At 39.5% G+C, this 144,179-nt stretch overlaps 3 protein-coding genes and 1 long non-coding RNA gene across 9 annotated transcripts in view; all 4 read left to right on the top strand.

Annotated features, from left to right (window-relative positions):
- PIK3CG (phosphatidylinositol-4,5-bisphosphate 3-kinase catalytic subunit gamma) overlaps nt 1-28,282 on the top strand; it is a 33,914-nt gene extending 5,632 nt beyond the window's left edge. For all 3 annotated transcript variants that reach the window (XM_042018355.1, XM_042018357.1, XM_042018356.1), the window contains exons 2-11: nt 787-2,802; nt 6,986-7,051; nt 7,156-7,381; nt 11,242-11,345; nt 13,344-13,490; nt 14,734-14,824; nt 17,923-18,053; nt 18,659-18,770; nt 20,662-20,819; nt 26,292-28,282. In XM_042018355.1, coding sequence (XP_041874289.1) covers nt 799-2,802; nt 6,986-7,051; nt 7,156-7,381; nt 11,242-11,345; nt 13,344-13,490; nt 14,734-14,824; nt 17,923-18,053; nt 18,659-18,770; nt 20,662-20,819; nt 26,292-26,573 — 3,321 coding nt within the window. In that variant the 5' untranslated portion in view covers nt 787-798 and the 3' untranslated portion in view covers nt 26,574-28,282. The remainder of the gene's footprint in view (nt 1-786; nt 2,803-6,985; nt 7,052-7,155; nt 7,382-11,241; nt 11,346-13,343; nt 13,491-14,733; nt 14,825-17,922; nt 18,054-18,658; nt 18,771-20,661; nt 20,820-26,291) is intronic.
- A 24,049-nt stretch (nt 28,283-52,331) lies between these two features.
- Nucleotides 52,332-135,356, top strand: PRKAR2B (protein kinase cAMP-dependent type II regulatory subunit beta). Its single transcript, XM_042018351.1, has 11 exons — nt 52,332-52,852; nt 86,417-86,452; nt 114,066-114,118; nt 115,226-115,309; nt 125,996-126,102; nt 127,392-127,545; nt 128,772-128,873; nt 129,432-129,506; nt 130,250-130,315; nt 130,430-130,568; nt 132,011-135,356. Exons 1-11 carry the CDS (start codon nt 52,525-52,527, stop codon nt 132,142-132,144), a joined length of 1,278 nt encoding a protein of 425 aa, XP_041874285.1. The 5' UTR covers nt 52,332-52,524; the 3' UTR covers nt 132,145-135,356.
- LOC121659807 lies at nt 55,628-68,421 on the top strand. The gene is made up of 3 exons (XR_006014464.1): nt 55,628-55,643; nt 55,791-55,792; nt 68,292-68,421. It is a non-coding gene; the product is annotated as an uncharacterized LOC121659807 (long non-coding RNA).
- A 5,849-nt stretch (nt 135,357-141,205) lies between the features above and the next one.
- Nucleotides 141,206-144,179, top strand: part of HBP1 (HMG-box transcription factor 1) — a 17,442-nt gene continuing 14,468 nt past the window's right edge. Inside the window, exon 1 of one of the 4 annotated variants that reach the window (XM_042018343.1) lies at nt 141,206-141,304. In XM_042018343.1, coding sequence (XP_041874277.1) covers nt 141,290-141,304 — 15 coding nt within the window. In that variant the 5' untranslated portion in view covers nt 141,206-141,289. Of the gene's footprint in view, nt 141,305-142,136; nt 142,155-142,963; nt 142,980-144,179 lie in introns of those variants that run through there. The other 3 variants (XM_042018344.1, XM_042018345.1, XM_042018346.1) reach the window with 3 other exon arrangements.

Below are 144,179 nucleotides of genomic sequence, written 5' to 3'. Positions count from 1 at the left end.
GGTGTGATTTGATGTATAGGGTAATAAATCAGCATCAGCTTGGGAGATTTTTCTTCTGTAACAAACTAATAGTTCACACTGGCAGTGTGTACTTTGAAAATGGATGGATATTATCAGTCTGGTGAATTGATTTATTTAAAAGAAGCACGTCTAAGGACACTAGCCTTGAATTTAGATGCACATTAAATATATCTTCAGAAATAGTCCCTGACTTTTGCATCCTGAGGGCTTTTTCTAGATTGAAGTCCTGATTCCTCATCACTAAAAAGAGAGGCAGAGGAAACTGGGAATAGGCTCACATCTGTCCAGACTGCAAAGAAATTGCTTATTTTGTTACTTTATGCCATTCCTGGAGCTCAGTGGGACTGCATTCTATTAATATACAGGAGTGTGTCTTTTGATTTCTATGAAAATCCACTTATGTTAACATCAGCAGCATCAAAACAGATGAGGCAGCAGAAGAATCAGTGCTTGATCAAATAGAAGCAAGAAGAGATCAATATGGAGGTTGCACATTCAAACTGCTTATTCCCAGTAAAATCTGGCAGGATGTTTAAAACCTCTACATTAATTACTTAATCACTGGGAGTTGGTTGGAGGGTTTTTTTATTTATATTAGGTATTGAATTGAGTAGATTATATCTGAGGTGGTTTATGTGAATCAGGTATTTGTGACAAGAAATTGAGGGAAAACAGAAATATAAAAAGTGTATATGAAAAGTTTAAAAGTAAGAGTAAAGATAAATGTAAATGAGAAAGTGATTGAGTAATTGTATGTTTTGCTAGATTTCTTCTGGCATGGAGTTGGGGGATCATGAACAGCCCGTTGTTATGAGAGAGGAAAACAAACGAAGGAGAAGAAGAATGAAACCTCATTGTACATCGAGTAGTTTTTCATCAATGGAACTGATATCCATTGAGTTCATTTTACCTACAAGCAATAAACATACTAAAGCACCAGAAATTATGTTACTCGAAATAGCTGGCAACTGTACGGTTGAGCAAATGAAGGCACAGATTTGGATGCGTGCAATAGAGATGAGTCAAACCACAGACTTCTACCATGCATTCACCCCGGACCAGTTTATTCTGCAGTATCAGAAGAAAGGACAATGGTATGAAATTTATGATAAACATCAAGTATTACAGACATTGGACTGCATACTGTACTGGAAGGTGTTACAGAAAAAGGTAGGCAAGATCTATGTTGTCCAGAAGCAAAAACCATCAGAAGAAGTTCAGGAATTTCAGCGGCAACTTAACGATTTAATTGGTTATGATGTCACTGATATAAGCAATGTGCATGATGATGAGCTAGAATTTACCCGGCGCAGATTAGTCACTCCACGAATGATAGAGGTAGCCTGCAGAGATCCTAAATTATATGCAATGCACCCATGGACTACATCTAAGCCACTCCCAGAATATTTATTTAAAAAGATCACTAATAATAACATTTTCATAATCATACATAGAGGAACAACTAGTCAGAAAATTAAAGTGTCAATAGATGACACTCCAGATATGATTCTCCACAGCTTTTTCACAAAAATGGCAAAGAAAAAGTCTTTGATGGACATTCCTGAAGATCATAGTGAACTGGATTTTGTTCTCAGGATTTGTGGTAGAGATGAGTACATTACTGGAGAGACACCAATCAAAGATTTTCACTGGATAAGACAGTGCCTTAAGAATGGGGAAGAAATTCACCTTGTCCTAGACAATCCCCCTGACCCGAATGAGGACGAAGTTCAGAAGGAAGAATGGCCTTTGGTGGATGACTGTACGGGAGTTACAGGGTATCATGAACAATTGACAGTAGATGGAAAAGATCATGAGAGAGTCTTCACTATCTCTTTGTGGGATTGTAATAGGAAATTTAGAGTGAAAATAATTGGCATTGATATCCCAGTTTTACCAAGAAATACTGATCTTACTGTGTTTGTAGAGGCTAACATTCAACATGGGCAGCAGCTCCTTTCACAGAGAAGAACTTCATCAAAGCCTTTTACTGAGGAGGTTCTGTGGAATATTTGGTTGGAGTTTGACATCAAAATCAAGGATTTGCCTAAAGGAGCACTTTTGAATCTTCAGATATACTGCGGCAAAGCACAGGGACCATCTGCAAAGACAAACCTTCAGTCACACGACTCCTCCAACTCTGATGCAAAATGCAAAACCCAGCTTCTCTATTATGTAAATCTTTTGTTGATAGATCACCGTTTCTTGCTTCGAAGTGGGGAGTATGTGCTCCACATGTGGAAAATTCCAGGTAAAGGGGAAGAACAAGGGAGCATCAATGCAGACAAACTCACATCAGCAACTAACCCAGATAAAGAAAACTCAATGGCTGTCTCTATTGTGCTGGACAGATATTGTCACCCAATTGCCCTTCCCAAGCACAGGATATCATCAGATCCCCAGGGGGACAGGACCCGAGCTGAAATGCCCAACCAGCTTCGCAAGCAACTTGAAGAGATCATAGCAACTGACCCACTTAATCCACTTTCTCCTGAGGACAAAGAACTGTTGTGGCACTTTAGATATGAGAGCATAAAGCACCCCAAGGCATATCCTAAGCTGCTTAGCTCTGTGAAATGGGGACAACAAGAAATAGTGGCCAAAACATACCAGTTGCTAGCTAAAAAAGAGGCTTGGGATCAGAGCACTTTAGATGTTGGACTCACAATGCAACTTCTGGACTGTAACTTTTCAGACGAAAATGTCCGAGCAATGGCAGTTCAAAAACTGGAAAGTTTAGAAGATGATGATGTTCTTCATTATCTTTTACAGCTTGTGCAGGTAAGGTGTATTTGCATTCTTGAACTCTGCCCTCCAGGGATATATTTGTGTTACCCCATCATTTGCATTTCCCATTTTTGTAGGTCTTGTTAGTATTCCCTAGTTTTGAAGTCTTCAATATTTAGTCAAAGCAGTGGTAATAACCAGATTAATGCAAAATACACTTTTCTACTTTTTGTCTTTTGCCTTTGTTGTTGTTTTTATGGTACCATTGCCTTGTGTCTTACAATTTGCATCTTGTGTTTACAGTAGTAAGTTTTTCTGGAAATTGTTAATGCCAGCACATCTATGATGAGATTAAATCCTAACTGTGTTGTCTGTAATCCTGTTCATATCAGGTTTGAATCACACAGCACTGAAGAGTTGTTGACTGACTACTGATAGTTTAGAAAGACTGTAGACAGAAAGATAGCAAAGCAGATGTTGACGTGGGCAAGGCCTGAAGAAAAACCTGGGGTTGGGTTTAGGTCAAGAACACCAGTGTAATTACATAGTATGTTGCAGTGACTTCAGTCTTGTACTGTTAAGGGGAGAAAATTTATCTACAAGCTCCCCCCCTCCCCCAAAATTTTGAAGGTAACTAAAGGGTTTCTAGGACTACATAATAAAGTTAAGTCCTTCTGGGAACTTGGGTGAAATATTGCGGTTCTAATGGCAAGGGATCACTGCTGTATTGATTTGAAGCACTTTGTGTGCAGATCAAATGTTGGGAAGGGTTATATCAGTTACACAAGAAAATTGGTTTGGTTGCTTTTCACTCAGCATGGTGTCATCAGTTGGCAATGGCACAGTCTCCTCTGGTGGCTGACAAAAGCTGTAACCTGTGTTCTTCCTGGTAAACATGGCCCCTGGAGCCAGGTGGTTCTGCAGGCCTTCTACACCTGACAGGGCTCTGTTTTGCATGGAAAGGCTGTCATCCCTCAGAGCATGAAAATTTTTTTTCAAAGAATCAGAGGACAACATTCATGATTAAAAAAAAAAACAAACCAAAAAATGGAACTGCTGCAGCTGGGGAAGCTGCTTTTTTATTTCTGCAGGTTCAGGGAGAGCCCAGATTTCCAGGAAAATGAAGCTAGTGTTTCAGATTTTGCTGCACATTGGTAGTGCTTTAAACAAAGCCTTTCGAGCCTTGTCTTTGCTTGTCTGAAGATTAGGCAGAATTTATGCACTTCTGCATTATGCAAAGGAGTCACTACGGTTACCTCATTGGGCCTCCCACGTAGCTGCAGCTATATATATATACTTGGCTTGTGAGCTTTTGCTGTCTACATGTGGCTCAGCAATTTTATTTGCTTTTTTTGTATCCAAATTAGGAGTTTGGGATGATGATTGGTTGCTATCAAAATGCCTGAGAAAATAGGGGAAATACTGGGGTTGTTTCCATTTTTAAAAAAATTGTTTGTTTTCAGGAAGTATGAATCTGGTGAGTTTTAAAAAGAATAAACCTTTCTAACAGTTAAATAAAATAATGTAGCATAAAATCATAGTGCCTTAACTTCACTGTGTCATTTTTAGTAAGAGGTGTTGGTGAGCTTACCATCCTTAAAAACGAAAAACTTGCTAGATTCCAACTTTTACCTCTCTGCTGCATTCCTTGTCTTTATTTCTTAGCCAACTATGGAATATAAGCTGTCAGCATCCTGCAGCATGTATGGTATGACAGTGTATTTAAAATCTACGTTTTTCAGAGAATGGATGTCGGCCATTCGTCTGCTCTAGTGGATGTATCTCTTGCAAATGGTCATCACTTTTCAGATGCACACCTCTATGAAAGCTCGATGGCTTATTTCACTCTGCACAGGATATTCCCATTTTATCCTCTGTAGAGTTAGAAATCAAGTATTTTATTTCCCCCTCCAGGTTTATTTCAAACAGAAACAGCCATACCATAAATCAACCTATTGAGCTTCCTGTGATTGTCTGTTGTTCTCTGTACAGTTGATAAACCATGGACAGGGTAGTTAAAATGCAACAAAATTCTTTGTAAGATAAACACCAATGGCTGTACTGCATGTATATGGCAGTGAGTAAAGGCCTCCTGCTGAATTGACAAGGCAAAGGTATACACAGGGACCTGATGAAGTGCCAGCACACATTTTTTAATGTCCAGCTTTTATTGTTGCTGTGCAAAAGTTGTTATTTGACTTTGTGAAGCAAAAAGAAAAATGGGCTGAACTTTTAAAATTAATTATTTATGAAACATCAGCTCAGTAAGGATGGTCATAATACAATTTTTAGTATTGTTTTATGTCAAAATATATTTGCAAGTTCAATAAAGAAATTTTGTTTTGAAGTAATGGTTGGTTGTTTGGCTGTATTTCAGTCTTAAATTGTTTTTCAAGGCTATGTGAACATTAAGTATAGTATATACTAGAATGAGGTTTATAAAAGGCTTTCTTGGAACTGTGAGAAATCCATTTGAATTTATGTGATAATTATTGCTTTTGGGCACCTTACTGCAGTGAAAATTAATTTTTATTAAAAACCCCTCATGCCTCATAATCTCATACAAGAAGTAAAAGGATCTTTATATTGTTATATTTGTGAATTCTCGTTGTCTTTCCTAAATAAGACAGTGTTGTTTGGGGAAGTAAAACAGTACTGCACAGACAGTCAAGACAGTTCTTGCAGAATTATGATACAGGAGAAGGGCAAGTCTGGTGCTTGGCTTTCTTGTCTGTCTCCTAGCCAGCAGCTAGAAAGAACGTGTCTTTGTGACATTTTTATAAGTTTGTTCATTCAGGAAGGCTGAGTGAAAAAGTTTGATTTTTTTTTTCTTTCTTTTGAATAAACTCACAGGACAATTTACATTTCAGAAATCATGTTGATATTTTAATAATAAAAATGCAACTGTGTGCCACAGTACTTGTAAGAGTTTATAAAACTGTGATTTGTTTGATGAATTTAGCAGACCTTTGCTTATGGCTTGGTTGCTTCTTTGCAAGCTGCAGACCACAGTGACCTTGAAAGAACCATTATATTCTGTTGAATAACTCTTGCTAGAGGTTTGCATACTTTGTTGCTTCTGAAAGCTGAGCATACTACATGCACCCAGCTCTCTGCGCATCCCTTTGTTTTCCCTTAATCTCCCTACAGGCTGCTTCCTGGCACTCTATTTCCAGAACCTGAAGCCATTCACCAACCCCCTCAGTTCATGACAGGGATTTTGTGACTGATTCATAGATTGTATGCTTCTTATTTCTCTTTTATTGCCATGGGATAAAAATGCATACTTTTTTTTCCACCATTAATCTTAATACAAACCTTCTATAAACTTGAGTTCCTCAAGGAACATGCAAGAAGCTGCTGGAAAAATGAGTTAAAGTGGAGAAGTTCCCTAGCACAGCCCAGAACATGGAAGTGTGATACTTTTCTGGTAGACTGAGTCACTTGGTTATTGGGATGGAGGAGAGAATAACAGCAAGAGGATTCCAATGCTGAAACTTGAAAACAGTTGTTGACTTTCCCCTCCTCCTACCCCCCTTTTTTTGTTGGTAGCTTGGAAATGTCTGTGGACTTGGATGGAGGGGAGCAGCTTTTGGAAGAGAAAAAACACGTCTGTTTTCACAGAGTCAGTAAAAATAAAAGGTCTGGTGAAGTCTTCCTCTTAATTGTACTTCATTAATATAGGCTGTGTATCAGAGCTTTTATTCTGTCATTCGTTTATGGAATAAACGACAGATAAGTGTTCTGAAAAGCTGCTCCTGTATCCTGTGCTTTCTGGGGAACCCAGCAGTAAATCCTGGTGCCCTAGTCCCAAAGTAGCAGATGTTGTCCAAAACCAGTATTTATTATTGAAACATTTTATTTAAGAACTATTACAGTTATATTATTCCATCTGTCAGTGATCATTTCAAGCATTTTCAGTGTCAGTCATACTGCAGACTGGTTTCTGATCTTGCTGGTTTTAGCCAAGAATGATATTGCTTTGTGCATATGCTCAGCTTGGACTCCCTGGTTAGGTACTCCACACCTTGTGTTGTCACATTAATAGTAAACCTGAAAAGAACCTGTTGCAAACAAAATGTGCTTCTTGAATCAGACAGAGAAGCCTCAAAAGACCCGCTTCGTTAACATTTTCTACTCCTGCAGCAGTGTGTTCTCTAGATGTCATTGGTTAAGTGTGAGTGCAGGGGGATCTTAAATGTGTTAACAACATGTCTTCTATGTTTGTATTACTCAGGCTGTGAAATTTGAGCCATATCATGACAGCGCATTAGCCAGATTTCTGCTAAAACGTGGTTTGAGAGTAAGTACTTCAAAATACAGCCAACTTGTGCTAAAGTTGCTGGCATTGTTAAAACCCTTTGTCAATAAATGAATGCTAATTGCAGTATTTTTCTTTACCTGTAGAATAAAAGAATTGGTCACTTCTTGTTTTGGTTCTTAAGAAGCGAAATTGCCCAGTCCATGCACTACCAACAGAGGTTTGCAGTCATCCTCGAAGCCTATCTTAGGGGCTGTGGAAAAGCAATGCTGCATGATTTCATGAAGCAGGTTCAAGTAATTGAATTGCTGCATAAAGTCACAATGGAGATTAAATCGGTTTCTGCAGAAAAGTATGATGTTACTTCTCAAGGTATTTGCTAAAAGGCATTTCTTTGTTGTTAATAGTGCTTTTTCTCCTTGGGTGTGAAAAACTAGGCAGCAAATTGTACTGTTCATTTAGAAATTTGTGGATAAATTACTGTCAAAGGGCATCATTTTTACTTCCTTTAAAATGTGAGTGTAAATTAATAATGCATAAACCAGTAATAGATTTGTTTGCTCATTTCACCCCAAAAGGGGAAGAATATCAATGTTCTAGACACCCCCTACTTTCCCAAGCTTTGGCTTATCTTCTTGAACCTCATGCCATGCCAACTGGGAAACAGACAAGTTCTTGTACATAACCCTTAGCTGAATGCCAGCACTGAAGAAAGACACAAATATTAACTGAAAATTAAAAGTGACACTTGCCAAAAAATACAGCCTTCCCCTAAACTCTCTCTAGAAGATTTTTGGCAAGGAGATCAGGGAGGAGTCCAGTGGAGCCTCTGCTATGCCATGGAAGTAGCTGGTGGATCAGGGGTGAATATATAGGGTGTGTCTTTGAGGAGTCCTGTGAGGCACAGATGTGGTATTGTTACTTCCAGTTCTTGTAATCACTGCTTTGGAAGCCACAGTCGGGCTATGCATTGCCTCTTTGCCTCTACGTTTTGACTGCCTTTTTTTTTCCCCCCAACTTCCTTAAAAACTTGTTTATCCTCGTTCCTGTTACTTGCTTGGTGTTGGGAGTAAGTGCGAGAAGACATACGACAATATTAAAATTCTAAGAGCTGTAGAGAGACCATCTCTTCCTGTATGGTCAGCCTGGTATGCTCCAGGCCAGGAAGTCCTTGGATTGGAAAGGCTCTCCACTCTGGCTATGCAGAAGTGGCTGTGGTGGTGTGTCAAAAGAGATTTGAAGGAAATGTGCGTTTATTCTTCAATATATAGTGTAGTATCTGTTATGTTACCACATAGTATGAATTAAGTGACTTACTGAAGCCCCATATAAAACATTGTTTCTAAACAACTTCCTAAATTTATCTTAAAATACTCTATATACTAAATGTATTTAGTCAGAATCCCGTATTTTGGAAAGAAACTATACAACCTTGCAGATGTACATGTCTGTAAGAGCAGTGGATTCCATAATGCATTATCTTTGAAGGATATGTGGGCAAAGAAGAAAAGTTTCAAGAGAAAGCAATCGCATTAACACCCACTAGGTTTTGAAGTTAAAGAATCTTTGGATGTAATGTACAGCAGAACACTGAAAGAGGACTTATATAATTGACATTTTCACTAAATAAGGCTTCCTGAAACTGTGGAGTGTCCTACTAATGCTATATCTAATGTAATTTATCTCAGATTATCAAGGACATAATTTTTTCTACAAGCACCTTCTACTTCTTATATTTTTTAAATGTATATCCTAAAATTTATTCTTGAAGTTATTGCTTCTTTTTTGCCCCAACATTTTTAATGTTCATTGTTGTTCATATTTTCAGTCTGAATGTTTTGTCCTGTTTCATTTCCTTCTGTCATGCAGTCTCATCTAATTCTTTTATATGTGTTTCTCCAGTGTTTGTGGATTTTCCATAAAGAATAAATTCCTTCCTTCTAGGTCCATACTATTCCAGTAGCAATCGTGCTGTCAAACTGCTTCTTTCACTTTTCACTATAATCTCTTTGCTTATATTTGAAGATAGCAAGTAATAATAAATAAATAAATCCTTAAGATCATAATATTATATCTTGCATGGGATTATCTGCTTTCATCACCCTCTGAGCTAGATGATTTTTCTCCCAGGAATGTGTCTATGCAGCTGTTTCATCGGTTAAAAAGCACAGCACCTTGTTCTTAGGACAGATAGACTTGAAAATTGTTTTAGCAAGTGCCTTTACTTGTGTTTTAAAATCAGCTATTCCTAGTGTTTTGTAGCTTCAGTTGGTTTGCATACAGTTTTCAGATTACATTACAATGAGGATACTTACTGAACTAACAGTAAACTGTAAACAGTAACTTTCCTAGACATTTGTCTAGGAAATCTATAGTTACATTATAGAAAGCTGTTTCATTATCCAAGTTACTACAACTTAGGTGCTTTTGGGGGGTGGTGGGGGGGAGTTGTTAGGGGGGTTTTTTGTTTGGTTGGTTTGTTTTTGTGTTATTGTGGGTTTGGGTTTGGGATTTTTGAGGGTTTTTTTGAAAAGTGTCTAATTTTGAAGTCCACTTATCGGCTCCTGTACATTGCTGTCAGATTTGTTTTTTACCAGAAGAGATACCACGTTAGTGACCAGGCACTGCTAGGTAGTTCTTCTCTAAAACCCTCTCGGGTAGGTGTAACATTTGTATTCTGTGAGTTGTCGGCCAGTTCTTTTGGCTTGACTTTTAAAATTTGATAGCAGCATTTGAACTGTCCTGATTTAGTCTAATGTGCACTAACAGCCCAAAAAGTCAGTGTCCTGGGCTGCATCAAAAGTAGCATAGGCAGCCGGTCAAGGGAGATAATTCTGCCCCTCTCCTCTGCCCCTGGGACACTCCACCTGGAATACTGCATCCAGCTCTGCGCCACTCAGGACGGGAAAGACATGGATCTGCTAGAGTGAGGCCAGAGAAGAGTCACAAAATGAGAGGGCTGGAGCACCTCTCCTGTGAGGAAAAGCTGAGACTGTTGGGGTTGTTCAGCCTGGAGAAGAGAAGGCTCAGGAGACTTAACATCAGCCTTCCAGTGCTTACAGGGAGTTTGTAAAAAAGGTGGGACACAAACTTTTTAGTAGGGCCTGTAGTGATAGGACAGGAGTTAATGATTTTAAACTAAAGCGGGGCAAATTCTGACTATGCCTAAGGAAGGCATGTTTTTTATGATGAGGGTGTTGGCACACTTGAATAGGTTGCCCACAGTGGTGGAGATGCCCCATGCCTGGAAATACTCTAGGTCAGGCTGGACAGGGCTCTGAGCAAGTTGAATTGAAGATGTCCCTGCTCATTGCAGGGGGGTTGGACTAGATGGCCATTAAAGGTCCTGTCCAACCCAAACTAATCCATGATTCTGTGATTATGATCCTATTTTAAATATCCAGGTCCATGTTTAGCTTTCTCAGTACGATTTTTTTGCTCTTTATCTCCAAAATTAGTTAAGGATATATATACACATCCTCTGCTGTGTAGCTACAGTTTATTTTAGAACAGTGTTCAGGTCTTTGCCCTAATGCAGGGTAATGCCAGTGTATTGCTTATGCTGCTGACACTCACTAGCTGAGATGAACAAAATACATCATGTGTTGTATAATCTGTACTCTTCTGAGTTGAAGATTCATTCAGAAGCTTGAGGTTATATTAAAGATTGCATTTAGATAGTAACATTAAAATTCTTGTTCATATAAATACACAGCAAATTTTCTTCTTACTGGAATGTGAGATTATGAAGTCTGAACTATGAAACCAGTTTCAGGAGGATAGGAAATTCAGTGTCTCTGTAGTTTGTCTCCTTATGGTTACAGAGTAATTAATTCCAGGAATTCAAAAGCCTTGAGTCTGTCTGTGTTTCTTGTCAGTTATGAGGGAAAATATTTTTTGGTGTGTTCTACTGTGTTTTGTTTTTTAAACAAATGCTGACATTTTAATGTAAACTCTTTCTGTGCAGTGTTGCTAACACTGCAGAGAAGGCACATACTTCTGAGGTGTTTGAAGACTTTACCTTTAGTTATCTGAAACAGCCCTGACCGTTAATAGTGCATGTTCAAGAGTTTTCCTCCATTCCCTGAATCAAGAGATGCAGGAGGAAAGCAATTTGAAAAATAGCTAAATGGAGCTTTTTAGCCAAATTATAATGCTCAACAAGTTTGATCATCTATAACCTTTTTGCCTTCCAACTTTTGATTTTGTTGTTTTCTTACTTGTAATTGCAGTTATTGCACAGCTGAGACAAAAGCTTGAAAAATTACAGGGCAGCAAACTTCCAGAAAGTTTTAGAGTTCCGTATGATCCTGGACTAAGAGCAGGAGCACTAGTGGTAAATATATTCTGACTTCTACAAATCCTTTTTTAAAAAAATCTATTTGCAAGTATGTGTCCCTTGGTAAAAATTTTTGCTTATATGTCTAATGGTCTTATTTCAGTGTGAATACAATGACATCCCATGGACTCAGGAGGTTTTTGTTCCCAGGGCTATTATTATTTTTCTAAATGTAATGACATGCCACCATGTGCCAAAAAAATACCTGTGTGAAACTGTTTTATCTGATTCAGGGGCTTTGGGATATTCAGTTTCTATTCTTCCAGTTACTTTCTCTGTCTTAACCTGATTGATATCTGTCACTAAGGTTTGGGTCCAGACTTTGATCATACTGACAAAAATGTCTACCTCAGTTATTTCTGATTTTTCAGTATCTCTTTGTTATTTTTGTTAGAAAATACATTATGATTTGGTTAGAAATGCATTAAGAAACACTTTGGTTTTCAATATTGCTGCCTTCAGTTTTGTGGTGAGATTGCAATTCTGTATGTTTGACTCAGAGTTTAAAAAAAAGATTCATAAATCAGCAGATGTATAGTGAAAGGAAATTGGATCATGCATCTAAAATGCAATGTGAGGTCTGGGTGAAGAAGCACAGTCAGAATCCAGAAGATTCTTGGATTTACTTGACGTGCAGTAAGGACACTACAAGAAAAGAGTCCCTTATTTTTTCTCCTAGCTAAGGACAGACAAACCGTCCAACTTAAGGAATTGCTGAATAGTCAGGTGTTGTCTAAATATAGCCATGTTTCTGTTAAATAAACCTGTGCCTTGGGAGACAGGCTATAAGCTGGTCTGTCTTCAAGCTGAGAGAATTAAACACCTCCCAGCTGAGCATGGCTGAAGCACTGTCAGCACAGAAGTCAATTCAGACATTTCATATTCAGAAATAATTTGTGACTTCTTAAATGCTATTTTCTTGTTTGTATTTGTCTCTCTTTAATTTTCTTTTTTTTTGGTACAGAAATAATCAACTGCTTGCCAGAAATTAGATTATAAAATAAAAGCTTTCTCTGGATTTTCTAGTTTTCCTTCACTTAGGAAGTATTCAGTCTTACCAGGACCTTTGTAGATGAACGAAGCAATAGATTTACAAAACTTGATGGGTTAGCTTTTCTTTTTCCAAACTATATGAATAAAAATGTTTGGTAAAAAGCTTTCATTTCATGTTCATTTTAACAAGTACTATTTGTCCATAATCTTTATGAAATGTGAATATACTAAAATACTCCTACGTTATGGATTCCATCAGTTCTCAAACACTGATGTGCAGTTTTTTAAGCTTGCAGGTTTTTAAATTTTAGGTGGCTTTATTGTACACAGTAATGTTCAACAATGAATCAGGAATTGGAGAATAGAAAGTAAGGCATACTACAGTTGTAATAGCCATAATTACTGGAGAAAACATTTGAAATACTGCATTTTCAGTGCTGAATTTATCAATATTATAAATGTAATAAAACTAAATAGGGAATTAATTTTCTTATTTTATGAATGATTACATTAAATTAGTTTCAAAAATGCCATCTCCCCCATGAATGTGAACAATTTACTAGGGGAATTGAATGAAGCAGTCTGGAATGTAGTTGCTAGAAGTCACAAGGGTAGATGATGTGCTAAATTGCATTGGACAATGATTACATTCTGGTTTTGCAAAGCACCTGTCGAACTGCTGTTGTGAGAGTCATAATTTCCTGTTTTGTCAAAATGTCTATTCCTGTTTTAAATCTGTCTGAAGCAGATTTACAAGCTAAATCCAGTTTTGGAGAGTCAAGATACACTTGTTCTTTATCATGGGCAGTAGTTAAAAGTTGTGCCGGGTTGGGGAGGCTTTGTGTGGCAACTGAACACCCTTCTTTACATGTGCTTTCAGTGTGTTGCTTGTGGTGTAACTGAGTGGAAGTTGGTAAACTATTCTGTAGCTGCTGTTAAAAAGGTTTCTTGGGTTGATGTTGGCATACAATGGCTAGCAAGCAATAAACATGTCTTTCACAGATAGAAAAATGTAAAGTAATGGCATCTAAGAAGAAGCCTCTCTGGCTTGAATTTAAATGTGCAGATCCAACAGCTCTGTCAAATGAAACCATAGGCATCATCTTCAAACACGGAGATGACCTCCGTCAGGACATGCTGATTTTACAGGTATGGGAGCTAAAACTTATAAAAAGAATAACATTAATATTTTAAAATATTTTAAAATCATTTTACTTTTCCAAAGTGTGTCTATCTTTGTCTTCACTGTATGTATGAAATACGAGGTAGTCTTTTGTGTTTTAAACTCTATATGGCAAGGCTGATGTCAACACTGGATCATCTTCATTGTACTACAGTTTTTTATGTTACTTTGTTATGGATTAACCCTGGTGGTACGGGGAAAGAGGAAAGGAAGAGTAAGAGCAAGAAAACTTGTGAGTTGAGCTAAAAAAGATTAAAAAAGATTGTTCAATAAGCAAGGAGAAGTGGAAGAAGAGAGGAGGAAAACAAAACAAGTGGTTTAAGGCAGTCACTCACCACATCCCATGGGTAGACCAGTTCCCAGCCGGTTCCTGCGCAGAAGATGGTTAACCTACATAACCCCTTCCTCCCTGTTTTATTGCTGGGCATGACACTGTTCAGCATGGAGTATTTCTTTGGTTGGTTCAGGTCATCTGCCTGGTTGTGTCCCCTCGCAATCTCTTGTGCACCCCAATCTAGTCAGTGTCAGGCAGGGTGAGAAACAGGTAGCCTTGACACTCAGCAGACACTGTTCAGCTGGGACACTGAGACATCAGTGTGTTCTCAGCACTGCTTTGGTCACCCCCTAAACCACAGCACAGTACAAGCTGCTCTGAAGAAAAGGAGTTTCATCCCAACCAGACAGTACATACTGTTAGCCTTGCTTTTCCTGCCATATGCCATACATACTTCACACTTTGGTGTTCTAGAGACAGAATCTTACTTAGTGCAAGATGGCCTGTTCCTCTGATGAAGTGTTTTTATCATTTATTTATGCAGTGGGTGAAGTTAACAAATGAAAAATCAGTAGTTAGCATCACTCTGGTTTCTGACAACTGGTTTGTTAGGGCTTTTGGGGGTATTTATGGGAAAAAATGGACATGCTTGCTAACACATTCAATCTCACCTTATGTAGAAATCATACAATATATTTATTAATATTTTATAGAAAAGTAGAGATTGCCTGGTTGCAGGACAGATGAAGAAATATAAACCCTGGTTCTGTAACTGATTGTCTTGAATGACTGCACACTTATTGTATTTATCTCTTAATTGGATAGCAAAGTAAGTTTAGCCCTATCTCAGAGGTCTGGGTAGAGTTATTCATATGAGTAATCTGTAATGTTCAAATAATTTGAAATAACTTAGCATATACATTTGTTTTTACTAGATTCTTCGAATTATGGAATCCATTTGGGAAGCAGAATCCTTGGACCTCTGTTTGTTGCCATATGGTTGCATTTCTACAGGGAACAAAATAGGTATGTGATCACACTTACTGTGATTCGAAATTTGAAATACCATATTTACAGAAGATGTGTATGGGAGAACTATTCCAATAGGTGCTGTAGTCCTGAGGGAAATAGCACTTTATTACACTTTCTGTGAGCAGCCTTCAGTTGCATCTTGGTAGTGGTTTCTGCCCTTCCTTGAGCTGCAGCACCAGCTTTACTGGCTGTGATTCCTGTGCAAGTCCAACTACTTGGGTTGTGCTCCAAGTTTCTCTTTAATAACAATATTTAGTATGAAACAGCAGTGAAAGTGAGTGAATTATTCAAGATGTGTTTTAATGTGTTGATAGGAATAAAATAGAGAAAAGAGCAAAACTTTTTTTTTCCTGACCTAAAGCTTTATACCACACAGAAGCAACAACATTACTTAACAGGAAACTCAGGCAGTATTTCTCACAAGGCATTAGTTCCTGCAGCACAGATGATCAATTTTTCACTACTTGTGGTGAAAGAAAACCCAGTAAAATTAAGAACTCTTTAATATACTTTTGTAATGTACTTCCTCTCTAAAATCCATTGCCACATAAAATTTTTTTAACATCCTCTTGATTTCAGGATATCTCAGCAATGCAGGAAAAATGCACCTGGTAGCGTGACATAAGACAGTTTCTTTTCTACTAATATAAATTGAATATATGTATTGATATAATATATAAAATTGAATAATTTATACTGATAAAATTTTAATAATAAAGGAAATGGAACACTGTGCATCAAAACACTAACTAACTGTAAATATAAGGAAAGTTGAGGGGGTTTCCTCTCCTTTAGATGTGTTAAAACGAATTCTTTAGAGAGCTTTTTAGGGTCTGATTTAATTTTGTTTAAAATTATCTCAAGACAATGTAATGTATTGAAAAAATGGAGGAAGAAGGAGGAATTCTGCCAGTGCTTCTGGCACTTTCATACTTGAGTCACAGATTTCTGTTATTCTTTCATGAATTCCTAATTGATTCCCCATTCTTCTGTCTCAAGGAAATAATATTTGATTTTCCTTTGTGCATGGGAGAGATGTAAGAATTTAGCATCCTTTTAGCACCCCAGTAGGGGCATGGTTAATCATATTGACACTCCTGCTTGGTTTGCTGAGAATACCTGCAGCCTAAATTAGTAATACCCAATGTGGCACACTTCGATGTAGAGCTTATGCTTGTTTGGAACAGAACCAAAGAATAGTGGCATGCAAATGTTGTTTCACAATATTCACACATGGTCGTCTTCCAGGCTGCTTCTTCCCTCCCTCTTAATACTTCCATGGAACTTGGGCAGTTTCTGTGTATTGACTCAAGGACAGTACCCCACTCTACACTGAGCACGGAGAAACAGGTGTCTTAGACCTGGGGCTGGCATCTCCTGTGTAGAGCTTTCTCATTCTGTAAAAGACGTTGCATTCAGTGCAGTTTGTAATTCTGGAAGCATCTGTCCTTTCCACTGCTTCTGCCAAGCAGACCTCTGTAGGAGGAACTTTCTGTTCTCTACATCAGTGGTAGAAGATCATACCCTGCTCTCTCTCCCTTTGACGAGTCTGTATGTTCCTGGCTCTGTGAGGCAATTATCACTACTTACTGTGCTACATCGCTGCTGAAAGTAAGAAGTTCAAGCTGGCTCGTAGAAAAGTCACCTGCCTTAGTAACACAGAGCCCCAGAAACACATCACATGGTGCATTTCCTGCTGCACTCCCTCTCAGCTGAGTGCAGCCCAGCTGAGAACTGCTATCCTTGTCATGCTTCCTGAGCCAGCTCTTCTCCCCCACAATCGAGGAGCTGTTGGCCAGTAGAGGGACGTTAGTGAGCACAGGCAGGGAAAGCTTTTTCAACAGCTGGAATGAGAGCTGGGGCTCACACTCCGGAGAAAAACAGCAGCTTGACAAGCACAGACCAAAATGCAAAGCTTTTTAATTTGATGGTCTTGGTGGTGGGTTTTGGAGGTCATATTTCCACAATAGTTTTATGGCAAATGTATCAGGCCACTGTAAAGACAGAAGGGGGTATCCAGCCATGAATTCAGTCATGCACGGAATGCAGGAAGAGATTGCTGTGTTTTTACTCTGTTACTGAAAAATTCCACATAATTCAGTAATTGCAAGGGGTGGGATTGTGAATAGAAAGAAATTGATGTGTTTCCAAGAGAGTCAAATTAAAACCAAATCAGAAACTACTTTGGAACGCTTTGGAGAAAAAGGGGTATTTTTGTTTGCTTGCTTATCTCTGAGCTGGAGCTGAAGCTAGAAGACACTGTTGAACTTGAACCAGAGAAAGAAGATAAAGTATTTCCAGTTAGCAAATAAATTCAACTAAAACCTGACTTTCCCCCATACAGGCATGCCCAGTCTGGACTGCATTTGCTAGTCTTGGCTACAGTGCAGCGTTGTGTTGCAGCCTCTGTTTCTGCATTTCCCTCTGGCTTCCCCTCCATCACATGCCATGCTGGTGTGAACAGGACAAGGCCTTGTTTCTGCACCATATTGCTGTGATGTGCCAGTTTGCCTTGGCAAGGGTCTGTTCAGTTTAGGGACAGACCCCATGGCTCTGACAACCAGCTTTTTACCAGCAATCCCACTGCTGTACCTTGCTATGTACTGGTATTTCTGAGCTTTCTGTGTTATGCATACTTAAGCTTAAATTGGATTCACTGCAGGAGGGCCAGCTCTGTTCCTCTGCCACAGCCCTGGCAACACTTGCATCCCTAGAGTGCGGCAAAACTGAAGCTTTTCTTCATCTCTTCATTTTTGTGAAGCTGGAGAGAAGCTGGTGAAAAATGTGAATTGGGATCAGGACAGGAATAGTTCCTCCCCTTGGGAAAAGCCTTACACAGAGGGTCCTCACTCATCTTGTGATACATCCATTTTAAAAGAAGAGGAGTTTGGATGCCAGGCTCTTTATGAGCTCTGGCTGGTTTCAGCTGGGAATGAAAAAGAACTGTTGCTTCTTGTCAAATAAATTTCTTCTCACAACCTTTGAAGATCTGCAGCTGATTTTTAAACACAGTTTAAAATTTAATTTTGCATATTTTTAATACGCTCTGATAACAATTTAATAACTTCTAATCTTTTCCTTATTTTCTCTAGGAATGATCGAAATTGTGAAAGATGCTACAACAATTGCCAAAATTCAGCAGAGTACAGTTGGGAACACTGGTGCATTTAAGGATGAAATACTAAACCAGTGGCTCAAGGAGAGATGTATGATTGAAGAGAAGGTGAGTTCTTTGAATTTTTAGGTAGGATTTTCGATTGCACCTTACTAATTTAGGAGCATAGAGCCCATATGTTTGTGTTTGTTACTTACGGGAGTTGGAAAAATCCATTCATTTTCCCTGCACTCAGCTGTGGGTGTCTGTGAATGAGCCTTTAGCACCCAGCTGGCAGCCAAATTCCTGAGACACAAGATGCTTCTGAAATTACTCCTTTATCCATGGAAGTTAGAAGTGGTACATAAAGAGTGGGTTGAGAGGACATCTAAGAGCACTGAACGGCAATGTGGTTTTAGGGGATTTAGATACAGGTTTGGGTGCTCACAACTCCTTTGCTTGTGTACATCCACTGACAGCTTTCTGCCACCTCTTTTGCCTCAGAATGTGTGAGCAGCTCTATGCTGCTTTTCTGTGTGCTGAGGGATAGAGCCAGCACAAGGAGTGCAGTGCAGGACTGTAGTCTTGATCTCTGCTGTGCAATGGTGTATTTTATAAGACAGTTTGCCTAACTGTTGATAGATATGTGTCAACAGAAAGGTACATAATTTTGAGAATGGTTGCATTTAGTGTCTATCATTGAAGCATTTAACATCTCTAAGATTTTTTTTTAGTTTCAGGCAGCTGTGGAAAGATTTGTTTATTCTTGTGCTGGATACTGTGTGGCAACCTTTGTACTTGGAATAGGAGACAGGCACAATGACAACATTATGATTACAGAAACAGGTGGGTTATTTTTTGAGAATTTCATAGATGTCCAGACTGTGTATACTTCACTAGATTTATCTTTCCTTTTAATAAATAATGCATTTAACTATGAATGAAGAGAGACAAACCAGTTCTGTCAGTGATGCTTACAAGGTCAGGTCCTCCTGTGACATTGAAATGTAGTCACCCCTGTTGGCCTTCATACAGGGTGTAGATATTTATCATTAATAATGCCATTTTTTTTTTCAAGGAGCAGTTTGATACAAACTAAGTCATAAGAAATGTAAACCAGTTTTTTTTTTACTGTCTACATCTAAGGTCTGAACACCAAAAAAACTTAAAAACCAGATAGCTGTTCACCTATCTGATGTGTGGATGTGGTTCTGACAATGTTTAGTGGAACTGAATTCTATCACAATTCAGATGCTGCTGGACTGTTTTCACTTCTGAGGAGTGTAGTTGTTTTGTGTACTGATGTAAAAAATCTTAAGTGGAAATAAGAAAGGAAAATAAGTGTACATGGAGTGTATTTGTTTTGCTACTAAAATCTGTGGGATGGTTATATCCTCCTGAAGAAACTCTCAGTTTTTTTGTACTATAAACTTTGGGAGTTACTTCCATAGCTGCACACTGTTTCATCCTTAATTTTACTTACCTATGGAAGGAATCCCAGAACAATCAGTACATATAGTGGAGTTTTATTTAGGCTAAGGAATTCATTTTTAGTTTCATGATCCTCTCGCTTCATAATTAGTCTCTGATAAGAGAAGGATATTTAATATTGATAATATTAAAGTTTTATCAGTTGAAGGCTAAAGGGAGTAAGTACCCCGAAGGCAGAAATTAGCTGATTGAAGACTATAGTAAAAAAGTTCAGCAGAAGCCCTTGAGGAAAAAATGACAAATAAATGCTTTAATGTCAACATTATGTATAATATAATATAATATAATGTGGTGTTAGTTCCCATTGGCAGAAAAGGAGGCACAGGTCAGTAGACAGAAAAACAGAGAAAAGTGTTATTTTGTTGTGGTCATGAGCAGGTTTGCCTCAGAGTCTTTAACAGGAGCCGTTCTGAGCCTCAGGAGTCAGGAGGATCTCAGTCTGAGAGGTCTGCAGAGAGTCAGATTTGGTAGGCTGGGGGAACTTGAAAGCTGGCTTAAGATCAGGAACATCTAAGGATGTTCCACTTACAGATCACTGTTAAGTATCATCTTACATAATTTGATGTTTTATATTTTTGTACATGTGCCACTACTACAAATCTGTGATTTTAAGTAACCATACTCTTGTATCCGTACGCTGGCTGCCAGTGAAAGTAATAAAGTATTGTGAGGAGGAGCAGCACACTCCAGTCCTGTAGGTGTAGTGACCCTTAAAAGGAGAGGTTTTCATTGCTTTTGTGGGAACTGATGCCTACGACTCTCTCAAAGCTATCCAAAGGGTGACAATGCAGGCTTTGAACATACAGAGTGGTTTAGAATGAAGGTCTAATGAAGGTCTGTGAGGAGAAGGTGTTTTCTAGTCAATGACATTTGCCAAGGAGATGGGTAATGCCAGAATCCCATGGGTATTTGAAACATAACCCTGAAGCCTTTTCCGTGTAGCGATGCTCTGATTGTTACAGGTATGATGCACAAGCTTTCCTTGGTTTTTGAAAAGCTTTGGGTGTATGTTTAGATAATACAGCAGTTCTGCCAGACTTTTAACAACTGCCAAAGATAAATAAAAAGTAATTTTGCCAAGAGGACAGAATTATGTATTTCCCCAAGAAAGAAAGAAAGTAGTCTTTTCTGCTGAATTTAAGACTGATCATAAATACTGACAAAAAGGGGTTGGAAGTACAGTGAATGCACGTAAGTGTTAGAAGTTTATTGTATTTTTCTGTGATTTCTTCTTCTCTTTATGAAGGTAACCTTTTCCATATTGATTTTGGCCATATTCTTGGGAATTATAAAAGCTTCCTTGGAATTAATAAGGAGAGAGTTCCTTTTGTGCTGACTCCAGATTTTCTGTATGTCATGGGAACTTCCGGAAAGAAGACAAGTCTCCATTTCCATAAATTTCAGGTAATAGAATGGGTATCTAGCTGCAAATCAATTAAGTAATGGTTTTTTGCCCTCTGAAATGAACGTTAATGCCTTGGTTTTCAAAGGTCTAGGCTCCTGGGTATTATCTTAATAAAATACAATGAATCATAATACAATTCTGGGATATTTTAGGCCCAACTAAGAGAAAAAATTATCTGTACAATTATGGGAACTAGAATTCAAACATTCACAAAGGCACATTGAAAAGCTCATTAGCAGCAGACCAGATAAGCAGTTCTTTCTTTGTTTCTTGTCTTGACTGAAAATACTTTGCAGAGGGCTTCAGTGTTTGTGCAATTAGAGGAAACTCACGGCACTAAGCAGAGCCTCTGTGGAGTATGAGCAGGTGTGAGGCATTCATCAGCTGGCTTTGCCAGTGTTATTCCCTCCTGATTCTTCGAGTTCTGGGGCTCGAACTGCTGCATCTGAGTAAAAATCAGTGACCCTAAGCTATCTCAGATGCTGTTTTGTGAAGTGGATGGATAGATTTAACTCTGAAAGAAACGAATGGTGTTAAAAATCTGTTCTATTGCTTCTATTTGAAACTGAGCACTTCCAAACCAGTTGTGATTATTCGAGCTAGTGTAGGACCTGGTCAAAGAGGGAGTTCAGTAGGCAGTTCCTACTTCTAAGGAAATAGTTGAGAATGTGGCTGGTAAGAAGTACTTATTTGTCTGAAGTGCTATTCCTGTGGTCATCTCTAGAGACTTTGAGTAAAGTGTCTAATTTAGAAAGCAGATTCCTTATAATATCAAAATAAAAATTCTTCTGTAGAGTGAGTCAAAGCCAAAGCCTAACTTTCATGTTGTGGATTCCTTGTGGGTGAACCAGTCACAATAAGGAGTCTGGTTTTCTAACCTGAGTACCTAATTAAGGTTCTTACTGGTGGATGATGACTATGTCCCTTTGAGCATATACACAGTTGTATAGCAAATCTGTGTCCTACACACCCCCATCTCCCTTGTGATTATCTGTGATGGGCAATGGGAATTATCCTAAGATGATAACACCAAGTGGGTCCCCTATGCAGTTACTTCAGCATTTTGTCTCCATTTGTGGCCACATCTCAGTGCTTTTACTCACTCATCCAAAAATGAGTGTTCTCCATCTTCAGGCTGGACACATCCTGCAGGCCTCCCTGCCAGCGATGGGGATCCACTTGGACCCTCTTGCAATTCCCACCTTATGGTATTCTTTTGTTAATGACAAATCACATTGTCCACCAGAGACAATCAAAAGGGAGAGGATGTGTGGAGATGACTCATGCAAAGAAGAATCAATTATTTTTGGTTGAAGTCACTGCCCAAACTTCTGAAAATAACTAAAGAACCAGGTGCAATCTTTGAGTCTTCATTTTGCCAGGACTGCCTTTATCACAGTGGAGGTGTTTTGAAGGGGGCTTGTAGCTCAAAAGATGTTAGGGTGGGGTTTGCCTTGGGAAGGGAATGCTGAGCCCATGCTCTCAGGGAAGCCTGTGAGCTGGGCTGTGTACAGTGATGATGCTGTCGCTGCAGCTGTAAGTCATATTGCAGGTGTGGGACTGAAACACCAGTCTGGGCTATGTCATTTCAAAGAAGACTTCTGTTCTGGAAGCAGAAAATAGTTAAAAGAGTTAAAATGTGGTAATGGAGGATTGAAAGACCTGTTGGTGTCTGTGGTGAGGTAAAGTTGTCTACATATATACAGATCATCCAGCTCTTTAGAGAGTATCTGACCTTTACTTCAGCAGCCCAAATACCAAAATCAATCAGAGGTGATTTTGGTCATAGCCTCTCTTCAATACATCATGCCTCCGTCATGGAGTCCTGGGTTTGACTAAATACACATTTTGTTACTCTGGTACTAATTTCTAAGTACTGTTACCATCCCACTAATGCAGACAGTCTAGGAATGCTGTAATAGCACCAGTGTCATTTCCACTAGTGTCCTGAGCCAAATACAAGGTGATTAATGTGCTTTACTGTTGTGAACTGGGATGGTGGTATGTGACTCAGGCATTTTAAGTGACATGATTTAGGCACAGACAACAATAAACTGACCAAAAAATGTAAGTTCATGTATAGTTCTGCTGCAATAGCTACTGTTTATATACTGCTATTGCAGTAGTACATTAAGAGCCTTTTCTGTCTCAAAGACCAGTAAAAAGAAAGTTAAAATACTTCTATACAAGTAAAAGAGTAACACAGAGCAAGATTTGCATCACATATTTTGCTATGAAAAATGTATGTTTTAATTACCTGGCCAGAGCAAAAAAATAAAATTGTACTTGCACTTTCCAGTTGACTTGTTTCATCATATTTCCTAATATTGAAGGATTCATTCAGTATGCCTAATGACTCATTTAGGTATTAATGGAAAAGTCTCAGCATTTATCCTTCATTAATTTTTAAGAGCATCTCTCATTATTTCGTACTTAACTACATTAAAACAGTTTGTGCTTCAGAAGACTCCTTTGTTTTTTACAGTCTTTGGTGTTTTTGATAACTTAATAACCTACTTGTATAAGATTTTATTTCTTTTTATCCACTGGACATATTACAGTGTGTTAGCCAGAGCTCGTATTGCAGATTCTGGAGGAGGTTAAAATGACAAATAACTTTGACCGAAGTTCACTGCAGAAGAGCATAGTTCATTATTAGTGAACTTCTGAGGCTGTCAGTGGCCTGGCAACTTTTTTGAACTAGCAGTGAAGTTCCTTTCTATTAGTTCTTAATCTAAATTTTGGCTCCCTTTGTGTTTGCATTTGTTATGATGGTTTAATGAAAATGAGAGGCCAGAGGTTATTAATGACATCACAGAAATGCTTAGAAGGAAGCAGTATTTGATGGGCTTTTTCCTCATCACAAACATGTATTTAAGCATGACTTAACCTGGGAAGACAAGTATTTTTCTGTTCCACCTATGAATTTCTCAGGTGCCCTAGTACTGCCCAGATTTCTCTTGCTGTAAGTGTCATATGTGGTGGCATTTTCTTTACAGCCTTTGGCTGAAACCAATCAACTTTCATACTCCTATGTGCACACAGCTTTTTCACTTCTTACTTGTAGAAACCTTTGAGAAAGCCTCACCTAAGATCTTCATAGTCCTTTTTGAGCTTTGCCCACCTACCTATTATTAATTTGCCTAAAATTGTCTTTGATAGTTTGTGCTCTAAATTATTAACTCATTTTTGTTCACTAGATTTAATTTACGTAATTCATTATTTTTTCATTATTCTGCTGACTTGATAATACAGAGATCTGTATTTTCAGTGCTAACCAAATTCTTCTAAACTATTTCTTTACAAAATCTTATGTATTTGATTGTCAAACAAAGGTGACAGAAGGGTACACAATTCATCATTGAGAAATACTTATTTGCAGTAAACTGTACAGGGAAGGGATGGCCTATGTAACAGAACTTGGACACTTTATTTTATAAAAATGCCTGGATTTTAGGATAATAATATTTAGGACAGTTTCAAGCTTTCAGAATGATTATTCTTTTTTTCCTATTGGGCAATGGGATTTTGGTTTCTCCTCAGCTCTTCTCATTTTGCCTATGGCTTTAGATGAGTTAGCAGCTTTCTTCTTAATCCCACAGTAAACATGTACATATCCTTGACACATACCTGTCATCTGGGTTATTTTTGGTTCTCACTGCCTCTCTCAGAAGTGTAAAAATTCATTTTCTTGGAAGATACTAATGCAAAACTAGATTCAGTTCCTGTCTGAATAAATAACTGTAACGGGCAGATGCAGATATTAAAAATCTTTTGAATTCCTGGAAGGACTGCCTTTGAGATGCAGTGATACCAGGTTTTTCTTGACTGCATAATTGTTTTTCTGTCTCAGACACCCGAAGCAGTGGGATTCATCATCCATACAGAAATGTAAAACTCTCTTTGATAATAACTATAAAGACCTTTCATCTCTTTCAAGGGGAACAAAACACAGACTAACTCTTGTGACAAGATTTCTCTGTTTGAAGTTGATAATACATAAGTAAAATTTCTTTTTTTATTATTTTTTTTTCTCCTGGTATAATGGAGAGAAACTATTCCCTGTGATGGTGTTTTCCATTGTAAATTGTGCTTTGAACATTGCATTTTATCTTTTGCTATGCTAGAACTAAACTAACATTGGAGTTTGTAAGTATGATCTTATTTCAGGACAGAATTTATTTGGGAACAGATTAAAAGATTTAAGTTCCCAGGCAATACTAAAAAAAGAAATTGTGCAGACGGATCTTCAGTATATCATCTTCCTTCCTTATATTTTCCTAACCTGTCTAGTTGGGTGTCCTGGTGTTGCTGATGTGAACAGTGATAGATGTTAAGAATATTTGTGCACTTCTTCCTGTTTCAGAGGAAGAAAGAAAACATATATCTTGTAAAAATAAAAGCCTTCTAGAGGGCTGATGGGATTTGTTAGACGTTTACATTAAAGTATTTGGATTTTCCAAATATTATTCAAAACATGAATATACAGTTGTGGAAAGGTTAAATTGAATATTTAATTGGGTAAAAATTAGCATTGCTTCAGCTTCGGTTTGAATAATAACAACCTTCTTGGAAATATTTTTCATATTTTTACATTACTGCATTGCAGGCCTAATTTCTAGTTGATTGATGATTGATGTCTTCATTGCATTGTTCTTATTTCTACTATTAAATGAGCTATAAATTTAATATAAGAAATAATTTCAGTTTATATATTAGTTGCTTAGCAGGGAATATTATTTTTAAAAACATTGCATTTTTTTCTAAGCTGCAGAAATTTCATTCTTCTAAAAGTTCTGCTGTTAAGCAGAGATTATTTATACATGGAAATGAAAAGGCTATAAAAGAAGTCTATGGAATCCAGAATGACAGTACATAGTCATAGAAATCCTACAGCAAGGCAGAGTGCCTGAAGACTAGAGCTGTCAGCTAGCAGAATTCCTTAGAACACCAAGCCTGAAAAATCTTCCCTGTTAAATAATCTGTCACCACTGTGAAGTTAATAGGCATCTATAGAAAAAGAGGAGCAATCCCCTGGAGGTGCTGCTTTGTTCAGTATCACTTCCCAGCCACAGTCTTTAAACGGGAACATCCCAACAGGAAAGGAAGACAGTGAATTATTGCTGTCTCTTTTAACAGCTACAGAAAGAGGTTATATGGTGGGGAAATTAATTTGAAATTCTGGTGAGACTAAGGTTTTATGCTTTAGTAATCAATGTAGGATTAAGAGCCATTAGTTGTACACCCAAACAGTTCTTGTTGCCCCAACCTGTGGTGAATGAAGTTACCCTGAGCAGCAGGTGCAGAAATCTGTGTCACATTTCTGCTCGGTTGAATCGCTCTGTTGGGTCTCCTGTCTCTGACATACTCGAGTGATTGAATGGCATTGGTTAATGAGAGTCCTGTGAAATTCCTACACCATCCCTGTCAATTCATCTCCTCAATTAACAAAAAACTCTTCTCTCTCACAGGACGTATGTGTGAAGGCTTATTTAGCTCTCCGACACCACACAAACCTGCTGATCATCCTGTTCTCCATGATGCTAATGACTGGAATGCCCCAATTAACCAGCAAAGAAGATATTGAATATATCAGGGATGCACTGACAGTAGGGAAAAGTGAAGAAGATGCCAAAAAGCATTTTCTTGATCAGATAGAAGTTTGTAGAGATAAGGGCTGGACTGTGCAGTTTAACTGGTTTTTACATCTTGTGCTTGGAATCAAACAAGGAGTAGAAAAGCATTCTGCTTAATATTTTATGTAAATTAACTGTGGGTGTGAACAGGAGGCTAGTGAATCTACTTGTTATTTATGAATTCTGAATAAATGAACAGTCAAAATTGCCTTTACTCTTCTGGCAGCTTAAATGGATCTTGTGAAAAGGCAAAGACTTTTGCTCTGCCCCTCCAGGAGATCTTCCTGCAGAAAAGATTTTTTTTTTTTAATTTCTAAAGACACTTCAAGTTGCTGGATTAACTAGATGCTTTGCTAATGTGGCTTGGATGTTTTTTTGCTTTCTTTAGCAATAATTTCAGATAAATAAAAGGAGGAGGTTGAGTAAGATGATAGCCTACAAACCCCTTATGACCTTACCTTAATTGTTCATGAGGGTCAAGTCCTTCAAAACCAGAAGATTTTATATAAAATCTATGGTTACAGTGAAATCTCTGTAGGTAATCCACATCTGTCTCAGGATGGTTTACCCACGAGTGTTCTTCACCCACATCCTTTTCTTTTGTCCCTTCCTCAACATTTTGTCCTTTCTGGATTTTTAATATGTTGTCAATAGAAAAGAGCTTTGGCTCGGCCATGGGAGGAAATTGCTTTATTGTTACTGCAACCTCCTGACACAGACAACCAGTCTTGACTGCCAGGAGAACTTCACAGTTAACCTGGAAGTTCCTCAGATATGAACATGAAATTCTGAAGGTTTAGTTTTGAAAGATTTTTTACTGTACTTTTTAGTGGGGAAGGTCCGTATTATGTTACAGATTATATTCTAACTGTAAAGTTATTAAAATTCCACCTGTATAGCAAAAGCTCTGTAGAAAAAGCAATGGTACTTCCTTATCCCTCAGAGAAAACTCCTTATGTAATTGACATTTTACCAAATATCTGAGAAACCCAAAGTTATTTATTCCTTGGTGATATATTTTCAGGATATACCTAGAAGGAATTAAATGTAGTCTTTGAAGTTGTGTATATTTTGATATTTATTTTTAAATTCCTGATGAAACAATACTACTGAAAAGCTATTTATGAAAGAAAAAGAAATCCTTATCTTTAATTTCAATATTTAAACTTAAAAGATGAAAAAATGGGCAGTGTTAAGTAGAATTTTAACTTCTCTACTGTAGATTGCTTGCAAACAAGTCTGCCTATGGTAGGAAAGGAAAAAACATACAGCCCGAATTAGTCTTTGACTTGAATTATTATAGTATACTTCCTGCTAATTGATTTTTACCAAAGAGATGGCTTACAATATTGCTTTTTTGCACTTGTGCCCATGTAATTTATTCCTTCATTGTAGTGTTACATGGGCTTTACATTACGTATAAATGATTAACTGAATTTTAAAATTCTGTTATCATTTGCTTTGATCATTTCACAGAGCTGTTATGATTTTAACTAGTGTTACTACTGAGTGCACTCTTGAAGGATTTTTAATAAATGTACTGTAATTGGTGTCTCAGTTATGAGATGTAGCCAATCTATTCTTGAAATGTAGATGTTTAATTGGTTATTGTGCACAAGTATTTTTGATGTAAATGGTAGACTCCAGTTAAGGAAATCTCTAAGGTTAAAATGTAGACTATTTTGTTATTCTGTTACATTATTATTCTGTGCAAGATAGGCTTTAGATAATGCTAAAATATAAACTAAATGGTGAATATTGTCTGTAAAATGATATTTTTAGATTTGTATTTTATAGATCTGAAATAAAATGACATGTTCTATTCATTTGATTATTATTCATGAATAAGCAGCTTAGCCCAAAATACCTATAAATATTTTTTATCCAGTTTCTTAAAGACTTATCTCAGTAAGAAATCATATTTAAAGTCCCACTCAGAGGAAGTGTTTTAGTTCCGTATTAATAATTCTGTATGATGTCAGATATCTTAAATTTTAATAGTTATAGTATTAGAATTGCAATTATTGTAATTGTTAAATGTGAATAGAATATTGCCACTTTCTAAGAGCACTTTATTCATTCCTGGTATGTTTTATGAAGAAAAATCTGAAGATTTTAGTAAGTTCCTAGTTTTAAAAAATAAGAAGATCTACTGCTAAATTTAACTCTAGCATGGGGAAATAAATGCTAATCACAACTTCAAGGGAAATGGCACTCTTGAAGCAGCCTCCATTTGCAGGAAAAGGTCTACAAGAGATCTGTACCCAGAGGAAAGTAGTTGAGTCCTGCACTGAACTTAGGCTGATGATTTTTATCAGCAATTTACAATGTGCTATATTGAATTGTGTTTGTTGCAGACACCTAAAACACCTCAATGCTGAGCAAATTCCCAGGCCTGTCATTGCTTTCCTTGCCCATGCAGTCTGTGCTTGGGCTGCCTGGGCAGTGCTAGGCTGCCTTGTGTCTTCTGGGTGTGGGTGTTTGACTCCTGGGAGATCAAAAGTAGCTGCCAAATCTCCTCTTTACCTATGGAGCAAGCTGTGGGCACCAGCATCTCCTTATAAATGGCTATGCAATCGTGGCTGATCACCAGCTGGATTTTGTGTCCCTCTGGAGACCTCCACCCACCACTGACCTTGTTTTCTGGCAAGCCCTGGCACAAGGAGAAACAAGGCAGAGATGTGGTTCGAGGCAATCCAGCCTCAGGGGGCAGAGGAACTGCCTTTCAGGTGAGGAGGAGGTGGGCACAAGGACATGTCTGCTCATCCCAGACAGAGCGCAGCTGTCCCGTTCTGCAGCAGCAGCTGCGTTCCCAAGGCCTGGAGAGCTGCAGCTGTAGCACAGATGCCACTACTGGAGCAGGAGGCTGAACCACAATTTCCTGAGTCTCACAGTGCATAAACTCACTGACCCTTTAGAATAATTGGTTTTTAAGGGTTATAAACCAGGAAATGTAAAATAGTCACTAATCCCTAACCTTTTTCAGAAGCTCTAACACAACACGCAGAAAAAGAAAATTACTAAATTTTCTATGTAGGTCTCAATTATCATCACTGTCTCCTGTTAGCCTTAAGATTATTTTTTGGAAATTGTTTTAAGGGTGACTTTTTCTTTGAGGTCTATCATATTTTCTTGGTAGTCTCATTCACATTACGACTGCACCTAACAGTGGAAATTCAAATCTCTTCTTAGAGTTAGTGCCTCAGACTCAGTTGTGACTTGACATCTCTTTTTCCCCAACAAGGTCATTGAGATGTTGGTTAGCAGTGAGTGTGTCCCCAAGGCTCCATCCTAATTGTATTCCAGGACAGGAAGAGAAGTTGAAATGGAGCTAAGGTGTACAATGTGATTATATTTAGATCTTCATTGACTACACTGGTTGCACTTGTTAGAAGATAGATTAACCCTATCATTAACAGAGTATTGAGACTTAACATGTTTAGCAGATTTTTTTTCTAAAATGTAATCAATGATACATAAATACAGGTATGAACAAATGACTTCAGAAAAATATCAATGAAAATTGCAACTGTTGTATTTTTATTATAAACCTTTTTCCTGAGTACCAGCAGCATTCTGCAAGTCCACGTCCCAAGGTTTATATAGATTTCAGACTCTGTGCTAATGCCTTTATAATGTAGTTTGTGTAAAGTAGTCTTGAAAATAAAAAATTAATAAAATCTGGGATACCATTTGCAGTCTGGTGGGCTCTTTGGGCATCCCACCAACTCTGAAGTTTCTGAGAAACACTGATGTGCTTTCATGAATCTTCTCATTGCAACTTACTCAATATATGTGAGAAACAACACTCCAGAAATCACTAATTCTCCTAGAGAGAAGTCAACAGGAAGACATTCCTTCTGTGCTTACCCCACTCTGCATTTGGAAGCCAGAATTTGCCCAAAGAGGTTTTAATACATTTGAAATCTTGTGGCATACTGACAGAAAGCAAGATTCGTGCTGGAGAAAACAGAGAGAAAGAGGAACTGTTTTTCTGCAGTTACACAGTTAATAACAAGAACTGACCAAAGATACAAATGCCATGGTTATACCCACGTGAGATATGCACATCATTATTTCTTTAGAGAAAAGGGGCACTGGTGACCTCTTCTAGTCTGCTGATACAAGGAGACAGAAGGCCACAGCTTCTCCTGGCTTTTTGTGCATCAGTGGGTGTCGTAGCTAGCAAGAGAGAGGCTGATGACCTGCCTGTTGATAATGAGCAAGTGAACACTGGACAGGATAAATTCCTTCCTACCCCTGAGAATGGAGCTTTGTTGTTTCAGAGGGTGCCTGGCAGCACTTGACATGGCAAGAGCCCTCCACAGCCTGGGGAAGGCAGGTAGGCAGTGTTTAGAAGATGTGCCATTTCTCAGGTATTCTCCTGGGGATGCAAAAGAAGAGGCTGTCACTTTGGAAACAGCAGCAGCACTGCCAGAAACACGTGCCAGTTAATTTTAGCTAACAAAAGATTCCTGTGCATGGCAGAAGCGCTGTATCTCCTAAGTGCGAGCACATCCCACACCTGGGTGCAGTCACTTGGTGTTCAGCATTAGGAGTTACTGCATGCCAGTGTTGGTCACACTCTCAAAGCTGTCTTTGGTCTGGTGTCTATGGTCAGAGTTTACCACTGATCCATTTATTAGTCCATGAAGGAAAAAAAGGAAAATAATACACTGTAGATAGCAGCATTTCTTTATAAGATAAACAATGAGTAGGTACATAAGAAAGTCAAATCTAATGTAATGAAGAATACCCAGAAATGATCCCTGAAAGGAGAAATCGAAAGAAAATAGAAATGTTAATGACCCATAGTACAAAACAGTTTTAAGACTACAGAATTTGTACCAGATCCTCCTTTGCGTTTGGATATATCTTTCTTTACCAAAACTAATTATCCTGCAAAAGGCTATGAGGGCTATGACTATTTAATAGCCCAGGAAATATGCTGCCACAATGCAGTTAATTATAAAGAATTCATTAGAAGTTCAAGATATGGCCAGAACTGAATTTGGTCAGTGTATTTACTGTTAAACAACCTGGGATTAACAACAACAACAAAAAAACCAAACAAACAAAACACCAAAAAAGGTAGTCTAGTGCTGCTTCCCCAAATCAACCAGCAAGTGTCTGACACTGGCATTAAACTCATCCCATGAGGAAGTTATTTCCCATCATGATTGAAATGCATTTTTCTCTGAAGTATTAGGAGCTGGTCCCTGTCAGGGACAGGATACTGGCCTGGACAGACTCTGTCTCTGATGGAGGATGGCAGATCCTCTGCTCAGCTGTCAGATGTCTGCACGAAAGCATCTTGGTGAATTAAACAGGTCTCCTCAGGATATGCTTTCCCTCCAGCCAAAGTTATCCTTCATTTTGATGACGTTCATGACAGCATCACTGTTTCACAAACCTGTTTCCTTCTCACAGAATATGATGTATTTTCCAAACCTTGTAAAATAGTAATTCTGTCTACCTGGAGAGAAAAATATCCAGAGATCTCAGTAACTTTAAAGTAGTCTGAAACCAAAACACTCCAGGCAGGGACCTTTCAATTCAAGGTGATAGTTCATGCAAAGGCAGGCAATTATAGGGAGATGCTCATTAGCTACATATTAGTATTTCAGAGAAGTTCTTGGGATTCTGTCATTGCAACAACACACCAAAATGAGGGTGAAGAGTGGCTTCTAACAAGACCAGAGACTTAAAGGTCCTGTGGAGATTGATACCAACTCTGTGGGAAAGAGGTGGCTGCTGGGTACAGCTGCAGCCCTCCCAGGGAAACAGGGACCCAGTGGCAGCAGCTCTGGCAAGAAGGGGTGTAGAGTCAGGGTGTAAGTGCCAGGATGAACTGTGTACTCTGCAGAGTTTAGACCTCAGCAGATAGAGTATGTTACTGAAAGGCCCTTTCATGGCATTCATGCCACAAAAGTAGCAGTGTTATTAGGACTATCCAATGAGAGTAAATACAGTTTGTAAAACATAAACTTTGCTCTTTTTTTTAAATCAGTAGGTAAACACATAGTATGAATTACTATTTGCTGCTGCTGCTGCTGCTGCTGCTGCTCAAGATCTTCACCCTAATTCCTCATTTCTGTTCTCTTGTTGCTGTTTCTTGGACCTCAAAATCTAAAACCAGGATAAACTGTCTGCATCTTACAGCCAGGAAATGCACAGCTGAATGTCAGCAAAAGAACCACTTGTCAAAAGTACTGGTAGCTGGAGATGCTGTCAACACCTGTACTGGGAGAAGCTTGCTAAAAGTTCTCATGACTCTGAAAAGGAAACAAATGGCAAGAGAAATGAGGAAATGCTTTGTGTGTGTGCTTCAAGGTGCAAAGCACTGGAAGACCAAGCTTTCCCAGGTTTAATGCTCTGTGTTCACCCTCCCAACTACTCTTACCAATGGGCGCAAGGTAGAAAAGTGAAAAACTTTATAGTGAGTACACACTGGACTGAAAAGTGGATAAACCTTAATGCAGTTAAGTGCAATAATAAGAGAAATACAGCCCTTTTTCAGAATGTCCAAGACTCAAAAAAAAAAAAAATTGTGTGGGGCCACCACAGTCTAGTTCTCCCACCTGGTATCATGTGCATGCTGTCCAACTCCACGGTCAATCTAGCTAGTGGCATCAGCAACTGCACTTCCTTTCAGTATTCCCTGTAAAGCAGTGCTTCAGAGAACACCTTTTAGAATACAATCTTTGCAAGAGATAGGCGAATAAAAAGGATATAGGGAAAAATCTTTGTCATACTTGCAATATCCTAATTTAAAGCAGCATCAAATATAAACTACAAGAAATATTTATTAGTGTTAGTTAGAAGATCAAGAGATTATAACCTGAAACTGAATCACAGGAAAACAATGAAATGCACCATTTTGTCAAAAAGGCTTAGAAACAACAGTATAGCTGGTAACAGCTTGCCAGGATTTGTTCAGAGCAAGACCTCCAAAAAAGGATGCCACAACCCCTGAAACACAATTTAAACACCACTAGAAGTGGACAACTTGCTGGCACTGTTACAGGGAGAAGCTCCATGAGTGTACATGAGGGAACAAACACCCATGTAGCAACATTTCCATTCAAACAGGGAAAAGAAATATTTCTGGATGTCAGAAATTTCACAAATCCACAAAGGGAATGATTTAAAAGACACAAAAGTATGGCATGAAAACACAGAAACCCATAGGAAAAAAAATCATGACAAAAGGCTGAAAAAAACCCCCAAAATCTGGAGAAACTGGTAATTCCCCCAAACTGCTCAGTGCCTACTAGAAGACAAAATGAGACCAATGAGACATTGAATCTTTAAGGCCAATCAATCCTTGAGGAGGATTTAGTAATTCTGGTTAGCTTGTGGAACAATGAAGTATTCTTGGCTACCAAAGAATTGTGGAAGGCAGAGACAGAGTTAGCTCTGGAATAGGGACTACAGAAACAGTACCTGGTCATTACAAATAACACACCTCAATTGCTCAGAGAAAGATACTCAGGAGACCTCTCAAAAGATACACGCAGGGGGAGTGGGCTGTGCACTACTTCCCCTGAAAGAATGATCAGAAATAGCTAGAGACTGCTTCCTTTCCTTTGTTCAAAACCCCAGAACCAGAACCCAATGAGCTTGGCAGCAGTGCCCGGTGCACTCAACAGAGCGCAGCAGAAGCTGGCAGCTGCTCTTTCTAAACCCAGAGGAAACCATTACCTGTGACAGCTGATTACTATGGTAGTTTCTCAAACTCAATCAAACAACCTGGGAGCTGACAATACAGCAAATCAGGCTGTGACAGAGCCCCACAAAGCTCACAGGCTGTGAGGGGAGTGGTGTGCTGTGAAGAAACATCAATCTTCAGTGCATTTTCATGTCTATGTATGCCATTTAGACTCTACAGATTGCCAGGAGTAATATGTTTCTTGTTAATTCACCATGTACTTTTTCCTAAAATTTATGGTTTATGAAGCCTAATTCCAAGCTAAAAGTAGGAGTGTGTATTGTCCTCCAACAACTGGTTTGTGTCTTGCACTTGTCTTAATGCTGCTTCATTCACGGAGAAAGGGCTCCATTGGAAGATGCAGGCAAATACCTTCCTGGCAGATAAATCGACTGGAGGGAGTTCATGACCTGAAGAATGTTCATAGCTCTGAGTTACCATGTGGCGGTGCTTGCTACATAAGGGACCTGCAGTGAATTTATTAAAGCAATAGTCAGCAACAAACATCTGAGGGATTTAACAGGTCTGTACACAGTGGATGTCCCAGACATGCACAACCTGCTCTCCAGATTTTTCTTGGCCCAATGGACAGAAAGCTGAGAAATATACAAAAATAGACACTAAGCACAGCAAATTAGGGTTGTCAAGACCTTCCCCTAGTTCCTTGAACTACTGAAAATAAGCAAAAGCTGTGATTTGTTTCTAATGCCAACAATTATTAACCAACATTTGTTCACTGGAAGACAAGCTAGCAATTGTACTATGATAAGAAGTGTCAAATCACTTAAAACTTCCACAAGAAATGTCAGTATTGTGACAAGATGCCTAAGAAGATGATCTCACAGTAATTAAATCAGCAGAACAACCTAATTTTTATGCGCACAGAAGGGACATACAGGGAAAAAGGACAATACCGTGCTCTTCATTATGCAATATCCTGCCAGCAATACCAACACTGCAAATGAAAACGTGTGCAGTATTAGCTGGCCCTGGGAACCTCCTGCCTAGCATGTAGAAGAGAAAATTCCACTATAGCCAACCCAAGCACAGATGATTTTTCATGTTTTGGCTGTATCTACAACAGCCAAAAGCAACATTTATTTCTGATGGAAAAGAAGATTTAAATGCCCAAGAAAAGGATTATGGTACATTTTGGGAATATTTTTAGGAATAACTCCAAAATTCCTTTGCTTATGTGTATCAAGATACAAGTAAAAATGTCATATAGATCTTTTTAGGAAGGGATATGAAATTAGAGAATTAGAGTCCTCCTTAATCTTTTTTTTCATGTATCTTGAGCTGAGTTGTGAGCAGAGCATGTGTTTGAAAAGTTTTTGTTAATAAAAAGCCTATTTAGTTTAGCTTTTCCCCTATGAATCTCCATTCCCTCACACAGCTTAAATAAAAGCAATAAAATCATGTTTACATTGGGATATTTGCCTTTTTTTTCCTCAAGAGGTAATTTCTTTCACCCTCTTTCTAGCACTGCTATGTATGCAAAGCCTAAGTATAAATTACCAGTTGAAAATGTAACTGTAACTTCAACTTCAACAACAAACAGCAGATAACTGAGACCTTCCCACAGGCATGGCCTTTCAGGAAAAGGATCTTCAGATGCTCTTGTTGAACAGTGAATGTGCCTGTGGCCAGTTTGGGGTGGAAAAAAGATAAAATGAATAAGAAATACGATAACCCCACGGTGTTGCTCCAGTTCTTTGGGAGGTTCCTGATGTTGTTGTTTCACAACAGAAAGGAACAGAGGAGGTGAAATTCTCGCAGTGAGTGTCAGGGCTCACACTGCCTTCCTCCAGTCTCATGAGCTTTTTGAATTCTAGGTAAGCCACGTGCCCAGTGCAGATGAGAGGCAAAGAGGGTTCTGATGGGAACAGTTGCTGCTGCTCTCTGGATCTCTGCTCTCAGCACACCTGGACCATGTGTGCTTCAGGCAGCCAAGACAGCACGTGTCACTGGGGGAGCAGGAACAGTGACAGCTACAGCCAGGATTCAACAGAACATGGAGAGCAGAATTTTGGGTACCAAGATGTATATCAAAATAGCCAGCTTTGTAGGAATCCCACCAATGCCAAAGCGGAGTAAATGAGCTCAGTTCAAGCTGCAACACCACAGGCCTGGGCTTGGGAGCAGGAGGTACTGTACCCAGAGAAAATAGGAGCAGCAAGATTCAAAGCTGGAAATTCAAAGCTCACTTCAACCATGTCTTCTTCAGCTCTTGGAAAACAGCCTTGGTAAATCTCTAGTCACATCATCATGACAATTTTCCCAGCTTGTTGGCTAAACAGTACCAGTACTAAATATAGGCCTCTTTGGCATGCCAGCAGGAGCTTGCCAAAGATGAAGGAGAGCAATTTGTCCTTCCTGAGAAGACACATGCCACCCTCAGGCATATGGTACCGAGCCAGAAACAATTCACCCCAGAATGGCAAACAGCCTGCTACTGGCTTTGGCCTGATGTGTTCCCACACTGCCATAGAATCATACTGGATACTGTAGCATGGAGCATAACCGGGACACTCCAGGGTGGTATTTTTCCCAGGTAAGAGTCACTGTTGTAAGACAATGCACTGAAGCACGAAGTTAAAAAGTAATGTCATCATTAAAAAAACAAACAAACAAAACCAGGGAGTAATCTGATGAATCTTCACACAATGTTTTAAGGTTCTAAACCCACCTATGAGACTGCTCCACCTCCAGCTACTTTTAATGTATAAATTGGTATGTACCAGTAGCTCTGTGACAAACAGACTGTCACAGCTGTCAGAGTGAGTCAGAGAAATCAACTGCATTTGAGAGGAAGTTGGCTTATCCTTTAAAGAACAGGCCTGCAAATAAACAATGGTGGGAGACATATTTAATGTAATATATGAGTTTACTTTGCTCAGAAAATTAGCTAATCTAAAGAAAAAAGAAAAAACCCAATTTATTTGTGAATCTCTTCTGATGGATTATATTCTTGTAAGGTCAGAGAGGCCAGTTCAGTTTTTAGTAGCTTAGTCACCAACAAGGTCCAAGAACAGCCTTTGAACTAACACAAAAACATGACATTTCCATTTCTTTGTGACCTCTGATCTTTCCCCCCAGAAAGAAACTAATCTGTTGCAGTCTTACACTGGAAATGTATTATTTACAAAAATGCTTCTGAGCAATAAAATGTTAGACCTTCATCCAACAGTGAAAGCTGGCCAGGCACAAAGGTCCATAGGCACACAACTGCTTACAAAAACACAACCAAGAACAACAAAGGAAACCACTGAGATCTGGAGATGGTAAATGCTCTGTTATTCCAAATACAACCATTAAGCTCAGAGACAACCAAAAGTAAGGAAGGAAATCAGCATTGATTAAAAGTAGACCTACCCATACACAGAGAGGAAGACTCTCTACAGAACTTCCCATGTAAGAAGCTATATTAGATCTGTTCAAAGAACCATTTTTTTCCAGTTGAAAAGGTGGAGAAGAAGGAGAATCTAGTGCACTGAGACAACAGAAAGGATTTCTGTATTGTCCATTACTTTCTCCATGAGAGAACCACCAAGATGTGCTAAGCAAAGAACCTTGCACTAGAGAAGTGTTTTCATTTCCAACATACAGCTGGGGAGTGTCTGCCACAAACAACTGAGAAGAAGCAAGTTAGAAAGTGGTTAATTACTCATGGGATCATCATCTCTCAGAGGGAAAATCAGAAAGGTCTTAAAAGGAGAAAAGGGCGATGGGACCAGCAATTGAAAAGTTTAGGTGCCTGTTTGCAGGCTGAGAACTCCTAGCTGAAATTACATTAGTTGAGATGTTTTGAAGAATCAAGAATTATGGACCTTCCACCGTGGTAAATGCCTTTTGCTGCAAATGACTTTGAAACCGTCCAGGTGTGGCAGAGACCTCATGCAGGGTCTGGTCACACCAACTGGACCATCCCAGAATCCTGGAAGTGGGCTGCTGCCATTTTTGGCAAATTTCAGTTGAAGATCAGCACAGAGGTGCTCAGAATCAGAGGAGATGGTGGGCCAGGTAGAAAAGGGCTAGAGAATAGAAGATTTATAGATTTGGGGAATTTTTTTGCCTTTACTTGTTGTAGTGAAAGAAGAGATAGAGTTCTGTGGCCTATTTAATATTCTTTAACCACTCCTGAGCTATGAGTAATGTTCCCCTTTAAAACCTCCTTGACATGTACCCTGGTTCTTAACTGAGTGCTCTTTGTTTGGAAAACAGCCATTAGGCACTCACCCTTATCTCAAGAGTCAGAGAAACCATATTGTACTGCCATGATGTGTTCAGTCTCTTCAGGTTTCATATGGACAAGCTGGATTCCTTGGAATAAAAGTGGCTTTTCTGTCCTGCTGTGTCAGAAAATAAAGATATTTCTGACATATAATACTATTTTTCTAAGGATAAGGTCATCTTACTGTGCCAAGGAGACTCTTTTTAAGGCCATACAATGAAGTAACTCCAAAAATGCACTGTTTTTTATTTATGTAAACAAATAGTTTTCAAGCTTTCTGTCTAGCCCAAGGCATTATTAGTAATGACATGAATACATAGTTGGCTTCCAAATAGGCCTGAAACCCCTGTAGCTCATCTATGTTCAATATAAAAACCCTAAAAAATCCCAGTTGTTGAAACATCCCTGCAGTCTAACAGCTTAGCAGGAGGTTCTCATCTGTTTTCAAAACAGATTTCCAGTGAGTTTCAACCCTGGTTGGTTCTTTAAAACTTACAGATTTGTACAGCCAGGCTCCTTCTGTTTCATCGGAGAGTGAATAATCTTTCCCATGTTTGAGTTATTACCATTTTAGTAGCAGAGCTCAGCCTCATTTTGTAATTTCTGCTGGGTAATTCCTCCTCACCCCAGTAGTGTCATTGAGTTTCCATGTGAGCAAGAACTTGCAAGATCAGGACCTTTCACCCTCAGCACTGTCCCTTTTTTAGAGTGTAACTATTTTTATTCTCCAGCTTCCAGGCATAGAAATGTTGACATCTAAAATGAGGAATGCCAATGGTTGAGACACAGAAAGAAAATAAAAGCCATCCATTAATTTATTTAGAATATTTTCAAGAGATTGCACTATTAAGCAAGGATTTGTTTACACAATGGAGTTATTTTAAAATATCTACATGTTCTAAAAGTCCAAGTCTTAAATGCTGCACGTTTAAAATGAAATGATGTTTCATGCTCTACTAAGTAGTAGATATTTTTAAATAATAGACATTTCAAAATAAATTCTAACACATTAGTCTGTCTCCAATAAAGTATGTTCTTCCATAAACCTTTAAAAGAACTCTTCTTATACATCCATATATTGACCTGCAGAAATTAAAGCCTTCCAGGCACAAAATCCTTCCCTGTTCCTTTAGCTTGGGTACTGTCACCAGTGACATATCCCAGGGGTCACCCTGTGTTAGGATGCAGCTGTGTTAGTGGTCTGGGTGGTGGGACAGAGAGAAGCCTCAGCAGGTTTGCAGAAGATACAAAACTGGGAGGAGTGGTTGACACAGCAGATGGCTGTGCTGCCTTTCGGTGGCACCCTGGCAGGATGAAGGCTCTCCAGTTGTACTGGACATGCACATACCACAGTGAGTCCAGTCAAGGGCCATTGGTTAAGGGCTTGTAATGTCTGGCATACAAGGGGAGGCTTAGAGAGCTGGGACTGCTCATCCTGGAGCCAGGGCCAGACTGTTTAGTGGTGGCCAGTGACAGGGCAAGAGGCAAGAGGCAGGACTTGAAACACACAATCATCAGACTTCCCTGCCAGCCTCAGCTGCTCCATGATTCTGTGGTTTTCTCTGTATTTTAAAGACTATGAGACATAGTCTTTTAGACTGTAGACATAGACATTTCTCAACTCTCATTAACTTACCACTTCACAGGAGGACATAATTTGAATCCAGTAGGGCCTGACCCTAACACCATCTGTAGTGGGCAGCAGCTTTCTACCATCTTCAGTGAGCTCTGTACTGGTTCTGTACATGATGCACTGAAACACTGGCAGGACATGAAAGGTTTTAACTGCTTGTAAAATGTAGGCATAATCAAAGCCTACTGTTTTCTGTGAATGCAAATCTTTTTTACTATGATACAGTCAGTATTGGGTCCACACTGTCCTCCATCACTAAGGAGTGTTGTGCCATTTCCATAGCATGAAGGAGTGTGCCCATCTCTGTACCAAAGCTTCCCCTCACAAAGGGAGGGATGTGGTGGCTGAAGGTTTCCTTGCCAGCTTTCACTGAGACCATCTCCATGGCAGAAAGTTCACTGCTTTCTGGCTATCAAATATGAAAAATTTCAGTTACTAAGAAACTGAAATTTCCTTTGCATCTGGGCACATTAGAGCCCAGGGTATGATTAGTTACAGTTCTCCAGGATGGCCTCTGCTCGGATATGATGTCTTTTTGTCTCAGGAGAGCCAGCACACTGCTGACTGCTTGCCCTTCTCTGCCCTCCCTCCCCATTCCTGTCCTCCTGACCTGCCATCCAGCTGGGCCGATATCAAGCAGGGACACAGTGCTGCCCACACCAGATATGTAACAACACACAGAGGTGCAGACAAAGAAAAGGTCTGCAAGGAGTCAGCCCTTCTTCCTGGCGTGTTATGGTGCTCCCTTCTCTCTCCATGTGTGTTGAAAGAGCAAGAAATGGTAGAGATTCACAAAGAACTCTCTCATTTCTGTAAGCACACACCAGATTTGCAGATGAGCCTGATCTGGACACTCCCAGGACAGGCAAGGAGACCAGTGCAACCCCAGCCCAGGTTCCTTCCCTAGCTGCAGTGATGACTGGGCTTCTCCATGTATCTTAATCCATGTGGAATTGATTCCATGGAGAGGACCATAAAACTAGGCTAGCAGTTTATGGATTAAGTAAAAGATCTCAGCCTGGTGAGTATCCCTCTGGAAACTGGCCAGGGCAGTGGTGTGGCACCGATCACACACTGAGAATCTCTCTGTGTTCCCCATAATCATTATCCTATTTTACAAAAAGGATAAGATCAGCTGGACCTTGTTGCCAGTTCCCACAGGAAAATCTGGCTGTGTAATGTTAGTAAAGGAGGCTATCTGCTGTCTGCATCTTCCTCTTCTATTTCTGTTCAGGGAATCTCTGAAGTATCCATATTGCAGTCTTTCCAGACGCATCTTGGCATTTTTGAGAAGGATAAAAATTTGAGGACTTACTTTGAAAGATGACTGGTCCTGTCAGGAAAATGACTGGTCAAGGAGAATTTTCTCACCCAAAAATCCCCCTACTTCTGTGTCTGCATTCCTGCTGCATTACTTCATCATCACGTTTCAAAAAAGAACATCAAAACAAGGACCTAGTTTTCACAGACAGCCAGATGGATGCTTCATGAGTGACTCCTACCTTTCAGAGTGACTGCTCTAGGGCAACTACACTTCCCTTTCTTTCTTATGGAAAGGGCAGATCTGCTGTTTTGAAGTTCTGCTGCTGTTTCTACCCTGGTGGCCTGTTACAGGAACCTTTAGAACTTTTACTGTGGGGCTACCAGAGAAACCTGGATTTTAAACGCACATGCTCATGAGAAGCAAACTCAGGAAAGTGAGAGGATATGATTCTGAGAAGCATGCCGATCCATATGGACTTTGTAAGCTGTGCTGTCTGCACAGACCCATTTCAGCCCAGGGGTCCTAGGATGCCTTAGCTGATTGCTCATAACAGTCTATACAAATTGTGAGAAAGAAAGACTTGTCTTATCCTGAGAATCCAAAACTTTGAAGTATCTGACAGCCCAGAGATGCTACCAAGGACAAGCCTACAGCTCTTGCAGCTCTTGATTATACAGTTGTTTTTTTTTCTTTTTGTTTTGAGAGAAAGAAAGCATTCTGCAATTTATGCCTAACATAGATTTTTTTTTGGTATCATGATCTTGGTAGATGATCTTGGAAAACAGTAATTTTGAAGGCTGATTAGAAGTGCAGCAGTGTCCCTTTCCATGGCGGGAGTCCTTTGCCTTTCACGGAAAGATGTTTTTGTCACAGTGAAGTCTGTGGAAGGACCTGGACTGAGGCTTCTTTTCACACTGCCAGTTTGAGAGGCTCCACTTCCATGCCATTTCACGGAAATTTGGCTCCCCGCAGGTGCCCAGTTTCAAAATATTTCTCTCTCCTTCATGAGTTATAGGGCTTTGGCAGGCTATAAGGTTGTCAGACCTTGAGAGGGCTGCTTTTTGCCTGTTGCCTTGCCAATTATAAGGCCTAAGCCGTTTGAGGAGACTTGCTAAGGAAAACGTGTAACTTTTGTAACCTCGCAGCCTTTCTCCCTGACTCATTGCCAGCAATGGACCATAGTTTCAAGGTTTAATCATGAGCTCAGACCCATGGAGAACCTTCTCACCTTCCTGCATCTCGGTAGTCCATGTGCCTTGCCAGCTGCTACCAAACCCATCTGCTCCTTGTCCAAGTCCCTGCAGGACAAAGCTGTGCCGTCATCTAGATGGCAGGAGGATGATGGAGAAATCCACAGGGCAAGGGAAGCACCCTGACCCTGGATCCTTGCTCTATGTGTTACAAGAGGTTACCAACCCTCTCTGCAAGCAGTCAGGCCAAACCTCCAGGAACAAACTCACATTTGAGCTGCCAGGTATAAATTGGGGCAGATACAGCCAAAGTAGGAAGGACTACTGACCTCAGTGCCTGGTCTCAAGACCACATTTCTTCCTTTCCCTATTTGTCTGAAGGCTTTATTGGAGAATGCTGTAAGATAAGAGTAGGGCACTTATTTATGCAGATGTTATGGTGCAGGGTCTGTGATGTTGTACTGCAGATAAGTCAGGGTTGGGGCAAGTATTAAAATGTCCTTTAAGCAGCACTGCAAGGGAGTTTTGGAGAGGTCTTCTTCAGTGGTGCCCTATTTAAATGCAAAAGTGTCAGTGGTGCTTTATAAAGGAGTGGCCTAGAACTGCAACTGTGTCTGAACATGAGAGCCCTTGACCAGGCCTTATGGCAATTATCTAACAGGATGGTTTGTAAGAATGTGAGGACATTGTCAAGTTGATTTCGACACAAAAATGAACCCTTTAAAAAAAGTCTATCAAGTCAAAGTGACCTTAGGACAGAAAATTATGCTGACCCGGAAAGCACCATGCAAATTTTAGTGGACATGTTGACTAAGGACCGTGTCCTCACAGAGGTAAGTTGTCCTTTTGGGGCAGGTTCTACAGCAAAATCTGATCTGTACATCATCATCTCGAACCTCTCCATTGCTCCTCAGGCAATGGTTGTGTTGTGAACCAGGCTGAAGCTTGATCCATTCTGGCTAGTCCCAGCTCCTAGATGGTCCCTAAGGATTAACCTGCTGTGGATTAACCTGTGGATTTAGGCAGCCTCCAAATTGTCCTGCAGGGTAGGCCCAAAGAGAGGGATTTCAGCAGGCCAGCACCATCTCCCCAACAACCGCTGGGCTCTGATACACCCAGCAGAATCTGAACAAAGCAAGAATTCTGCCCCCAGCTCCCTGCATGCAGCCCTTAGGTGGAGTGAACACAATTAATGGGAGACCCCAAAAAAGGAAGGAGAACCAACCACTATGGCCAGCGTGGGAGGTTTCTGCTAGTTTATGTGGCTGCCCTTTCAGGTCCACATATTGTCCTCACCAAATGGGTTCAGTATGAGCAAGGAGCACTTACATGATAAAATGTGAAAAAGTGCTGTTGCAAAAGCACTTGAATCCAAAAAAAGCACACTTTGAAATAAATAAGGGGCATTGGGAAATTACATTCTGGCAACTGCACAAAGTGTGTGCATTTCCCATAGAACTGAATAAAAATAGATTGTGTCGAAAACAACGATAAAAACTCAGGGGAATGCATGTCTGGCACAGTTTATATTCCACTCCTGGGGCTAAAGTTGGAATATTGTAAGGGTGGTGCAATTATGAATTGTACTTTAAAAATGTAAATATTTCTGTTCCTTATAAAAGTATAAAAAATAATCACATACTTTCTTTGATGATCCATAAGTCTACATTAAATAGCCAGTCTTAATTCACTGCAAGTCAACTGCATTCATAGATTAATAGGTTGGGGTCTTCATATTCTGCCAAAATAGAAACAGTAAGTCATATACAGACAAATGCATGTGTGTTTATTTATACATCCATACATATACACATACAGAGAGATAAAAAACAGTCTTTCTGTTCCTGAATCTGTAGAGGTCATTACATTTTGATTATATTTTAATCAAATGCACATCCACAACTTTGTATAAACAAAACACCCTAAGACAAAATGGAGACTTGACACTCCAGTACACAGCTCCAGCACATCCACATTTGTCCTTTAGGGTCTGCTAGTTTGAATTGAGGTTCTGCTCTCAAATGTAGCCCTTCCAACTATAGGCACATCTTCCCTCTCAGACTAGGCAATACCTGAACCCACCTTGCCTGATGCCTTTGGGACACTGAAGTGTCTGTCACACAGTCCAGTGTGTCTACCTACCCAACCCCATCTGTGTGTAGGTGTGCAGAGATGTCCAAACTGAGAAACACGCTAGGGTCAGAGTAGTGCTTTTACTCACTAATGCTATTCTCAGTTTTTCGCCAACAAAAATCTGCAGGAACATTACCACTACATTAGGGTTCAAACCAAAGGAAATATTTCAGCTGGTGCTTATGTGCCCTCTTTAATCAATACTTATGCAGATGCTTTATTCTTCTTGCCAAGAATAACTAATAATTTCCTCAAGAATATAATGAGTAACAATTAAATCTATCAGGGAAAAAACAAAACAAAAGAAAACAACAAAACAGACAAGCCAAAACAACCCTACAGAATAAAACTCAAACCCACAAAACCAAAAAATAATCCAAACCAAAATGCCAACAGTTAATGTTCTCTGAAAAAGTTGCTTCTTCCCTAGAAGATATCACTTAGAAGACTCCACAGCTCTGACTCCCTCCTTCTGGAAATTAGCTCCCAAGAAACGGAAGTTAATTCTCATAATGACTTTTTTTCTTAGGAACACTGACAGTTAATAAGAAATGCAAGGCATGGAATTATAGGGTTGTTCTCCATCCAACAGCTATTTCTACTTCTTTGCTCCCTGTTTTTGCCACAAAGTAGATACCTGAATATTTCATATCTAAGCTCAGGACTAATAGAAGAAGATTTGCAGGGAGAAAGTTCATTTTTCAAAAATCATCAGATTCCTCAGCTCCCTCAAGGAAAATGAAGCAAAACTATCCATTCACTAACACTCTTTTTCATTTAAATAAAACCCAAGCATCCATGGCAGTGACTGTAGGTTTTTAAAAGCATATATGTATTATGATTTTTTCACTAGTGCTTCATATTTCAAAAGATCTAAGAATTACTGCATCTTTTGGGATATTTGTGTGTTCCTCTAGTGACATGAAAGAGCTTGACTTTCCAAGAGAAGATGGTGAGCCATCTCTGATAAGAAAGACTGATGTTATTCTTTTCCATAAAGGTGCTACTAGACTATATAGACTGATATTCTTTATCACTTAGATCATATAAGCCTCTTCTACTGAGCATAGCAACAAGTGCTTAGATAAGGCTGAGAGCTCTCCCAGTCTTTTCACCTCAAGACATTTCCTTCAGCTTATGAATAATTTCTATGTCTCTTTTCTGCATGTCACCTACTTCTCCATATTCTTTTGAACATATGAACACTAAATCTGTACCTTTTTTTTTTTTACTGGTCTCAGGAGTGCTCGACAGAGGGAAGATCTCCCATTCCTATTTTCTATCTCCCTCTTGAAACAAGCAAGAATCTCGTTAGCCCCTTCCTCTGCAGAATTATAGCAGAAATTGGAGTCAAGCTGTTTCTCCATTCTGATGCCCAAACTCTTTTAGAAGCGCTGCCTTCCATGATAAAGTCCTACCATTCTGTAGAAACATCTTGCACTCTTTCTTCTGAAGTCAATGACTTAATAAGGAGCTTGTAGAGTAAGATTTTCTTTAAATGGACAAGTCATCCAGATCACTCCATGCTTCCCTGAGCTCAGTGACATCACTGCTCTACTGGGTTTTGTGTCATCAGCAACATTTATACTTGCTCCCATGTGATTGCAGGAGGTGTTGAACATAAGCAGCCTACTGTCAATTCCTGGGGACCTTTTCCATCTGATGATGATTTTCTGTTGTCAGCTATTTGGAGAGATGTCTCTGTTAGCCATTTAACAGGTTGTCTTGACAGTATATAATGCCATTTTTATAAAAAGAGTAGGGCATCAAACAAAGTAAGATCCTCAAAATAGATGAAGTCTGCTACATCTACACTGTCATTTTATTTCATTTCTTTTAAGATGAGAAGGTTTACTTCTAATGACAAATTCAGCACTCACTATATTGACTTTAGAAACTCTAGTCACACTTTTCTGAAATTACAGGTGATTATGAGAGCCCAAATTGAGGCACATAAAAAGGAGCACTTTTCTAAGAGACAGTATTCTGTAGCTCCTGAATATCAAGGACTACAAACAACAGATATCAATGGAAATCAACAGCTGTGCATTTACTGAATAGTAACACTTGTAAACAGAGCTTGCAGTAAGTCACAAAGCTCATACTCCCTGGAAAATACAGTTTGGGGTTAAAAAGACTAGGGTGAGTGGAAAAGCAAGGGACTTGCGGTTAGAATATGTGATACTCTACAATTCTTTTGAACATGTTATCTCAGTAGATGAGGTGGATGGAAGACTTGGATTCAGGACCAACGTAAGCCAACTTGAATTTGAATTGCAGATAATCTGATACTCCTCCTCCTGAGCCACCACTTCTGCTCTCTTCTCCCTGACAGCATGATGATTCATCTCAGCACTAATCAGACATTTAATTTCACTGACTACATAGCACTACAAGTGCCAAAAAGGTGATACAAGGGAGACTAAATGAACACTTGTTCCATGGTTAGCAGGTGCCCTTTTGTGGGAGGAAACTCCTCAAAATGTATTTCTAGTTAAACTGATTGTGAATTGGTACTGAAAATGGCAGGGGGTATTTCATGTATACTGCTTTGCCACTATTCTGTTTCTTCAGGTGGATTCCTTCCATCCAGGTTTTGAACTTGGGCTTTCTGTTTGCTCAGAGAAAACCCTCATTGGCATAAATAACAATTTTACTTCAGTATGTAAATGGCTACTTGGTTCTTGCCATTCTAGATTTACAGTAGGCAGGGGAGGAGTTAAGTTGAATCCACAGAACAACAAGCACAGGTAGAGCAAAGACTATGAGACAGAGGAGATTCAATTGAAGGAAGAATCATGAAGAATGTGTTCAAACTTGATTAAGACATTATAGGCACTAGTTTCTTATATTGTTTATGGAACCAAACATTTTTCTGATAAATAGATTTGGGTATGGTAATGGATTTTGTAATACAATAATGGTGACATATCATTCTAATGAGAACAGGAAAGTGTGAAACTATGGATCTGCACAACTGCAGTTTTGTTATTGCTGGCTGTTGGGGAAGATGGAACAGGAAAACCTTGGAAATATGATTGCCTGACAAAAGATTTTGGGAATATGAAAACTACAGGCAACATCGAAATGAAAGCCACTTTTGAAATACCAGGTCTTAGTTACTGAACAACTAGGAAACAATGGTATGGCCACTGAAGTAATCCCCTCTTGATGAAACAATACCCTCTGCTTGCAAACAGGTCCAAGGGTCAGAGCAGACCCTACTAGCTCAGCAGAAGGGGTCCAAAGAGTAGTTTTTAGAAGTTAAGATGTAACACTCTATGGTAATATAAGGACTCTTATAGGCTGTATGTAAATGCTATAGGATTTGTATCTTGTATTAGATTGGTTAGTGACAATTAGAATATTCAGTACAGAAGATGATTTATTGTATTGTAACCAGGACTTCAGACATTCTCACTTCTGATTCTGATTCTCTCTTCTCTATTCCTCTCTTCCACTTCTACTCTTACTTCCACTCTTGCTCTTACACCCTCTCTCTCTCTCTCACCTGCTTACTCTCTTGGGCCTGCTCAGAGCTGAGTCTAGCAGCTCTGAGCAGTGCCCCAATACCCACGCCCTTTACAATAAACCGACTGTGTCCCAAGACCTGCTTATAGAGATCTCTCCATCCGTCTACGTCCGCCCGGTCCCGACCGAACCCGCCCGTAACCTACAGCTGGCAAATTCATGGCTGAATGATTGCCATTAAAAACAGTTAGTAAAAAAATTCTGTGAGCCAGATTTGCCTAGTAAGCCAGAACAACTTGAGAAGGACAAAAAGAAAGTCAATACATGTAACATTTTAAAGGTATTTTGGAAGATCAGAAATTGGTACATGATTATTCTTATGAACTGTGGTTGTTCCAAACTTACAAACCAGCTGTCACTTGATCAAGAGCCAGCTAGAAAAAACATTACCATATAACTGAAGAGATTTTGAAGTAAGCATAAAACATGTAGGGATTTGCAGGTGCCTTCTGAGCAGCAGCTTTTTAGTCATGCAGTATGCAAAGTGCATCTGCATTTAAAATTTCAAAAGCCTGGACAAAAGATTTAAGATAACACAAACCAATGATCTTTTAACCACAGGAAATATAGGGAGCAACATCTCCCGAACACAAGCGTGAGTCTTTTCCTACTATGCTGCATTAGGTAGAGGGCCAGGCTTTGCCCTGTGTTTCTCCAGTACAATTGTCCCAAGACAACAATATGAACTCTTTCCATGGAGAACCACTGCTGGGAATTACTAGGCTGCCAAATTGAGAGAGACTGTTGCAGATGATGAGATCAGGATCTCTTTCTCTGCTAGCTGTGCAGCTGCTCCAAGGACACAGTAATTACAGTCCCTCTTGCCTGCAACACCGTAACAAAGAGCAGGATTTAAAAGCCTGTACTCCACTAGTGCGCTTGCTAAAGTTACTTTCCACAGGGGAGAGAGGGCTTTACCCTGGCTTACACCCCTGATGTTCAGTGCACACTTCTGCCCCTCTGCACGGCACCTACGGCATTGCAGGCTTAGCCCGGGCTCATCAGGAGATGGCTGTTCGGGAGCATGTCTTCAGAAGGACTGGAGAAGAGTGTTCCTCTCAGGCAAAACATTGAAAGCTGGCAGAAAAAAAAAAGGCTTATAGTTGGATGTTGGATGGACTTTGACAGGCAAAGTTTACTAAATTTACTAAATTTGCATTTACCCTGGTAAAGACAAGTCTTGAAAGTCTGACTCTTCCCTTTGCACTCTGTTCATTGCTCTCCACATGATCAGAAAAGGTCTCATTCTCTGAGCTCTGGCAAAGTATTCCCAACCACTGTCTGAAGCATGCTGCCTGGAACTGTCCTGTGGGAGGCACAGTGCTTGCTATTTCTCCCCTGTTAGCTCTAATCTCCCCGTTTTTCACTGCTGCAAACCAGGTGAAGGGACAAGAACGACATGCAAAGCAGATGAGCAGTGTGTTATGAAAAGTGCATCTGTTGGCTGGGAGGAGAGGCGACAACAAAGTCTTTAGATTATTTCCTTGGGAATTGTGAGGGGAATATTCTGCCCAATCCTTTTTCAGTACAAAAGGATTTCTGTAGGTTGTATATTCTCTTTCATTTCAAGAAGATATTTACAGCTGAACTAGAATGGCACACAAAAATTAGTAGCAACTAATAAAACTCATTGGAGAGGTGTGAACCAATACTCCATCTAACTGTTCACTCTGCTAGACATAACATATTTTTGACAGCTGTCCTCCTTATGAGGATTTAAAAGCAATTTAAATATCAATACAAGGTCTTTGGAACAGAAAGCATCTGAGGAAACCAGATGACACCAACTTGAACTACAAAGTTTGCTGCCATCCTTTGAGATACACAAAATTCGGGATAAGTTTCACTGGGCACAAGCATTTTGGGCTGTTTTGAAATTCTTTTTTAAAAGAAGCATTCTTTAGAGTTCTGCCACCTAGGAATCTCTTATTCAAATTATCCCAGTTTTGCATAGAAACATCAAAGGCTGGATCTTGAGGATGTCCTCAGAGAAGTGATCTCATTTTACATCTGGGAGGATGGGAGTCTCTGACAAACAAGGGGAGTCCTTGATTAGATGGCAAAAGACACTATGCTGCTAGTAAATTCCTAGAAAAAAAGACTGCCTTGTCTGGCTAAGACAAAACCTCAGGGGTGACAACCCTTCTAATCCTGGAAGACTCCATTAAATGGAATATTATATGCTCACAGAACACCTAGTGCCTGGAAGGCACTAATTACTAACACTTCCCTTCCTGGGGGCTTCCTCAAAGCTTAGGTATCTCTCAGCCTGGTCACAACCAGATCAACCCTCTCAGTGGTGTGAGAAGGTTTTTAAGCTCCTAAACTTGTGAATGAGCCAATCTGGCATTTCTAGCCAACCCACCCTCCAGAGAGACTAAGCTATGCAGCTGTCCATGGTGTACAGGTGTCAGCTCTCCTGCTGCACTTGATTCTCAGCCATTTTAATGTATGTGGCTCCATGCTGCACCAGCAGTGCTTCCAACAGGCAGCTGTGATCAGGGTGTGCCAAAACTGGGACATGGCATGAAGTGGGGGTGTGCTGGCAAGGCTGGGAGCCCCCTGGACACTGCAGCAGTTCTTAGAGTCTGATGACAGAGCAATCTTCTGCAGTCCAGAGAGAACTCGTGGTCTGCCCCCTGATGACTTAGCTTAACCTTGAAGAGGTTCCTCCAGCAGGACAGTGCTAAACAACAGTGAATTTAACTTCAATTAAGTACTAGTGGCTAGCTGTAGGCTTTTCCTGCACAGTAAAATGAAGCCACGAGATGTTCCTTGAAGGTATTCCACAGCTTCACTAGCAGAGGTGTCTCCTGCCTGCTACAGGGCAGCGATATCACCCACGCAGGCATGGTTTACTCGCTTCACTAATTTGCCTGGTCTATAACACTTTGAAGATACAACTTGTGAACGAAGCTCCATTTGAAAATACACACACAATAAGAACTGGGTTCCACTTGGAAATTGACTCAACTTAAAACTGGCTTTGAGATCCTTATCTGTGTGAAAACTGTCATAGAGATTGCTGTATTATGCTGTCACATTATTTTTTTGAGGTCAGGTGTTTCAGTATCTTGCTACTACAAACTCAGATTTTGACTGCTGATCTTACCCTAAGCCCTTATGAAGCTCATTGCAAGGCCATTTGACTAATGCTGAATGTTTAATGAAATCAATTATCAAACAGCCATGTTGTCCCAGCCTTAGACATTTTAGCAGTTAATTTGCTTGCAGCACAAAAATAAGACTCCAACAGATCTTTCTGGAACCCCAAAACGCTGGCCAACATTCAGAGGCGATTACAAACCAGGGGGGGATGCAGTTTTCATGCATTCAACAGACCTCACTTTCAAGAAGTGTTTAGTGAAGCATTGAAAAACATGGCACCCGTAATTGCTACTTACTCTACTTAAAACATTTAAGCTTCCTGGTGATGACAAGCAGCACCCACTTACCACTGTGCTAAGTAGTCTCTGCAGCATGGCTTGGAAGAGAGTCTATGCTGAGCGTTGGCACTCAGCAGTGTTTAAATTGGACTTCTCCCCCATTTTTTAACAATTGTTTCTTTCTCCAGCTAAATTTTTTGTGGACCTTAAACAACCAGCTGGCAAACAGGATGTTCTTGCTAGCACCACAGCACCCCTCCCATCCTAAATAATATAGACGAATATAAGTAGATAGCACATCTATGCGTATGAATGATGTGGAGAAGAGCTTTAAGGTGATGCATGGCCGTGAAAAAGCACAGCAGTAATCGGCTATGAAATGCTACATGCACTGCGGTCCTTCCCTGAGCGGGGACATGTCCGCTCATCAGGAATCCCCGCTGGTCGCCAGCGCGGATGCCTGGACGCCTCCGCAGGGAGAAGGCACTCAAGGCTTGGGTCCCCGGGAGCCCCGGGGTGGCGGGGGGCCGCGATGCCCGGCGAGGCCGCGCCCCGGCAGGGTAGCCCGTGCGGGGGCAGAGATGCCCCGCGCTGCCCCGCCGTCCCCTCCGCGCCGCGCCGCCGGCTCCCGCGCTGTGGCGGGCGGGGTGCGGCGGCCGCAGTCCCCGGCGGGAGGTTGTCATGGTTTCCCGGGTCACATGTGCGCGAGGTTCCCCCGGCGCGGGGGGAGGAGGCGCCGCCGCCAAGGCTGCCAGAGCCGCTGCCCCCCGCGGGCCCGCCCCCCGCCCGCTCCCACCTGCGCCGCCGCCCGCCCCTTCCCGCTGCCCACGGGCGATCCGCCGGGCGCGCCTCGTCCCCCGGGCCGCCGACCCCCGGCCCCGGGCTCTCTCCCCCTTCTCCTCCTCCTCCTTCTCCTCCTTCTCCTCTCCCCTTCCCCTCTCCCTCCCCCTTCCTGGCCGGGCTGTGCCCCCCCGGCCGGCCCCGGCATGAGCATCTCCATCCCGGCGGGGCTGACGGAGCTGCTGCAGGGCTTCACGGTAGAGGTGCTGCGGAGCCAGCCCGGGGACCTGCTGGAGTTCGCCCTCCAGTACTTCGGGCGCCTCAAGGAGGAGGCGGCGACGGCCAAGGCGGCGGCGGAGAAGGAGCCGAGCGGCCGCAGAGCGGGCACCGGCCATGACAGGGGCACCCAGCCGCCGCGCCGGGGCCCCCCCGACGCCCGCGGGGTCAACTTCGCCGAGGAGCCCATGCAGACCGACTCCGAGAGCGGCGAGGACGAGCAGCCGCCGCCGCCGCCGCCGCCGCAGCAGTTCCCGGGTAAGGCTCCCCCGCCTCGCCGGCCCCGGGGGTGGGGGCGGGGGGGCTCCCGCAGCCGCCCGGGCTCAGGTGCGCGGCCGGAGGGATGGGGGTCCCGGCCCGGGCCGCTCGCCGTGTGGGGAGCCTGGGGGTCGCAGGGGTGGCGGGAGCGCGCTGGCCTCGGTACGCGGACACGGGCAGCGGGCAGGGACCGCCTGCGCTGACGCCAAACAGCGGAGCCCGCGGGAGGTTTCCCGTATCCCGCGGCAAACTTTAACCTCCCGGGCTTTCCCTTGTTCGGCGGTGCTGGGTATTTGGCATACAGGTAGCACCAGCTGCCTCGCTTGTAGCGTATGAGCCTGTAACAGTCTAGCAAAGATCTGTATGTTTCCGTTTTATAAGAGCAGAAGAGAGCAAATCTGCATTCTGTAATTAGTAGGTATGTCTACCTTAGAAAACACCTCTCATGGGCATGTTGCTGTATTCATGCACTTGATTAAGCATTTTACGTAGATGTACTTATATGTGTTTTAAAAAGTAGAGCACAATTTAAAGATTTCTTCCTGAAAGCCAGGGTGAAATTTTCTGCGTTTAGAAGGGCCTGTGGAACAAGTGTTGCTGTGACAGCAAAGAACATATGCAGTATCTTTGTGTTTGAAGGTAACACCGATCTGCACGCAGCTAATGACACCTTATCTTTGTGTGGCTGACAGGTTTTATTTAGAGACTGTGTCAATCTATCTGCTGGTGTGGGTTATGGGACGGGTAGGAGCTCTCTCTGAAGAGTGCGTAGTGCTTTGCCTTTGTTCCATGAGCAGGCTGACTGAAGGGTCAGTCAATACGGTTAGATGGGGAAGAGGAAAGCATCCAAGCATCTTTATCTTTTTTTTTTTTGAGGATAGCTTGAAGTGGAAGCGTATCTCATCAGATCGTCAAAGCAGTCATCCCTCCGAGTCGTGCTGGAGGTAGATTTACTTAGCAGAGTACAGGAGGCAGTTGTTTGCTTGTTGAGTATCAGTGCATCTAAAATGATGTGTTATGTGCATTTTATCAGGAAACGTAGATAAACAAGTAGGCGTTTAAGAACTGGGTAAGTTTTCAAAATGCTTCGTGTTACCCCATAAGACAGTCACCATTCTTTTCATCTGTTCTTTGCAGCTATACCCTCATGTATTTAATGAGAAATCGAATCTGTCAATCAGATTCCGCAGATTTATGTGGCAATTTAAAACTCTAATGCTGATTGTGACATTAGTAGAAGTTTGAAAATTTGGTGTCTTTGAAAACTGAAATGGTTATAGTATGGAAGAAAAAACGTATTTATTATCTTAATTCACTAACACTAGGTGTGTTTTTTCAAACATTAATTATAACACCAAACAATCTCATTGATAAATGGAGAACTGGAATGTTGTATGGAGGAAAGTGCAGAAATGTAGTTTTATTTATTAGTATGTATTTGTTACATACCTCTAACTTTACAAGGTGCTTTAAGAAGCTTTCTAAGCTTTTCTAATGAATACCTGTAATCAAGATTCTTTTGACAGTCTTTTTGTTGTGATTGTGAAGAGGGAAAGCCGTTATTGTCAATATTCTCATTAAGGGACATGCTAGAATCTCTTAGTTTGACTAATTGATTTATTTGCTTGACAAAAACCCTTTAAAATATCACATTTTTAAGCTTAATATATTTTGACTGTTTCATTGTATTATGATTTGTAATTTCTGTCAGTTCAAATAATTATTAATTAAAAGAAACAAAAATGAAAATATTTGTGAAGCCATATGAAGGTTAATAAGAAGTAACTCATAGTAAATGATTACTAATAGTGTGCTTGTGTATGTGTGCATTATGCAGGAGTGTGTATTTTAAATTCAAATTTTATGTCTTCTCTGAATATATTCTTTTAAGGTAACAATGCATCCACTCAGCCTTTTGTTAATAACTGGAGGCATAAAGTATTCAAATATTTGTTTAATGGGTTTAAATACCAATTTAAAAGCATATTTCTTTTATGCTTTTGCTTTCTGTTTCTAGAAGTAGCAATTCTTAAGAACTTAAGTTTGGGGCAAATTTTTTAAATTTAATTTTTCCTTTTGCCTTTATGAATGATTAAACTGCTTCTGTATAGCCGATTTGTCCTGTTTGCATCCTTAGGAGAGGACAAGAAATTTGTAAAGGTGATGAGCAGATGTAAAATGAAAACCCCTGTGAAAGAGGTCAGACCTGGTGGTGGTATCTTTTCTTTGGTAAAGCACTACACTTGAAATGTCAAACTGACAGTGTTCCTCAATTAATTCAAACAGAGCATTGTTGAGCTCTCAGTCTAAATGCTCCAAACCTATTTTTTCCCCACTGAATATTTCTAAATACCTACAAGCACTGCAGTTGAACTCTTTGTCAGTATTAGTTTTGTCCTTGAAATGTATTTTGGAAGGTACATGAGCATTATCCTGTTTCAGAAATGATGAGATGAGGCATAAGCTGTGTTAAAAAGAAAAAAACCCTGTACTGGGGATTAAGAGTTACACGTGAACCTTGAATTAAACTCTATTCAGATCTCTGCTGTGTCCATTACCTCAGGTGCAGAAACCACATAAAGGTAAAAGCAGTTACCTTGTCTGGAGGGACAACTTGTTGTATCGGTGTCATAGTTTTGAATTGGCACCTGGAGTTAAGGTGACCTCAGAAAGGATATTCTTTATGTTCAGAATATTTAGATTATCCCCTTCAGAACTCACAGTTTAATTTGGGCATGTTTTTTAGGGCTTCTATTTGATTTGTTTGTTGGTTTTAAAAAATATATTAATTGTCCTGCATGGGTGTATGTCATAGGTTAGCAAGCATAGTCCCGGAAGGGACGTCCTTGCTAAGGGGTGCTTACAGTTTCCTCTGGGAACTGATAGAACCTATCAGCTGGCCAGTTTGAATATGGACAATTCTCTAAGCCACTTAAAGTTGTGACCACCTCTGTGATCCACATTTAAGAATAGGCAAACTCCCCCCCAAGCTCTCTCTCGTTTCCGGCGCTGGGACAGGTGGCTGCAGGCCCCGTGTGGGGGCCAGCGGGCCCGGCCAGGCCCTGCTTGGGCCAGGCCGGGCCGGGCCACGGCCATCCTGGAGCCATGGACCTGTTCCAGCCATGGAACCCCCCCACATCCCTGCTGTGGGCAGCCGGAGCGGCTCGGCTCTCCCCCCTCTCCACTACGATAAGAAAAATTCAACATTCCAGCTGCAAAGCTGCAAGGCCGAGGTGAGATTAACCCTTTTATTGCTGTGAAGAGCTGAAAACCTGAGGGAAGAGAGAGAGGAGATGCTTAAAGCTGAAATTCTGTTGTGAAGCTATGATATATCAGAGTGTCCTGTTGTAATTTCATGAAGATCTGGGGGGTGGAGTGTTCAACTTGTAAGCAAAAGCACCTGCGCTGAGATAGGCAGATGCTGACGCAGCTGTAATTTCATGAGAAGTTTGGACAGGGAGAGATGGACCAGATGAGGACTTTTGCTCCAGATGGGAAAGGAGAAAACCTCAGTTCCTAGAGATGCTCCCAGAGATAGTCCTAAAGATGAAGATGATGAAGACCCTTTGCTCCCAGGGAAGGAGAAGGGCCTCTGTTTTTGTTTCTGAACGGCTCAACCTTAAAATTGTACCCCAAAAAACTTCAAGAGTGGACCCTCGAAAGCAGTTGCAGGAAAAGCTGCAAGTCGGGGGAAGGGACTCACACGCAGGCAGAGAGACTCCTCTTCCTAAATGGACTGAACAGTATTTGGAAGTGGGCGGCGGTCTCGTTGTGATAATGTTTTCATAGCATGAGCAAGAAGAGACTTCTCTTTCTAAATGGACTGAACAAGGTTATTATGGTAGTGGTAAACAGACTGAACATCTTAAGGGTTTTCTTTGAACATTGTCAGTGGGAGAAGGGAGGAAGGTGGGGGGAGGTGGAGAGTTCTGAAGGTGGTATAATTTTTTTTTCTTTTTTTCCCTCTTTTAGGTCTGTTAATAAACTGCTTTATATTCTTTCAAGTTTGGTGCCTGCTTTGCATTTCTCCTAATTCTTATCTCACAGCAGATAAACAGTAATGAGTATTTTGGACCAAACCACTACACTAAATTGGTGTTTCCGCCCGGTTACAGTGTATTAGCATTAACCAGTTACAACTAATTCCTACTAATACTAATAGCAATTACTAAATTGAATAGGACATACACATAAAAATGAGCCCCATTTTAGAAAATTTGTCTAACTTTTAACAGGTCTAAAGCACATATTAAGATTTATTACACTGTGTCTGCAAAATTTGGACATGTTCAGTAAAGTATTTGTTCTTTTTACAGTGACTATGCTTTTCTTTTGATGTTACCACTTACATGTTGATTTGCAACTTATTTTGGTGGGTAATAACCCATGTAATTTGTAACAGCTGTTTTAAAATATTTGCTGTAGCTAAAAATTAGTATTTCCTCTAGCCTTAATATGAATTAGTAGAGGAGTTTTTAGAGGTAACATTGCTGTTCTTTAAACTCAAAAATTGCAGTGCTGTATGTATAATTTGGCACTACATAGCCTTTGTTTACTTTATTTTTCTTTTGTTTTGTTTTACTTCAGTTTGTTTTGGTGTGTTTCTCAGATAGTGGTGTATTTTAACAGGAAAATACTACAGCTGTCCCTCTCCTCCCCCGTGTGCTTCTGTTGGTGTGTTGGTTGCTTTGAGTTCCTTCTTTGAAAACTTGAGCTAGAACATGCAAGTGCATATCTCAGCTTAACCCACTGATTGCACCTAAATAATATGAGATCACTGTGTAGGTAAAACATACATATTCTACATTACAATACCAATTTTAAAGGCATGTCTTTATTTTAGTTCATTTATTCAATCTGAAGTGCTTTACAGATGTACTGTTGATAAAAATTTTGAAATAATAGATAAATTGTAGAAACAAGAGTATCAGAAAAAACTTTGCACACAACTACTTTTGTGCCAGCTTTGTGATGTTAAATGGTACTTCACCAGTTCTGTTAAGCTTTTTTATTGTTTTCTTCCTGAAATTAAAGAAAACCAGAAAGCACTGATTAGTTGGTAACTTTCCTGTAAGTCTATTGTGTGTAGATAACGGGTAGATTAGAGCAGTGGAAGGGGTCAGTGAGAGCAAGAGAGCAATATAAAAATACATGTGGTTCATAGTGGGATATCATTAAATCAGGGGCCATATAGAAAAGCATGTGAATTTCTTATAAATGTGTATATTCAAACTGAAATCTGGGGTATGATGCGTAATGGCTGAAAGCACTGCCATCTGATATGTACTTGGCCAACCTTAGAAATGAAGTTTTAATCATTTCTACAGTCACTCTTTTGAAATACAGAAAGAAATAAAACATTATTTGTATTATGAGGACAAACCTGATTAGACCCAGGCTGGAGCAGCCTTACTGTGGATGCAATTTAGAAGAGACAAGTTTCCAGCTGCAGACGTTGTGAGCATGGCATTGTTGGAGCACTCCTTGGCAAGGCTTTGGGCCATATCTCTTTGCAATTTTCTAGACTATGCCTGCTGTCATTCAGAGAATAACGTGTGTGAAGAGTAAATAATGTGTGTAAATAACTGTTCAGGATGGGTGTTTGGGAAGAAGACAGACTCTGGGAAGGAGAAGAATTCAGCTGCGTGAATTGGGTGCCTCGCTCATCCAGTAGGCTTTGGTCAGGGGTTGGCTACTGGCTGCTCTTTTCTACTAGTGTACACAGTCACAAAACCACAAAGCTTTCTATCCTTGCTGTAAGTCTTCAGAATAATGCAGATTTTTGAAATAATGGTTTCCAGTGTTTTTGACAGGAGCAAACTAAAATATTTTCTTTGTGCTAACAGTTATTTTAGAAAGTAAACCCAAGCAAGTTGGCTATTGTCTGTGGGTTTTTTGGTTTTTTTTTCAGTTCCTTAATCTGACACAGATGTTTTAGTCAAGTGGAGAGATTTGCCATCAAAAAGCTTAGTTTGACAAAATTATAAGCAACTAGAAATGTGAACTTGTAATATCTACCATTTAGTAGCCTTTGTAGTAAGGAGTATGGTTCCCTCTCAGACATGCATCTACTTGTGATTGTAGATGAAAGGAATACTTTTGACATAACCACTTTTTAAAATAATAAGTATGTTTAAATTAATAACTTAGTTGAAATTATAGCAGCCTCCACTCAAAAGTATTTATGCATCTGTGCTCAAAATTAAGCATGCATGAGTGGAGGTGTCTCTGCTGGCTAATATTTTGTTTAAGTTTGTGTATTGAAGAGAGGCAGGAGAAAATTCCAAAGAGTTATGGACAGAAAAGTAGTAGAACTATACCAAAAATATTTGAATTTGTCTTCAGCTTCTTTTTCGCTAAGGAGACAATGTAGAGGTGATTTTGGCTGACTGTTCAGCTTGGAAAAGGAGAACAGCATTAATTCAGTGCATATAGGAAGACATAAAATTTCGCTGGCATGGGTTTGTAGTGATTGCATTAGGAGTTATAACCTGTAAGCAGTGTCAGTACTAACATTTGCACAGCAACTCTCAGTTTTTTGCTTATATCATGTCTGTTTCAAAGGAAAACTTGCTTCCTCAGGAACTCTCTAGGAGTATTATTTCACTTGCTGACTTCATTTCAGTTTTCCAGAGAAACCTTGTATTTTTCTTTCCCTGTGTTTACTCCTGTTTATACATTTAAGTGAATGGAAAAAACAATTTATTTCCCTGCTTGGTGAACAGAATAAAGATTAATCTCTGGACACTAGGAGAGTGTGTGTTTTTAGAATGTACTCCTACAGCATAATGACCTAGTGTTTGTAACCTGCACAGAGGTGCTTCTTGCGTCTGTCAGGAAGTTAAGCTTGGTTTAATACATGTATATCCCACGGTTTATCCCAAGTCTGTTATGCAAAAGTATTGCATTATGTTCTCTAGTTCTGTCCAGTTCCCTCAGTCTGCGTGAAATCTACCTAAACAATCAAATCTCTGCAGACTTATTGGCCTTAGCTGCTTCTGTAAATCTGGAACATATGGTTTGGAAAACACACATTTAAGTCACAAGGTACAGATTAGTCAAGGTACAGGCTGCTGCTGCGCTTCCGATTTTCAGATATCAAAGATGACCTCTAGATTGGGAAATTTCGTTTGTTGGGACAGTGATGAAAGAAACAAGAAGGCAAGGTAGAAGGCAGGACATAGAGGTAGACAAGGAGTCCGTGTGTGGCAAGGGAAATACAAAGGTAAAAACAAGAGGAAGGAGGAGATACAGAATTGAAGTAAGGGGTGAAAGATAAAAGAATAGACAGCATATGTGAGGGAGAGAGAGCAGGTTAAATTCTCTGCCCTTATTTTTCTACCCAGATACAGCCCTCGTCGCCCAAATTTATGTCCTGAACTTTCTACTGAAATTCTGTTTGGCTTATAAATATATTTCAGAAGAGCATAAATGTGAACTTAACTAAAATCAGTGGCCAATGCATTGTATGGATGTTAACTTGGTCATCTGATGTTGAGAGATCTTTGAAATGTTTTGACATGGTCATCTCATATTACCATGTCTGGAGCCTCATAACACTTGTATTTTAATGAAAGTTTCAACTCAAGTTTTTATGGAGAATTCAGATTGTTTTCAGACAATTTCTGTTTTAAAGTAACAGTAGTGGTCATCATCAAGAAAGTAAACAGGCCTATGGGTACAGCTGCCATCTTCATAGGCAGCTAAGAGGGTGCTGATGAGAAATGAAATATTGAACAGTACATAATAAACATGGTGAAACGTTCCTTCTTTTAATGCTTAATACAAGTCACAGTGGTTATTTCACCAACTGTTATTTTAATGGAAATGCCTTAAAGTCATGCTGCAGTGAAACTATTCCCACCCCAGGTTTGAGCTCCTATTGTGAGCTTTGAGCGAGTGTAATTATACAGAAGTTCTGTGCTTTAAAAAGGTGAGAGATTTTTAAAAAGTGAATGAAGGAGGGAGAAGAGTTTGAGAAAAAGAGCCATTAAAAGTGGCTCAGTGTTCTCTGCTGCTGGAATAGGTCTTGACATTCATAATTAGAGGAAGAAGAGGTGATTTTACTTGGGATGATACATTTATCACATAGTCTGTTTGATACTGTAGGTTGTTTTATGGGTGCATAAAAGATGAAGCCCATGTATACGTGAACTACTACATGCTAGATAAAGCTGTAAAAGAAATAAGCTTGTCTATAAGTAGGTATTACTATAAACATCCATCAATTATGGTATTGTTTGAAAGTAGTCTTATGAGAATATTTTCAGGGAAATATACATATTTTTCCTTTTCTTTGGGACAATGGATGATGATACTGGTAAGTCTAGATAGCTTTATATAGGGGTTTTATACTGAAACCCTGTATCCTTTCAGGGAACCTTTTTAGGCTCACCCTTTCATGTGCTGTGTAGGAATGATAACCCATTTACTGCATGGAACTGAACAGGATGTTTTGATCATGACAATTATAAACTTGGGGTTTTATTTAATTTTTTTCATTACTGAATACATTTTTTGGCCTGTAGATCAGTTTTCACTCATAGTACTAAACAAGACTTCGTCGAAGAGGGTGAAATTTGGCTCTGAGTGTGCTTTGTTTTCTCTTCTTTGTTTTACTGTTCTAATTGACTGGTGTTATTACATTTTCCTTGTAGAAAAACATCATGTTTGTCAATATGCTTTTTCATAAAAAATTTTGAGGAGCTCTGTTTCAAGTTTTTGTGCACTTGGTGATAAAAATAGCAGAAATATTCACATAGAATTTCTATTTGCAGTTTCTAGGTGGTGTAATACACAAATCCAGTTTTAAATCGATGCAGCAAGTAGCCTAGAAGACATACAGTTTTGGGGTTACATCAAAAAGATTATGTTAATCAAATGCCCAGTGCCTCATTCAGTATTTCAAGTGATACCATGTCATACAAAAACATGGGAGGTCTGAAATGACGGGGGATGGAGACAGGCAAGGGTGCCTGAAGTACGTAGGAGTAAAATGCAGATTATAGGTACAAGGTATCCTCAGAATGAACTATACAACAACCATGTGACAGTTTGCCATCCTTTCCATAAATGGCATCCTTTTAGCATCCTTTTGCTGCTCAGAAAAGTAATTTGTGGACCACAGATAAAATTATAAAAATAATTCAAAATTATAAAGAATGGAACAACAAAAAAAATCCAAATTTTAGTCAGCCTTGCTTTATTGTGCTATAACACTCTGGATAATGGAAGGTTGAGTAGTAAAAAGCATGCTGTAACAACAGAAAGTGTTTTTCACTTATGTGTTTGACTCTTAAATTACTCTGCTTAATGAGATTAAGAAAAAAATCATCAGAGCAAGAATTTGAAGCTGATAGCTTGACCAGGTAAAGGCTGATAATGAGAATAGCTTCCTTACACATACTGTTCCAGTTATATGACTGAAGTGGTTTTTGTAAAGCTGGGCTAAAAGGGACAATTAGTAAATATTATGAAGGCTTCCTTAATGGAGGGTCTAGAAAATTGCTGTATAAAATAGATTTTGAAAGGAGAAGTAATGTGATCTTTCCGGCTCAGTCGTTCCAGATACCATCCTGCTTGTATAAAGATTTTTATAACAGCATCAATCCCTTCTGAATCCCTGTGATGCAGACGTCAAACATGTTTTTATAAATAGTAGTAGTGTTTTCATATTACAACTTTTTAGCAGACATGTCCATTGTAAAGCATACCAGACAGGAAGAAAAGAAATCCTTGCCCAACACTGGAAAGAAAACATTCCTTGCAAAGCCTCAGTGTAGACTATAAATAAAAGATGTACTGAATTCTCAGTGTTGGGATGAATACAAGGTGGAACCAAGCATAAGCATTCAGACTTGCCTGCCCAGGAACACAGCCTGAAAGGCTTGGTGTGTTTTCCCATTTTGATTTTAATGATAGTTTGTAATGCTAGTGTGAAAACCAAAAGTCATTCCCATCAGTTATAAGGCATTTGCAAGTGTTGCAGGATATGGGTTAACTTGAACTCAAACTCTCCATGACAGCTTTGCTATAGCATTTTTTTGGATGACCTCACGTATGAATATATATTTGTTATATTATCAGACACTGATCTGGTCCTTCTAATCTCTTTCCCATTATTTTTACCTCCGAAATTGTTCCCTTTTAGAGCCTCTCTCTGAAGCTGTCACACTTTTCATTGATGCTGAAGAACTCCATCTTTGGGCCAGTAATTGCCTTTGCTAAAAAATGCAGACTAATACCACAAGTCCTTGAAATACACGTTGTTCAAGAAATTTGCTATTTAACATCTTGGAAATGAATGTCTAAAAGCTGGTAAATATGTTTCAGTATTCCTCCTGTATTAACAATGGTTAATGGGGCAAAAACATCTAATAGAGGGCTGGAATTGTCCCGAGATTTCTTGTTCTCCTCCAAAACAATGTTTGTGATACTCATCACACTTGCAGTCAGAAACAATTACAATATGTGCTATAGACATATATTAAAATTTTATTCAGGCTTCAAACATAATGTTTTCTACTATTGTTATAAACCCCTTTTTTCATCATGAATGAGTTTTGAAAATTGTATATTCTTAATAATTGATGATATTAAACATTAAAGGGAGAGGTTTAATTTTTTGTTCCTAGTTATGCCTAATTTCTACTGAAATTGAGAAATTAGGACCCAGTAGCTTTATTGATCTGTTTCATCATGAGTCTCTTTAGTACTAGACCCAGTCATCATTTTATCTTTAGTTCTATTTTGGGGGTTTTTATTTTCCAGTTTTCAATGCACAGTGCTTTTTCTTTCCAGCCATTTTGTTCAGTGCCTTTGCGTAACATTCAGGCATCTTTCTCTAAAAGCCATCTTCTAGCTGATAATTTATCTCTCTCTACTGATTTTTAATAGGTAGTCTAAACAAGAGAAACTTTGATCTAGCCTTCACCACTACAATATTTAAGCATCTGTGAGGTAATTTAAACACAAAGTTAACAGCCTGCCTTCCTTCCTGTTGCTTCAGCCTACAGGAAATACTGTTTAATGCCTAATGCACATATAAAAAATTGGTTTAAAAGAAGATAGATGGTTATATATTCTTAGGTACTAGTAACTTCAATTCTTGTTAAAAATTTTATCTGCAGTATTTTTCTGCACGTCTCCCTTGCTAAGCTGTCAGTTTTCCCCTTCTATTGGAATGTAGCTGCTGCTGGCAGTTGAGGTGGGAGTAGATGTAGATTTATTTCCATTATCCACCTTGCAAAAAGAAGTAATTTGTTCTTCTGGCTTTGCCTTCTTAGTATCAGGAATAAAATGGAGTCACTGATTTAAGTGCACCTTAGTTTGCTGTCTATCTGGAATATATTGTCATATGAACATGGCTCATCAGTAATTATTTCAGTTTGTGGCCTCAAAAAAAATTGCAAAAAGAAGAGGAACAATGTCATACTTTCTTCAAGTCCATTCTTCAAATTATTTCATTAAGCACAGATGCAGGGTTTGGAAGGCATAGGGAGACTGGGAAGTCTTGGGATCTTGGGAAGTCTAATCAAAGAACAGTTCGAGCTTGTGAGAGAAAGTTAGGCTTCCCATTCAAATATGTAGGTGTTTGTCCTCTGACTGTTTTTGGAAATTCAAGGAGTTTCTCAACAAGAACTTCTGTGAATACTGCTAGAACGACCTGAGTTTCTTGCTACTGCCAAAATTGGATGTCATTGATCCATTTCCACGAAAGAGATATTTCCTGGGAAGGTTATATGGAGCACAAAAGTACAGCAATGAGTTGCAACCTACTTCTTCCATCTCAACCTTCTTTTGGCTGAAAGATCTTTCTCATGCACTGGAATAAAAAAACAAAAACCAAAGAAATGACAAACAACAAAAAGAAACAAATGGTAGTAGGAGACAGTAAGAACAATTCCTGTTTTTCACCTTTTGTTGCTGTTAAGAGGGTATCAAGTGTTTCATTTTCCTTCTTTTCTTTTTCTGTTTTTTTTTTTTTTTTTTTTTTTACAGTATGTGAAATTAAGAAGGTTGCTTGACCTGCTCTTTATCCAGAAGCTCAATCATGGGCTAAGATTCATTTCCCTTGTTTTGAGATAAAGTATTATTTGCGTTCTGTTTTACAGTAATGGGAGATAAATCACAGAAATGTGTGTGATCACCCTTCTCAGTCAAAAGGAGTCAGATTGATATTTACAATTCTAGCATGACACTCACTGTCTCCATGGCTGTAACACCACATAACATAAAACCATCTGGGACTGAGCTGATGTCAGATGCATATATAGGCCTTTCAGAACAGGAGACAAGTACTCTTGGATCCAGATCAATGTAGCCTTGGTGTCAGCCTGTACCTCATTGGGGCTTACTGAAATATGCTTTTTCCTGTTAGAAAAATGTTTTTGTGTCCAACTCTGAAAGAATTCTGTTACTATAGCATCTGGATCCTTGGCAGAATCAAAACTAAACATGTAAATGAGCTTCAGAAAGACATCCTTAAATCCTACAGGTTAAGAATAGTAGTGCTTCTCCCTAATAAAGCAGGTGATTTATTGCCTCTTCTAGCTTGGAGGTGACAGACCCAAGGTCCCTTTTCTGGGAGCTGGCCTGTGGTCCCACCCCTCAGGAGGGGTCTGTCCCAGAAGGCACTGTTAGAGGCCCCCACTGGCATGGGCACAAGCAGGGCATCATTCCACTGCCATGGGGATATTCAATCTTCAAGCAAAATTATTTTTGTTCTTTTTATGAGCCTAGAGTTTTCTGTGCTTGCTAAGATGTGTTTAGCTTCTGAGAAAGCAGTTATCATATGTGGTTGTGGTCAATACATTGCAATCTGATGTCTCACCTTTGCCATCTATTGCAATGTCCTTTTCAGTGAATTTCTTTCTTTTTTCTTTTCTTCTTTTTTTTTAAAGTTTTGATATTTAATTTGCTGAAGTTATTACACAGTTGCTTGTGAAGAACTAATAAAACTGACTGTGCAGCTCTGAACATACACACTGGCACATGCCTTCTTTGTTTCTTTAAATCATAGTGTGAATTTATTCCAGCACTCTGGTTGATTGGTATGGATTCAGTTCAGTTGGAGTGAAAAAAATCCAGCTTGATGGCCTGAAAGGGGCAGTGGGTATATGGCATGGAGTGTGTACTGTACCATTGCAGTGCTGAGTCTGATTCAGAAGAAGAGGATTCTAAAAGTGCACTGCAGTGTTCAGGTGGAGGAAGCACCTGACTGGTTCAGAGCCATCTAATACTGATGTTGTGAGTGTCTAGTACTGATCAGCTGGAAGGTCAAGACTGAATCTATGTGACCTATCCTTCATGGTAGGTACTAGTTTGGTATCAGCTTCTATTTTTCACAAATTACTGGAAACTCCTTTCCTTTGAGGCTTTTCTCATTGTTAAATTCAGTTCAAAATTGTAGAGCAAGTTCAGTTTTTTCTTTTGTTAAGGAATTTGTGTATCACTTGAAAATGAAATTGCCCTTGCTTGTTTCCAGTGTTTGAATGGCTTGTGCTGAAACCAATTTAAAATTGGCAGACCAGGTTCTGTGGAACAGCACTCTTTCTTCCTAAATATCCAGAATAGAAATGTAATTGCTGCGACACTTGGAGCAGTTACCCAACTGTGACTGACACTCGGAAAGTAACAGGAGCCTGGTTATTACTGAAAACTATTACTTAGATGTTTTTGTTTTGTTTTCATTTGGAAAATGTACAAAGATCAGAATATAAACATGTGCTGTTTTAAAAATGTAAAGACAGAGCCAATAAGATGTACACATTTATTCCGGAAACCCTACTTTATATTTACTTCTGGCTAAGAACTGACGTGGTTTAATTTGTGTTCTGCATTCCAGGACAAAACAGTTTATAGAGCTGTAGAGCTACCTTTTTTTTTTTTTTTTTTTTTTTTTTTTTGATGAAGGGATGAATTTAGCTTTTGTCTTAGCAAGAGCTTTTAATGCAGTACATTTTAATAGAATTTTTTCCCCCTGAAACTAGCCTCATGCCTTTCTTGCACAAATTCTGTATTAGAGATTGAATAGCTGCAATGTTTTCTAAGGGTAACTTCTCCAAGTGTAGCTATTGTTTGACGTGGGATTCTGTGTTCCTAGAGTGAGGATCAGATGCATATAACCGACTGTGCCTAAGGGAGTGGAAAGAAGAGTGAAGCTTTGTAGTCTGTAGTTGGAAAGTTACATAAATTCCAGTGAGAACGTGACGTGAAATTTGGCACAGGATACAAAACTGTCACTTTTTTTTCTGTTTGTATCAAAAGAAAGTTTAGTCATAGGTCTCAGTTTTAAAAAAGTATTTTTGGTGATTAGTAGTTTTGATATCTAAGATAATACATATTACTTTCATTTGACTGCTGTTTTCTATTGTTCAGATCCTACATATTTTATGGAAGTAGTTTGATTTCTAAGTAACTCTTTGTTTTAAAAGCAAAAAGCAGAATTTTGCACTGGAGGTATGAAACAAATGAAAGAGGCATGTTAATCAGAATTATTGGCGTGTCTGTAAAACTGGGTAGTGTTCATCTGTAATACTTCCAGAAATTTTAAGGTCATGATACAGGAACACCTACAGTGCCTGTGAATCTATATGCTTTAGAAAATACATACATGTCTGTTTTTAATAGAATGACCTGATGAAGCTCTTGTAGTACATCAAATTAGTGATAAAAACATCTTAAAATGATTATATATGGTGCAGTATGGCAACTAAGGGTAACTTCCCATATCCCACCAGTCATAAAAGATACTTAAAAACTGTGGGGAAAAAAATCTATTTTAATACCCCGTGGATCTGGATGAAGTCTGGAAAACAAAGGAATTTGGACTGAAGGCTAAGGTTTGGTCTATTCTAATCTCATGCCTTGATAACTATCTTTTAAGGAAGAAGAATTGTCCACAAATTAAAAATAGGGCTCTGAGAGTTAAGACAAATTAGGTTAAATCTTCATGCATGTCACAGGCGTGCTGTGCATCTTTGAGTAGTTTGCACTGGTGCCTGTAACTTGATGAAATGGAATATTTTCCATTCCCAGCTTGCAGCAGTAGCAGTATGTGTGCAAAGGGCTGTGAAGGGCTCATGTACCATTGTTTGCCTACAGTACTTGAAAAAACTTTTATATCTTAGAAGCCAGGGCCCAGCTGATGCTAGAAGTTAAGAGATTTTTATCTGGTGCATCATTTTTTTCTGGCCAGATATAGAAAATAATGGGTCTGTCTTTGAAAAGTGCAGGAATACATGAGCAATCAGCAAAGCCCTTGTAAACAGAGGAGACTTATATGGTTTGGTTAGGCTAGATTGCCCTTCAAAGTGTAACAAACTGAGAAAGCTTTAGAGAATTTTGCCATTGTCCTACGTAGATTATATCTGGGCCAGCTTGACTTCTTCCTGGTTTTCCCACAGAAGAGTACTGGTAAGATTGTTGGTAACCCTAGCTGTAGGAACCCAGAGTGTAGAGAATATTTCTCTGCCTGTTTTGAAGGGTTTTTAGCCCCCTGAGCAACACTGTTTTGACCTTTGTCCATGGAAAAATTGCCAACTATCAGACAAGAACTAGAAAATACAGTGGTGTGAATTAGATGATAGACTACTGTGTAAGATTGTCACAGGGTGAAAAATTTAGAGGTTTTGGGCTTCTCTTTGTAGTAAATAGATAAGAATAAAAACTATCAAAATGGAGGATTGTTGTTGTTCTCCAAACCTTCTTCATCTTCTTCTTCTTCTTCTTCTTCTTCTACTACTACTCCATATTCTGCAGTAAAAGTAATTTGGGATGATTGGACAAAAAATTCCGCAGTTCCTGGCTGTGTTGCTGAATAATTGGTAGGAAAGTGAAAATAATATACATTTTTAGTAACCATTGGTTAAATTATCTTTAAAAGGCTGTGTAAATCTTGATAATTGGACACTTTTCTCCATTCTCTGCTCTGTGTTATGTTTGGGTCATGCTAGTGACTCTTTTTCTCTGATAAGACTTAATAAACAACTATCTAGCAGCAGTGAAGGCTGAAAGTCTCCGTTTGTCTCTTGAACTAACTCCTGGCAAGGACTTTAAAAACTCTCTCCCATCAGGAGAGATTTGATTTATGCCACGGGCTGTGGCACGTAGCTTTGTGCTCTAGTGGAAAGAAGAGCATGTCCCCAAAAGGGCATGAACCCTCTGTGGAGTGCGGGGCAGAGACACAGGGCACACTGCAGATGGAAGTTCTGCATGAGCCTCAGGGAGCAGCAAAGGCAAAGCTGTTTGCCTGGCCAGCAGCTGCCCCAAATGGGATCAGCCTTTGTAGGGAGTGGGACATGCTGGGGATGGCCTTGGAGAGCTGCATCCCCAACAACCAGTCCTTCTCAACCCAACGGGCACCAGCTCAGCCTTACAGGAAGGAAATGCAGAACGGTCTGGACACCGAAGAGATTGCATTCCTTGATAGTCCTAACTCCTACTGTCGTTCACCAAATTGTTTGTACAAAAGGCACTTGTTGTATTTATATGGGATCCTACCATATGACTATTACAGAATCCTGCCTGAAACCATGTGCTCTTTGGGTCACACTTAACATAAAGGTCATGCATTGACTCAGCTTATAAAAGGTGAATCAATTTTTAGTCTTAAGTCACTGTCTTTTTAAAAAAAACAAGAAAAGTTGTCCTTTTTTGTAACTTTATGGGTTTTTTTTTGAATCTACTATTAGGACAAAAAGTAGAATTAATTATCTTTTTCTTGCCCAAAATAATTTTAAACTCCTCATCTTCTCTTGTAGTAACCTAATGTGAATGCTGAGAATGTAAGTGAAAAGTAATATTTATCCTGGTTTGTGAATTGAGTGTCCTTTAATTTCAGAAACTTCCTAAAGCAGTCTGTGTGGGTTTTGTTTTGTTTTTCTTTTTTTGAGAAAGTAAGGCAAAAATGTTAGAAAATTCCAATTTAATTTACAAAAATGGATTGGGTTTCTTTTCCGCTGAGGGTTTAATGTAAAGCATGCATGTTCCAGTAAGTTAAAAAAGAAACTCTAGCCTATCTTTGTGGACAATTGAATATCCGGATCACTAGGCCAGTCTGATTTTTAGCATGCCTGTTTGCACATTGTCTTGGCTTCAAGAGAAGAATTTTTAGTGCTTGTCCTTGGAATATGGCATAGCCTGGAAAGTAGGGCATTTTTTTTTCAGAGGTGTGGGTTGTTAGTCTGCCATGTACCCAGTCAGGCAGGCTCATCCTTTAGATTTTTGTTTTCCCTTTTTAATGCAGTCTGGACATTTTCTGTTTACTTGCTCTAAAAGAAATAGAATTTCTTGAAAGGCAGTGTAGGTTGGGGGAAGACTGTCAGGACAAGTAGCACTTTGTCAGACACAGATTAAAGCATTTCTGCCATTTCCCAAAGCAGAGAGTCTGAGCAAGATTCCAGATCTTCTGCATCTGCTAGTCTGCCTTTATTCTGGCTCTGTGTATTCCTAATATCCAGAAAAAAAATCTTGGATCATCTTCCCAGGTAGGCAAGTGTAAATAGACAATGTGAAAATGTGTGTGTTGGACTTCTTGGATGGGCCTAGAGGGAAGGGGTCTTTGGGTCATGACCCGTGACATTTGCTGTGGTTGGTTTTAGCTGTATTTCAGGTAATGGTGTCACTGTCATATGTAATTTTGCTATGGAATTCAAAATGGGAGAAAAGTAGGTTTTGTTTGGTTTTGGTTTGTTTTTTGTTTGTTTGTTTTTTAAAGCCCTCTGTTGGAAGACCATTATTTTATGCCAAGAATTATTTCATTGCCTGATGATTAATCAGCCTGCTGGAGAGTTTTGCTGTGAGGAGTCATAGAAAGTTGGCCCCTGGTAGGAATCTCACAGATAGTTACTGAAGGAAGCCAGGACAATGTTCTCAAGCATTCCTAGCCAGGGAAAGAACAAAATGGGTGTGAAAGTGACTGTGAGTCTGAAGTTTACTTACAACAGATGCAACTTTTCAAGTGCTACCCAAACTATTGAGTAAAATGGAGAAGTGCTGAAAAATCCACTACTTGTCATTACTAGACATTTCTGAATGTGATCCACAAGTAATGGAGCTGAAAGACATAATGGGATTTAGTTTGACATTGTAGAGTGCTTTTAATGCTACTGCAGTATCAAGAAAATAAATTGTAAAAGGTGGATCTTTGTATCTGTACTTTGACCACCCCTTTTCTCAGGGAATGTTGTTCAGATGCTGCCAGTACTCTCTGTTTCACATTAACACAGCAGAAAGTAGTGAAATAAATTGGTGTCTGCAGCTTCCTTTGGCACTCCTCAGCTCACTTGTATGAGTCGATTCATTGAGGACAGAAAAGACATGTCATATTAATCTGTCCATAATCTGTCCCTGTTCAGCTGTGGGATCTCTTTGGCCTCTCCATTCGCTTGAAAAAATGAGTTATTTGGCCTCAAAGATTCTATAATTGGGGCACAGGTAAAAAGCCATTTAAGAATAAAGGCGAGGTACATAAAGGGGCTCAGCTGGCAATATTTGGCATGATTATACACAGATTTTACCTTTGGGGCACAAAAATCTCCTCACCAAGCTAGGCACCTGATTCTCTGTAGTCTGAATGTTCTGGGGATGTTCTGTGTTGTTACTGTGGAAGAGAAAAACAGTTTGATATGAGTGTACACCTGGAAAATGATGCTAAACGAAGGCAGTAGACCATATATGCACTAAATTAGTTGCTGTTTGCCTCTTGGCATTGCGACAGTCACATGCAGCAGCTTGAGTGTTTGTTTGATCGTTGTCATATAAGAGCCAGCACAGCTGTATCATGATTGAGTACAGAACAGAAACTGGGCTGTGCAGCACATTGTGCTGTGAGTTGCAATGTGTTCTGCGTGCCTACATTTGTGAGAAGAGAGCAAGCGACAGTGGGGTACCATGTTTGAGAACTGAGGCCTAGCCATTCACGGGGGAGTTTCAGGATCAGGAAGGTGTGATCATGGAGGTGAGGTTCATGCTCTGCCATTTGTTCAGTTGTTGCCATCACAAGGCAATGGGTCTATGTCCTGCCTGGTCACTTCGCAAGTAGTTATCCCCAACTGCCACTATTCTTTACCTGCCCAGTTCAGGGGAAAACAACAGCCAGCTGTTCAGTTTTGGAGGTGCCATTTGTAAGATCCTCAGTTCATTGTTGACAGGATGATATGTCGATGTGGTGCCTTTGTGTTGTTCTTTATCAATAGAGAGAACAATATTTTATTGTGAGTCACAGTAGCTCATTGTTGAAGGATTTTTTGTTGTTATTTGCAGTCCTTCAGTTGCCCTGGCAGATCTCACATGTCTTCAGCAGCACCTGATTGCATTGCTGCTGAAGCAACGTCAACAGGTCAGCATGCAGCTAACTCAAGATTAAGCCTGTGAAGATTTGTGGAGTCACTTAGGTGTCACTGTCACCAGGCATTCTTTGGTGGATTTCTCTATGCCCTTCCATGGCTCATACAGACATTCATGAAGGTCAGCCTGAATCACACCTGGGGTCTCTGTAGTTAGGTCATCATCAGTGGTCTTGTGGATGTGGATAGTAGTTCTAGTTGTTGGAAAGGGAGGTAGATGCTTGTATTATTCAAGCTGAATCTGTGTCTCACCTTCTCCTTGGACTCATGTTTTCCTACGTGTTCACAAGAGTAGATGAGAGCAGGTATTGCCATGGTCTCCAAGGCCTGTGTTGAAGTGAGTGCAGCTGCCAGCACCAGCCATGCTTCATTCACTTGCCCCTGAGAACTGCAAAGGCCAAATCGCGAAGGGTGCTTTGGCCAACAGCTTAATAACAAAACAATCCCCAACAGCTGCTTGCAGGAATTTAGCATTGCATGTATGTGGGAAGGGAACAGTGAAATATTTTGGATTTTGTCTTTTATCTTCCCTCCTCTCTTCTACCTTTAACTCAAGGTCTCAGATCTCTATGCTAGTTTTTTTAGTCTAGGCTTTTGTTGCTGGTGTTGCCCAGGTCTGCAGCCTAAGAGTACAGGCATTAAATAGAAACAGAAGAACAAAACCCAGAAGTATCCCAAACCTGTTCTCAGAAGCCACACTCAGACCTGTGAGGTCTCAGCTTAGGGAAGGCGTCAGCCACCAAGTTAAGTGATTTCAGTAGATGTGTTCCTAGCTGGTGGAAGGACACTGGGACTTGTTCATTTTGTCATTTCACTAACTGGTTTTGTTGTCTACCAGACATTGAACAGTTTGTTTAATGTGGGAATTATGTTATTTGTTGTTTAACCAGTGGGACGTCTGACTAGGAAACGGGCGATAGGCTTTGCCTGTGGACTGTTAGGTGTTTCATTAGTCAGTGTGCTGGAGTCAAGGAAGAACTATCCTGCCATCAGTATCACCCACAAGCTTCTTTTATGTGGTAGGAGTGAGGACAGACTATTCCTTAAGAGCTTCTCTTTTTGGTCATGACTTTTCTAGTTAGATGCTTATATTTATTTTGTTTGGTTGGGCTTTTTTTTTTCAATTTTTTTTTCCTGTAACTGTCTCAATTCTATTCTTCTCATTATATTCAAGCAGTAACACTTGGGGTTTGGGCTTTAAAATTTTTTTTCCTTTATAGTCACTGTGCTTTCTAATGAGGTACTTCGCTCAGCCTGTCTCTAAAACCAAGTGTGGAAAATGTGCTTTGCCTCATAATCTGAAAGCGAACAAAATTGTCTATTTTAGATCTGAATAGCTGAGAACAAATTATCATGAATGCAAGAGAAACTCCCTTTAAGTACGTAACGTTCTTAAAATATGCAAACTTTAAAATATGCATCAAGTCCAAAATCTTACATTTCACCAGGAAGTGAATAAGCAGGCAATGCAGATTGCAAGTTATACATATTCATATACTTCTTCATCAAGGTATTTTGTACCACGCATTTCTGCCAAAGTAGTCCTAGGAACCAAGCAGTGTCTCTGTATAAAATCTTTGCTTCAAAAAGTTTTAATGGTGTTTGCCCATGTAGGATTTGTTGTAATAACCTAATAGCAAAGTGACAAAAACATGAAACATAGTAGGAAAGCCTGAGTCTTAAAAGGTTTGAGGCTTTAGATTAAACATGGGTAGTATAAATGTGTATGGGAGAAAGAAGTTATGTTCACCATTATCAAATGATATAAAATAGATGAGATAATTATAAACTCTACATAAAGGTGCACTCCCTCAGAGAAGAATACTGACATCTTCTCCAGCCCACTTCCATCAGTGAGATTGCAATGTTATTCCTTTGTAATAAATATATCTTGAAGGTACTGTCAAGAGACAAAAGTCATAGGCCAAAATTTTGCAAAAAATAAACCAATCAAACAAACCAACACCTTCCTCCCTCCCCCCCCCCTCCCCCCCCCCCCCCAAAAGGACCTAAAGCACTGTTATCTAATAAGGGAAGGAAATCAGGAGAACTGGTCATTCATGTAAAATCTTCAGTGCTCTAGTTTTCAGTTTGACAGAAATATTGGTTCAAGGACAGGTACAGTTTTTTTATTTTATGAGATGGTGAACCTGAAGCAATCATGTTTTACAGGATCATGATTTACAGGATCCCAGCTGATTTGGGCATTGCTAGTAGAGCTTTGGCAGAATGACCAGTTTTTCTCCTGTTTTGATAGGGAACATGCATACATTAGTATATGTCAGTTCCAGGCAGCAAAATTAGAAAGCAGAAAAGAACGTGAAACGGATCTAAATGCCTATGCAGCAGTGTTAAAAAGCAAATAACCACAATATTCTTAAAATAGCTTATGAAATTTCAAGTGAAAAGAAGCCATTTAGAGATGGTAAGAAGGTAAGCATTACTGACATTTTATGTCAGATTTTTGGTAGCAATTGTAAAGTATGCTCTGGGTATAGCATTATATTATTATATATTATATTATATTACCTTGGAGATGGTAATAACTTAGCAAAGAAGGATGTTACTGCAAGTGATGTTGGGTGTAGTGATCATGTTAAAAAAACCCCAACCTAACAAACGAAAAAACTCCAACCCACTCTGCTGAGGCAGAAATAGGCAGTTCAGCAAATTGTATAAAACAGAATCGGTAGATGGTGACCAGCTGAAGCAGGGCTGCAGGTCTTGGGTCTTGCCTCTGTGGGAAGTATTGGGTCTTTGTAGCTGAGGGTGATTTACCAAAATCTGAACATCGATCTAGTATTGATATCCAACTGAGACGGACAAAACCTCTCTAACAGTTTAAAGTTAGAAAGTGCATGTTTATTGGCACCAGACAGCTGCCTAGATGTTACTGGGAGATGTAAAAGCTTCCTAATACGCAGTGTCGAAGTATGGACGGTTACAGAGTCTATTTATCCACAAAAGTTATGAATATCCAAAATACAAATACATATTTATAACAGTGACCCCTCCTATTCTCTGCTTCGTATGGAAATTAGCTTTAATGTCATTAAGCATGTGTAGTATAGTTTTTAAATTGGGTCGGTGGTCATTATTAATTGAGGAGTGGTCTTGAAGAAATAATACTCTTCCTCACTTGAACTTTCCACCTCTCTGGGTTTTGACAATACAAATGGCCTCTTGGGGAACATCCAGTTTCTTCCTTATGACTTCTGAATAGTATCTAGATAGGAAAAATTAGCAATTGTTTCAGATTTCTTTAGATCTATCTATCAATGTTTCCTGGTTCTCATTTTAAACACAGTTAAGCAAATATAGAAAGACGGTTAATTATCTGCAACTTAAAAGCATGTTTCTAACTTAACTCTTATTAACTCTTAATTAGTCTCAGGTGGACCTACTTCCTCTAACTAATTCTAGCAAAACTTATCTTTAACTAAAATCTTAGAATCTTAATGTTTCCTTCAAAATCTGTGTTTAAAGGGTATGGCCTAGGAAGGCTGATCTCCCTCCTACATTTATTCCGTTTGTATTTTTAGGCTCAGTTTTGCTTTCAAAAGGTATTGTCTGTGGTGGGTAGAATTCTTCTCTCATCCACACTACTACTTTTTGTCACGTATCCTGAGTAATCTGGGGTTGAGGGCAGCAAGTACTCCAAGCCAGGATTTCCACACAGGTACACATCTTCAGCTTGTACCTAGACAAATTCTAACACAAATTAACTTTTTTACCCTCTGGTATAACAGAAGATTAGAAATACTGCTGTAAATTTTATATTTATTTTTTTCCTCTTAACTAGATCACTGATTACTTTTAATGAGATAATAACCAAACATACTGGTCACAAGAAATATCGAGGATGAATTTCTAAGGGCAAACATGCTAAGTAACAGGATGCACATTTAAGATAGTGTCTTGGTTTGAAAGACAGGTGTCTGCCAAGGAAGGCAGGAACCCCCCTTGAAATGAAAAATGCAGCCCCCTTCCCTCTGAATTATTATAATTTTGAAATTAAGGGGCTTTCAGGCAAAGATATGAGGAATAGAAATAACGGTTATTTACTAATATGTGTGTGTATATATATATATATATAGAGGTATAACAAGGCAAGCAAACAGCAATAACTATGGCAGTACCAGCAAACAGAACCACAAACCCAGTCGCAGCCTTCTCGGCTGTCAGGCCCTTTCCCCTCGGGTGCAGTTCCGCTCGCAGCCGGCAGGGGCGCTGGCGGCTCCCGGTGAGCAGGGCAGGTGCGATGGTTCCCCCGCGGCTGCAGGGGGCGCTCCGGAGCGAGCTCGGGGAGCACGCGGCACTGGCGGCCCGGGATCCCGGGAAGGGATGGGACAAAGGAGCTTCACAAACCCCTGGGCAGCCGATCCCGGTGTCTGCCAGACCCTTGGGAACAGCAGGCTGGAACGGCAGGGACGAGCACAAATCCTGGGTGGCAGACGAGATGTATCAAGCTCCCCAGCTGCAGTGGGAACCCCCGGAGGTCTGGGCAGGCAGGGTATGCGGGGCTACAGAGTAGCGAAGACTCCAAGCAACGGCGGGGCCAGGGTGGCTGCAGCCCGGCTCCCAGCGGGGCTGGGAAAGGCGGGCTTGGGAATCCCAGGATTTGCCCTGAGGCACCCGAGCAGATGGTGAAAAGGTCCCTCTTTTTTAGTAAGGTGGGGTGTTAGGGTCCCAGTGCAAGCAGCCACTCCAGTGAGCAGGCTCCACTCACGGTAGAAAGAAGGCAGCCAAAAGCAGAAGCCTGCAGTGCTGACGAATTCCCTCCACCTTGATGGCAGACCAAGAACGGCAGCCCACAAGCCCCGGTGAAAGAGAGTAGCCAGTTCGACCCCTCCCTCCATGGCCAGGTCTTTTGTTTCTCCCAAGCACTCAGCAATTTGTCACTCTGGCAACATATATGGGAAAAATTCCTCAAGAGAAAAAGGAAAACAGAAGGGGAACTCCCAAAACCCCTGCAGATAGAAAAACTCATCAACATCTTCCCTTTGTTTTTTTAATATGGGACATTAATCTGAAAGAATAGATATAAAAATAAAAAAAAAAAAATCTTGATCCAACTGCTTCGGTGGGAAAAGATCCGTTTTTGATTTCCAGTAATGGGCTATGACAGCCCATTTCAGTGTGTTGGGTCATTGGTCTAACATATCAGGCAGGCATTTAATGCTTTTATTTTCAGTGTTTGTAATTATATACAGCATCAATTATTTGTAAGAGCTGAACTCTCTAACTGATAAAGTAGGAGAGACTTCTTTCCATCTCTTTAAAGGTTTGTGTTCTGACAGGTTAAATGAACAACTTGCAGCATAATTCCAGCCAGTGAGTTGCATTGGGGACCTGACTTCACTGCCCCTGTGCAAGCACACACGGCACACGGGGGGTAAACAAGAGGAATCAGGGACGTGTGCACGCCTGCAGGGCTGTGATTTATGTCCTGGGATGGCTCCTGTGACTGGAGTTTTGGAATGGAAGGACACAGCTCTTTAGGAAGGACAGGCAGGAGAGATGAGGGGAGGGTGTGACCTTCTATGTCAGTGACCAGCTGGAGTGCATGGAGCAAAGTCTGGAGGGAAAGAGGAGCCAACTGAGAGCCTGTGGGTCAGGATTAAAGGGAGGACAGGGAGAGGTGACATTGTAGTGGGGTCTGCTACAGCCGCCAGGCCAGGGAGCACATGAGCTCCTCTAGGGGCATTCTCACATTCAGAAGTGCTGGTGTTCATGGGGGACTTCATCCCCCCCGATATCTGTTGGAAGGACAGCAGAAGAGAGCATAAGCAATCCAGGAGATTCCTGGAATGCATTGATGGTAACTCCTCCAAGTCATAGAGGAGCCAACAAGGAGAGGTTCTCTGCTGGACCTTATTCTCACCAACAAGTAGGATCTGGTGGGGAATGTTAAGCTCCACGGCAGCCTGGGCTGCAGTAACCATGAAGTGGTGGAGTTTGATAACCTCAGAGTGGTGATTAGGGTGCACAGCAAGCTCAGTACCCTGGGCATCAGCAGAGCAGATTTTGGGCTGTTCAGGGATCTGCTTGATAGAGGCCATGGGATGTAGCCATGGAGGGAAGAGAAGCCTGAGAAAGGTGGTTAATATTCAAGAATTATCTCCTCCAAGCTGAGGAGTGATGTATCCTAACAAAGAAGAAGTCAGGTAAAAACACTAGGAGGCCTCTATGGATGAACAAAGAGCCCCTGGACAAACTCAAACACAAAAAAGAAGCCTACAACAGGTGGAAGCAAGGATGGGTGGCCTGGGAGGAATACAGAGGGATTATCTGAGCAGCCAGGGATCAGGTTAGGCCCTGAAAGAATTAAGTCCGGCCAGATGTCATGGGCAACGAGGAAAGCAGCTATAGATACGTTTATGATAGAAGAAAGACCAGGGAAAATGTAGGCCCTCTACAGAAGGAAATGGGAGACCTGATTATCTGTATATGAAGAAGGACAAGATACATATCAATTTTTTTGCCTCAGTCTTTGCTGGCAAATGCTCCAGCCACAGCACCCAAGATGCAGAAGGCTTTGAGTCCCAGAAGGAACTGGGAGAATGAAGAACCACCCACTGTAGGAGGTCAGGTTCAATATTGTCTGAGGAACCTGAATGTGCACAAGTTAAGGGGACCTGATAAGATGCATCCATGGGCTCCAAGGCCACTGTCCATCGTATTTGAGAATTCGTGGCAGTCAATGAAGTTTCCACTGACTGGAAAAGGGAAAACAAAAGCCCCTTTTCTAAAAATGGAAAAAAGAGGAAGACCTGGGGAACTACAGGCCAGTCAGTTGCACTTCAGTATTTGGCAAGATCATGGAGGAGATCCTCCTGGAAACTATGCAAAGGTACATGGAAAATAAGGAGGTGATTGGTGACAGCCACATGGCTTCACTAAGGGCAAATCATTCCTGACAAACTTGGTGACCTTCTACAACAGGGCTACAGCAGTGGTGGATACAGAAAGAGCAACTTTGGATAGATTTGTGCAAAGTATTTGACACTGTCCTGCATCACATCCTTGTCTCTCTCTAAACTGGAGAGGCATGGATTTGACTACTCAGTGGATAACAAACGGCTGGATAATAATGGCTGGATGCACTCAAGAGTTGTGACCAACAGCTCGATGTCCAAGAGGAGAGCAGTGAGGGCTGGGGTTCCTCAGGGGTCAGTCTGGGGCCGGTGCTGTTTCACACCTTTGCCAGTGACAGGGATCGAGTGCACCCTCGGCACGTTTGCAACAACACCAAGCTGTGTGGTGTTGTCATGCTGGAGGGAAGGGATCCAGGGGGACCTTAACAGGTTTGAGAGGTGGGTCTGTGAGAACCTCAAGAAGTTCAACACAGCTGAGTGCAAGGTACTGTGCCTGTGTCAGGGCAATCCGAAGCACAAGTACAGGCTGGGCAGAGAATGGATTAAAATCTACCCTGAGAAGGAAGACTTTGGAGTCTTGGTGGATGAGAAACTCAACATGACCCCACAGTATGTGCTGGCAGCCTGGAAATCCAACTGGATTTTAGGACTACAATCTCATGTAAATTTAGTTTATTTTGCATATAAAGAAAAATGGGGATACTGAGATATTCTGGTTCCTGTATATTTTAATCCTTTTATAGTTGTATTGATGTCTGCAGAGACAGCAATAATTATGTATGTATTTGTTTTGGTACAGATGGTTATAAAATCTGTAGATGTCATTTTTAATTAAAAAGTAAATAAATTTTAGGGCATCCCATGAGATGAAGCCATTTTTTCTTGCCAACATCTACTCTCCTTGCAACAGCCAAATTATTCTTTCTTTTTCTCCCAGTAGCACATAAATGCTACCACTACAGTGTTGTTTCTCTCTCATCTTTGGCTTCTCAGTCAGTCTACAGGATTCACTGAAAGCCTGCATTGCCTTCATGCCTCACTGCCTGCATTCTGCTTTGTATGTGAATGCACGTGTCCATGTGCACTCTGTCTCGCCAGCTGCAGAGAAGTCTCGACTCCTTAGGGAGCTCTTTCTTCCTTGAAAGTGTGTACTTGCAATGCCTTCCAGCAACGCACCTTTCTTTGGATGGAGCCAGATTCCTCTGTGTGCAGATCCTGCCCTTTGAGGAACTGTGGGTATTCCTCCCAGAGGTAATTCAGAGTTTTGGAGTGGGCTTCAGATATTTTTTAGATACTGAGATTTGTTTATTGGGAAATTTGGTGGCAGTGTTGCTGTCTAACCTGTCAGGTTCCTTGGCTGACTGGTACATACAGCTTGTACCTGTGTGGCTATGATTTACCCTTTCTCTTTATGTAAAGGCCAAGCTTATGTGCTTCTTCAATTTTGTTTTTAATAAAAAAATCATCTTCTGAGGCTGACTTATTTGGTGAGGGAAATAATAAAACATACCTCATGTATTTCATTGTTAAAATATTACTGTTGCTGTTAAACTTCCAGAAATTGAAAGAGAAATATTTTGAAAACTATGCTCTAACTGCTGTATTGCTAGGACTGTTTGTTTGTCTTCCAAATAATAGCTATGTATTTGCTGTGCACATCCCTTCTTCTCATTCCTCAAGGCTGTCATAGCCTTTCACAGAGAAAAGAACCATTCTCCATAGACCTGACAACTCCCTTCTTTGTCAGAGTCATTTCTTCAAACTGTCAGTGAGTTTGTCATGCTTTCCTTGAGATTTTGTGAGGTTTTATCAGTGTGAAGGTACATTAACATAACTGTATTATCTTGTGTTAGTCTGAGCCTCTGAAATAATCGTTCTACCTGGAATAATCCTGAACTAAAGTGAAAGTTTTCTGTGATGGAGGGAAATTAGAGGGGCTCCAAATTACTGTTATTATCCATGGTGTCCCAGCCTATCACTGTCCTGGGTAATGGGGAGTTAACTGTACTTCCTTCATTTGGCACATAAAAACGTAAGTCTGCCTAAAGCATGTATTTTAGAGAGGCATTCATTTAGATTTGATTTTGCTCTTGTTCTGATTAGGTCATTCTAATTAATAATCTGTTTATGAAAGAAGACAAGTGAATATTAATTAGCGTAATATAGGAATGTGATTGCAATAAGCATAATTCAAAGTTTTTCTGAAAGTTGAGACCTCTGAGAAATAGGTAATCTTGGAACTGAAAAAGTGGAATATATACTGCCCATGATTCTGATTGGTTAAAATTTAGCCTGGGATTTTGAGGTATATGGTGAAAAGACCATAGTTAAATCAGGAATAAATCTACTGAAAACACTAGAGTTAAATGGAATAAAATCAGACAGTGTGTTCAGAGCAGGTTCTCAGTCTATTGTTCAAATTTGGACTAAGTTTGACCCACTGACCTCAGTGAGGTCCTTGAGAGTTTTAAGAGTTTTGCCCTCAATAGGATAGAAAAAAATGTATGATTTGGATATGACACTGTTTCCTAACCTCGCCTGGGGCGTTTGTGCTTTCCACACAAGGAAGGCACACTATGGTGTGGATGTTTCTCTTTGTCTATCCATTAAGCTACATTAGCAGTATTCCTGCTTTGTAAATAAGAATGGGGTTTGGGGGGCTATGGGTTGCCAAATTTGAAGGTTTAAAACATGTAATAGCTTAGTTTATTTTTAAACTTATTTGTTTTTCTTTTTTTTTAAGGGGGTTTAGTCCTTTGCCATATGAAGAAATTGCAGTGGCTGATTGAAAGTGAGGCTTGTGGAAAGTGTTCTAATTTTTACTAACACTGAAGATTAATCACTAATCCCCTGCCAGCCCTTGTCACTCCAAGCAGGCATTTTGGCTCTGTGTGTTTTTCTCTGAAAGAGCATTACCTTGGGTTGCTGTAAGTGTGGCAGGAGACTGAGCAGTCTCTTGTTGGCCTCTGTCCCCCAGAGCAGCTGCAGGGAGCAGGGTGTGCTCACCCTGGCTTGGGAACACACAGGGTTCTGTGCACTCTGCAGCACACCGGGGGATGTGTCTTTGCTGTGGTTTGCACACCTGCAGGAACCACCAGTTTACAGGTCTGGTTTCACAGTGCTCAGGCATGTCCTCAACAGCCCCTGATATGCAGAGCCTCTTGTTAAATCCCTGACTTCTTAGGAAGGCTGCATGTCTAATGTCTGTGATGTGTTTAGCTTCTTATTCTAGGTGACATTAATGGCGCAAGAATCTCTGGCAGTTTCTGAAGCAAAAGCATTTAAAACGTGAGTTTGCAAAAAGGGACAGCTCAGGCTATTAGAACAGGTTAACCATCTAGAGGATGCCAAGGTAGGGATCCTTTCTTAGCATTATCTTCTTAGTCTTGCTACTCTGCAAACCACCCCACAGACTCCCATTTCCTCCTCTGCTTACAAAGTTATGCTGCTCTTGATCATCTACCAATTACTTCTGTTTATTTGCTTGATCTGTATTGCCAAAACATTTTAGAAGCTGTACTTCTGTACAGTTCTCTGAGCAAGGATTTTCAAACATGAATTTCAGTTGCTAACAAGTGACAGATGGTGGAATTCTCTCTTATGTAGTGCTAACAATCAAACTACTGGAATATGTCACATGAGTTTGTGCACTTTCAAATGGTAATTTATTCAAAACTTTATCAGGATACAGACCTCTGTAATTTCTCTCACACACACCCACCCCACCCCCTGATAATTTCCCCCTCTGAAGTTTGTAATGGATTTTGGTTGAAACAAAGTAGAACATGAAGAGTCATGTTCAATATTGGAGTGACACCATGTTTGTAAACAAGATTCTCTGTGCACAGCTGTACATTATTCGTTGTGGTGCAGCACCCTTTCTGATACTGCAAAAAAATATTAAATGTCACTGGACATGTTCTGAATCTATCTGCAGATCTGTTTACCTTTTATTGGGAAAAATCCCTGCCTTTTGCAATGGTGAGGTTTTGCAATCCATGAGTTTTGTTCCTTCTACATTTTGCACAGGTTAGTGGGGATGTGTGTGTTCCTGTAAGTTACTGTGGTTTTTTCTAGCAAGTTGTTTGATTGAATCATTTTGAGCAACCAGCCCTCAGCACAATGTCACTATAACTTTTAAGTATATTTTTGCTGTAGAGTTAACTTCAATAGCTACATAGGTATTACCTCATGCCCAGTCCCTTCTGACATTTAGCCCTGCTGGAAAACTGGAGCTGTGAACTGGTGTGCGTCAGCAGTATTGCATCCAGCATGTTATTAGGGATGGAGTGACCCTCCAACAAGGCTGCCTGGGTTTCACATTGTAGGGAGCAGTCCTTGGGCAGCCTGCCGAGCACAGAGCCAGCTGCTTTTTGCTGTGCCTGCAGGCAGGCACTTAGAGTCCTGAGAACCTGCTTGTGAACATGGCTGGGAGGGGAGCAAAGTGTTGGGGAGCAGCTGAAGCAACAGGGTGGGAATCACAATGCCTAAGCACCACTTCTATGTGTGTGTAGCTTGCAGCTTGAACCTGTGGATTTAAGTGCAATATTCCTGTGTCCTGTGAGTGGGATTTCAAACCTGCCTTCATAATTCAACCTGGATGCGAAGACTGTCTCTTGGCATCCCTGTCTCTCTGGGTACCACTTTCACTTGAGCTGTGTGAATCAGGACAGTCATCTCAGTCCAAACCTAAGAGTCAGCCTAACTCAAAACTCAGTAAGGATGGTGGCTAAAAATAGATATCCAGGGAGGATGATAATCACAGGCAGAATAAATAGTGTTTCTTCCCTGGGAATCTCTTTGCTGTTCCTGATGCTGTGTGGCTCCAGGAGGAGCATTTAATATCCCTCATTGAATATTTCTGCCATTGATTTGTCCATTTGTTTCTGAGCCAAGACTTTCCGCTCCTGACATGTTTGCAAGATATTTTAGTATTTGTTTTATGCCTCAAGCAAAATGCATCTTAGAGTTTCTTTTGCCCACATTACTATTCTTATCCTGCCAGACATTGTAGTGACCTGGTCGACCACACATTTACTTTGTGCTGAAAACACCAGCTAAATTCCTGTAGGCCTGATTATTATTTGAGACGTTCTTGTATGCTAATGCTTCCACCTTTCTGGACAACAAAAGTATATTGTGATTTGCTACCAGAAAAAGAAAGAGCAGTCCAACTTGCTCCATAACAAAGAACTGTGGGTTCTGCTTTTACATCTCCCAGTAACATATTTGGATGACCTCCATGAAATCCCAGTCTGGGCAGGAAGGCTTTGTCTGGTTCCTGCTGAAACACTAATTATTCACATAAGCTCAAAAATAGTTGCTGGTCAAGGTTCTGACATTCTTGCTATTTTTTTCTTTTTTTTCCTAACAGTAAATAATTTGTAAAATCTGTTGCACAATAAGTTAAGCTTATTGCAGCCAAATAAAAGAGTGAATTTAGAATTATCTAGCTGGAAAAAACTTTTTTCTTTGACAATTCCAGTAACTTGTTTCAAATTATGTTAGTTTTGTGCTATATGTTCCTTTTTTTTTTTTTTTTTTTTTTTTAAATGTGCTGAGGTTAGCTGTCTGGAGGAGTTAAACCTTCATATCTACAGATTATGTACGGAACTGACAGCCAAAGCCCTCCCTGAGTTTGGGGAAAGCTTTTGAATGGGAGTGAAACATTGTTTTATGCTTTCTTGTTAGAAATATGTCAGATTCCATTTTTTTTTATATGAGCACATCTGCTGGGACCTGCTGCAAAGTTACCTGCTTGAGGAAACAACTCAGCCATCTGATGGTGACAGTCATGACTGATGTCCTGAAATGAATTTGGTCCATAAAAATAGTGACAAAATAAACAGTTTTGAGGAATCAAACAGCCCCCATGTTACAAAACGGCGGTTGCATAAAATACGGTGTCTGCTTTGATAAAAAATATGTCTACATTTTTTTGTCTTTTTATTTAAAAGAAAAGTTGTTGGGGGGAATTAGAACTCATGTTTCAAAATAACTTTGCTGGTTATGTTACTCTTGTGCTCATCTATATATATGTTTGGGGTTCATAACAGCTTCTTGACCAGAGGTTTCCTTCCTTGTGACTAGCACTCCAAACCTCTGTAGTCAGGTTTCCCAGTGTATTTTTTTGCCACTTGGACCTGTCACTCCTGTATGTGCTTGCACAAACCATCTGTGACTGTGGTTCAGAAATTGTAGCTTTGCTCTGGTTTTTTGTCCCCAAAGGAATAAGAAGTCATTTTGCATCTGAGGCTGTTGCTACTGTCTCTTCTTTTTTCTCAGCAATTTTTTTCTCTTGTCTTAAGTGTTCAAGACATGATGCATAACTCCCATGTAAAATTTAGTGGGATAAAAAAAAAGTTCAATATTTTTCATTTTTCAGTTCTGTGTAAGCATGAAGAGCAGTTTTTAAGGTTGAATATTAATAAGCACTGTAAGGGCATACATTTTTAATGTAGCTGCTGCCCACATTTGAAATTAGGTCATTCAGATTTTCTTCTTGCTGTTTATTCCAGCAGGTAATACATCACACGAAAGTAGAGTTCAAGACCAGTGTTTTTTACTAATTAGGAGAAAGCTGAAGGTTCTATTTGGAAGGCAAAACATAAAACTATTTATCTATTTTGTCTGTAGTAACTCTTGAAGAAGCCAGTAAACCTAGAAATGAAATGGAGGCAAAGCCATGTGGTTTAAGTTGTATTTTGCAGTCTCTCCCAGTTGGAAACAAGACCGGAGTCTGATTACAAATGTTTGCAGCATGCAGTTGGAGATGTGCCAGGATGGCACTATAAAACATTTGCACTGGGGTTTTGGTGGGGGTTGGCATTGTTATTGACTTACCCAAGGAGTTTTAAAGGTTAGTCAAAGCAAAAGTTGATCTTTTAATGGGATTACAAATTAATCTCTTTCTCTATAGGAATATCTTTAGTTCCAGATTTCCCGTAGGTATATTTTGTAAAAGTAAAGTAAATTTTTTTACGTTTTTTTTTTAATCCCTGCTTGCACTATTGTTTGCAAGGTGCCAATTTCTGTGCGCTCAATGAATAATGGAAATGCAGATCTGAATGTTTCACATCCAGTCATGAACAGCAGTAAGTAACTCTTAGAAAGCTGAAAATGGTCTTGAAAGCTTTTTAGTTACTATGTTCTATCTGTTGTGAAGCTACTTAAGAGTTAAAGTGTATACGAATGGTGTGACAGGTTCCTATAAAGATACAAAAATAATGCTTATCAGGTGTTTATAGTTGTCACACTTTGAATGAAGTATAACATTGTTATGCTTAAAGCAAGTCAAACTACTACAAAAATAATCAAAATGTTGTATTTTCTTTCAGCTCCAGCGGTAAACCGATTCACTAGACGTGCATCAGGTGAGTTGAATGAAGTTTCATTTGTCTACGTAATAGTTGAAACATTATGCTGACAGTGATTGTCATGTAGAACATAATATGACATTAGTCAAACTTCTTTAATGATGATGGACTTGGGCTAACCTCTAATTTGTTACCTGCTTTACTGAATAATGTAGCCAAGGTTTCAGGTCACGGAACTTGCACGAACCTTTCTTGTTGCTGTGGAATTTGTTAAAAACCTGCATGAGGAAATGTACAAGTGTGTTGAAAATCTCACTGTTTTCCAAACCCAAGCTGGTTTGTGTGTATGGTGTGTTGTTGTGCTGTGCAGAGCTAGCAGATTGGGTCTGGAAGCATCATTCCCGTGGTTGTGGTGTGTTGTGCTGGGTGTGCATCTGCCTCAACTGGTGCTGGTTTGTGTATTCTTCAAGTTAACTTGGTTCTTGCTGGCTCCGAGGACTCTTTACCTTATTTCCATCACATGTAACAGATCCCTCCAAATTATGTATCATTAAAAGTTAATATTCTTGGGCTTTTCTTATTGTTCTGCTGTGTCATGTCCTTTAGGCTTCATTTTTGAGGTCTTTTTTCTCTTGAAGCATGGGGCTCAGAATCTGAATCTCATTTGTTTAAAGTACTATGAATCTGAAAATGCGGCATAAAGTCACCATGAAATGTAATGAGACTCATGACTGACTCATAAGAGTCAGGCGAGCAGGAGGTGTGAGATGTTCCTAGTCATTTCAGTATGCCAAGTTTAACATCCAAGTATAAAATGCTCTTTGTTTTCAACTTCAGGTCATTTTTAATAAATGTACTTCATAATGCAGTAAGCCTATCCAGACTTGTAGTTTTACTAGTTTCAACCCCAGTCAAGTAGTTCCTTGTCAATGTAAAAATACTAGTGAAAATCCTCAGGATAACTGAGGAACTGTACAGAAAAAAGGAGGTTTGCAGGGTTGGTGCATAACATATCACAGAATCACACAGTGGTTTGGGTTGGAAGGGACCTTAAAGATCATTGAATTCCACCCCCCTGCCATGGGCAGGGATGCCTTCTACTATCCCAGGTTTCTCAAAGCCCCATCCAGCCTGGCCTTGAACACTTCCAGGGATGAGGCATCCACAGCTGCTCTGGGCAGCCTGTGCCAGGGCATCACCACCTTCATATATGTAGCACAAAGTAAGAAAATGTAATTAATTCCAAATATTCTTATGCTTTAAGTAATGATAATACTCCATGACGTACTGTACCTTGAGATGAAAGGAAGGATTCGTTAACTAGTGCTCAGTAACAGTGAGCAGGCCTCTATGCAAATCACATTTCATGTTTTAAGGAGAGTTCTACTGTGACTGATTGATAGCTGACGTTAATGAATGCAGTCCTTCTAACAGCTGTGTGATAAGCTTTTGCATTCAGAGAGTTTGATTGTTTGAAAAGCTAATACTTGCACACAAAACCCACCCAATCAGTTATTCTTAATGTTTCTTTAATATTAAATTAACTTTTATTTTTAAAAGGAAACTAAAACCATGTTATAAGTCTGAAAATTTTGTGCATTTATTGGGGAAATAATTTCTGTGGGGAATTAATATTTCATGTATTTTGGTCTTGTTGTGGAGAGATAAAATAGTTAACTTATTCAGAATAATGAGTCGGGTGGTGTAGTATTGTCCAGATGTAAATCATATGAATACATTTCAAGCTAGAACAAGGTAATACTGCAGTCTATTATGTGTACTATTTTATTAAGGTAATAAAACTTTAGTTTATTAGTAGCTTTAGTAGTTAAAATAACTATTTTTCAAACAAGACAGCCTGTGAAAGGTGATAGTTCTTACTTTTCTTCTCAAATGATAAATGACTATCAGAGAGGTACAGTACATTTAAGAAACTTGGTTGAAAAAATAGAAAACTAAAAATATAAATCAGACGATGCTGATAATATAAACATTTCACAGGGATGTTTGCAGTCCTAGCCATATTTTTAAATACTTTTTTAAAATTGAACAATTGTTTGTATAAACTAAGGCAATCAAGATAGCTTGCAAGTGGAAAAGCTGGTGGATAGTAGCTGTCAGGTTTGGGGTTTTTTTATGCTTTGTAGCTTAATAGCCTTCTGTAGTCAAAGCTGATTCTCATGTTTAGGAAATGCCATATGTATTATGTAGGCAGACCAAATGAAATGTAGGGTTTTTTTTTTTTCTCAAGTATTAATTTATCTTAATTTTAGGCTGTTTGGCTAAGAGTTATTTAAAAATTTGAATGTGCAAGATTGTTGAGGGTTTTTGAAGATTTTCTTCTGGTGGATATTACTCCAAGCTAGTGGTGAATATTCAGAGAGTTAGCTGTAGAGTGTGGTTTCATGTTGCATCTAGTTAATGATGCTGCAGACTGATTCTGGGAGTGTGGGACTTCAGGGTCCCTTTTTGTCATGCCTCCGCCCATAGGTTCTCTCTACTTCTCTTGCACAGCCTAGGAGTTGTGCTGCCTGAGGGTGGATTGATTTAAAAAAAAATGAAATACACGAGGTTCTGATGTGTTGATTTGCATTGAGTTTCCGACATTTTCTCACAGAGAACAATAATTCTCTACAATGAGTATTTTGATATTTCTGTTATTCTTTGGTAATTCCTCATATTTTACTTGGTTGCATAAGATGCAGTTATTTTTCCTAACTGAGCTAGAAATTAAGCACCCAGAGTTTAATTGCTGAAGCACCTACTGAAAATAATACAGTACAGCATTTATTATTTAACAGCTGTTCCTGGTAACATGCTGAGAATGTATTAATGAACTGTCATTGGTATGTAGAGGAAAAAAGCAGAAGTAAGCTAGGATAAATTAACTGTTCCTGAATTCCAGTTCTTAAAATTTACCGAGCTACCTAATTTGGTATCTCTGATGTGTGTTTATTCATATGTGTATATATGCAATGTGGGCTCTATACATAAAATATACCATAGTGCTGGTAACATAGCTACTCACGGGCTAGTTAATAATGCACTCCATTGTTCTAGGCTATGCACAAAGAATAATAGATATCACACTCTTAAAAAGAGGAGTTTAGCAAGAAGAGGAGATTAAAAATACTTTATAGTGCTAGAATGAACAATGAGACAGCTGCAAGTAGTTAATCCTTAATTTTTCTTTTAAAATCTGGTGGCACTAAGACGAAAAGAAAGGAAAACAACTCTTGAGGTGATCAAGAGACTTGGATGTGGGAAAAAGGGGAGCATGGAGGTAGAAGCAGCATGAAGTGGAAGAGATAGCTGTGAATATTGTTCATGAGGTGAAGAATTAGTAGAAATTCCTGAACAAGCTGAGGTGGCCAAGAGATGCACTTTCTGAATATAGACAGATGCTTTCTTGCAATGGATAAGGTACTTATCTTGCTATGATAATTTTAATTTCCATTCAACCATGACCAATAGATAAACAAGTAAACTATCTCATTAAACACTGTCAGGAGCTTAGAATAATGCAACAAAACCAGCACGGGTTTGCTGCATAATGAGCTTAAATTTAGGTGTTTCCTAAACTAAAATACTGTATACACACAGTGAAACACTTCACAAGCAGGTTGGCGAGTACTTTACAGCACCACTATGAATAGTGATTACATCAGTGGTGGGCTGCCTGTCAGACCTCCAGCCTTGTGGTTGCACAGCAAGACAGTGTCACCGTATCCGACCCTGGACACACACCTGCACACTTCATCCCACACAGGCCAGGAGCAGGGTTGTCTCTACGGAGTGACTGGCCCTTCCTGCCCTAGTTGGCGGCACCCTCATCCCACGGCTGTGGAGATGGGTGTTCTCAGTTCTCCCCGTGTCTGACACGCAGGGCTCATGCCTCTGCCTGTCATATGAGAGGTGCCTGCATTTTGTCACCCCTTCAGATAGGACGAGGGAGGTTCTGTGCAGTCTCATTCAGGGGAAAATCTGGGAGCAAGTTTGCCAGAACAGTTTATTATTCTTCTTTGTGTAAGATGCCATTAGGAAGAAAGTGACAAAATAAAAGTTTCGGTCTGCAGTATCCTGAACCATTGTGTGGACTGGATTAGTCATGCCCACAGCAGCATTTATATATATCACTGCTACTTTTCAATTTAATAATTCCTACAGGAAGCATGACAACGTACTTAAGAAACACGGTGAATTTTACTGCATTTAGACTATAGGAGTCCTGTTAGTGAAGGAATGGCTAATTGCTTTCTGAAATTATGGAAGAGCATAGGTGACATTAGATTCAATGGTTACATAGGAAGATCAAATTGACATTGCTGGCCAAGAATAGAAAATGTCCCTAGGAACAATATTTCACTTGTGGTTTTCAATCAACTCAACTATATTGAGTTTTTCTTAAAAAGATTGGCACCCACTTTCCTGTGGCATATTAAAAATTGTCAGAGAAAGGCAGCTTACTGAAATGAAGTACTATTCCCTTTTATAGAGTAAGGCAGAAGCTGGGGTTGTACCAAAAATAATGGTGTGGAATTAAGTAACTGTAAAGTCCCCTTTGAAATGCTTAGGTAGGATGCAGCATTGTTGTAGAAGCATATCAAGTGACAGAAGAAAGAAAAATAAAGGACTTTATTGATGAACCGGTAATTCCAGTTCTTCAAGAAGAATTCCTGGTTCTGCTTGTTCTGAGTGATAAATAACGCCCAAACTGAATTCAAGTGATGTTGGATTCACCTCTGTTCATAACACACATGTAGTCAGTCTGAAATTCAAAATGCTCAATATGTCACATTTCTCAAATAAGCAAGGACATAGCTGACATACAGTGGTATCTAATGCTAAAAGTCAATTAAGTGCTAAGGCTGCCATTGTCGTGGTGAGGAAAACCAGAAGAAAAAGTGCTGTCAGAATTTGAGAGTGTATCTACATTGCATGAACAGAGCACCGTAAGGAAGGCATGTTGTGCCTTGTCAGGGTCCTTCTTAAAATTGTCACACTCAAATAATTTGCTGTATAACAATAAGGGTGTGGTGCACCGAGCTGTAGGCACCTTAGAGCCACTTAAACTCCATCAGACTTGGTGCTGTGACCATTTCCCTGGGGAGCCTGTTCCAGTGCCCAGTCACCCTCTGCGTGAAGGAAGTTTTCCTAATGTCCAACTTAAACCTCCCTGGCACAGCTTCATGCTGTTCCTTTGGGTCCTGTTACTGGTCACCCGAGTGAAGAGATCAATGGCTGCCCCTCCCCTTCCCCTTGTTAGGAAGCTGTAGACAGCTTTGAGGTCTCCCCTCAGTCTCCTGTTCTCCAGGCTGAATAAGTCAAGTGACCTATCCACTCCTTGGCTTTCTCCTTCAGACCCTTCACCCTTCATAGCCCTCCTTTGGACATTCTATAACAGCTTAAATCTTCATTGTGTTGAGGCACCCAGAACTGCCCCCAGCACTCAAGGTGAGGTTGCCCCAGAGCAGAGCAGAGCCGGACAATTCCCTCCCTTGCCCAGCTGTCCATGCTGTGCCTGATGCCCCCAGGACACGGGTGGCCCTCCTGGCTGCCAGGGCACACTGCTGACTCTTTAACTCTTGAAGAACTGATTTCAGTGATCTGCCCACAACACTTCTGGGTCTGTGGAAAGTTAGTGATAAAAGCTGTTTCCCATGCAATCCATAATCAAGTGATCCAGCTCCATTTCTTTAGTTTCTCTTGCATAATTATCTGCTGTGCACTTCTGCAAATGAGACAGTCACAGAAACAATTTAATTTGCTCTTGTCTCCTCTTATATTTTCTGGCAATTTGAGAAAAGTTCCTGTAGGAAAATGAAATATTAACATAGGCCTAGAGATGCCTGAAGAACACACACATTTGCCTCCACTTCTAACCACTGTTTTCATTCAGAATGTTTGATAAATAACGTCATGATGTTAAACTTGGGAGTACTTGTTCCTGTCCTGTTGTTACCTTGAGATTTGTTGCTTTTGATGCAGGTCTGAAGAAGAGTGTGTGTGCTCAGAAGCTTTTCTGCTTCCTTCCAGGTTCAGTTGTTTTGGCTGTTCTAGTGACAGATTCTGCCCATGAAACTTTTTCTTCTCTCGATTCCATTGCATGTAAACCAAAACTCTTTCATACTACAGTGTATAGTTGGACAGTAGTATTCTTGTTCAAAAGAAAACAAAGTTTGGGCTATCTCTGCATTACTTCAGGAAGTTTTTAAGTGGTTCATATTCAACATTCATTTATTCCTCTTTTAAAACTCCAAAACCTGAAACAGATTCTAGCAGGTTGTATCAACTTGTTTCCTTGTATACATGATCAGCAGAGGTTGAATATGAATTTTTCAGAGCCCATTGATGGAGCTGAGTTACAGAAATAGGCAAACTGTTGCAAATTAATGTTGTGCCAGGCTTTAGATACAGATATGTTTAAGCTGTTTTGTCATAACACAGTAAGCTTAAAAAAAGAAGAAGAGATTTAGTAGATGCATACTATAAGGCAAAAGTTGAGGTGGTGGAGGAAGGGAGGAAAGAAGACAAGAGAAGGGAGAGAGGGAAATGGTAGCAGTAAGTACATAAGCCTTGTGCTCTGCACTAGGTTGCTATAGAGAGGGCTCTCAATATTTGTCCCAAAGAGGTGGCAGGGGATGAAGGAAATAAACAAATAGTGATTAGCCTAATTTTTACACACACAAATATTTATGCTATGCTTCGGGGAACTCTCTGACTAAATATTTAGTAAAGCAATAGACTAAACTGCACAGGAATGTTGTGTTATCTCAGAAGTTTTCAGGAAAGGTAGGACCTTTTCTTGAAGGAATAGAGGTGTAATTCATACTGCAGCAGTGCATAGATGATTTAGGCAGATGGTTTAGATGATTTATTGAAATTTCATCTGTATTTCTGTGTTTGTTTAGATGTCCTTGCAATCACGTATTTCTTGGCTGCATTTTATAAACTGACTAAAATGTACAGAGTAATCATTTTTAAATTGTACAAGTTGGTAAAGCTAGACAGCAACTGTTTCTTTAGAAAATAAGAGAGTTGTGTTTTGAGCTCACAAATTACTGTGTATCCCCCTTTATGGGAAATTGTAGTTTTTCAGTTTTTCCTGCTGTCTTTGTATTACCTTTGGAAAGCATTCTGCATGTGGTTTTGTATCAATAAAATCAATAATTGTAATTTTTTCAGCTATTTGTCTTGTTTCAGACATATGAAATATAAACCAGAGATTGGTGTTGAAATATGAGTCAAATTTGTCTTAATGGACTGTTGCCCAGCCAGTTTGAGGAAGAGCTCAGATATCCTAGCAAGATATCAAATTGTTAGACTGACTGACCAATACCTTTAAACTGATTTTATTTGTCTTAACTTGCAAATAAGATGGGTATGGGAAAGTGTCACAGTAGAGCTTGTATTTATATGCCAAGCCCTTCCTGCAGCCAGCAGTGTGGCGTCAGCTGTACCAGTGTTTGGGAATGGTCCTGTTTGGGACCATGCTGGAGCCGGGTCTGGGCGAGTAGGTGTGGTGGTGCCGGTTCCGAGCCGGAGGGGTGGTTGGGTACCGCCGGCTCCGAGCTGGAGGGAGTGGTCAGGGTTAATGTGGTCAGGTCGATCTCTGTGGTGAGCATTCTTTGCATGTGATTCACTCCCTCTTTTTTCTGCACTTTTGTTATTAGTGTTGTTGCTGTTACTGTTCTTTCCTTATCTTAGTGCTGTTTCCAGTAAATTGTTCTTATCTCCACCCATGATTTTTACCTTTTGTGCCTCCAGTTCTCCTCTCCAGCTCGATGCAGGGGGAAGGGAGATGAATGAGTGGCAGCATAGTTTGGAGAATCTCAGTGGGAGCACTAAATTCTTAAACCTCAACAGTCATACTGTGTTCTGTTTTAACCCACTTCTAAGTTTGCATTCATTATTGATAATTTCACAGATCCCAATAATAAATGATCACATAAGATAATAATCTTCAAATACTTTTATCAGGATGCTCATAACTCATGATTTTAAAACAAATTAAAAAAAATTTTTTTTTGAATGAGAATGTATCTGTTTTGGTAAAAGAAAGAGGAAGGATTTTAAAATCAATTAGGAGCAGGTGTGTATTGATAGTAATTATTTAATAGTTCTGATCTTTCTTCTCTAAAACATTTCAGTATCTGTGTCTACAATAAGCTCCTCTTTGGTTGCTGTGCTATGTTGCTCTTCCACACTTATGTTAGGTGAGGGAGGTATGCTCCCTCCACTGTAACTGATAGAGCATGAATCTGTAGGCTGTCATATCTGCTTACCAGTTTTCCAAAACAATTCCATTCCATCTGTGACTTCATGTGGTTTGACTTTCATGCTATAGAAGATTTCTCCTGAAGGATAAAAGATGAGTAAGACAAGGCATGTTATACATAGCAATTTGTTCAAAATGGAATAACAGTATTTGTTGTATTAATGTGAATGCATCCATAACGGGTTAAGGTGAATAATTCCTTTTCTTGCTCTAATAACAATTTTGTATGAAAGTGAGAAAGATGGATTTCTGGTGTCTTCACAATTATTGTGAAGAATTATAATGAGCATGCCAGATTGAAAAATTGCTACAATTTTTCTTTGCTACAATGCCACAATCTACTCGTGAGGAAAATTGTGTGTATTTATTACATAGAATAGGAAACAGAACTCCATGAGAAAATAAAGAAAAATGAACTTGTCAGAGGAAATATTAAATGGAAGTGTTAAAGCCTTGTTTAGTTTTCTTGTTAAACCTGAGATTGCATGGACACACTAACTCTTTTCCCTCTAGATACGCAAGGAAATAACAAAAATGTGGAGGTTCAGTTTCAAATAACCTGTCACAGAAGAGGGACCCCTATCAGCCTAAACTCAAAGCTTCAGTCAGTGTTTGAAACCATCTTTCACACTGAACATCAGCTACACACTGCAAGAAAATTGGGAGTTTATATCCTTAACACTGTTTTGCGAGCAGTCTAGTAAGTGATGAGTGCATTTTTTAAGGCACAAATTCAACGCCTACTTGTCAGCCTTTTTCTCTCCTGCTATCACAGCCTGAGTTTTGGAAATACAGCTTCAGATTGGAGCAGTACTGTAGCAAAACTGTGCTCTCTGAGCTGGGGACTTGGAACACTGAAAGGGGGAAGTCCTACATAATAATTACTTTCTAGTCTCTCATATTCTTGCTAGTGAGCAACAGGAAGAGACGTCTTTCTTTCTCCTGCTAGCACTGGTTTGGGGACTACTTTCACACTTATTGGTTGGTCCAGAGCTGAGTACACCTACTCTTTTGTTCATTTTTTTTGTCTATCCCATCATAGTAATATATTATGTATAGTAATATATCATCATAGTAATATACTAATATCAAAGGTAGTCATGCAGGTCACAATTTAATTTTTTTAGGCATTTTCCTTACTGAGAAGATAAGCACTAATCTTAATCTTTATTTTGAAATAACAACCCCATTTATGCTATCCATCTGGGAATAAGTTCCTGGAGGATACCACACATCATGAGTTTGGGGTTTAGGCTCAAACAGATAAAGTCAAAGAATCAGCCAACAGCAGACAAAAATGTGTGTGTATGTATTTATAAAGAACATAGCAGAAATATCTCCCTATATAATGCTTACCTACTGTTCTGTAGGATTTTTAGACATATCACAGAATCAATCACATTTTCTCATGGTTAGTGTGAAGGAATGCTTCAAATGCAAGACAGCTAAGAAAGAAAAAGAGAAATACTGACGCCTACTGCGTGGCATAATTACACTGAAAAAGATGAGATCCTAATCTAAAAGATCTTCCTGAGGTGTGCTCCTGGGATCAGTTTGTTCGTGAGTAATTACAGCATAGAATCCAAATTGTCATTGTGGTTCAGTATTGCCTAATGACATGAATATGTTAGTGCATGTTGGTGAAGACTGTACATTTCATTAATTGAATTTCGTAGCTGTACAAGTCAAACTGAGTGGGAAGAACAAGTATGGAGTGCCCCATAGTTCATCCTAATATGTATGGGGCTTATCAGACCGACACAGTTGGCTTCTTTAATACGCCATCCAAGAAAGTAGTCTGTTGCAAGAATGAGGAAGGGAAAGTGGTACAGTTCTTATGGGTCAGTTCAAGAAACGCAGTCCGCACGTGAAAAACACTAAAAGGACTGTTGGAGAACTGGGGGAACACAGCTGTCAAGTAGCAAAGCAGAGGAAGCAGAGGCAGGAGTAACATAGTGTGACAGTAGCTGATACACTGATTAGTAAGAGCCTAGAAGAGAAGAGTAGGAAGCCTATGCTTGATGCAGTCAAAAAGAACAATTAAGTGGGATTTCACATCCTTTGTGGTACGCCTACCACCAAGTGCCCAGCAGCAGTGCTTGTTGGGTGTGAGACACCCTCACTGCCTGCACTGTGCACATTCCCATCTCTGCAGAAAACCTGCCCTGAAAGGGAAGGAAGATTAAAACACATGATGATATAAAATCTGTGCTGCATAAAGGAGACAAAGACTGCCTGCTATTAGAGGCTGGTTTGCTGCAGTCTGACACAAATGTTAGCTGTGTATATTGCCATGCTAATACCCTGTTACCTGCTGATGCAATTGTGCAGCTCATGGTATCCTCACACCTGACACAGGATGCCAATTACTTAAAACCTTCTGCACAGAACTGGACTGTGGAATGACAAAGAAACTGTAGACTTAAAGTTTAAAGTAACAGGAGTAATTTAATTCCTGTAGATGCTCTGGCCTCCACAATGATGAACTATTACTGTCACTTAACATAGAACATAAAGCTGGCCTCAGAAATTTGCATATAAGGCACTTAGTTAAATGTTTTCTAGGTTTTTTAGTTAGGTAAATCTAGCAAAATACAGTGTGTAACTATTGGTGTAGAGAGATGCTTTAAGTGGAACATGATGTTCATGATTTTGTTAAAAAAGGAATTAATTTGGAAAAAATATTTAACAATAGGTGCAACTCACTAAGTAATGGTATTTGCTATAATTGCCTGAAAGTCATAAGCCATTTTGTTACATACTATCATTCATTATGTATTCTAACTTTCCAAGTAAAATTTCTTACACGTTTTCTTTCTGAGTAGACCTTGTGCAGACAAGGTCTCAGGGCTGCCAACTGGCTTTCTTTGTCAGTTGTTGTGGCAATGATTTCCCAAATTATTTTTTAATTTTTATTTTTTATTTTTTATTTTGGTGATCAAATTGGGGTGGAAAACACTTGAAATTGTGATATAGTGCACTGACGCTTGTTTGAAATGCTTGGTTTGAATTACAAATTTTTCAAGAATGTGCCAGCTTTACTTTTCACAAAAAAAAAAAAAAAAAAAAAAGGTAAAGTTTATCAAGTTACAGAATGTTTTTATTCTATTAAAAAACTCTTTTCTCCTGTACTTAGCACTGGCAAGAACACACCAGTGTTCAGTTTTGGGCTCCTCACTACAACAAAGACATGGAGGTGCTGGAGTGTATCCAGAGAAGGGCAATGGAACTGGGGAAGGGTCTGGAGCACAAGTCTGATGAGGAGCAGCTGAGGGAGCTGGGGGTGTTCAGCCTGGAGAAAAGGAGGCTCAGGGGAGACCTTATTGCTTCTACAACTGCTTGAAAGGAGGTTGTGGCCAGGTGGGTGTCAGCTTCTTCTCCCAGGTAACAAATGACAAGGGGAAATGACCTTCAGTTACACCAGGGCAGGTATACGTTGGATATTGGGAAAAATTTATTCACTTAAAGAGTGGTGAGGCATTACAGAATCACAGAATAACGAGGTTGGAAGAGACCTCCAAGATCATTGAGTCCAACCCATGCCCTAACACCTCAACTAGACTATGGCACCAAGTGCCATGTCCAGTCTTTTTTTAAACACATCCAGACATGGTGACTCTCCCACCTCCCTGGGCAGACCATTCCAGTACTTTTATTATTCTTTCCGTGAAGAACTTTTTCCTAATATCCAACCCATACCTTCCTTGACGCAGCTTGAGACAGTGTCCTCTTGTTCTGTCAGTTGCTGCCTGGTGGAAGAGACCATTGGAACAGGCTGCCCAGGGAAGTGGTGGAGGCTCTCTGCCTGTAAGTGTTCAAAAAGTGAATCGATGTGGGACACTGTGATACGTTTAGTGGGTATGGTGGTATTAGGTCAAAGGTTGGACTGATGATCTTGGAGGTCTTTTCCAACCTCAATGATTCTATGATTCTTTAGGTAACTGGACTTACATAATTTTGATTACTGAAAAATGCCAATAATGCCCATAATTCTGGCATATCCATACATTTCTGGCAAATAATAGGATGTAATATTTTGTGGTTCACCTCTCGTCATTCTTGTTTGGTGTTGGAGCAAAGTTCTTTCAATATCTGTGACATTTTCAAGGCTGGAGCAAAATCAGTTTCAATGTTAGGTGACTTTCAGTTTAAGGACTGTATATGTGACAAAATAGCTTTAAAATCTATCATTAAAATCTTTACATTAAGATTGAATTATTAAGTAGAAAAAAAGTACACCAGAAGTTAAAACTGACTGATCACAAGTGACTTTTTCTGTCATGAATTTTTAAACCTTTGTATTCAGGACTAGGCCTTATTTTTAAAAAGTACTGAATATGTCCCATTGATTTGAATGAGAAAGAAGGTGCTCGGTTGGGTGGAGGTTGAGGTCGCAAGTGTTTGTATTGTGCAAGAGAGGAAGCGAATTTCAGTGGCATTTCTGTTCATTTCACACTTCTCACACAGGGCTCTTTAATCAAAACACAACATGACTGAGGGATCATTTGCAAAGGCATTATTTATATGAGCAATTGGAATTGTCTCTATTTATAGACTGGTTGCAATCACATCCGACGACTGGGTTTCTTAGTGCATTTATCATTTGAGTGGTGCCAGCAGGAACTCTGCGTTTACATCCCCATGCTGCCATTTTTAATGAATACTTCTTTTTAATGAAATTTCTCAATTTTTCTTCCTGGTGTTGGTTTCATGACTGCAGAGTTAGACCTACCACCGTCCTTCCTTCCTAAGGTAAAATCAGCGCACTTTAATGACTGGGTTATGAAATTGCACATCGATGCAGTGGGTAGAGCATACGTAAGTGACTTAACGGAAGGGAATAATGTAACTCTGAGCTGGCTGGATTAATAGAAGCAATTTGTTACTAGCCACCAGGGATGAGCATGTACACTTCTTCTAACAACCAAATGCTTAGCATCATAACTTTTGGAGGGTTTTAACCCACGTTTTTATTTTGTGTTCTGCACAAAGTGAACTGGGAGTGGCATGACTTCATGTTGTCCTCTTATTTCTGGGGCGGATTGTGTCCAATGAAGACTATTCTGTTCTCCAGTTGAATCATTGATTAGTTGGTACAGACACAGACATGTATTGGGAACTGTCTGCTGTATCTCTTTACCTTCTAACAGAGATACTAGGGGGGACAGATGTACCAGCATGAGGGAGCAAAGTCTCTTATCTCTGGTATATCTGCCATTCTCTGTGTCCCACAGGCTACCCGTGCTCTCTGTACAGTGCTTTTATGTGTTGTCTCTAATTCTTACAGAGCCACATAGTCATTACTTGGCTTCACCTTTATGGGTGTATTATGTTAAAAACATTTAACTTCATGAGAGCCTAAAAATATGCTGTGGGCCTTCTGCTGTGCCCACTGAAACCTGTGGTAATGTTTATACTTTTTTTTAAATGAAGGTTTGATTGATTTTTAAAAGTTTTTTAATTTTCAAAGGTGAGTGTATTTTGCTTAGAAGTTATGAATGGATTTATATGGTGAGGAAGATCTTAAAATTTCATTACTAGCTCGCTGAATTTTTTTTATCTTCCCTCTTACACTGTGCCTTTTCTTAGATTTTCAGTGGTGACAGCATAATAGCAAACGCTTTATTTTGAACTGTTCTTGAAAAAGAATAAAAGAAAATGCAAAAAGCCTGTTTCTTACAAGGTGTAAGTGTTTCAGTAGGAATTCATGTCTCTATTAGAGAGTTTTGTTATCATCAATAAATTATTGTGTTTTTCTGTGAATGATACTCTACATGAATATTGACAGTGTCATCACTACATCCTCCTCCTTACTGCAGATCACACATTATTTTCCCTTGGCAGTATCTGTAGGGACCTGATACCTGATGCTCCCTCATCCTTGGAAGGAGGAGTGGGTTACAGCGTAAGCTGTAACAAGCTCAGAGATGTGTCAGATCCTTTAGCCACTCTGCAGACATGAACCACTTTCTGCTTAGGCAGATTTTCTTCTGCATGGTGGATCCTGTTTTTTGTTTAAAGCAGTAATGTCTTTATAATTTATGTCTATTGCTGTGAGACTTGAGAGGTTTGAATTCCACCTTTGATCCATATGAGAAGTATTTTTATTGTTTAGAAAGCAATGCATTCCTGATGAATGCTATATTTGCTGTTCTCTTAAATTCAGCAAGGGAAGGGATCAGGTGCATGTGTTGCACAGGAGTAGAGCCATGAAAGCCACCAAGGCCTCACCTGGGTCAGGTGTCTGAGGTTTAAGTGACCCTCTCGGTCACTGCCAGGGGCAAGCACCACTTTGTGCACCTCTGGGACAAAACTGATTGGGATGCCGTTCCTAAGATGACTTCTTAACAAAGTGTCTTTTTCCAGACTTGTCATGATTAAGATGAGACCAGTGGAGCCCATGGATCTTCAAGTCTTGTGATATGGATGAAGCTTCTGTGTTGACACTTTGTAGCACTGGCTTACCAAGATGTTAAGCATATATCAGCTTTCAGTTTCAGGCCCCTCTCTACAAGGTGCTGCAGCGTGTCCAGAAAAGGGCAACGGAGCTGGGGAAGTGTCTGGAGCACAAGTCCGATGAGGAGCAGCTGAGGGAGCTGGGGGTGTTCAGCCTGGAGAAAAGGAGGTTCAGAGAGACCTTACCAGTCCCTACAACTGCCTGAAAGGAGGCTGTAGCCAGGATACAATCAGCCTCTTCTCTCAGGCAGCTAGCAACAAGGAAAGAGGACATGGCCTCAGGCTGTGCCAGTGGAGGTTTTGGTTGGACATCAGGAGGAATTTCTTCACAGAATGGGTTGTTAAACGCTGGAATGGGCTGCCCAGGGAGGTGGTGGAGTCACCATCCCTGGAGGTGTTCAAGGAAAGACTGAACATGGAACTTGGTCCCATGGTCTAGTTAACAAGGTAGTGACCAGTCAGAGGTTGGACTTGATGATGTCAGAGGTCTTTCCCAACCTAGCTGTTTCTGTGAAAATAGTTTCAAATGAGCTACACAGAAGTTTCTTTACCATGAAACAGTAATGAACTCTGGTGCCCCTAATGTTAGAGGCATTGGGGTACAAACACCAATAGCATGCTCAGAGCTACAATCAATAGCATTTTTGTCTATTATGCATTTGGCTGTTTGCAGCTGCTGGAGCTTTTCCATGTTTTGATGATCATTCTCCTGTAAATCCCATTATCCAGACTTTTCAGTTTCTTCATATTATTCATTTCTCTTTGTGCATGTCTAAGATGGAAAATGTTCACCAGACTTGAATGATCTATACACTGGCTTGTGTGTACTGTGCAACTTTGAGAGCTTCAACTAGTTGTAAATAACTTTCCCTTTGCTTTACTGGTTGGCCCACTGAAAGGCCCCTGAGTATAAAAAACCCACACTGATTTATAGGTGTTTATATAAAGTGTAGTACCTCCAAATTCATTTGTCACAATATTCCAAGCCTGGAACTGTTTATTTTCAACACTTGTAGCTTTCAATTTTTATTACTTTTTATTGTTTTCTATGTCTTTATAATTAGAATAGCTTTATTTAGCATACCAGCTAGTGGTACCAGTGGGTACCTCAGCAGCCTGATTCATTCAACTCAGTGTGGTTCATTCAGCTGGAATATTTTTGTTATCTCCTAGCTGTGCTGTTATCTTGGTAACTTTTACACTGAATGATTATTTAATCATTAAACCTGAAATTTCTAGAAGTCTCGAGGGAACTGTATACAAATTAAATCAAGAAGTTCTTTAGCACTGCTGCTTACACACAGGGCATTTATAAAAGAATACAATTTCCTTGGGGTACCTTCATCTTTCTCTATGGCCTTGATTATTCCCTCTAAGTTTGATCTCTAAAAGAACATTCTGTTACAAATAATTGTTTTGGCTGAAGAAGCTAGATGCCACTCTGTCTTACACTAAGGGTTCATTTATTCTTTGATAATTAACAGAGTTGTTGCTGAAAAGCAGCTGTAGGTGTCTCATTTCCTGGGAGAAACAGATTGAACTATAAGCCAGAATTCTAGCACCTGGCAAAGTGAGATGTTAACTCTTTGTTTAATTTGTGCTGTAATTCTAGGAGCTTTTGTGAAAAGTGGTTACCTGGGATACAGGATTTCTTAGGATATTGGTTTCAGTAAATTCTTCATTATTTTGCCCTTTCAAATTTAAAGGAATTTTATCTTACAGAAGCAACGTGTGTTATTCTCTTCACTCATGAAATAAAAATAGAAATAAAAATATTTCCTCCCTTCCATTCAGTAAGAATAATTTCATGTGTATATTGTTTTCCTGAAAGTATGGATCTGTTTTGCATGCACAGCACAGTTTCAAGAGGAAACCAAGTTAGAAGCACAAATTTTTAGTTTTCAAAATGGCCAGTCCACTTTTTCAGAGGTTTTCTGATATGGATTCAGTTGCTGAGAAATTCGCTGTATTTGCACTCATGAACTTTTTCCTGTTGTCTGACAGTTTAATTTTCTGCTGAATTGATGTGAGGTCGTGGTTGTGTAGCAGAATGCAAGAGCTGGTCCCAGTGCAGATCCTATGTATTAAGGCAAGAGACTAGGAGCTGAGGTTTGTGTAAAACAAGGAACTCTGCAGAAAATGGAGAATACTGTAACAGGCACTGGAATACAGAAGCAAAGTATTTGTGAAGATGTGGTCAGCTTTTTCCAAATAATATGATGCAATTATTAAAAACTTGCTGCAGAAGTCAGGAGGCCGTTCATGCAATTTAGTAATTTCTTCTTTACGTGGAAAGAGCTCAATCTTTCTTGATCAGCTGCAGGTGGAGAAGGATGCTTTTGTGATCACAGTCATTTAGGTATGGAATAGACTGGGAAGTCCAAACCAACTGTCTTGTCAGTCTGATGCTGTCTGAGGTCATATTGTCAAGTGTTCATTAGTGAACTCCTCCTGCATACATAGGTTAGTTTTCATGGGTTCATCTTTTCTTCAAGTGCAGTGTGGTTTTAAGTAGGTACTGAGAAAATGGAGTTAAATGATGGTGACCAGCATAAAAGAGTAAAACACCTTGCAGCATCCTATGTGTGCTGATGACACCTCATCCAGCCATTCTGCATCCTCTTATAGTCGTATAAAACAAGAAGGAGTGAAACAGAACTTTGGAATTCTGCAAGATCCATAGATAGAAGAAGAAGAAGAAATAAAACTGGTTTCACAGTATGCAGGAAAAAGATAGATGTGTTTGTGTGTTTACCCATTTAGTCTTTTGAATACAGTAGTCTTTAGCATTATTCATAATGGTACCAAATGTGTATGTGTGGGAGGGTTGGAGGGTGTTTAGAAAGCTGAAAATAAAAAATGCATTTTTTTTAAGTCATCAGAATGCATTGTCTGCATTTAGCACTGACTAAGGACTTCCTGAGAAATATTAGTTTCAAGTAGTAACAGGTCATTAGCTGAATGAGTGGAGGCTTGGGGTTTTCTTCCTCTTAGAAAAAGATTAGTTCTGAGTGGTAAGTAGTCCCACAGTTATGGACAACTTCTCTTATTAGGGAATGTAAGTGTGGTAATCTGTGTTTTCAGAGTGATTATTGTCCCTGTTCTTGGAATGATAATCTTTGTAGCCCATCTTTTGGCTTGTTATGGTTGTCTGCACCATTACAGATGAAGGTGAGCATGTACTGATTGCTATGTGGGACTTGCTTTTTTACCTTGGTGTGTAGTTACCAGTATTGTTTCATAACTACTTTATATTTTGACTGTGAAAAAGTAAAACAGCATATATATTATTTCATAGTTTTGATTTGTCTTCTAAACTTCCTTTGGCTATTTGAAAAGAATCCTGTCAGCAAAACATCTTGAATTTATTTTTTGGAATTGTTGAGAAAACAGATGTTCAAAATCAACCACTTCAAAACTTGGCAGAAATATTTTCCATAATGTTTTTTGTCTACCTGTCTTCCTGTTATATCTGGAACCTGTTTAGTAAGTTTGGTTTGTCATATTTCTTATAGAGGATTATGTGAGCATGACTTAGCCATTCAACCAAAGCCAACATACCTAAAATCAGCATGCTAAAATTCCAGGACACAAGCTCCGTTAGCTTATTCCCTCATTTCATTTTGCCTAGCAGCCTGGGCCCGGGAGGAATGAGGAGCATCTCATTACAGAGTACTTTGGAATGTAGAATGTAGGGCACTTCTGGAAAATGGGAAGGGTGGTTTTAAGCTTCCTTCCCTTGGTCCCACAGGGTGAAAACCAAAGGTAACTTTGCTATAGCAACCATTCTTTCAAAAGGATGATTCTACCTCCTTTTTAGGTGCCTATTCTCAGCATGCTATTCTGAATCCCATATGGATGCAGGGTTTTCTGTGAAGCCTGTTTGAGATGGAATTTTGCACTCCCTTAGCTGCCCAGACCAAATCTTCACTGTGTGTGGGATCACAGGCTTTGACGCATGCCTCTGAAGAACTCTTGTATTCATGACTTAGACATCATTCCAAAGGTTCATAGGAGTATTTTAGATTTGGAATTATGTGTACCTTCCCCATTTTGCTGGATGTTAGATTGTACCATATACCGTACTACCAAACTGTAATACCTGCTATTGGCAGGTTTTTCACTTTGTCTTGGTTAAATCAGTTTAATCCCCTGGCAGGACATTAAGACAAGCTTGTCAGAGTCAATAGTTTTGGCTTTGTCTCTACTCTCCCTACAGTCACTTTTTACATGAGTCTTTGTCTTGGAGGTCACCTTCTGTTGTCTCCCCTTAACATAATTTTTTTCTGCTTTCGTGAATCTTTTCATATCTTTAAGTGTCCAGTCATCACAGATTATTTTCTTTGTCACTCCTAACCCTTTTTTTCCCCTCACTACATCCCTCCTACAGCTATCAAGATCTTGTTTTAGTCTTTAAACACTAGCATATAAAATAGCCATAAATATGTGGTTTCATAGAACAACCACCACCTTTTTGTTTCATTAGTCTTTGTAACTCTTTGCAGGTCTTTAACACAGATTTTCTCATGTATTTTCACTCCTGTCTTCCAGCTGCTGTTACACAGCAGGTTCTTTTCCCTTCTTAAATATGTTATCCAAGAGGTGCTACCATTGTCCCAGACAGTTTTTGTTTTTGACCCTCTTTAAGTGGGTTAACAAAATAGGCAAAGATTAGGTTGCATTGTTCAGAAGGTGTTTTTTTAACAGCTGCAGTTTATATTTACTCACATTCTGTGTAAGAGATGACATTTCTAGTGGGAAAATAATTTAGTCTCTCTGACATCATCCTAATGCTGACTTTTCAATAAGAAAAAATATATGTGATTGATGTACTATGTGATCACATCACTGTATGATTTGATATAAAGTACTAAATATGGCAGGAAGAACTGGGTAGAGTTCTGTTTCTATTATGTAGTATTAGCAAATATAAAATTGAAATGTATGCGAAGACCTCTGTGTCTGCTCAGACTTTGTCAGATATTTATGCATATTTTATATATATCCCAAATAACACACTGTAGCACTGTGAACTGCTGGACTTGTATGAGAAAGGGAACAGAAGGTTACATAAGTCAACACCAGAGTACAGTATGTTGCTATATGCTGTGCTACTCTTTATGCTGTACTGGAAAAGCTTATAGAATAAGTACTGTAGTACGTGGTATATATTGTCAAACTCTTCTAGTGGAAATACATCCTACTTTTGTGATGACTTTATTGTTTAATAACTATCTGCAATGTTCTGGACACTGTAATGTGTGTTTGTGCTGGTTTTCACTAGCCAGACAGATGAAATCAAGCATTTCCTGAGACACCAAGCAAAACTGTCTACTACCATGAGCCAGAAGCCTGGCTGGGGTTGTTGTTGTTTTTTTTTTAGCTCCATCTTGATAAATTGCACAATTACTGAAAGAACTGAAATAGGACTAGAAAGAGGACTGAGTACTGTGGAAGTCCTTAGGGAAATTCAGTTAAAGCTCCCTTCTGGTGCCCTATTTAAAAATAGGGAAGTCTTTCAGCTCCTCATGCTGAAGTTTGAATAGATAGTTTCTGTGAAGGGGCCTGCTTAGTGATTCAAACCCCTATGATTTCAGGGAGTAGTGTGCATCTTTGACCCAGCAATGAGTGTGCTAGCTGTGATCCAGAGTGCTTTGAAACAGAGGAAGCTGCTAGGGTCTAACACATCACAATTATCACTTTTACATACTAGATAATATTAAGGCACTTGTGCAAAGGTGTCCACACATGAATAACTCAACTGGGATAAAGTTATCCGAAAATGTCTCTTGAGGGGCTCTCATGTTTCTTCAAATGTGCTTTCATAGTGATCAGTAGAATCTTGATGAAACTTCTGCTTCGTTGCAAGGATTTTTGAAATATGAATAAACTCCATGTGGACTTTTGAAGAGAATCCTTGCGAGGTTTTATGACTCACTATAGGCATGGACCTCATTCAAGATGCTACATGTTTTATTAGATACTTCATGTTTTTTAGAAATGCTTGAGGAAATAGCTTGTGAAATAGCACATTAGAAATAGCACTGGTAGCAGATGGCCAAGACAAAATGCTGTAGAAAAGTTGATTGTGTGACTCTGATTTCTTGCAAGCATGTAGTGCAGGGTGAGCAAGGTCTTCCTTGCTCTGGCAAAATGAAGGTTTTGCCACTGAGCTGTGTAGCTGAGCACAACCCTGGTATTTGGTAGGTGCTCATGACTATGAAGGCAGTGTTTGGAGAATTGCAGTCTGAGCACTGACAGCAAGAGTAGGTAACTGTCCTTCCCGAGAAGCTGATCCTGAAACAGACTGTATTGGCAGTGCTCCTAAGACTCTGATTCAGTCAGTTCCTGCCTAATGAACTGAAGACCACCTTCCTGATAATTAAGAAGAAACAAGCTGCCTGGATTTTATCCAGCTTTGGATTTTTAACCTAACGTTCTGAACACTTAGTTATTTGTGTTAGGTAGTCGACTGCTCAAAAGTTGTTATCTCCTAAGTCAGGTGGATTGGAGGGGAAATTTCTTTAATTTTGGTTTGTTGCCTATGAGGAAGTCCCTACAATATGCACGTCCCTCTGATTGCCAGACCATTTTTTCTGAGTATACATACTTTTATTCCAGCTTGGATAGCATCTCTAAGGTAAATATTCTATGTCTAAAAGAGTAATAACACAGAATTGCAAGGTTTCAAGCATTCTGTGTATGCACCTAATTATGCCTAAATAAAGTTTCAGTTTAGTGACCCCCTCAAGAGTAGGCACTTCACAGACTTTTGACAGTATCATGGGAAGTGATAGCCCCAGTGATCATGCTTTGTTCCAAATTAGCTCATATTTAAAGTAATCTTAACGTCTTGAAATAGTTCCAGGGTTTGGAACAAATTGTGGGTCTCAGCAGCAGAGCCAGTTGGTATTGCCTTATATCATGCATGGAAATCAGATAAATTTTATCTATCTCATCTCATTTTATGCTCAGATGAGAGAGTTGAACAACTTTTCTCTGCACTGTTCTTCAGTCTTATGTTTACTTACAGCTCTTCAGTTGCATCTTCCATGTGGAAGATCTTTCCAGTCAAAACCAGGAAGACAGAAATAATATGGTACTTGATAGTTGTAAGCTATCAGAGACCATGACCAGTTATTTCTCACTGCTACCACCCTCCAAGGATTGCTTTTGTTTAAATAAAAACTACTTATGGAATTGGAGTTTTGGAGTGCAGGGCTGTCTTGCTAGTTCTTTCTGTAGTGGAAGGAACTGGTGAGATGTCACAAAATAGGTTTCCATGTTAGAAACTTTGGAGGTCCAGTAGTATTTGTCTAATCTAGTTTGGAACTACCACCTGCTCTGCAAGGAGTCTCTGTGTACCATATTTCTCATTCAAGAGAAGTAAATCCTGACAAAACAGGAAAAACCTCACACTGTCATTAAGTCACCTTAGCAATTTTCATATAGTCAAACCAGGGAAGTGACGTTTTTGCTGTATGAGGGAATGGGCATAGCTGCCATAGATCGGGATGTTTATAGGCATGTATGACATGCTGGTGTAGCTACAGCAGCTAGAAATGGTCTGTTTTCATGCTCCAGCCTGATAGTCATGCTGGCCAAACTTTAGTCTTGATTTGAATGGGATGAAAAAATGTTTTCACAGCTCTTCTTCTCTCGAAAAATTCTTTCTAATACAATTTATGACTTGGGGGTTCTGTAGTTTCAAAAGAGTACACACATATTGATTGGTTTTCCTGCCATGTTTTGAGTAAAATACATCATTCAATGATTATATATGAATTTTCATCGATTTCTTTATTGATAGCTTAATTTTCTGATGCATCAAGGGAATGAGAGAGCATGACTAACATGTTTTGTGATCTTACAATGCCAACTGTATGTTAATTTTCATTTTAGAATTCATCCATGGCTGAAGTGACTGTATTGCTGATTTTGAATATAAAGCATATTTACTAGGTGAAAAGCAGAAAATTGATTTTACTTGGAGTGATGAATTAGAAATTATCAAAGCTTACCTCTGTCTTGCTGACAAAGCAATCCATCTAGAGTAGTGTGCAGATTTCAGTGCATGTGTATTTTCATAATACACTGTCTTTTGACAGTTCATTTTTCCTACAAATACTTTGTGTTGATGTATTTGGGTTTGCTCGTGTTTGTGTCCATCTTGGGGAACTATATGTGAAACATAACCCTCAGATGGAAAAACTGAAACAAAAAATAGTTTCACTTAGTTGAGCTTAGCAACTAGCGGAGAAATATGTATGGTGTTTGTACCACTATTTTTTAATGCTGTAATTATGTATGGGATGAAATAGGTCCCCAAGAACAGTATTAGGACTGCTTTTTGAACAACGTGAGCATTGCACTCAGCAGTGGCACAGAGCAAAACATGGCAGGGCATCTGAGCATGGTAAAGTCAGCATGCACTGAGTACTGTTGGGATGTGGAATGAACTAGAGAGGTAAAAAAATAAAATACTGAACACTATGAGTATTGCAGCCACCAGCAGTGCAGTCATTCAGAATAATTAATGTCTGTGGTGCCAGTCAAGCCTTAGGCAAAAGAGATGGGGACCACAGAGTGTCTTCTTGGAATACATGAAATGAATACAGGAGGTGTGCTATTGCATGAGCAGCCTGTCATCGTCATCAGATGATGAATTTCTTTGTTTTCCAGGAAATACATACTAAATGGGGAAGTGGGGAAAACCAGGCTTGCAGCTTTTTATAACTACTAGGACTCATCTCAAAAGGGATTGGATTTGCCTCAATGAATAAACCACATTTTTAATTAATCTCATCTTAGTCTGGGCATATAATATAGGTCAGAAGAATCAGTTTGTAAAAGGCCTGGTTTCTCTCCATTGACTGTAACCGGAATCCAGATGACTTGTGCAGGTTATGGATGTCTGTGTAAAAGGCATCTCAGTTTTAGATGGTGGGATTCTCATGTGGCAAAATCCAGTGTTCATGTCATAAAATTGAGTGAACCACAGTAATGTCAGAAACGGTATTTTAAGAACCAAAACAAAATGTATCAAGTTTTTCCATGAGACATCTAGTGGTATGCACTTAGAAATGAATGTGTTACTGAAATAAGCAATAAATGAAAGGAATTTCCATATTTAAAACAGCAGATTCACAGCATTGGTATTGTCTTTCTGACCCAAATGAAGGCAAAATAAGTACAGATTTGCAACCAGAAGAGTAAGTTTCTCATCACAGATGATAAGAGTAAGTCCTCTTAGAATTTGGGCCTATGGGCACTAGCCAGGAGAAACAGCAGTTCTTAAACATATTGTCCATAACCAGTGATAAAGAAGAAATATATAATGAAGGAACCTGCTGATAGTAGCTACTGAGACTGACTGAAATGAGTTTCTAGCAGAGAAGAGTGATGTTAGAGCAGAGAAACAAGATGACTGAGAATAAATACCTCAGGAATATACTCTCTTTCTGGGCTGGTCCTCCTACATGAAAGGGACTGATAAGGTGATTCAGGATGGGCATGAACGAGAATAAATTCAGTTTCTTTTGTGTGTTCTGGAAGACTGTTGTTCAGCCAGGCTCTCTGAGACCTGTCTGTTCTGGCCTAACAGTATCAAAGCTGTTAAATTTAATTCTTGATTTGTTTTAACTCTTTTCACTTAGAGGTAAGGACAGGATGGACCTGTAGGTCAGGTTGAGACACATTCTTCATACACCCAGCAGCACACTGTGCTGTAACACAGGTTGTTGGCTCCTGTGTACACATACGTGCACTGGGGCACAGCTGAAACAACACAGAGATTTACGTTATGAGGGGTTATATGGTGCTTATTTGGCATGTTATTATTGTTGCTATTTAAATAAAATCCCCCGAAGTTTATTTCTGACAAGATTGTAGTAACTGTAGTACCATTAAACAGTCAGTAGGAACATTTTGTTTATGTAGAGGCAAAATATTATAGTTCAAGAGATTGCAGACTTCCTTTTGTGGGCATTTGTAATTGTTTGGGACCAAATCCAGTTTCCAATAAACTGGATAGGAATCTCAGTCAGTTCCAGAGGGACTTGTGTCAAATTTCATTAAGTTTTTGAAGATGCCAAGTTTTATAAAATCGACGTTTTAGTTATGCGCCTGATAGAGTGGGGACCAAGACTTCCTTTGGGACTCTGCTTAATATGTGCAATGATATGCTTTACCATGAAATCTTTTCAATTGGATGTGGTAGTGAGGAGATTGATGGGTCTGCCTGGTCCCTGGTCACTAGTTCATAAGTTGTTTGTATAATAACAGAGGAAGTATGGAGAATAAACCAGAGGACACCAAATCTTAATCCATGGGCAACACTGTGACTGAACTGGCATAGCACAGACCTGGTGAGAGGACAGGGAGGAGGAAGAGGCTGTTGTATATTTTGATTCCAATATCTGTGCTGTGATCCAGCTGTTCAGGGAGTTGGATATACAGATGCTCTATGAGTAACAGTAACAGGAAAAAGCTCATGGGCTCCATTGTTATGCAGGCATTGCACAGACCACCAAACAGATCAGGTAGGTGGGGATTTTTATTGTCAGGGTAGAGGTGATGGTGAGAATGAGGGATTTTAATAAATCAGTCACCTGCTGGAAGCCAGTGAAGGAGACTACCAACATGCTTTGCAATGCACTTACAACCAAATTTTGAGACAGTGGGAAAAGAATTCTAAAGGGAAGCTATATTTGATACCAGCTTAAGGGAGAAACTGTTAAAGAATAGGGAGAGAAAAGGCAGGTTGGGTGAGAATTACCCTGCAATGACAGGACTCATGGATTTCAGGAAAGGAAAGAGGTAAAAGAATTAGAACAACAGGTTTCAAGGGGATATGAGAGGACTGTGGGCATAACCTCTTCAGAAAGGAGTCTGGAGAAAAGAAGTTAAAGAATTGTTTGTTCCCCAAAGAAAAATTACAGATAAAGAGAAAAAAATGCAAATTGAGACAGCATAGAAGGAAAAAATGCATAGTAAAATAAATCTGTCTAAAATATAAGCAGCTCATTTATGTCAAGCACAAGAAGGAACCATGTACAAAATTAAAACTAGTTTGGATTATTCAGAGCAAATACAAAAGAATAGCAAAAGATGTAGAGAAAAAAATCCCAAAACACATCAAAGAAGCCAAGACCAAAAAATGTGTACAAGAAAAGATTGTGTACAATAAGTGTACATGAGGAGTAACAGAAATTGTTCTGGAAGTATATTTTTGGTAAGAGCATGTTCCAGGAAAGTGCTGCTCTACTGCTTAACAGAAGCACATTGGTCTTCACTGGTGTTATTTTGAGTATATGGAAAACAGCCTAGAACAGAGAAAGGACAAATCATGCAGTACTTAGTGTGTTAGGTGTTCCCAGGTTAGCTGTGCCTCAGATTTGCTATACTTGGAAACTGGAAGAATTTTCTAAATTAGTCTCAGCCCTGTTAGCAGTTACCATTGAGAATCTGAAGAAGAAAAATGAGTGTGAAAAAAAATCCAGAAAAATAGAAAACACATCCTTAAAAGGAGGGGGAAGCTATGGATGGAAGAGTCCTGTCACAGATTTGCAGATCATTTTTGTTCCTAGAAAAATTACAGAAAAATATTCATTTTGTAAATACCTGGAGGAAAGTAACAAACAGCAATCAGCATGGATTTGTTGGAACTATCTAATACCCTGTAACAAGAGATTAAAACTTGTGGATAAAAGAAAAGGAGCAGATGCCCTACATTTTCATTTTAAGAAACTTCTGAATGCTGTCTTACAAGACTCCCCTATAAACAAGCTAGGGAACATCAAGCAGTGTTTATATGCAAGTTGCATGGGATATAGTTGCAGAACTGGTTGGATAAGGTAAACCCCAAGCAACTACTGCTGTTTAACTTGTGTATTCCACAAGAGTTTATTTTAGACACTAATCTGTTTTTTCAGCAATAATCTGGATTATGTTTTAGAGAATATGCTTCTTAAATTTGCAGTTGTCACAAAGTTGAGAATGAATTGGAAGGATGCCAGAGAACGGGATTAGAATTGAAAATTATCTTGAAATGGCTTTGAAAATAAAGATATTTAGCAGGTGTAAGTGTATGGTACTGTACTTGGGCAGAATAGCCATATACAGGCACAGGACAGATGGTTAAGCAGTGGGTTTTGAAAATGATATATGTCATAAATATTACATGAATAAACATAGTCAAGCTGTTGTAAAGAAGGCAGGGATAGATGTATGAAAAAGACATATAGCCTGTAAAATATATGGAGTAATTAATCTGATGTATTCAGTACTCTGCTCAGTTCAAATACTGGGATCAGTTTTGAGCATCACATTTCAATAAAAATATAGCTAATTAGAGGGAGTTTAGGGAATGGCAATAAAGATAGTTAGCTGAAAAACATGACTTGTAAGGAAAAAAAATGAAGAACCAAAATTACTTAGCTTCGAAAGTAAAGGGTAGGTAGGAGCGAAAAGTTTTCAAGTATGCAAAAAAACCCCAGCAAAACAGCTTGAGACAACCAACCAACCAATCAAAGAAACACACTCTAAACCACCTTGAACCTACACAGATGAAGGGAATTATCCAATATCTGTATCCTGTATGGATAGCTTAAATTCTAAGAGAAAGAATTAATTTAGACATCAGAAAAAAATGACAGTAAGGTAAGATACTTAGAACAAGTAAGGTGAGAATTTGGGAAGTGTATTAGCAGTCTTTCAAAATAGGGAAAACATATCCAAAAATGATACAAGTGTAGCTTTGTTTTGTCTGCAGTTTGGAGTTGACCTGCTCTGGACACTCTAAGCAGTGTCTTCTCGATTGAGTGTGTGACATTACTGTGTATTATTGCTGTGCCACACAATGAGTTTTCTGTTCTGTAAATCTTGTGAAACACTACTGTAATTTGAATTAAGATTATCCTTTTTCTTTTATTTCAGTGTGTGCAGAAGCTTACAATCCTGATGAGGAGGAGGACGACGCAGAATCCAGGGTACTTCATGCTTAGAGTCAAATACTTTTTCAATTCTCAGGCATTAAATTTAGGAGGAAAAATGTAACCAGCTTTACCATTCCTTTCCAAAAACATCCTTATTATAATATACTTTAGTAATCTCTTGGGGTTTTGTGTTAAAGAAACATTTAAAAATTCTCTGTAATAGTCACCCATGCAGGATTTGATGTATTATTCTTATTTACCAAACCTGTGGTACATGGTTAAGAAAACATTTTTGTGCAATTATATTTACCCAGAGAGCACCTGCTTCTAAAAACCCTTACTTGATGTCCTCATAATCTTGCAGTAGTTTCCTTTTTCATAAGGCAGAAAAAAGGTAAACTACAAAATTGCTAAGATTTTTCAATGTACAATGCAATAAATAATGAACTGTATTTATTTCTCTTATTTATGTCACCCTTTTAAAGACATTTACTTAGCTTTTAAGATGAAATAGCGTGACTTTCAAGAGAAATGTAATTGTTTATTCTCCGTAATTTTATGGCTTGTAACACTGTCCAAAAGGTTACCCTATGGTATTACAGCTATACATAGCATATCTTTTGAAGCATATGAGTTGAACAACTTGATTGATACTCAGACGAACCAGATACTGGTAATTTAGTAAATCTCTGGCTCACTCAGATAGTGTCAAGTCTGTTGTTTACTCTGTGAAATTTCTGATACAAATTTAACGCAGATACTATTTACCAAAATATTCTTTAGGAAGTAGTGATGGCAAATGGCTGAATGTAACAGTGGTGCCTTTTATAAAACATGCATGTCCCAAACATGATTAGAGAATAGTAATGTTTATGTAGCAATAGTGTAGATAAAGGTGTCCAGAATGGCTTGCAGAAATGAAATGGATTCTACAGGTGTAAAGATCTTGTGATCTTAAATATAGCAGTGTTCCATTTGCTAATGCTATGGTGATACCATTTTATCACTGAGTGTTTATTCAAATCCTGAAGGTTTTGAAATGAAAGAGTTATGAATCATGGCCAAAATATTGTGTAAAATGCTTAGTTGAATTAACTCAGTCCTTCAGCTGGTGCTACTATATGATAATCACTCTAAGAGCTTTTGTATTATATCCCTCAGATTATTCACCCCAAAACAGATGATCAAAGAAACAGACTGCAAGAGGCGTGCAAGGACATCCTTCTTTTTAAGAACCTAGACCCGGTAAGAAATTCTTGGTAATGAGCAGCGTTTACCAGTGCTGCTAAGAATTATTTCTCTTGAACTTTTGAGCAGAAGTTTACAGATTTGACTTTTGTAACCTCTTATGTATGCTTTCTTGACCATTTAATAAATTCCAGAAATGCCATTTTTTTAAACTGATACATCATGTATAGAGTCTTTTGTTTACCACCATAAGTGGTAATATTGAAACACATTAATATGAATCTGTACATTAATAAAATGGATACATGAATAATATTAATTCTTGTATTTTCTTATTTAAATCTTCCTGTACACTGATGTCTATAAACACATCAGTTAACTGGGATGTTTAAGTTTTTTCTATTAGTTACTTTTTAGCATCCAAAAGGTGCTGAGTGCTCCATCAAAAGAGAAAATTACCCCCAAAGCCTTCAGTTTAGCTATAGATGTAGCTGAACAAGTGAATTATGAAATAGAGGGAAAAAGAAAGGTATTAATGATGTGTTTACATTATTATTTCACTTAATGCAGATAGCATAAAAAAGCTTCAGGTAATTTTCTTCCATGCAAATAATTTCCTTCTGTTTAGTATAAAAACAACGATGAGCTTTTAAGAAAGCTTAAGTGCACTGAATGAATGATCTGGATCAGACAAAGGTGATAACGCTACCAAAAAAGCACACAGAATTGTTTAAGGGGAAAGGTGAGTGTATCAATCAGAACATGCATACTGAGGTTGGGATGACTCACAGCATCCCAAATGCTTTCTCAAGAGAATTGATTCAGTGCTGTCAAGGGAGGGAGCATGAGGGAAAGAGAAACAATTATGTAGATTTTGAAGTATAAGAACAGAAAGTTTAAAATTTGATTCAAGAGGGAGCTAATGGAAGGACCAGCCTGCAGCTCTGTTTGGAAGTCAGGTGCTGTTACAGAGAATGCACATTAATTTGTTCTGCAGGTTTCCAGCTCCTGCTTATGTCTGGCACAAAGACTGAGTCCTGACCCTGGGTACTTGTTCACAGAGAAGCCCTGAGGAGCAGTGAGCCACAAAGCCCCAGCTTAGCAGAAACCTGGAGTTATTGTTATGGAAGGGCATCAAAAGTCTCAACGTGGGTGCTAATGTATGTGCATTCTTGGGACAGTAGGGGTCCTGACACAGGTTTCCTAACTCCCTCATGCTGTATGTTTAATGGGTAGTTAATCAGCTGTTCCACTGTACTTGTTCAAGCTAAAGCCATGCAAACCTTTACCCTTCTGCTCCTGAATTATTTTTCTAAATAGCTTCAGGGAATCAAAATCACTTGTGGGCGTCTGCTCTGGATGTGAAATTGTTTTATTATATATTTTCCTTATTGTTGCTGTGCCCTGGCTTCCACTTGGCTGGACCATCATTACCTTACCCTGCCAATGGCATTTTGGCAGACCCCTCTTAGTTAAGCTCTGAATCTTTCTCTTAGGAGCCCTGCAATACGATGGATTATTGTGTACTCCTAGAACCTGCTGTGATATTAATAGTGCTTACAGTGTCAGTCCTCTGGATGGGATCTGCTTTGCCTTACAGTCAGAGCTAGATAGTCTGTCTAAAATACTCATCAGCCACTTGGTCTGCAGGATAGGGATCTGTTGACATCCTATCAGCTGTATTGTACTGTTGTGTAGACATAGAGCATTAAACTGTTGCAGTGTGGGCACTTGATGGACTTTTTTCAAGGATAAATTCTTCAAAGGAATACTGAGGGATTACTTCCTCTCTTTGTGCTGCTCTTCTCAGGACTGTGCTTGCTGTCTCGATACTGATGTTTTGAAGTATTTTTTTCAATTCTTCTTCTGAATCAGTTACTTGTAATTGCTAACAGTTCCCACAGTCTGTTCCAGGTGTTTAGCAGAAGACTTCTCAGCAGAGCTCTCCCTTTGTGGAGGTTTGCAGTCCAAAGTCTCAAAATGGGCTCTGGGGATCTCCCAAGTCTTGTTCACCCTCCCTTTGCTCAGATTGTTCAGTGGATTAAGAACACTTCCTCCTGCTTGAAATCCTTTACAGGCAGCATCCTGGAAAGTTGAATAAGATAATTTTTGTAAAGGAGTTTTTCATTACAATAATTTTATTCATAAAAGACACTGGAAAACTACTGAGCTCTGAAGAGAGCAAAGATATTAAAATGTAGCCTTCTTAAGTCTGGCTTGTTCCTTCTGTGGAGCCAGGATCTATAGTCCCTAGGGGCTTCTCCCACTCCTCCTTCTTGTTCTGCTTCTGAGCAGCAACTCAAGGGCTCTGCCACTGTAGTTGCAGTAATTAAATGTTCCTGTGCCAGCTCTCTTCCTCACCTTTGCCTCTACATGAGAGCTGCTGCAGTTTACAGAGTGCTGTATTAGCAAAAACATTATTCATCTTGAAGAGAGATAATACCTTCTGCTGCTAAAGCTCAAGTCTCTGGAACAAAAGTCAAGCTTTGTATTGATAGCATATGCCACTCCCACTGCTGTGTTTTTTGGTTGGGTTTCTTCTTGTACTGAACTTCAGCTTCTTTCTGCTGTAGTTCTGTGTGTGAAAGTCACCATTTCAAAGGTCAGTTAGAGGGGAACAGATGATGTAAAGGGCTTAATGGCTTTTCCCCGATGGCCTTTTAGCAGGGTGTCAAACACCATTTTCAAATACAGGAAAACATGTCTTACAGTGTGATCAGAATTAAATTCAGTAGATGATGCTCAGTGAAGTACACCTTTTCTTAACACTTTATCCCACCCTCACACACTGTATTTTAATTTGAATGGAAGGATAAGATAAGGCTATCATTAAAGCCAAAGGAGAAGTTGCAGTAGTTGGGAGTGACTTACAGTTCTCTGCTCAGCATGTTAATTAAGTCCATTTGAAAAGACAAGAGCCATCACATAAAATTAAAACCCAGCAGAACCATTTGAATATTAGGCTGAGAGAGGAGAAAAAGATAACCTTCAGACTTTGAGACAACTTAGGACTTGCTATACACACACAACACTGTCTTGAGCCGTCATTTAACTGTAGTAGTATTTGAATATCAGGTAAACTTGCACATATATATTTATAAATATCAATATTTCACATATTGTCTGTGATTAAAAATATAATAGTGTAAAGGAACACCAGTTCTTATACATTTCCCTGGGCAACATTCTTATGTTTTAAAGGCCAACTCTTATAAATTTCCTGAAGTCTGTGAAGTTACTTGAATTTTATGGAAACTTTCTTTAACTTTGTAGATTGATGAGGATGTGACCTGTCAGTGAATGTGAGTTCAGCAACGTATTCCTTAGGTAACTCCCTTAAATGCAAAATACTTTTAAAGAATTGACATGTTAGCAATATTTTTGCCTTTCTGGATGCTTAATCATTTGCCATCTAGTTGCTGTCACTCAATATCAGTTTTACCTAGCACATCACAGTTTTGAAAAAATTACTTCAAGAGAAGAATATGAATTGAAACATGCATGCGCAACAAGATGAATGAAAGAGGTTTTGCAGAGGTGCTTGGTTATTTTTAGAGGACCAGGTCAGGACAGAATCAGGAGACAAATCTATTCAGATGTTTGTTTTCTTCTCCCCATGCTATATTAGGTTAACTCATTCCTCTTCTAAAGCATCTCTTCCTGTTCTTCTTCCCAGGAAAACGTCTTTCTCTTAGAATACTGTTTATTGTCCTTCTCGGTTGCCTGCCTCCCCATTGCCAGAAACCATAATAAAACTTTTTTGCTTCCAGGATTGTCATGGTGTGCCAGGCTAGTTACTCTACCTGCATGCACAAAGACTGTTACCAGACCCTCTCCTTCGTGCTCCAGGAGCTGGAGGTTACTACAGAGGGCTCTGAAGCTGTCTGCTTTCCCTTCCACTTTCACTTTGTGTAAGCCAGCAAGGAGAAAACCAAGATGATGACCAAATGTTTTCAGCCCTTACAGAGGATAAGCCTGAAGTTGCTATCACTGAAATTTCTCTCTGTTCAGCCTAACAGTTTTACAATCACCAGGAAGAATAGCAGCAGCAGCTCATCTAGTGGCACATGAAGACTTCTACACTTCCTTTTCACAATGCAATTCAGAGTTGTTCTTTTGGTTTTGTCTCTTAAGAGGAAAATTTTCTGGGGTGATTAACAACAGGCTATTTGGTTTGGCAGCTACAGCCCATAGGGCAGCAGTTAAAAAGCCTGATGAACCTTTAATCAGAGCAAGAGGTTGGCTCAAGGGACTGGTACCATCAAAGCTGAGCCGTGCCTTTGCACTTAAAGTCTGAATCCTTTCTTTGGCAAAAATTCACAAGCAGTGTTACATCATCTATTCTCTTTCAGAGAAGCTGAATATTGAAGAGCTTTGCCCCGCTAATGCTTGTACAGAATACATAAAATAGGTCTTGACCTTTTTCTAAAAAGTAATAAATTATACATATTGTTCATAAATATGCAAGAGCAATTTCTGGCCATATTGCCACTCATGTACCTGGAGAATTAGTATAAGAGAGCACAAATATTGATTAATCAATTAGAATTGATTAACTTGAAGGAAGATGAAAGAGAGCATAATGTAACTGTTTTATGAACAGTGGAATCTTATACTTAAGGCCAAATCATTCCTTGAAACTAACTGAAGATTCTCATGATGCTTTTAGGTTCTTAAGAATTTTGGTGAAGAATTAGAACTACTGATTTTAGAGCAATTAATGGGAATATACCCCCCAACCCCACCCCCCATACATACATAAATATATATATATACACACACACAAATGCATAATAATATATACACACATATATACATATATAAAATGTATGTATTTTTTATATATATATATATGTATATATTATATATATATATATAATACTGAACCCAGAATGCCTGAACATATTAATACTCTGCTCTCTTAGATGACACAGAGGTGATGACATTGAGGTGCCCTTCCAGAAAAAGGGCAGTGGAGCTGGGGAAGGGTCTGGAGCACAAGTCTGATGAGGAGCAGCTGAGGGACCTGGGGATGTTTAGCCTGGAGAAAAGGAGGCTGAGGGGAGACCTTATTGGTCTCTGCAACTGCTTGAAAGGAGGCTGTGGCCAGGTGGGGGTCAGTGTCTTTTCCTAGGTAACAGGACCAGAGGAAATGGTCTCAAATTGACCCAGGGGAGGTTTAGATTGGATATTAGGAAAAATTTCTTCACTGAAAGAGTTGTCAAGCATTGGAAGAGACTGCTCAGGAAAATGTTTGGTCACCATCCCTGGAGGTATTTAAAAGATGTGTAGTTGTGGCGCTTGGGGTAGTTACAAAGTATGAAATGTGTTACTGAGCCTGTCTGATGGGCGTATGCACGATATTCCAGAGGCAGAGTACTAATTTAGCATGTAACTGTGTGGAAGACAGTTAAGGTATATTCTCAAGGAAAATACTATTGCTTGAAAATATTGATTGTACATTGAAATACAAATTAGATTCTTTGAGAGTGAAGAAATAAATACCTTTTCATTAGTTTAAAAGTGGATATTACACAAGGGAATTAAATGTTTTGAATTGGATCAATATTGCTGCTAACATTTTTATCAGAGTTCCGCTGGAGTATATGTGCATGGTTTTGTTTTGAAAAACAAATGCGGAGAGGTGTAGACATGAATTCTGTAATTTATCTTCCTCTACAAGTTTCTGAGTTGATAATTTAAGAAGTCCTTTACTTCCCATGGTTTTCTTGCTTGTGTTTTGCTAACATTTGCTACCTCTCCCCCCCTCCCCATCCCCAGTCCCCTTCCTTTTCTGGTATTGTCTGCTTCATTGACTTCTTAATACCATGTTGAATATTAATTTGTTGATATTTCAAATTACACAAAGTGAGGAAAAGGTGGCCAGCAGGATGCCATTTTAACTGGGGCTCATTTTATGAACTCAGGGACAATAGAAGAACTGTCGATTCACTTTGTTCACATGATAATCTTACAGCTGTGTCTCAGAATGTTTTTACATATGAGACAAGCAAGTCTTGTTGCTACTATTTTGCTAAAGTGCAAGGAAGTCTTCTGCCCACTGGATTGTGCAGGCTGTCTTGGATCTAAAAAGGAAATTAACTGAGGTTTCCTGTCTACCAGGGAGCACTCCAGCAGCACGCTCATTCTTTTGTGGGATTCCCAAGCATATATAATCCCAACATACCATCCATTACTTTAGAGATTTAATGCACACAGCTTGATAGCTGGATTTTACCAGCTCCTGTCAAATGCCAGATTAGGATTGGCTCAGTTTGCTGTTAGATGCCACATCATTTTAATTGTAAAAATGTAGCTATGCCTTCTGTCCTCTGAATACCTTTTCTAAAAGTCAGGAAAGAAAATTTTCAGAAGTTACTTTCTGCATTTGTCATTGTCATGACTGCCAGTGATGATCACGCCCTACTTTCCATTTTATCTACAGTGCCTTGATTGATTCAGGTAGTACTTTGTCAAACAACAAACATTTATATCAGCAGTTTAAACATTGATGCTTCTTGGAAACCCCAGTGTTTGAGTTTAGTATGGAGAACTTTATCCTTTTTCCTTTTACAAAACAGCTCACAGTAAATTTATAAACTGATATTAAGAAGACACGTACCTGGCACAGCAGTAGCAAAGCACTTGGTAGTTTGGCAGTTAAAAGAGCCTTTGGCATTTGGGAAGGACATGCCATGGTCTACCAGCTCTCTTGAATAAAAGCTGTCTTGCAAGGACATACAACTGACTGGATTTTTAATCTGTGTGAGATGTGTACTAAATATAATCTCAATTCTACTTAACATCTATTATCTAATTGTTGACAAGGAATTGTGTTGAGCTGGGATTGCCATGTTTGTTTTGTTGACTTGAGAGAAATTGACGTTAACATACTGTTTTCAAACACAGCAACATGCATCTGGAGGACAGTACTTTGTGATACAAAGTCTATGAGAGGAGAGTTGTGAGTGTTTAGTTGTAGCTTTTCACTTGACCTGGCAAGAGGGATGGAATCACACACTGTGTCAGGGGAATGTCCTTGGTAAACCATTTATCATTCCTGTCTGGGGCTTTTTTCTTCTAAATCCCATCCTGCCTTTTGTAAGCAATTGTAAATGTGTACAAAATTCTGTGTGTTTCCAATATGGAATGGCAATGCAACAGGCTTGCACACACCTTACTAATGCAGGACTTACTGGCATCACAGGAGCATGGTGGGACAATTCCCATGACTCCACTGAGATGGAAGGATACAGGATCTTTAGGAAGGACAGGAAGAGGAGACAAGTAGGTGGTGTTGCCCTCTACATCAATAACCAGCTGGAGTGCATGTAGTTCCACCTGGGGATGGATGAGGAGCTGACAGGGAGCCTATGGGTCAGCATTAAAGGGAGGGCAGGGACAGGTGACATTATAGTGGGGGTCTTCTACAGCTGCCCAACCAGGAAAACTGAGCAGGAGGTTCTCTACAGACAGATTGGAGCAGCCTCACATTCACAGCTCCTGGTCCTCATGGGGGCCCTTCAACCACTCCCATCATCTGTCAGAGGGAAAATACAGCAGGGCACGGGCAATCTTGGAATGCATTGATGTTAATGTCCTTCTCCAAGCGACAGAGGAGGCAGCAGGAAGAGATGTTATGTGGACTGTTAGGAAGTTAATTAAAGCATGGACAGAAGTAAATCTCGCCAAGGACATCAAGGGTAATAAAAAAAGCTTCTTTAGATATGTCAGTGATAAAAAACAGACTAGGAAAAATGTGGGTCCTCTCAGGAAGGGTGTGGGAGACCTGGTTACTCAGGACATGGAGAAGGCTCGGGTACTCTACAACTTTTTTGCCTCAGTGTTCACCAGCAAGTGCTGCAGCCACACTGCCCAAGCTGCAGAAGGTGAAAGCAGGCATGGGGAGAATGAAGAGCCACCACTGCAGAACAACCCCAGCTGAGTTCAAGAACATCTCAGGTGACTGAAGGAGCACAGGTCCATGGGACCTGATGTGATATGCCCATGGGTCTTGAGGGAACTTTCTAAGGATGTGGCTAAGCCACTACCCATCTTATTTGAGAAGTCATGGCAGTCCAGTGATTTGAAAAAGGGAAATATAATTCCCATTTTTTAAAAAGGAAGTGAAAAGGACCCAGGGAACTACAGGCCAGTCAGTCACAAAAACCCCCCATCCTGTTTTCATTTTACATGTATTTTTGAAGGTAGAACTGCTTTAAGGAAAAAAAGCATTTAGACTGCACCATTTTACAAAATACTAGAATTAATTCTGTTTATAAAACAGATCTGCTTTTTAATTCTAAAATTACCTATCTTTATCTTTTCAAAGTAACGACAGAGGGTGCCAGTAAATTGAGCCTCAGTCTGGCAGAGATTCAAGAGGATTCACATAGAGCAAACTGGGCAAGCAAGTTATGTAATTCTCATTGTAAAAGCAAAAACCATGTTCCTGGTTTGGTTACTGCAGTCTGCTCTGTCTTAATTTAAAGTGGAAAATTTTAGGAAAGGGACCACTTGCCTTTAAGTTAGTTGCAGTTTATTTAGGAAGTTAAAATTCATATGCAATGCTTCAGCAGTTACTAGACTGCTCTCAGATGTATTAAATATCTTCATGTGTTTTAAACATTTTTAAAAGGGAATTGGATTTGCGAATTCTACTCAGTTGCATTAAAAAATTGTAGATTTACATACTGGAAAAGTTGTGGTTTGGTGAGCTGGATTCATAGTTATGAGATTGAAAATGTTTTAACCAGAAATCCAAGATGAAGCACGCTGAATAAAGATTTTAACTATATGTGTTATTCCTCCATTGCTGGAAATAACTGTCTTTTTGGTTTAACCTTTTTTCCCAAGGTATCTTGGAAGTATTTTAATTTCTAGGGTTCAATGCCCATATAATCCATTTTTCTTGCATTGCTTGCACTTAGATGATAACGTGGCCTCTAGCCTCCCATGAAGTGTGGAGTATTCTGTATGTTCTCACTTGTCAAAAGGCAGACAAGGGCTGTTGGTTGGGGAGCCACTTTGCCAATTCAGATGTAAAGCCAGAGGAAGGGAAGGTGCTGCTTCAAGTGCTTCAGACAACAAGCTGACATTGGGTCAGTTTTGCAGATTCTGTAGGAATTTCTTCTTGTTTACATAGAGAGGACTGAAAAGAATGAAGTAATGTTACCTATTCATTTAAGCATGGAAGTTTTTAAAAGGCAACTCCTGTACATGATTTTCAGTCTCTCCCAATGGCACCCACTCACACTTTTCTTTCCCTGAAATGAACTATAACACATTCACTGATATCTGAAATGATCCATCTTTTTTCAAATACATACCTGTCTATACTAACAAAGGTACTGAACAGAGACATAGTTAAATGATCCTTTGCTGGCCTGCTGGCCAGGAGGGCTGCCTGATGTCTCCCTGTACTTTACCATGATCAACTGCACTAAAGATGGATACTGCCATTCTGTTGTTCTTTGTGCCCACACACAGCCAACTCTGTGAAGGAAAACTTGTATTCAGCTTCCATTTTTCAAAAAGGCTTGGGTAACATGGTACTGCTGGTATTTTTAAAAGCTTTCAGTAAGTAAAAAATTCAACAGCATAAGGATGGAATTCATTACACCTAATTTATCTGTCTAAAAATTGTGTGTAACTGGGAGGTACAGTAGATCTCTCTATCCTCAGAGGAAAGAAAGGGAAATTTCTAGAGAAGTATTCTGAACTATCTTGTATGGTTATCTCTGTCCAGGGGCTGCAGGAGGATTCTAGAGGACTGACTTAGGCTGGTGTTTTTTGGAAAGGCAAATGCCATCCATCTTTCAGTGGCTGGAAATGCTGTGAACCAAACCTCTGCAAAATGCAAATTTACAGGCTTTTTCTACCATGGTTTTCACTAGAATCTGCCTGTTTCAGTATGATACATACTTAATAAGTTTCAAGAAGTAGAGTATAGAATTCTAGGCATATTACAGAATAAACCAAAAACAAAATTTAAATTTTTAATTTATCTTTTTAGGATTCTTAATCCACAATGAGCTGTGTTTGTTTTTTCTAGATGTGAATAGTCAAGTTTTAGGAGATTTACATTAAATAAGACAAATTAAGTAATTAATGCTTTGTTTTTGTTATTAGACAGTCATAATTAAAATGATCACATTTGGTTAGTCTGTTAACATTTCTCTCTCAACAAAGTAGTTTTGTAGCTGTGTGTAAATTCCTACTTCCCAATGAGTCCAGCATTTACTTACTCAGCCAAAGCACTGCAGACCTTTATAGTTGCATCTGGCCCAACATTCTGCAGGCATTGTAAACTTAGACTTTCAAAATACTTCACAATTATTTTGAAACTAAATTCTATAAGGAAGTTCTAAAGACAAAATCGGGTAAATGTATCATTTAGAATAATGGATACAGGTTTTTTTTCAAGGGTATAACGTTACTCACTTGTGAAGGGTGAAATTCTGTCTTTGGATGGTCATGAGCAATTTACGTTGCAAGGAAGATCTATTTTATCATTTGCAGTGACAAGTGGGAAGCTGTGCTCTGAACACTGGAAGAGGAAAACCTAACACTGAATACTAAATAGAGCTGTCTTTCTATTATTGATCCACGCATTTCTGTAGCATGAATATTTTCCACCATTAACATTTTTTATCTGCATATTGGGAAGCTGGCCAGTTAGTTAATTTGAAGAGTAAAATTTTAAAAGCAGATAATTTCTTGTCTTTGTGTTCTTTTAAACAGGAACAGATGTCTCAGGTGTTGGATGCAATGTTTGAAAAGATGGTTGAAGGAGGGGAACATGTAATTGATCAAGGGGATGATGGTGACAACTTCTACGTCATTGACAGGTGAATTGCTGTGTCTTATTATAACACAAAGTATTATGCAAAATTCCATTGAGAAAAGTCTGTATTCTATAAAGTCGTATTTAACACTTACATTACAGCTTTCCTCTTGGTATCCAGTGACAGGACTCATGGGAATGGTTCAAAGCTGTGCCAGAAGAAGTTTAGATTTGACATTAGGAAGCATTTCTTTACCAAATGAGGTCAAGCACTGGAAAAAGCCTCCTAGAGAGGAGGTCGATGCCCCAAGCCTGTCAGTGTTTAAGGGGCATTGGGACAATTCTTTTAATAACAGTCTTTAATTTTTGGGCAGTCCTGAAGTGGTCAGGTAGGTGGACAAAATTATTGTTGTAGGACCCTTCTAACTGAAATATTAAATCAGATGATCATAAAAGTGTGTCAGGATTCTGTGCTGGAAAGACAATATTTTTCAGCCTTCTGAGGTTACAGTTTGTCATCTCTTACCCAAAAGGCTGCAGGGACTTTACAATATTCTGTCAGCCTTGTGATTTTTAGGTGTAGGGTTATCACCTCTGTGTCCCCTGTCAATGAAATAAGTACACAGATTTTTGCATTACATTCACAGGATTTATCAGTGCATACCATACAAATATTCACCACTGAAGAAAATGATGGCTCAGCATCAATGGGCATGGCAACTTGATGTTTTACAAGATATCAGATTTTTCTGCATTCCCAAAGCAAAAAAAAAAATAAAGCTATTAAATTAACGATGGCGAGAAGAAATGCACAATATATTAGAAAAATGCATATATTTATTTCATGATCTTATGTTGCTCCTCAGATACATTCCTTCTGTTTCCTACATCTGTGTTGTTTGTTTCATTAGAAATTACTACTTTAAAATATTTAAAATATTAAATAACTTGTATAATTATTTCAGTGATCCTATCATAGCAATTTTTGCAAAGACTTGTGACATTTGTATTTAGTGTGGTTAAAATGAAATTAAGAAACAGATACTAAGTTAGATCTTAATTTTTAATAAGTTCTAGTGATAGATCACTGTACATCCATTCTATCTTTAAACTGAGTTAATGTAAAAACTAATAACCCTTTCCTTCCCCATAAAGAGGATTATTTATATTATTTATTCTTTATAGAAGTCATTGAGATGTCTTTACAAGGTATTTAATATCATTTAAGCCAGCAAACGTATATATTTCAAATGCTTTATCTTTGGAATTCACAGTATAAAAAATATCGTGAGAGGCTGCTTAGCAAAGGCCAGGCTGGATTCAACTCATGGTATTTATATATTTTATTAACAGAGGTACATATGATATTTATGTAAAGTGTGATGGTGTTGGGAGGTGTGTCGGAACCTATGATAATCGAGGATGTTTTGGTGAGTTGGCCTTAATGTACAATACACCCAGAGCAGCTACAATTATAGCTACCTCTCCTGGTTCCATCTGGGGTTTGGTAAGTAGAGTGCTTCTTTTAAGCTATCTTTTAAAAAATATATTCTATATAGATTTCACTGGCATGCTATATAAGCAGTAAAAAAAAAAAAAAAAATTATAATTTCAGAAAGTTTAATTCTAGAAATCCTGAGAAATCCCAACAAAATGCTATCTTTTTCCAGAATCCACAGATGCAAATCTGAGGATTAATAAAATACTGACTTTAAAAAAAAAAAAAAAAAAAAAAATTAATTATAATTTCCCAAATTGAAAACCACTTGATAATTGCATATTAATTTTTTTCCCCACGTCTTGATTGGAAATGCCTTTGTTTCCAGAGTAAAATTCCAATATGAGGTTATTTACTAGTGTTATACTACCTGGATCTTTGACAAGAGTAAGCTAATTTACCACAAAAGTAGAACTGGGATGGCCATCATCTTCAAGATATATATATTGATCCAATGACTGACCTCAGGATTGAAATGAAACATGTTTTTTCACCAGCTTAATCCATGTGACTTTTGGGATTGTTTAGGAAACTGTAAGAATGGCTTTAAATTGGATTGGATTGTGTTAGCCAGTAAGTGCCCACTGTAGCAGTGAAGGCTTGCAATGCATTTCCCCTCTGCCTGTCACCAGGGCACAGCCACACAAAGTTAAGAGAAGAAAACACCATGTGTGTAGTTTTTCCATCTGTCTGGTTCACTTGCATGGCCAAATCCTAAGGAATGTTCAGTTGGCTGTTTAGGGCAGCAGTGAGTCTTGTTGTGCTGAAATAGCAGAAAGTGGACTGTGACCTAAGACCCAGATTCATGTATTTTGGTTTTGTTTATATAAAAACCTAAAAGCCTCTTTGAGTACATACCAATTTGTGATTGTATGGGACCTCAGGATAATGAATTAACTTTGTAAATTAAACATCTAAATATTGAGGATTTCTTAAATATCCTAAATTGCCCACTCAGTGTTCACTGCTGTAAACTCTATCCTCTGTACGTGAACTCAGTATGTACTCTCGGCAGAGATTTTCATAGTGTGATCACATCAGGAGCTTAACTTTAGCAGCTCTTGATTGACCTCTAGAGGAATCTTTCTCAACTGACTGTAGGGAGAGACCAGTCAGGTTGACACCTACACTGTATGACTAAAACTGGGTAATTTGATCATATTCAGCCAGGTCTGAAGTATTTTCTAGCACATATTTTCAGTTAGTAAACTCTCTTTTTCTCTTTGTGTTTACAGGATAGGGTAACATTCCGAAGAATCATTGTAAAAAATAATGCCAAAAAGAGAAGAATGTATGAAAGTTTTATTGAGTCATTGCCATTCCTTAAATCTTTAGAAGTAAGATTTTTATTGCATTATTTTAATGGTTGTATTGGACCTACCTGATAAGATTCTGCTTTTGAAGACTTTAAATTTGGCATTGGAAGTGTCTGCACATTAAAAGTTTGCATACTTTTTTTTGGAAAAGGACATTTAAATTTTTTTTTTAATTTAGGATAAATAATTATTATTCGTATTGTATTTTAAAACCTAAATTAACTTTACTTTCAGTTTCCCTAAACTTAGTTTTACGAGATATTAGCCAATAAAATTAAACAATAACTTGGGGAATTTAAAAATATTTTATCAGCTATATTTTTACATGCATGCTTTTCTGAACATAATTTTTGAAGGCTTCTTACAAAAATAGAAGCATATCAGAATAGCTGTTAAATATGTAATATACCCTCTGGAACACTATTCAGCAGTTCTTTTTTTAATTGTAATCAAACCAGGAAAATAAAGATACCCTATTCTGTGCAAAGATTCATGGAAAGAAATACGAAAGGGCTTTCTAAATATATGCTATCATAATGTTAACCAAATATTTCTTACATTTTCTTTTTTTAAATGAAGGTATCTGAGCGTTTAAAAGTGGTTGATGTGATCGGTACCAAAGTGTACAAAGATGGAGAACAAATCATTGCTCAGGTACAGTTTCTTCCTAGTTTTAGTTTTTCTTTCATAATAGTTAACAATAATCATGTTATTTATAGACAATGCATACTTTCAAACCCTATTTTTCTTTCTCACATTAAATCAATGAATCTTAAATGTAAGAGGTGGCTATTTTGTTTCAAAAGCTCACTTTTCACTTACGATACTTTCAAGAACAACCCTCTTTGTTGGCATAAATAAAGGAGTCAACATTTTTAGTATACTTAGAAATTCAAACTTTGTAAGTATGCTTCCAATGAGGAGCACTGAAGACTCACCTTGGTCTTGTTGTTAAAATATGGTAACCTTTTCAAGAAGAAACTCTTCAGGATAGGCAATTGTGATTGTCTTGCCCCAGAATATTTAGTGGATATCACACAGCCCCTGAGGCTTTTTATATTGGAAACTTGGTAAGGAAAATAATTTGGGAGGAACACAGAAGTGGATAAATAGTCGTAAGGATCCTAAAAATCTTCCACAACGTTGGTTTTCTCTGCTTTTTGTGTAAGGCACAGTCAGCTATGTCTTTTCATAAAAAGGCCTTGCTGACAGTTCTGTATAGATGTTTTGATTGCTATGTGTCTAGAGTATCGTTTTCAATTTAAAAGTGGTTTCTTTTGCAACAGGTATCAAAAAGAGGAGCTTCAAGGCACTGGTTGCAAATATTATGATGCTACCATGAAACTAAAAGGAAATTTTACACTTTTTTTACTCACTTTATTTTTTTTCTTGTGCAGGGTGACTTGGCCGATTCTTTCTTTATTGTGGAATCTGGAGAAGTAAGGATTATAATGACAAGGAAGGTAAGCATCCCTAAAACAACCTTTTTTTTTACCATTGTCACTAAAATCCTGAGTTCGGCAAATTTCTCCTCTCATACTCTTTCTTTCTCTTTCTTTTTTTACATGGTATTTCAGGGTAAACAAGATCTAGAAGAGAATGGAGCAGTAGAAATAGCTCGATGCTCAAGAGGACAGTATTTTGGAGAACTTGCTCTTGTAACCAACAAACCCCGAGCTGCTTCTGCTTTTGCTCTTGGCACTGTCAAATGTTTAGGTATTATTCAATATTATTTTATATATAATATAAAATGACACATAATCTGTTTGGTTGTTTCTATTGTGACTCTGTCTTTCTCCAGAATATAAGATTTAAGGTTGTTTCAGTAATCACCTATTATTGTGCATTACTATTTGCATTACTTACCTGCAAAACTTACTTGCAATCGATAAATACTATTACACAACATTTCTCTAACATTTCTCTAATTGTATGGAAGTAAACATTGTTTTAGGACAGTACAGAGTATTGCTGCAAACCACTTATAACTATCAGATAAATGTCTAATACTCTGCAGAAAGGTGAGGTGTTTCTTTTCTTAGTAGACTGACTCATCTAAGAAATAATTCTGTTAAAAATCCTGTGCCTTTTTATCCCCATGACTTAAGCTTTTAACAAATTCTTTTGTCTTCACCAGCTGTTAATTTAGTCATCCCATCACACTGTAGTCTCAGGCACAGGAAGAGTGAAGACTGTAGGAGTTGTGTTCATAGACAACCCTTTGCATCCATTGTTTTTCATGGTCGGATGTTTAGCTCCTAATTACGGGAAAACTGTAAACTGCAAAATAGATTTGGCATTCCTGCATAACAATTTGATGACCAAGCCAGTGACCAAAAAGTTTCTCTATTTTTTTAAAATAAATCTTAACTCCAAACACACTGAGATGATCAGGCAATAGAGATCAAAGATAAGACACATGGGAAAGAATAAGAGGCAGTGGTGAGGAAGAATGTTATTATCCATTATGGATGAATAACAAAGATCTCCGGTACTTCCCAAACAGCAGACATCTTGAACATTTCTCGGGAGACAAGAGATTACAGGCCAGCAGGTTGGAAGTATATGAAGTTTCCTCCCTGGCCTATTGGCTGGAACTATAGAGGATCACATTATGTGATCAGATAAAGAAAATACTCTGGTTGGCCATGCACTGACAGTGCATGTGAATTACTGTTTTCAACTTTTTGCTCATTTGCTGGGAAAATGAGTATTCATTACCATTTTTACTTTGGGTGGAAGCAAATAAAAAGAGCAAGGAAATAGGCTGTTAGAACCCAAATAGAGCCAACAACATCACATAAGGACGTGGCTTTTTGAAATCTCATGGGTTTTAAAACTTTATTCTGTGGAGGAATCCAGGCCCCTTCAGACTTCTTCACCAGCTTTTGGGTAACATAAATCTTACTATGAAAATACTTTCAAAACAAGGAACAGAGAAAGTTCAAGTTTATTTATGAAGTTTCAAGACAGCAATGTGGTGGTTGATCTTGGTTTTGCTAAGGTAAGTGGTTCCTTTCTGTGCAAACAATGTATATGCCTCAGTAGTATATGTTGTCATTTAAAATCTTAAATTGGAATATCATAAATACTAGGATTAGTGTCTGTAACTGATGAGCACATCATATTCTTTCTCTTTCTCTCCCTTTTTATCTTAGTTATGGATGTTCAGGCATTTGAAAGGCTTTTGGGACCTTGTATGGAAATTCTGAAAAGAAACATTGCAAACTATGAAGAGCAGCTAGTTGCTCTGTTTGGAACAAACATGGACATTGCCGATACCAGTGCATGAACTAAACATTGGAGCAACAAGATCTGTTATGAGAATATAGCACAGTAGTGGTTAGTCCACTGAGAAATTGTCTCTCTTCCTATAGATGCCAAGCATTTTCTGTGATTTTAAGAATGGGATTGGGGTTTTTTGGTTTGGTTTGGTTTTGGTTGGGTCGTTCTTTTGGTTTTGTTTGTTTGTTTTTTTACTTATTACAGTGGAGAAATAGTAAAGAAAATAGCAATTCAATAAATGGAGGGCTTGATTTTTAAAAGTGCTTAGAATTGATGGTTCCATCTGATATAAGGGCGACCTGTAGTAGCACAGCACCTTTGAAAATCAAGTCCTTTAACACAGCATTTCCTTAAAGAATAGATTTAAAAAAAAAAACCCACATGTGATGAACTTGTTAAACCAGCTTCTGTTCTTCAAAAAGGTTACATCTTTTCTGGAAAGACTGTTAGTTTGAATGTGATATGTTGAAAGTATTAGTGCACACAAAGTGTTTATATGTATTAATACAGAAGATATACAGTAGATGTTACTTTTTGACTATTGCAGTTGTCATGATTTTATGTTGCATTTATCACAGATGTAGTGAATCACAAGATTAATCATAAGATAAAGCATGACAATGCGTTTTGTGTAACGCTCATGACCCAAATCTGATTTTTAACATTTTGTAATTTGTTTTAAAGTCCTCTTTGTTAAATATGTCATGTTTCAGCACGACATTGTAATATCTTATGCAATTTAGAGGACTTGTATATTTTTGCAATAAACTGCATTTTTATTAGTTACATGAATTCTGTACATGAGTGAGGACAGCTGACAAATTAACCTTAATGCTTTCAAAGCAAAGGCATGGGTCATTGTCATGTTCTACCTAATCATACATAATCTATATTGTTTTCCTTCTCCCTTGTTTTATATTTATGCATTTTGTCTTCTCTATTTATGCTTGTTCTCTAGTTAATTTTTTTTTGCATCTCACCTTTTTTATTGTTAAATCTGTTTCAAGTGAAATGATCTCTGTATATCTCTCTTCTTGCAGTCTAATCTTAGCTATCAGAGTCAATTACTGAAGTGATTGATATCAAAAGCCATGCTAAACTAAGCTTGTCCTTGAAAATCCTTAACAGGAAGTGCAAAAATATTTTTAATTTGAAAGATCAGTACTTCCAAAGCTTTGCACACATCTGTCATTGTTAAAGCTAACATGTCTTGCTTTCAAAAACCTGTAGGTCATCATGAAATAACATGTTCAGCCATAATAGCATGGGATACCTTCTGAGACTGAGGAGAGAGAGTATCATCTTAATTAGGAGCACAGGGCTCATTGCTTACGAGGCTCTGTGACTGGGAATTTCAGGCACAGTCCAGTTCAATCCTGCTTACTGACCTGTCTGTTGATGTTCATGGACAGCCAGTGCACATACTGGCGATGGGCAGTGCTGCCAAAATGACACTGCAAGAGTTGTAGGAAGGCTGCTTGTGCCCTGGTTCAAACACCTGAACTATAACATCTTTCCTTCTTAGATAATGACTTTTCTAATGCCATATATTTGTGTATGTTGATGTAATCATTATGCTACAGTTAGTGATACGTTCTGACAATTTATATAATCATACCTGTATATGAAATCATGATTATATAATATGATAACAGTATATAATTTATATCATATAGTATGGTATAAATTATAAGTCAGATTCCTAACAAAATAAAATCTGAGCAAAATTTATAAATGTAATTTTTTTTTACCTAGAAACCTGGTATGAATAATTGCACATACGATAACTTGCCTTTGTACTTTTGATTTATGGAAAAAAGAGAAGCCTGTTATACTAGAAGGAAATATCAGGTAACCAAAATCTACACTCTTGTCATTCTGTACGCTAATCTCTAAAAGCTACCTATATTTTGCACTGGCTTGATGTGATTAAGAAAAATGCTAGAAATTACTTGTATGGCAGTAAACTACAATCAAGGCCATAAATGCCAGTCATGATATTTTCAATATTGCTGGTTATATTTAAAGTTTCCTTACAATAAACAACACTTTTATATATAAAAATCTATGTTTATTGATATTGTTGTTGTCTTTTAATTCTATTACCATAAAGTTACAAGTGACCTATTTATATTAGTTTATTAAAAAAATCATAATTCTTAACACTTTCATGCTGATTTTCATAAATGACATTGTGAATGCTCTGTCTACTCAGAACAGGCAACATGTTGATGCAGTAATTGTCATAACTATTTGATGATTTGCTTGTAGTTTATAGCTGGGAAAAAGCTGTGGAGTAACAAATCTAGGACAATCAGAGACTTTGGATTTTCTGATTCCCAAAATACAGCTTTATTGTGTTGCTCTTGGGCACTGGATGATTTCTGGAGCTTTCTTTGTTGGTAAATTCAGGGGAGCTTAACCAACAGTAACAAGTTATCACTTTTTACGTTTCATCCAAATCATTATATCCTTCATTATATCAATCATTATATCCAGGATTTCTCCTGGATCTCTTCATATGTACATTTCAAATGTGCCAGGCTTCATGTCATGAATGTGGTGAGTGTTCATCCCAAGAATGAAATCATACCAAGTTACTGATTTTTTTTTTTACAGACCTTTCAATAAAAAGTAAACAATTCTAATAATTTTAAACAACACAGTATCAGATTTACCTTATTAGACTCTGTGTCCATGCTTAAGTTACCTGAGGCTTCTGTTATTAAAGATTTTTGTTGAGTTTGTTGAAAATATGCTCCACTGAGTGAGGACAGAAAATCCTGAGAGAAATCCTGTATGAGAGGCATTCACGGGTTCACACGTTTTACTAACCAGAAGAGAATCGACATGGCAATAAATGGTTGTTTATAAATGCCTTAACCATGGGGAAAAAAAATCTGATTGCAGCCCTGAATTTGATCACAAGACACCCTGAGGTGAGCAAGATTCCTTGATCCTACTGCTGATGACTTTTTAAATGTCAAATGACATTGTGCTCCATGAGATTTAATGCAAATTAATCTGAAATAAACACATACAAAGTCATTCCCTTCTGGATCTCCTGTTTAAGGACCAGAAGTGACCAGGTGTGGAAGTCTTGAGGCAAACCTCTGAAGAGTATTGTGAAACCATTTACAGCCTAAACCACTATCGCTCCATCTTCTTCCCTTGTGTTGTCTTTTCTATTCAATAAAGACTATTCTGCTCCTTGCTGGATGGAATGGTGGGTTTAGTTTTGTTTTGGTTTTGGTGATTTGGTTTTGTTTTGCTTGAAATGTTTGGTGCTTCAAGCTTTCTGTAAGGTGACTCTGTGATAAGTTGTCATGATTGTGCCATTTTGTAGTCCATAGCACACTTGCCATGACAAAAACTATTGTTTACTCAATATCAGAGTTACCAGATGTGCAAAATCAGTGTCTTCTGGCCATCCTCCACAGACCTGGCAATTCTTAGTCGTCTTTTTTTTCAGATGTTTTCTGCATCTGATAGCGTTTGCTGAACAAAGTGCTTTGCTGGAAGTCAATTTGCCACAGCATGGACATTCTTACATCTTCTTGCCAAAGTTTTTATGTTAGTTCAAAGCTCTTTTTATCCAAACATACATGTGATGATTACAGGTGTGTATTTTTTAAGTTTCTAAAATACTTTCCTGTGTCTATAGTTCTCAGCTATTACTGCAGGGAGGAATTGCCTCTTTGTATGCTGAGTATGTACAGATCTGTGCTGTTGACTGTCTTACAACATTTAGAATCATTTTCAAATCGTTCTGAGAGTTGTATTTCCTTCAGATATATACCAAGGCTGTTTCCAAGTCCTTAATCTACTTTTTGGCTCAGAAAGATGCTTAGCAGGCTGGATACTCTCACTTCATGGACTAAAAGGAAGCTGAATAATCTTGGTAGGGTATAAAAAACCCAAAGAAAATTAGATTTTAACATTGTCTCTTCCTTCACACCATTTCTCTCTTTCCCTCTAAATGATCTTTATCCTGGCAGCCAGGTGAAGAGCCAATAGCAGTAGGGGGATATAAGGCAAGTGGAGTGACCAGCTGGGTCTGTGCTGGGACACAGTGGCCTCGTTGACTGGGCAGCCACTTGCCCTTCCTCATCCCCTTTGTCCCACCCCTGTCCCTTCTCTGATGGCAAATCAAAAGGAGTTGGAGTGCAGTTCTGGCATTGCCATGGCTGTGTGAATACAATGGCCAGGGCTGTGTTTCTTCAGAGAACTGGTAGAGGCCTATGTGTGTAGGGGGGAACAGGGAAAAGACAAGGACCAAACTACTGCATAAAAGAAGCTGCTCAATCAAGACTATATGAAAAACTAACATTAGGTTTTACCAGATCATTGTGACAGTATCTGCTGACTCGACCTTTTCTTACTGAAGTAAATAAGAACAGCCTAAAAATAACATCATTCATTATATGAATACTTTGTCCTTTCTTCTTTGAAGGTATTGAATTATTTCAACTGAGCAGCTATGAAGTCTTGGGAGAGGATACTGCTCTGTGCAGGTTTCTGTGGATCACTAATTTCCTGGCAGCAAAGTGAGCCTTTGGGACCTGCTCCCTCACATCTCTGAAGATGCTGGAAACTCAGTTCTGATAAATGTCTTATCTAGAAAAATCCATCCAACTTACCAAGCAGCTCTATTATTATAGCAGAAATATTTCTCTGCATTCTAGGTTCCCACACTCTATATTATTTTTTTTGCTTTGTCCTTTTGGGGTCAGGTGGTGGGACTATCTCAAGCAACCTTAGCTTCACTGTACCATTAGTTTTTGGCTGCATCTGTATGACTATATCTATCAGAGGAAATTTTATGTGCCTGAGACTATTCGCTAGTACTGAGGCACTGAATGACCAACACTCATATCGTTTTCCAGTATTTCTCTGGGTTAATTTATAAGCTGTCTTGGAAGCTTTTTTCCAGCTTTCCATATGGGGTGGCCATATACAGATGGCCAGCTGAGAATAGTTCTTGGGCTATGGTAGTTCCTAAACCATATCTGAAAATTATTAGCTATTGGCTTGTGGAAAAATTGTACAAGGGCTATTCTAAAATGAATCATATGCAGTACGGATGATTGTATTCCAGTGCCCAGAAACACTCACTGGCATTTTAATTTACCAATCAGCATAGAGGAAACCTACAGTTCTTCTGTAATCTCTTCTTGACTTGTTTTTCTGCAAGCTTTGAGCTGGGATGGAGGAGTTTTTTATTTATCATTCTTCTGGGGTTTTTTGTGATATATGAAGCCTTTATTTTTTTCCTAATACTATTGTGAATTTTAGTCTTGCTCTATCCTTGTAGGTGAAAAAAGTTTATCTAAAACTGGAATCTGTGCCATAATGACAGGAAATAAAATTCTCATTAATTCCTGACCTGTCTTGGAAGGGAAAAAAATAATCTCTGGCCTGTATTTATTCTATTTCTCCTCAGTTTGAGTCACTGCAGGAGGCAAATGAAACTTCTCTTTTAGCACTCAAGAGAAAACTTCTTTCCTGGGGGCAAAAAGTTTTCTGTTCCTTTGCTCTTCATTCCCAAGAGCATCTTCTGTGAGATTAAGGACATGAAGTGCAGAGGTAGGATGTTATTAGGAACGTGGACAGAGTCAGCCACCATTGCAGCTAGCCACAAATGGCCATTGGAAGCGGGAATGAGTAAATAGCTTTAGGAGTTACACAGGTCATTGTGAGAGGAGACAACTTATGTGAGAGGGTCTGGCAGAATGGCTGCAGAACAGAGGCTGCCACCCTGGGTAGGAGTAGAAGCTCTGGTGAGCGGGTTCTTCTGATGTTTGGGGGAGTATTTAGTTAATTACTGAGGGTGAATGTCTACATGCTGATGTGAAAGCTCTTGTAGCAGAATTAAAATAATGGTATGCTGTATTTCAGAGAGTCAGCAGTAACAGCTGTGACATAAGGGTAGGATTGACTTAGGACAGGAGGGATTAAAGGTGGAGATAAGCACAAACCCAATACGTAACATGTATTTTACTAATACAACTTTGACTGAAACATTACTGATTTTTAAAATCTACTTTGTGGCTTCTTAACTTTGTGGCTGGCAATTTTAAGAGGTAAGTAGCTAAGATGCAAATAAATCAGTATTTTCTAATTGTAGTCTCTCCTGTTTGTTTTGTGCGTCTTGGTAGGCACCTGTAATGTGACGGTAACTCAAGACTAACACTTCCCAATCTCCCACCCTATTTTCTACCTCTTACAACAGCAGAAGCAACTGAATCAGCAAAGCTACCAAGAGTGCCTGTGTTACACAGTATTGATTCATTCTCTGAGCACTCATTCATTTGGGCATGGAGTAAGGTGAGGTAGGGTGTGTGGAGGGGGAGTAATGATTTAATTAAAGACCAGACATCAGAGCAGAGTATGGCATTGACATAATCTTAATTCTGAAATTTAGATAATACATACTTGCCTTGAGCCAATGGGGTTAGTAAGTAACCTTTGCTAGTTTTGTGTGTCTTGCTGTCATCTACTGCATGGACTACCTGTCCCTTTACTTATTTTCACTTACATTCTCACTGAGTAAATGTTAACTTACTGTATGAAAAGGAGAGGTAGATTTGAAAATAAGAAAGCTGTTACGTGTCTCTTTTTAGAATTTCAAAACAGTTCAGACACTTATCTTTACAAGATTTTAATCTCAGTCCTAGGTAGGATTCATATTTTTGTGCTGAGTATGTCACAGATTCCAGCGTGATATCAAGGCTCTAATTCAGCAATGGTATTTACTTGTCTAGACCTCTGTCTGGAATCTGGGCCAGTGGATCTCAGAGACTGGGCTTCATATCTAACACACATGCATGAAGCTTTTGTAGAGAACTGTGAACCTCCACAGCAAATAGCTGTGAAGCTGTTTTGTTTTGGGTCCAAACAGTACATAGCAGGGTAGAAATGTGCTCCATAACAAGATTCATGTCCTTTAGGCCAACAGACTTCTGAAGAAAGATGGGACTTGAGACAGGACTTTTTATCTTCTGTAGCTGCTTGATCCGACCTCTGCCATTTCCATCTTCTACACTGGGGCAGAGGGAGCTTTCAGAAGAGTACATTTTGAGTTTTATCTCACAAGTGGCTGTACCACAGGCACAGAAGCCTGTTTGCAGAATAGAGACATCTGCATGCCCCGGTCTTCTACCCCACCTCAATCTGGCGGTGCAGGGTCTGTGCTGAAACTCATTAAAAGCCCAGGAAGCTTAGATGTCTCTCCAAAGAGCCTAAAGGCTGTTTAGATGTGTGAGAGAGATCAAAAGAGAAGGGGAAGAAACACAGCCTTAAAATTCATTTTATCATGGAGTGGTGTAAAAAAGATGGTTCCTAGTTTACCAGTTTTCTATTTATTAAAAGAATGTATTTTAGAGAGGGGGTGCCATGAAAGCTTTCTTATATAAAGATGTATCTGTTATTTAGAAAAAGCCTGAATTGTAAATATAGGGAAAATGTGAGTTTGTGGGATGAGGGGTAGACAGCTGATACTATAATAAGCTGTCTAGTCACTTAATATTTGAATCTCAATATTACTTTAAAGATTATTTTCCTCAAGTTACTTTTTAAAATAACTCATGGTTTCAAATTAGGAAAATGATCTGTAAAGGGTTGGTTTGTTTGATCATGAAGCACAGAAGATTTTGAGTTAAATTCCATGGCATTGGCTTTTCTACTTTTAAAGCTAAGCTTGCTTACAGAGAGTAATAATTTCCAGTTCACACTGCAGAAGATACTGGGTGTTTTTCAGAGTAATGTCTGTCTTCAAACAGTGCCTACAGCTGTCAATGACTTTACTAACAGGCAAACAAATACTTCATGGAAAAGGCAAATCTCAAACTGATGTGCCAACGACATCTGCAGACTAAGTGTGTTGTGATGCCAAGCACGATTTTGGTGTAATTTCCTTTTTTTCTTTTTAATTGTGTTACCCTTGTAAGGCCTTGCAGGCCTGTGGAAACAACAACCCGGCATTCCCTCTAGTGGCCACTAACCAAACAGGGAACCATTTCTGTTTAACTTGTGTTAACTACTTTTTTTCTTTATTATTATTTTCCTGCACAGCTATGTTAGCATGTCTGAAAGGCAGAACTGTTGCAGGTACCAAATTACGGCAGAGATTCTGAGACAGGATTTAAGACACGTTCTCACTTCTGGAATTATGCTGACAACAGGATAAGAAAGAAATGCTTTTCTTGGAAAAATCCCAACAGTTGTAAAATATTATAACTGTCCAGCAGTTTCTAAAATATTGTCTATTTCTGAATTGTGCGTGTACTTGCTTTGTATCATATCATGTGTAGTAATGAATCTATTTTGTAATGAAGATGTGGTCTCCGGAGGAGTTGTGTCTCTCTGATCTCCCAGAGTTACTGGGTAAGTGGGGAAATGTCTGAATAATAATGTTTAACCAAACCACGCTGTTATTTTGGCAATAAATGTATGGGACTGTCTGGGAGACACTACTGGACTGATAAACCTGCATGGATTTAATTTATTTTCTCCCTCCCACCCCAGCTTGTATTTTGGGCCTAACCTCCCACCAGTGTCTTTTCAATGAAAGAGAGGGGAGGGACGAGGCCGCAGCGGAGGCCGAGCGCAGCTGCTGACTCACTCCCTGACCTTTAACAACCTCCTTCGCCCTCTGCGCTGCCGCCGTGCCTCGGGCGCAGCGCGGGCCGGTTCCGCACGGCGCTGCTGCGGGCGAACCGGGGCCGCGGGGCGGGGGCGGGCGGAGGGCAGCGGCCGGGCCGGTACACGTGTCCCGCGCCGCTTGTTTACCATCGCCGGGCCCCGCGGGGCATCCTGGGGGCTGTCGTCTTATCGCGGACCCGTGGGCAGGCGCGGGCGGCGGCGGCGACTACAGCTCCCAGAATGCTCCTGCGCGTGCTGATGGAGGCACCGGCCAATCGGAGCGCCGCGTGGGGGTGATTGATGTGCGGCGCGGTGCAATCCGCTGTGCAGGAGAGTCAAAACATGCCCGCCCTCCGGGCGGAGTCCTGACAAGCAGGCCGGGTAGCCAATAGGAATCGCCTGCGAATTGAGCAACGTCGTCTCTGGCCACTCAGCGCCCGAGTAGTGGCCGGCGGGGGCGGGACCCGCTGAGAGGACGGCGCGGGGGGGCAGCCGAGGGGAGCTCGGTAATGGCGACGGGTTCGGTAAGTGCTACAAAGTTTAGAGCTGCCGCTTTTCGGGGCTGCGAGGCTCCGGCGGGGGATGGGAGAGGTCGGGGAGGTCAGAGGGGAGTCGTAGCGGCTGTAGGCCCAGCTGAGGAGGCCGCTGGGTCCAGGCTTTTGACGGCGAAGGGAACCCCGGACATTGTTTACTGTACACCTTCCCCGACCGACCCGGCGGAGCCGCCACCCTCCCGCGCCGCTGGGTTGAAACTCCCGGGGTGTGCCGGCCACCCTTGTGCCCCTCCAAATCACGAAAACAAGCAGAATAGGGGGGGTGTCCCCTCCCTTGTTTTCCCTGGGGAGCGGCTGTCCGCCCCAGTCTGTCAGAGTGAGGGCGGTGTGCCCGCTGCGGGAGCAGCGGCCGTGCGGGATGGGGAGCGTTGGGGGTGTCCGTGGGTGCGGGGGAGCGGCGGGGGGAGCGGCGGCCGGGGCGCGGGGGGCCCCCCCGGGCCGGTGTTACGCAGTTCGAATGAATGGGGCCGAGCGCGCCTGCGCCGTGCGGCCGCGGGTGTAAACAAGGTCACGTGACGGGGGAAGGCCCTGAGGGGTTTGTGCGGGGGGTCCCTGTGGGCGTCCTGCCGGGGGTCCCGCCGCTCCGCCGTCCCCGGGCCGCCCTGGGAACACCGGCCTCGGGGGCCCGCAGCGGCGCTGGGGCTGCGGGGGGAGCGCGGCCCGCCCTGCGTCAGCGAACAGGCCGCCCGGGCTTCGAAAACATGGTGAATCACGCTCTGCCTCGGCTGCGCGCTCTGGCACGGCCGGGGATGTGCTGCGAGGATTCCTGATCAAAGCAGCTGCGCCAGGAAAAGTCCCTGGTGTAGATCCAGTCTTGCCAGTATGTTGTGTTTTGCTTGGAGAAGCTGTTCTCCAAATTAAACTCCGTCCAGCTTATTGCTCAGGCGTAGACCTGGCCTGAAACTTCGTCAGTAGGTTGGGGGAAGAAAGGCAAATAGCAGAAGGAAAAACACCACGGGAAGCATTTCCACCCAGGCATTCTTGCGCAGTGCGGTTTGGGTGGATGCTGCCAAGTTCCTGCTGAACCCCTTCTCAGCCACAGTCTTTATTTACTTTTCTCCCAACTTTATTTTTCACCCTCAGAAATAGACACGGTTCAATTAATAAGGTCTTTGTTAATGGTGCCATTTGTTTTAGCATGACAAATTAACTTAAAGTACAAAATAATAATTTCATTTAGCCTCCAAAGACAGCCACAGTAATTAAAGTCCTGTGAAGCGTGGTTCTAGACAACACCTGATGCAACAAATTTTCAACATAAAGTTGAATTAAAAAAAAAATTTACAAACTCATTAATAACCAATCCCCTTCATGTTCAAACCATTGACATATCCAAAGCAGTCTTTAATCGAGTAGAATAAAAAAGAATTGAGAAGTAAAGTTGGGCACTCTCCTTGTTTTTCTTTGTAATTTTCTTTCAATTTCTTTGTAATTAATTTGTTAGAGGATTTTTTGGCTTTTGTACATGGATGGCTTTGGTTTAGAGAAATTCTTGTGACTTGGAGAAATAATTTATTTCTCAAACAAGTATATTTCTTGTTAGACTAGCATTTTTTATCTGTACCTTACCTCTGACCCTTTAGAGTGTTGGGATACCAGGACACGTACTTTCAAGTCTTGGCACCTGTCAGGAAGGAAGGAGAAGGTAACATTCCAGAAATAAGTTTGCTTCTTCATTTTGGCAGGAAAATGGGAAAGGAAGAGAGGAAAAAATAGAGGGGAAAAAAAACAGGGCAGAAGAGGGGAAAGGGAAGACGTAGATAAGCCAGAAAAACAAGGAGTGGCTTTTTGGAGTTGATTAGTTGCAGATAATCTTCAAGGTCCTGATACGTACTACTGAGGTCTGTTTTTTCTGTTCAGAAATAACTGAGCTATCTGCTCTTGTGGTGTTCTGTAATTTTACTGTCCCTCATGGGTGACAGGGGTATAAATTGTGTTAAAGATATTTCTTGGAGGTGAAAGTAGTGTCACTGATAGTTTGAGTTCTATATTCTTATTTCTCTGACCTTTCTTCTCCACCTTAAAATCAGAAAAAGCTGATGTAGCTTTGTAGTAGTGCCATTTGAGTAGAATCAAACATCTTTTTATGTTCAGCATGCAAGTTTATATAAGTTTTGCATATATTTGAAAGATTAGGGGATCAGACGGTTAGAAATTTTTCAGTCAAAACCCTCCCGGACATGATCCTGTGCAACCTGCTGTAGGTGAACCTACTTTAGCAGTGGAGGGGGTTGGACTAGATGACCTCCAGAGGTCCTTTCCAACCCAGTCGTTCTATGATATGAAAATATTACACTTTTTAAAGCTATGGTTGGTATTTCTCTAATGTAGCTTACGTAGTTGACATGCATATGGTAGACTTCTCAAGTTTTCTTTCTTATTAAGCTGTGTTTTCTATTACTTTGTGACAGACTCATGATTACTTTTTCAAGGACACTTCATTAAAGTACACAGTAATCATGTTATGGTAGCTTTAATTCATCCTCATCTGAAAAAAACCCCAGTAGATAACCAAATTAGTAAAGATTGGATAACATTGTTTGCCAGCTTTTAGAGGCAGTGGTTGTGTAGAATAAGCACACAGTTCTCTGCTGAAGATGATTTAAAACAGTGGGTTCGGTATAAACTTTACAGTATTGGGATTTGGGGAAATGAAACTGCGGTGAAATCTTCTAGTAGAAGTAGAGGCTTCTTTATCTTTCCATTTGCAACACAGCTAAGGATGTTAGGAGTCCAGTGTGTTTGAGACTCTTCTGGAAGCCAGACAAGGGAAGGGCAGTGGAAAAGGCTTCTGCAGAGACAATGGTGCTGAAAGGGCAACTGGAGAAAATGTGGGCCTGATGCT

Source organism: Corvus kubaryi, unplaced genomic scaffold (assembly GCF_017639235.1).
Source record: "Corvus kubaryi isolate FWS band 111438036 unplaced genomic scaffold, C.kubaryi_AGA036_p1.0 137, whole genome shotgun sequence".
Taxonomy (NCBI): Eukaryota; Metazoa; Chordata; class Aves; order Passeriformes; family Corvidae; genus Corvus; species Corvus kubaryi.
This window is presented reverse-complemented; position numbering and strand designations above follow the sequence as displayed.

Bases quoted from the DNA above. Each gene is read 5' to 3' on its own strand.
- PRKAR2B (XM_042018351.1), top strand. From the start codon at position 52,525: ATGAGCATCTCCATCCCGGCGGGGCTGACGGAGCTGCTGCAGGGCTTC. The intron at 86,453-114,065 runs GTGAGTTGAATG...CTTTTATTTCAG, and splicing joins ATTCACTAGACGTGCATCAG to TGTGTGCAGAAGCTTACAAT. The intron at 114,119-115,225 runs GTACTTCATGCT...TATATCCCTCAG, and splicing joins AGGACGACGCAGAATCCAGG to ATTATTCACCCCAAAACAGA.